Source organism: Trachypithecus francoisi, unplaced genomic scaffold (genome assembly GCF_009764315.1).
Source record: "Trachypithecus francoisi isolate TF-2019V2 unplaced genomic scaffold, Tfra_2.0 Lachesis_group5, whole genome shotgun sequence".
Taxonomy (NCBI): domain Eukaryota; kingdom Metazoa; phylum Chordata; class Mammalia; order Primates; family Cercopithecidae; genus Trachypithecus; species Trachypithecus francoisi.
The window spans coordinates 108,750,992-108,858,598 of record NW_022681470.1 but is presented as its reverse complement, the minus strand read 5'-3'; the positions used below and the strand labels follow the sequence as shown (position 1 = coordinate 108,858,598).

General features: G+C 43.8%; 1 protein-coding gene and 1 pseudogene across 5 annotated transcripts; one reads left to right on the top strand and one right to left on the bottom strand.

The window, feature by feature from the left end:
• The first annotated feature begins 9,200 nt into the window (after window positions 1-9,200).
• Window positions 9,201-72,824, top strand: LRIG2 (leucine rich repeats and immunoglobulin like domains 2). 4 transcript variants are annotated; one of them, XM_033198576.1, is made up of 19 exons: window positions 9,652-9,789; window positions 10,272-10,373; window positions 35,086-35,151; window positions 37,917-37,991; window positions 38,143-38,277; window positions 38,841-38,984; window positions 39,114-39,257; window positions 40,382-40,525; window positions 40,729-40,872; window positions 43,179-43,259; window positions 44,667-44,738; window positions 44,876-44,944; window positions 53,700-53,863; window positions 56,652-56,972; window positions 58,893-59,174; window positions 62,374-62,823; window positions 64,194-64,343; window positions 67,119-67,409; window positions 71,510-72,824. In XM_033198576.1, the coding sequence occupies exons 4-19, from the start codon at window positions 37,921-37,923 to the stop codon at window positions 71,734-71,736; spliced, it is 2,889 nt and encodes a 962-aa protein (XP_033054467.1). In that variant the 5' UTR covers window positions 9,652-9,789; window positions 10,272-10,373; window positions 35,086-35,151; window positions 37,917-37,920; the 3' UTR covers window positions 71,737-72,824. The 4 variants fall into 4 exon arrangements, with proteins under 4 accessions (XP_033054466.1, XP_033054464.1, XP_033054465.1 ...); XM_033198575.1 differs by lacking the exons at window positions 10,272-10,373; window positions 71,510-72,824 and adding an exon at window positions 69,911-70,986 and having other exon boundaries at window positions 9,201-9,789; XM_033198573.1 differs by lacking the exon at window positions 10,272-10,373 and having other exon boundaries at window positions 9,205-9,789.
• A 10,238-nt stretch (window positions 72,825-83,062) lies between these two features.
• On the bottom strand, window positions 83,063-83,986 carry LOC117075221 (annotated as a pseudogene). The gene has a single exon (XR_004433882.1). The product of XR_004433882.1 is annotated as a glyceraldehyde-3-phosphate dehydrogenase-like (transcript).
• Between the last annotated feature and the right edge of the window lie 23,621 nt (window positions 83,987-107,607).

Sequence of the window (107,607 nt, the reverse complement as noted above, 5' to 3'; positions counted from 1 at the left end):
TTTTTATACTTTCCAATAAAGTTTTAGAATGTTCTCTATATACTTTTTCTCTCTCTCTTTTTTTTTTTTTTTTTGAGGCGGTGTCTCGCTCTGTCGCCCGGACTGGAGTGCAGTGGCCGGATCTCAGCTCACTGCAAGCTCCGCCTCCCGGGTTCACGCCATTCTCCTGCCTCAGCCTCCCGAGCAGCTGGGACTACAGGCGCCCGCCACCTGGCCCAGCTATTTTTTTGTATTTTTAGTAGAGACGGGGTTTCACCGTGTTAGCCAGGATGGTCTCGATCTCCTGACCTCGTGATCCGCCCGTCTCGGCCTCCCAAAGTGCTGGGATTACAGGCTTGAGCCACCGTGCCCGGCCTCTCTTTTTTTTTTTTTTGAGACGGAGTCTCGCTCTGTTGCCCAGGCTGGAGTGCAGTGGAGGGATCTCAGCTCACTGCAAGCTCCGCCTCCCGGGTTTATGCCATTCTCCTGCCTCAGCCTCCCCAGTAGCTGGGACTACAGGCGCCGGCCACCTCGCCCGGCTAGTTTTTTGTATTTTTTAGTAGAGACGGGGTTTCACTGTGTTAGCCAGGATGGTCTCGATCTCCTGACCTCGTGATCCGCCCGTCTTGGCCTCCCAAAGTGCTGGGATTACAGGCTTGAGCCACCGCGCCCGGCCTACTTTTTCTCTTGTATTTCTTTGTTTGATCTAGGTATCTTTTAGTTTTTATTGCTATTGCATATGCCATCTTAAAAATATTTTATAATTGCTGATTTATTATGATAACATTGATTTTAGTATATTGATCTTGTAGTCACATCCTTGTTGAAATTTTTTGTTAGTTTAAATTGTTTACTTGAGATTCTTTTGGATTTTTTTTTTTTCTTTTTTTGAGACGGAGTCTTGCTCTTTCGCCCGGGCTGGAGTGCAGTGGCCGGATCTCAGCTCACTGCAAGCTCCGCCTCCCGGGTTTTACGCCATTCTCCTGCCTCAGCCTCCGGAGTAGCTGGGACTACAGGCGCCCGCCACCTCGCCCGGCTAGTTTTTTGTATTTTTAGTAGAGACGGGGTTTCACCGTGTTAGCCAGGATGGTCTCGATCTCCTGACCTCGTGATCCGCCCGTCTCGGCCTCCCAAAGTGCTGGGATTACAGGCTTGAGCCACCGCGCCCGGCCTCTTTTGGATTTTTTTCTGCAGAGAATCATATCCTGTGTCAGTAAGAGCAGTTTTGTTTGCTCCCTTATGATTTTATATCTTTAATATCTTTTTCTTAACTTGTACTGGTTAGGACCTCTAGAATACTGTCCAGTAGAAGCAATGATAGGCATCGTTGTCTTGATCCTAATGTAAAAGGAATATTTTAAATGTTTTACTGTTAAGTAAAAGTTGCTATAGGTTTTGGTAAACACCTTTTATTAGCAGGAAGAAGTTCATTCTATTCCAAGTTGGCCAAGAGTTTTTTTTTTTTTTGTTTTGTTTTTGTTTGTGTTTTTGTTTTTGAGACAGTCTTGCCCTGTTGCCCAGGATGGAATGCAATGGTGCGATCTCAGCTCACTGCAACTTCCGCCTCCCAGGTTCAAATGATTCTCCCGCCTCAGCCTCCTGAGTAGTTGGGATTACAGATGCCTGCCACCCCGCCCAGCTAATTTTTCTATTTGTAGTAGAGATGGGGTTTCACCATGTTGGCCAGGCTGGTCTTGAACTCCTGACCTCATGATCTGCCCACCTCAGCCTCCCAAAGTGCTGGGATTACAGGCGTGAGCCACCATGCCCAGCCAACTCTTGGTGGTATATTATATATCATACAGTATATATTTACATATTTTATATGATATGTATATGATATATATTAAATAGTACATATGTGTTAAAGAGGAAAACCATACTATTTCAGTATGTACAAATATATGCTACATATATATGACATATCACATATATCACATAAAACGTCATATTTTTTCATATACTAAAATAGTTATGTTTTTTCTCCTTTACTGTGATAATGTACTGGCACTCTCTAGTTAACCTATTAAAGAGGCCATTTGTAGGCCTGTTTGCTGTGTGGGTGGTTTTGATGGGAACAAGATGGAAAGATGTGTTCAGTTACGAGGCAACTAAGGTGGTATAGATGAAAGATTATTGTGTCTTGGATTGGTGTGGTGGTAAGAGAGATGGAAAGAAGTAGTCAGTTTTAAAATATATTTTGGATTTGCTGAAGGGTTGGAATAAGATAAGGAGTAGATGGAGAACAAAGGGAAAGGAAAGAAAAGACTCAAAGTTCAGATCCAAATTTCTGGCTGTAGATTTTTCTTTAAAAATTGTGGTAAAAAATATATAACATAAAATTTAACCATTTGGAACTATTTTTAAGTATACAGTTCTGTGGTAATAAGTACATTCACGGGGTGAGGGGAGTGGGGAAGGAGAGCATTAGGAGATATACCTAATGTAAATGACCAGTTAATGGGTGCAGCACACCAACATGGCACGTGTATACATACGTAACAAACCTACACGTTGTGCACATGTACCCTAAAGTATAATAATAATAAAAAACTAATAACAGCAACAAAAAAGAACATTCACATTGTTGTGCAACCATTGCCACCATCTATCTCCAGAACTTTTTTCATTTTCCCAAACTGAAACTCACCATGCATTAAACAATAACTCCCCATTCTCTCCTCCTCCTAGCTCCTCCTAGCCCAATCACCCATCTATTTTCTGTCTGTATGAATTTGACTATTCTAAGTACCTCATATAAGTGCAATCACACTATTTGTCCTTTTATAACTGATTTATTTCACTTAGCATAATGTTGTCAAGGTTTATTTACATTGTAGCAAGTATCAGGATTCCCTTCCTTTCTTTTTTTTTTTTTTTTGAGACGGAGTTTCGGAGTTTCACTCTTGTTGCCCAGGCTGCAGTGCAATGGCACAATCTTGGCTCACTGCAACCTCCACTTCCCAGGTTCAAACGATTCTCCTGCCTCAGTATCCCGAGTAGCTGGGATTACAGGTGTGTGCCACCACGCCCGGCTAATTTTTTTGTATTTTCAGTAGAGATGGGGTTTCACCATGTTGGCCAGGCTGGTCTTGAACTCCTGACCTCAGGTGATCCACTCATCTCAGTCTCCCAAAGTACTGGGATTACAGGTGTCAGCCACCCAGCCAGGAGTCCCTTCCTTTCAAAGGCTGAATCAATCATATATATATATACACACACACACACACACACACACACCAAATTTTGCTTGTTTATTCATCCATTGATAAGACACTTGGGCTGCTTCCACGTTTTGGCTATTGTGAATAATACTGCTATGGAACATGGGTATACCCATATTTCTTCAAATTGTTTCAATTACTTTATGTTTAATTTTTTGAGGAAATGCTGTATGATTTTCCACAGACTCCCCTCCCCTCTCCTCTCCTCCACTTCCCTCCCCTTACCCCTCCCCTCCCCTCCACTCCCCTCTCCTCTCCTTTCTTTTTGAGATGGAGTCTTGCTCTGTTGCCCAGGCTGAAGTGCAATGGCTCGATCTCAGCTCACTGCAACCTCCGCCTCCTGAGTTCAAGCGATTCTTCTGCCTCAGCCTCCCAAATAGCTGGTATTACAGGCATGCACCACCAGGCCCAGCTACTTTTTGTGTTTTTAGCAGTGATGGGGTTTCACCATGTTGACCAGTCTGCTCTCAAACTCCTGACCTCAGGTGATCTGCCGCCTTGGGCCCCCAAAGTGCTGGAATTACATGTGTGAGCCACCATACCCAGCCAGTGACACCATTTTATATTCCTGCCAGGAATGTACAAGAATTATAGTTTCTCCACATCCTCACCAAACTTATTTTCTGATTTCTATACATATACATATTATATATATAATTGCCATCCTAACAGATGTGAAGTAGTATCACGTTGTGGTTTAAATTTGGATTTCCTTAATAATTAGTGATCTTGAGCATATTTTACTTGTGCTTTTTGGTCATTTGTGTATCTTTGGAGGAATTCAAGTCCTCTGCCTATTTTTAAATTGGGTTGCATTTTTGTTGTTGAGTTGTAGGAGTTCTTTGCTTTTCTGGATACTAATCCCTTATCTGATATATGATTTGCAAATCTTTTTTTTTGAGACGGAGTCTTGCTCTGTCGCCCAGGCTGGAGTGCAGTGGCCGGATCTCAGCTCACTGCAAGTTCCGCCTCCCAGGTTCACGCCATTCTCCTGCCTCAGCCTCCCCAGTAGCTACAGGCGCCTGCCACACCGCCTGGCTAGCTTTTTGTATGTTTTTAGTAGAGACGGGGTTTCACCGTATTAGCGAGGATGGTCTCGATCTTCTGACCTCGTGATCCGTCCGTCTCGGCCTCCCAAAGTGCTGGGATTACAGGCTTGAGCCACCGCGCCCAGCCACAAATCTTTTCTTCCATCACATGGGGTACCTTTTCACTCTGTAGATAGTGTCCTTTAATGAACTGTTTTTAATTTTGACGAAGTACAATTTATCTTTTTTTTTTTTTTTTGAGACGGAGTCTGGCTCTGTCGCCCAGGCTGGAGTGCGGTGGCCGGATCTCAGCTCACTGCAAGCTCCGCCTCCCAGGTTCACGCCATTCTCCTGCCTCCGCCTCCCAAGTAGCTGGGACTACAGGCGCCCGCCTCGTTGCCCGGCTAGTTTTTTTTTGTATTCTTTAGTAGAGACGGGGTTTCACCGTATTAGCCAGGATGGTCTCGATCACCTGACCTTGTGATCCGCCCGTCTCGGCCTCCCAAAGTGCTGGGATTACAGGCTTGAGCCACCGCGCCCGGCAATTTATCTATTTTTCCTGGCTTTAGGTTTCACTTCAATAAATAGTAGTTACAATTGTTATTATTTCTTCTTTGTTTTAGTGGGAAAAGGAGATAGGTGAAGGAAGAGATGGAAGGAGACAAAAATGCATTCTCACTAGATTTGGGCATATTTACAGAGAAGCAGTGAAATTAACAGTAATTTGTTTTTTTTTTTTTTGAGACGGAGTCTCCCTCTGTCACCCAGTCTGGAGTGCAGTGGCGTGATCTCAGCTCACTGCAACTTCCACCTCCCGGGTTCACGTCATTCTCCTGCCTCAGCCTCCCGAGTAGCTGGGACTACAGGCGCCCGCCACCATACCCGGCTAATTTTTTTGTTTTTTTTGTTTTTTTTTGAAATGGAGCTTTGCTCTTGTTGCCCAGGCTGGAGTGCAATGGCATGATCTCGGCTCACCGCAACCTCCACCTCCCAGGTTCAAGCTAATCTCCTGCCTCAGCCTCCCTAGTAGCTGGGATTACAGGCATGTGCCACCATGCCTGGGTAATTTTGTATTTTTTTTTTTGAGACGGAGTCTCGCTCTGTCACCCAGGCTGGAGTGCAGTGGCCAGATCTCAGCTCACTGCAAGCTCCGCCTCCCGGGTTCACGCCATTCTCCTGCCTCAGCCTCCCGAGTAGCTGGGACTACAGGCGCCGCCACCTCGCCCGGCTAGTTTTTTGTATTTTTAGTAGAGACGGGGTTCCGCCGTGTTAACCAGGATGGTCTCGATCTCCTGACCTTGTGATCCGCCCGTCTCGGCCTCCCAAAGTGCTGGGATTACAGGCTTGAGCCACCGCGCCCGGCCTAATTTTGTATTTTTAGTAGAGACAGGGTTTCTCCATGTTGGTCAGGCTGTTCTCGAACTCTCGACCTCAGGTGATCTGCCCGCCTTGGCCTCCCAAATTGCTGGGATTATAGGCATGAGCCACCATACCCCGCAATTTTTTGTATTTTTTTTTTTTTTGAGATGGAGTCTCGCTCTGTCGCCCAGGCTGGAGTGCAGTGGCTGGATCTCAGCTCACTGCAAGCTCCGCCTCCTGGGTTTACGCCATCCTCCTGCCTCAGCCTCCCGAGTAGCTGGGACTACAGGCGCCCGCCACCACGCCGGCTAGTTTTTTGTATTTTTTAATAGAGATAGGTTTTCACCATGTTAGCCAGGATGGTCTCGATCTCCTGACCTCGTGATCTGCCCACCTCGGCCTCCCAAAGTGCTGGGATTACAGGTGTGAGCCACCGTGCCCGGCTTTTTTTTTTTTTTTGAGATGGAATCTTGCTCTGTTGCCCATGCTGGAGTGCAATGGTGCAATCTTGGCTCACTGCAACCTCCGCCTCCCAGGTTCAAGCAATCCTCGTGCCTCAGTCTCCCCAGTAGCTGGGATTACAGGTGTGCAGCACCAAGTCTAATTTTTGTATTTTTAGTAAAGACAGACTTTTGCCATATTAGCCAGGCTTGTCTCAAACTCCTGACTTCAAGTAATCTGCATGCCTCGGCCTCCAAAATTGCTGGGATTATAGGCATGAGCCACTGCACCTGGCCAAATTAACAGTAATTTAGTCAACGATAAATATTTATTCAGTGTTGCTTATATTCCAGACACTGCTCTTAGCAATGGAGATATACAATGACAAAACATACCTGTAACAGTATGCTTTGGAAAGATAATTCTAGTGACAGCTTAGAGACTTGGAGACAGGAGAGACTGGAGGAGAGGAGATGGGTTCAAAGGTTATTGGAATACTAGTCATATGAGATGAAGGTCTGAACTAAGTAGCAGTAGGGATGGAGAGGTGGGGAAAGATCTGAGATATTCCTGAGGGGGAATCAAGAGAGTCTGGTGACTGGATGTGACAGGAAAGAATGGGAGGAAAGCACAGGCAATCCTGAGACTTCTAGTTTGAAAGAATAGAACTGATAAGGTTAGGTAGCTATGACTTTGCAAAGAGTAAAGTCCTGAGGTAACGAGATATAGGGCAGCTAAATTTTAAGGGATTAGCGTTTATGCTAAGATGTGGAACAAGGGATATCAAGTGAGTAGTTTCTTTTTTTGTTTTTAGTAATCTGGAGCTGGGGTATACTGTGCTTACGGATTCCACCGAACTCTAAAATCTCAGCCCAGGTACCTTAGCACCCACAGATTAATTAGACAATTGAGGAAAATTAATATAAAAACCCTATATTCCATTGTTAATCAGAAATGAATCACTAAATTCTGTTAAAAACATGTATTTGTGGCTGGGAGCGATGGCTCACACCTGTAATCCCAGCACTTTGGGAGGCTGAGGCAGGCGGATGACCTGAGGTCGAGAGTTCAAGACCAGCTGACCAACATGGAGAAACCCCATCTCTACTAAAAATACAAAACTAGCTGGGCATGGTGGCGCATGACTGTAATTAATGCCAGTTACTCAGGAGGCTGAGGCAGGAGAATAGCTTGAACCCGGGAGGCAGAGGTTGTGGTGAGCCAAGATCGTGCCACTACACTCCGGCCTGGGTAACAAGAGCAAAACTTCGTCTAAAAAAAAAAAAAAAACCCAACAAAAACAGGTATTTGTGGCTAGTCAGGGTGGCTCATGCCTGTAATCACACACTTTGAGAGGCTGAGCTGAGTGGATCACCTGAGGTAAGGAGTTTGAGACCAGCATGGCCAACATGGTGAAACCCCGTCTCTACTAAAAATACAAAAATTAGCGGGGCATGGTGGTGCACACCTATAGTCCTAGCTACTTGTGAGGCTGAGGCAGGAGAATCGCTTGAATCTGGGAGGTGGAGGTTGCAGTGAGCCACTTATTGGGGAGGATACAGGCTAGAGAGCATTAATTTCTAATGGCCCCATTTGGTATAGTTTCATAGGAAAGCTCTGAAACTATAATGCAGAAAGGAACTAAACTGCCTTCTTTTTTTGTGTGGGGTTCCTGCCTGTGCCGGATTTCTTACCAGAGTTTGTTAAGTCTGCTCAACAGCTAAGGGAAGGAGGTTAAGAGTATGTTTCATTCTGCTGTCTTGGCTTTAAAAGTTTGGTTTGGGCTGGAGCTTTGGATATGGCCTTGTTTCCAATAGATACTTCAATATTAAAAAAAAAACAGAAAAAGGTTTGTTTTTTGAGACGGAGTCTTGCTCTGCCACCCAGGCTGGAGTGCAGTGGCCGGATCTCAGCTCACTGCAAGCTCCGCCTCCCGGGTTTATGCCATTCTCCTGCCTCAGCCTCCCGAGTAGCTGGGACTACAGGCGCCCGCCTCGTCGCCCGGCTAGTTTTTTGTATTTTTAAGTAGAGACGGGGTTTCACCGTATTAGCCAGGATGGTCTCGATCTCCTGACCTCGTGATCCGCCCGTCTCGGCCTCCCAAAGTGCTGGGATTACAGGCTTGAGCCACCGCGCCCGGCCAGAAAAAGGTTTTTAAAAACATAATTATGACTCCATAATCTGCCATGGGAAAGATTGCTTTCAGTTACTTTCTAAGAGAACCCTAATCTAGGCATTATCATTCTTTTTAACCTGCTCAGATTTTCAATTATGTCAGAAAACCCATGTTAATGTCGAACCTGCCCCTGCCTCAGAGTAACCTGGTTTAATCTCTTTGGGCTTGTTTCATCATCAGCAATAATTGTCTTGCCAATGTCACTGCCAGTGAAGGCGCAAACAAGGTAACAGATGCAAATGCCCTTTGAAAAGTTCCCTACATATAAGTGAACCATCACTATTAGTCTCAAAGTGTTATTTACAACCTTGGATGGCTGAATGAGCATAAGGTGGTCAGACTTCACTGTTCCTAGTAAGTTTTCCATAGCCTCTGCTTTAGGAGAAATAAATTTCCTCACATCCAGTCTTTGCTTTGTTGACTGCTCAACACCCTCTTTACTTGTCTCGCTTGCATTTCTGAGAGTGACCATGACAGCATCCCTCCAAACAGAAGGGTGTTTCCCTTGTATAGACAAGCAGGTGCAGTCCCACCAAAATTTATTGAACTCCAAGCTAGATCAAAAGGTGGAGGCGCACCGATGAAGAAACAGAGCCTCCACCTTCAGGAGCTTACAAGGCCATTAACAGAGTGATACTGATCACATGCAAGTGGGAGTTGCCGCCTACTTGCAGAAGAGCAGGGGCTACAGTCAAGCAGCAGGGGGCAGAAGAGGCTCGAGCTCGGCTCTGGAGGACGAGCTGGCCAAAGCCAGGATAGAAACTCCTGTGACCCATTCGTGTCTGCGACTTGGAAGGCAGCCCTTCTGCCACTCCGCTTTCTTAAAGCCCAGAGCAAATAAAAGATCCTTTTCTACTACTACAGTAGATAGACCTGTAGTCAGGACTTTGAACTCACAGCCATTTGCCGCACCATTCCCTCTTAAGGACCTACTGCGCCCTCCAGCGGAAGAACAGCGGCGGAATTCCACAGCGGCACCTAAAGTCCCTGAACACCTTCAAGTCCTCCTCCTAAAGAAACTCGGCTGCGTGTGGCCCCGCCCCTCACTCAGTTCCGCCCCGGACGCAACCTCGTCTTATGGCACCGATTGGCTGACCCCTGTGCGTGAGGACGTAGCGTCGTGGGGCGGGGCGGACGAGCCCCGTCAGGCCTCAGCGGTGTGTCCTAGGCCGTAGCTCCCGCTGTCGCGCTGCATCTGCTCCTTGCATGCATGTAGCTGGTACAGCTCTCAGCCGGGGCTTCGGGAGACAGTGCAGCCGCTGAGCATCTCTGCTGAGCTTCTCCGCCGATCCTCCTTTTCTAGCAGGCAGCTCTTCTAGGCCAGGTCCAGGTCGAGGGGGAAAATGGCGCCCGCGCCCCTAGGCTTCCCGGAGGAGCAGTTGCTAGGGTGTCGATCTGGATTGCTTTCCCGGTTACTCTTCGTTGCCCAGAGCGCTCTCCTCCTGTTGCCCGCCGCCGGAGCAGGTCTCTGCCCCGCGGCCTGCTCCTGCCGCATTCCTCTTGTGGACTGCAGTCGCAGGAAACTGCCCGCACCGAGCTGGAGGGCGCTGTCGGGCCTGCTGCCCCCCGACACCGCTATCCTGTGAGTAGAGTGGCCAGGCAGAGTGACCAAAAGGAGGGGGAGCTTTCCCTCCACAGGGGCAGGCAGGAGGGAGACAGGCCTGCCTGGTCGGAGGGCGTGGTCGAGAGCCTAAGCCCTGAAGGAAACTGCCGTCAGGACGTTCTGAACTTTGTTTTAGGTGGTGGGAGCCTGAAAAAGCCGGTGTTAAGGTTTCTGGAGACGTGTATGATGAAGACCAGGGTTAAGATTCTTGGGGCCAAGGAGTCTGTGATTTCCTCAGTTGGGGAGGAATTGGGGCGGGGATATTTAATGATAAGGACTCACGGGTCCTGGGCACCAGCATGGACTTTGGATGGTTGGTGGGGGTGGGTTGAGCACGGAACAGTGCTTTCTGCTTACTTTGAGCTGCATTATTTGGTGTGTACCTCAGACTTAGTGGTCCTCAGGCACGTGATTTTATAACCATGATCTCCAAAGACCTGTGAACTGTCTTTTGTCCTTAGTTCGCATGTTGGCTGATTTTGTGCTGCAGTTTTGATACTTAACAGGGTTGAAAAGTTCATTATGATGAATCAGGAGATCCTGTACTAATTCAGAACATCTTTGTAAGTAGCATTCTTGATCTAATTTAAACTTAACTGTAAAGAGGAGTATTTTTTCCGAAACCATTTGATGCCTTGTTTTCAGGCATCTTCTTGTGGCAACCCAAAAATCAGTTCTGTTATTTATGTATGTAAAGCAGGTACAATGGTTGAATGAATTCTGGAATCTCCACTGTTGAGTTTTCACTTTGACAGGTCTTTATTAGACAGTGGAACTTGGAGGGCTCCTCAGTCTGAGTCAGCCTGGGTATTAGGAACAACAGCAGGTATTAAATGCTGCAATTATGGGGCCTCTTAACCACTAACATACAGTTATTTCTCGTCACTAACTGAGCAACACGTTTATTAACTGACAGATTTCTGATGGAGTCGTTAAGAAAGAGTCATCACTGGGCCAGGCCCGGTGGCTCACGCTTGTAATCTCAGCACTTTGGGAGACCGAGGCGGGCGGATCACAAGGTCAAGTGATCGAGACCGTCCTGGCCAACATGGTGAAACACCGTATCTACTAAAAATACAAAAAAATTAGCCGGGCGTGGTGGTGCACGCCTGTAGTCCCAGCTACTCGGGAGGCTGAGGCAGGAGAATCGCTTGGACTCGGAAGGTGGAGGTTGCAGTGAGCTGAGATTGCGCCGCGGCACTCCAGACAGGAAAAAGAGCGAGACTCCATCTCTGGGGCGGGGTCGGGGGTCGGGGCGGGGCTGGGGGCGGCTCACGCTTGTAATCCCAGCACTCTGGGAGGCCGAGGCGGGCTGATCACCAAAGGTTGGGAGTTCGAGACCAGCCTGACCAACATGGATAAACCCCGTCTCTACTAAAAATACGAAGTTAGCTGGGCGTGGTGACGCATACCTGTAATACTAGCTACACCCTGAGGCAGGAGAATCACTTGAACCCGGGAGGCTGAGGTTGGGGTGACCCGAGATCATGCCATTGCACTCCAGCCTAGGCAACAAGAGCGAAACTCCGTCTCAGAAAAGAAAAGAAAGAGTCATCACTAAAAAAATAGGTTGAAGTGCAATTAAAATATGAGAGGCTACTTGGATTTGTATTGGAAATAGAATACAAATAAGAGGTGTTGTAGAGGTTAAGAAGTATTTATATATTTGCAAATAGGTTAGCACAGATAGGAAAGAAATTTACCTCATATAGTCGTTGAGAAAATTAACAAATAACCAAATGTTTTAGTAAACATAGAACTGCAGTGCAATAAGATGCTTTCTCTCTTATGGTAGTGACACCTGTAGTCAATTCTGGTTTTATTGACTCAAATTTAAAAACTCATATCAGTGTGCAGTGTAGACTGAGTTAAACCTAGCACAGACTCTTTGTTATGCAGCAAGTGCCTTTTTCTAAGACATTCTTGGAAGAGCTACCTGATTATAACAATAAATCTGGCACAGATTTGACAAAACAACTTCATTTAGCTGTAATTGAAATTAATGTGGCCTACTTTTTTTTTTTTTTTTTTTTTGAGATGGATCCTCGCTCTTGTTGCCCAGGCTGGAGTGCAATGGCATGACTTTGGCTCACTGCAACCTCTGCTTCCTGGGTTCAAGCAATTCTCTGCCTCAGCCTCCCAAGCAGCTGGGATTACAAGCATTCGCTACCATGCCTGGCTAATTTTTTGTATTTTTAGTAGAAGTGGGGTTTCACCATGTTGGCCAGGCTGGTCTTAAACTCCTGATGTCAGGTGATCCACCCACCTCAGCCTCCCAAAGTGCTGGGGTTACAGGTGTGAGCCACCAAGCCTGGCCTGGCCTACTTTTTTTTTTTTTGAAAGAGTCTTGCTCTGTCACCCAGGCTGGAGTTGCAGTGGCACGATCTCGGCTCACTGCAGCCTCTGCCTCCTGGGTTCCAGTGATTCTCCTGCCTCAGACTCCCAGGTAGCTGGGATTACGGACTTGAGCCAGTATGTCCGCCTAATTTTTGTATTTTCAGTAGAGACAGGGTTTCACTATGTTGGCCAGGCTGGTCTCGAACTCCTGACCTCAGGTGATCCGCCCGCCTCGGCCTCCCAAAGTGCTAAGATTACAGGCACGAGCCATTGCGCCCGGCCACAGCGTGGCCTACTATTTAAGATTCTCCGTTGGTTGGTAAACATTTAGAAGTAATTTTATGTAAGATATATTTTTGTGTTAAGGTTTGATTTTTGTTTAGTGAAGACCAATTGCCTAGAGCCAAGTGACATTCAAAATTTTTAATGTCCTATAATGAAATTGACATTTTCAGTTGAAATGAAATGCCTTAGAGAACAATTCTGTTGTAGAAATGTAATTGGATGGGCCGGGCGCGGTGGCTCAAGCCTGTAATCCCAGCACTTTGGGAGGCCGAGACAGGTGGATCACGAGGTCAGGAGATCGAGACCATCCTGGCTAACACGGTGAAACCCCGTCTCTACTAAAAAATGCAAAAAAACTAGCCAGGCGAGGTGGTGGGCGCCTGTAGTTTCAGCTACTCAGGAGGCTGAGGCAGGAGAATGGTGTAAACCCGGGAGGCGGAGCTTGCAGTGAGCTGAGATCCGGCCACTGCACTCCAGCCTGGGCGACAGAGCGAGACTCCATCTCAAAAAAAAAAAAGAAATGTAATTGGATGGAAGTCTTGTATTGGTAGAACTCTTAGAATATTAGAAGATAGTACCATACTATTTTATTTTATTTTTTTTTTTTTGAGGCGGAGTCTCGCTCTGTCGCCCGGACTGGAGTGCAGTGGCCGGATCTCAGCTCACTGCAAGCTCCGCCTCCTGGGTTTACGCCATTCTCCTGCCTCAGCCTCCCTAGTAGCTGGGACTACAGGTGCCCGCCACCTCGCCCGGCTAGTTTTTGTATTTTTAGTAGAGACGGGGTTTCACCGTGTTAGCCAGGATGGTCTCGATCTCCTGACCTCGTGATCTGCCCGTCTCGGCCTCCCAAAGTGCTGGGATTACAGGCTTGAGCCACCGTGCCCGGCCATACTATTTTAAATTGAGAAATGAAACATTCTTCAGCAATTGCCTTTAGCTATAAAACCACCAAGTACAGTTGGATTTCTTTATGTAATTTTGAATGTTGAAACACATGTAATGCTTTAAATATATTAGTGATTCAAATTCACATGCTCAAACTTGTGACTATCAAAATGATTATGGACAAAATTCATTAATACTGGTTTTTGGAAACCTACTCATGCTATCTTTATGCTTCTCTGTATGAGAAACTCTCTAGAATATTATTTGATCATTCAGAGCTTGACTGGATTCTCTGTGGGTACAGAGCTCTTTATCACGTTGTTCTGTTTACACACACATACACAGCATTTAAAGACTAGGTTTATCACTCAACTTATTTTGCAAAGTAACTGTTAGAACCCCTTTCCCCCAGTGATGTGTTGTCTTGGTCATTTCATGATAGTACCAAAACATTAAGAAGTATGTATTTTTAGGGTTAAGGACGCTTCTATAGATTATATAGATTTAGCTTTATGAAAAATTTGTAACCTTTTCTTTACTGTTTTATTTCACTGTAGACTGCTAAATTTTTTTTTTTTTTTTTAGATGGAGTTTCTCACTTTCACCCAGGCTGGAGTGCAGCGGTCTGATCTCAACCCACTGCAGCCTCCATCGCCCAGGTTCAAGTGATTCTCCTACCTCAACTTCCATGGTAGGGATTATAGGCCTCCTCCATCATGCCCAGCTCAGTTTTGTATTTTTATGAGAGACGGGGTTTTGCCATGTTGGTCAGGCTGGTCTCAAACTCCTGACCTCAGGTGATCCACCTACCTCGGCCTACCAAAGTGCTAGGATTACAGGTGTGAGCCACTGCGCCTGGCCAACTGCTAAAAATTTTATCATGGGTCAGTATTGGGAACCCATGCTGTACTTGATTAATTTATTGGATTATGTATATACTTAGTTACTTATACTTTTTTAGTTCTATTTTCATTATAATTGTTTAAAATTTGCTTGTTTTTGTTTCTTTATAATAGTTGTGAACAGATTCGTTTTTCAGCGTATAGAGAGGACATAAGCTTATGTTTATTTGTTTGTTTGTTTTTTTTGAGACGGAGTCTCACTCTGTTGCCTAGGCTGGAGTGCAGTGGCGCAATCTCAAATCACTGCAACCTCCACCTCCTGGGTTCAAGCAATTCTTTGCCTCAGCCTCCCGAGTAGCTGGGACTACAGGTGCACGCCACCACGCCCAGCTAAGTTTTGTATTTTTAGTAGAGACGGGGTTTCATCATATTGGCCAGGCTTGTCTTGAACTCCTGACCTCAGGTAATCCACCTGCCTTGGCCTCCCAGAGTGCTGAGATTACAGGCGTGAGCCACTGTGCCCAGCCATGCTCGTGTTGAATAGCTCTATGGAAGTCTTTCCATGTGTGACTTGGGCTTCAGCCTCTGTAGCTCTTTTAGTAACCCTGGCAAAATGTTTTCACTATTAACGTGGATTTAGTCTTTTTTTTTTTTTTTTTTTCCCCAAGATGGAGTCTTGCTCTGTTGCCCAGGCTGGAGTGCAGTGGCAGAATCTTGGTTCACTGCAACCCCCGCCTCCTGGGTTTAAGTGATTCTCCTGCCTTAGTCTCCCAAGTAGCTGGGTTTACAGGTGCCCACCACCATGCCTGCCTAATTTTTGTATTTTTAGTAGAGACAGGGTTTCACCATGTTGGCCAGGGTGGTCTTGAACTCGTGACCTCAGGTGATCCACCCCCCCCTTGGCCTCCCATGGATTTTGTTTAAAGATTATGAGCTCACTAGCAATGACTTGTGTGATGTCAAGCAAAAACTGCATAGCTTTGCTTATATTTCATATTTCCTCCCTAAAGGGACAGATCATTTGCAGTTCCTTTCTACTTTTTTTTTTTTTTTTTTTGAGATGGAGTTTCGCTCTTCTTGCCCAGGCTGGAGTACAATGGTGCGATCTCAGCTCACTGCAGCCTCCACTTCCCAGGTTCAAACGCTTCTCCTGCGTCAGCCCCCCGAGTAGCTGGCATTACAGGCATGCGCCACCACGCCCGGCTAATTTTGTAGTTTTAGTAGAGATGGGGTTTCTCTTTTTTTTTTTTTTTTGAGATGGAGTCTCGCTCTGTAGCCCAGGCTGGAGTGCAGTGGCACGATCTCGGCTCACTGCAAGCTCCGCCTCCCGGGTTCCCGCCATTCTCCTGCCTCAGCCTCCCGAGTAGCTGGGACTACAGGCGCCCGCCATCTCGCCCGGCTAGTTTTTTTTTTTGTATTTTTTAGTAGAGGCGGGGTTTCACCGTGTAGACCAGGATGGTCTCGATCTCCTGACCTCGTGATCCACCCGTCTCGGCCTCCCAAAGTGCTGGGATTACAGGCTTGAGCCACCGCGCCCGGCGAGATGGGGTTTCTCCATGTTAGTTAGGCTGGTCTCGATCTCCCAACCTCAGGTGATCCACCCACCTCGGCTTCCCAAAGTGCTGGGATTACAAGCGTGAGCCACCATGCCCAGCCTTCCTTTATACATTTGTAGTGATATTGGTAAAGATTAAGATATTCTTAGGAAAACATTTTTGGGTTTTAGAAGGGTAGAAGAGTTGATTTGAGGGCTTTTAAAGTTCATTCCAGTTCTAGTTTCTTTCTCTTGTTTTTTTTCCGAAAATGAAGTCTTCCATCCTTCTATTACATGTAGAGGGTAAACATTGTGAAGAAAACATTGTGAAGAGGAGGCAATTTTTTTTTTGTTTTGTATTTTGAGATGGAGTTTTGCTCTTGTTGCCCAGGCTGGAGTGCAATGGTGCAATCTCGGCTCACCACAACCTCCACCTCCTGGATTGAAGCGATTCTCCTGCCTCAGCCTCCTGAGTAGCTGGGATTACAGGCATGTGCCACCATGCCCGGCTAATTCTTGTATTTTTAGTAGAGACGGGATTTCTTCACATTGGTCAGGCTGGTGTTGAATTCTCAACCTCAAGTGATCCGTCTACCTCGGCCCCCCAAAGTGTTGGGATTACAGTTGTGAGCCACTGCAACCAGCCAGAGGAGACAATATTTTTTCAGATAACTTTATAACTTGCAGTTGGATAATCCAGCTGAAATGTGAAAATAATCTACTTTAATTGCTTTAAACCACAAGGTGGTAAATTGAAAATGAGCCCGTGACCTTGTGCAGAGTGGCTCACGCCTGTAATTCCAGCACTTTCGGAAGCTGAGGCCAGTGAATCGCTTGAGTCCAGGAGTTCAAGATTAGCCTGGGCAACATGGCAAAACCCACTGTCTCTCAAAAAAAAGTACAACAGTTAGCCTGGTATGCTGGTACACACCTCTGGTCCCAGTTACTTACTTGGGGGGCTGAGGTAGGAGGATGGCTTGAGCATGGGAGGCAGAGGTTGTGATGAGCTGAAATCGTGCTGCCGCACTCCAGCCTGGGAGACAGAGCAAGATCCTGTCTTTAAAAAGTAAAGAAAAGAAAAGAAAAAGAAAATGAGCCCCTTTAAAAAGGGTACAGATGGCCAGGCAGAGTGCTCATGCCTGTAATCCCAGCACTTTGGGAGGTGGAGGCGGGTGCATCACGAGGTCAGGAGTTCGAGATCAGCCTGGCTAAGATGGTGAAACCCCATCTCTAATAAAAATACAAAAATTAGCCGTGGTGGTGGGGTCCTGAATCCCAGTTACTCTGGAGGCTAAGGCAGGAGAATCGCTTGAGCCTGGGAGGCAGAATTGTAGTGAGCTGAGATTATGGCACTCTAGTGACAGAGCAAGATTCCATCTCAAAAAAATAAGGTTGTATAACCTTTTGAGAGAAATCAGGAATGAAATTTTTTTTTGTTTGTTTTGAGACAGAGTCTTGCTCTGTTGCCCAGGCTAGAGTAGAGTGGCACAATCTCGGCTCACTTCCACCTGGGTTCAAACAATTCTGCTTCAGCCTCCCAAGTAGCTGGGATTATAGGCGTCCACCACCATGCCTAGCTGATTTTTGTATTTTTAGTCAAGATGGGGCTTCACCATGCTGGCCAGGCTGATCTCGAACTCCTGACCTTGTGATCCGCCTGCCTCAGTCTCCCAAAGTGCTGGGATTACAGGTGTGAGCCACCGCTCCCGGTCTGATTTTTTTTTTTTTTGAGACGGTATCTTGCTCTGTTGCCAGGCTGAAGTGCAGTGGCACAATCTAATCTCGGCTCACTGCAACCTCTGCCTCCCAGGTTCAAGTGATTCTCCTGCCTCAGCCTCCCAAGTAGCTGGGACTACAGGCATGCGCCACCACACCCGGCTAATTTTTGTATTTTTAGTAGAGACGGGGTTTCACCATGTTGGCCAGGATGGTCTTGATCTCTTGACCTTGTGATTGGCCCACTTTGGCCTCCCAAAGTACTGGGTTTACAGGCATGAGCCACTGCCCCTGGCCGCTCAGGAGAAATTTTAAAAGAAATTAAAGCAACCCATTCTCATTTGCTTCTGGTCTTTTAAATATCTTACTATATGGTTTCTTTTCAAGGTACCTCATTATCTATAGTAAATGTTGTGAATGAATCAGGGCATTATCTTAGCTAATTATTTCAAGCTCATCTTTTTATTTTTTTATTTTTAATTTTTTTCTGTTTTTTTTTTTTTTTTATAATTGAGACAGAGTCTCTCTCTGTTGCCCAAGCTGGAGTGCAGTGGTACGATCTCGGCTCATTGCAAGCTCTGCCTCCCAGGTTGACGCCATTCTCCTGCCTCAGCCTCCCGAGTAGCTGGGACTACAGGCGCCCGCCACCACGCCCGGCTAATTTTTTTTGTATTTTTAGTAGAGACAGGGTTTCACCGTGTTAGCCAGGATGATCTCGATCTCCTGACCTCGTGGTCTGCCCGCCTCGGCCTCCAAAAGTGCTGGAATTACAGATGTGAGCCACTGAGCCCGGCCTAAAGAAGGCAGCCAAGATCATCTTTTTAAACAAAGAAAAATTCTAAATATGGGAACACTAAAAGGTTTTATTATTTATTTATTTATTTATTTTTGAGACAGAGTTTCGCTCTTGTTGCCCAGGCTGGAGTGCAGTGGTGCGATATCGGCTCACTGCAACCTCTGCCTCCTGGGTTCAAGGGATTCTCCTACCTCAGCCTCCTGAGTAGCTTGGATTGCAGGTGTGCACCACATGCCCGGCTAAGTTTTGTATTTTTACTAGAGACGAGGTATCACCATGTTGGCCAGGCTGGCCTCAAACTGCTGACCTCGTAATCTGCCCACCTTGGCCTCCCATAGTGCCGGAATTAACAGGCGTGAACCACCGCACCTGGCCCAAAAAGTTATTACTAGCTCTGGTTCCCATCTCACTCCATCTGGGATGTTTCGTCTAATTGCCTCAAAATTCAGAAAAATATATCCACAAGTAATCTTTCATTTTTTTCTTTGTTTTTATAGAGCCTTGCAGCATCCATCAGATAGTTACTAAATATTAATGAATAAGTAGTTGCATGCAGTGGCATTAGGGCTGGCAGCTGTAGATGGAGGTGTTTTTAGTGGTCTGAAACTGTATACTGGTCACCCATTTCTATTTTTATTTTTTATTTTTTGAGACAGAGTCCTGCTCTGTCGCCCAAGTAGCTGGGACTACAGGCACGTGCCACCATACCTCGCTAATTTTTGTATTTTTAGTAGAGATGGGGTTTCACCATGTTGACCAGGATGGTCTCGATCTCTTGATCTTGTGATTGGCTGGAATGCAGTGGGGTGATTTCAGCCCGGTGCAACCTCTGCCTCCTGGGTTCAAGCAATTCTCCTCCCTCAGCCTCCGAAGTAGCTGGGATTACAGGGATGTGCCGTGACACCTGGCTGATTTTTGTATTTGTAGTAGAGACAGGGTTTTACCATGTTGGCCAGGCTGGTCTTGAACTCCTGACCTCAGGTGATCTGCCCACCTCAGCCTCCCTAAGTGCTGGATTACAGGCGTGAGCCACCGCGCTCGGCCTCCAGCCACCTATTTCTAAAGTTGAGATACTTCAAAAGTATTATGGATGTCTCTCACGTAATGTCAGGTAATAATAGATTATCTTTTTTAGGCAATAGCAGAAACAATCAGTTTTAGTTTGCAAAAGAAACACTTTAACTGGATATTAGAGGCCAAGTAAAAAAATTAAGTAAATAAAAGAGGTAGTAAATCCCTAAACCAAATTGAGGCGAGGCGTGGGAAAAGGTGCTGTGTTTCCAGAATCCGATATACTTTGCCCCTGGCTTGCATGATACTGTTACAATGAACTGTTTCACTTGCAACAATCATTTCAAAACATATACGTGCTTTCACTGTATTAAGGATTTTAATATATTTTATCTTCTTTATCCTGGTATATCTGGGGAAGTGGTAAATAGCAAGTGTGAGCCTTCAAAATCTAGTGCAATCTTCAGGGCATTTTTGTTAGTTTATAAGATACCTGAACAAGAAAATCTGCAACAAGAGAGCCTTAAGAAGTCTGATCTAATACAGATCTGATACAGATCACTTGGGCTTGGTTGTTAACACAATAATACCCTGCTGTATTAGTCTCTTGCACTGCTATATAGAATTAACTGAGACTGGGTAATTTATAAAGAAAAGAAGTTTACCTGGCTCACATTTCTATAGGCTGTACAGGAAGTGTGGCACTGGCATCAACTTGGCTTCTGGTGAGGCCTCAGGGAGCTTTTACTTATGGCAAAAGGCGAAGCGGGAGCAGGCACTTCACATGGTGAAAGTAGGAGTGAGAGAGAGAGTTGTGTAGGGGAGGTGTCACACTATTTATTTATTTTTATTTATTTATTTATTTATTTATTTTGAGACGGGGTCTTGCTGTGTCTCCCAGACTAGAGTGCAGTGGTGCGATCTTGGCTCACTGCAAGCTCCGCCTCCTGGGTTCACTCCATTCTCCTGCCTCAGCCTCCTGAGTAGCTGGGACTACAGGCGCCTGCCACCACGCCTGGCTAATTTTTTGTATTTTTAGTGGAGACAGGGTTTCACTGTGTTAGCCAGGATGGACAATTTATTTATTTAGAGACATGGTCTCACTCACTCACTCACTCACTCACGACAATTTATTTTTTTAGAGACATGGTCTCACTCACTCACTCACTCACTCACTCATTTATTTATTTATTTATTTGCGACAGAATGTCTCTCTGTTGCACTCACTCACTCATTTATTTATTTATTTATTTGAGACAGAATGTCTCTCTGTTGCCCAGACTGGAGTGCAGTGGTGAGATCTTGGCTCACTGCAACCTCTGCCTCCCGGGTTCAAGCGATTCTCCTGCCTCTGCCTCCTGAGTAGGTGGGATTACAGGTGCCTGCCACTATGTCTGGCTAATGTTTTTGTATTTTTAGTAGAGATGAGGTTTTGCCATCATGGCCAGACTGGTCTCAAACTCCTGACCTCAGGTGATCCACCCACCTTGACTTCCCAAAGTGATGGGATTATAGGCATGAGCCACTGTACAGGCCTGGCTGTACACTTTTTTTTTTTTTTTTGAGACGGAGTCTTGCTTTGTTGCCCAGGCTTGAGTGTAGTGGCACCATCCTGGCTTACTGCAACCTCCGCCTCCTGGGTTTAAGCGATTCTCCTGCCTCAGCCTCCCAAGTAGCTGAGATTACAGGCACGCACCACCACACCTAACTTTTGTATTTTTAGTAGGGATGGGGTTTCTCCATGTTAGCCAGGCTGATCTCGAACTCTAGACCTCAGGTGATCCACCTGCCCTGGCTTTCCAAAGTGCTGGGATTACAGGCGAGAGCCACTGCGCCCAGCCAGCTGGACACTTTTAAGCCACCAGATCTCATGGGAACTCAGAACATCCTTGGCCCATCAGGCTTTGGGTTATTAGATGGATTTCTGGACTGGTAATGTTCTCAGCCCCACCTGTGCATTAGACTGTTGCTTGGAGAGCTTTTACAAAATACCATTGTTGAGAACACTTGGACACAGGGCGGGGAACATCACACACCGGGGCTTGTCGTAGCGTGGGGGGAAGGGAGAGGGATAGCATTAGGAGATATACCTAATGTAAATAACGAGTTAATGGGTGCAGCACACCAGCAGGGCACATGTATACATATGTAACAAACCTGCACGTTGTGCACATGTACCCTAGAACTTAAAAGTATAATAATTAAAACAAAGAAAACATTGTTTTAGCCTTACCCGATGATTCTCTGATTTGTTTGGTCTGGGGTGGGACTTAAGTATCAATATTAATCTTCCCTATTGAGGCTAATGTGCAGTCATGATGGAGAACCACTGAACCATAAGCAATTTTTGCTTACTGAATGTTAGTTGAAGAAATCTGTGTTTTACTTAATTCTTTAAAATTATTTTCTGCTTTGGAGGACCCGTTTATTTTTATAGAGATTAATGTCCTAATTATGTTTCATTATATTACAAATGTTTTGCATTTTCCAATGTAAAACAAATAGAATCAGCACATGAGTAATCAAAGGATTACTTGTATATTAAGATAATCACTTGGTTTCCTAATGCTAGGAAATACGTTTCCTTCATCTTAGATCCATGACATTTTATGTGCTTTATTCTTTAAAGGTCTTTCAATCCTAATGGAAAACTGGCATTTAACCAGTTGAGAAAAGATCACATCATATTAAGTAAAGGCTTAGCAAAATGTTTTTTAGAAGTACTCTGAAAGCATTCTTATGTCATATTTCCTATGCCAGAGAAAATGACTCAACACATTTATTCTGTATCATTTCAGTCATGAAAAATGTTACAATATTCAGTTGGTGCAAATAAAAAATAAAAGCAGTTTAAGTAATTACACTCTATCCAAATTATTGATTTCATGTTTGGGAGAAAAACCTGGAGAATGGAATAGTTAATTGAGTTTTACTTTGTTGTAAACCAGTTTTTTAAGGTATTTGTGTTCTTCATCTCTTCTCCTTTTGCCCTTCCTCATCTCTTCTCCTTTTGCCCTTCCTCAGCCTTTCCCAAACAAGACTGTAATTATGTTATTTGTAACAAATAACTGGCAGAATAATTGCCAGAATAATTAGTGGTGATTAGCAGTTTTAAAGTTAAACCGTTAACAGCGCAACAATAGTGAAGTGTGGTGTAAATCAACTCCTAACTGAATTCTTGTTTTTTTTTTTGTTTGTTTGTTTTTTTGAGACAGAGTTTTATTCTTGTTGCCCAGGCTGGAGTGCAGTGGCAGGATCTCGGCTCACCACAACCTCCGCCTCCTGGGTTCAAGCGAGTCTCCTGCTTCGGCCTCCCAAGTGCCTGGGATTACAGGAATGCGCCACCATGCCTGACTAATTTTGTATTTTTAGTAGAGACAGGGTTTTTCCATGTTGGTCAGGCTGGTCTTGAACTTCCGACCTCAGATAATCTGCCCGCCTTGGCCTCCCAAAGTGCTAGGATTACAGGCGTGAGCCACCATGCCCAGCTAAATGTTTCTTAATTTTGGGCTTCTCTTACATGTTTTTTGCGTATCTATTTCAGAATCACTATAAGAACTTGCTTGTGTAATCAAAATCTTGGTAGGTTGCAGCAGGAAAAGCATAGCCAACCCTGAGCATAGTGTGCTTATTTGAGGAGATATTAGACTTGGTGCCAGGTGAAACTACATAGGCATTAAGGAATGGTGGATTACATCAATAATAAGAAATCCAACTGATGCTTGACTTTGATTAAACCTTCTTTACCAATAATATAAGTGATAAGATGACTTGTTTTACTCTCGATTAACTTGTAAAAATCTTTACAATAGGTTGGGTGCGGTGGCTCACGCCTGTAATCCCAGTACTTTGGGAGGCCAAGGCGGGTGGATCACCTAGGTCAGGAGTTCGAGACCAGCCTGGCCAACGTGGTGAAACCCTGTCTCTACTAAAAAAAGAATACAAAAAAATTAGCTGGGTGTGGTGGCAAGTGTCTGTAATCCCAGTTACTCGGGAGGCTGAGGCAGGAGAATCACTTGAACCCAGGAGGTGGAGGTTGTGGTGAGCCGAGATCGCGCCACTGCACTCTAGCCTGGGCAAAAGAGTGAAACTTCATCTCAAAAAAAATAAATCTTTACAATAACATAATAATTGTAAGATATAAGTAGTCTGATACAAAGATATGAACCTAGAAAATGTTGGTACTTAAAAAATGCTCACTAATAGTGATGGAAAATGTCATAGTTTTCTGCATATTTTCTTTTTTTTCTTTTTTTTTTTTTTTTGAGATGGAGTTTCCACTCTTGTTGCCCAGGCTGGAGTGTAATGGCACGATCTCAGCTCACTGCAACTTCCATCTCCTGGGTTCAAGCGATTCTCGTGTCTCAGCCTCCCGAGTAGCAGGGATTACAGGCGCCCGCCACTATGCCCAGCTAATTTTTGGTATTTTTAGTAGAGACGCGGTTTCACCACGTTGGCCAGGCTTGTCTCAAACTCCTGACCTCAGGTGATCCGCCCGCCTGGGCCTCCCAAAGTGTTGTGATTACAGGCATGAGCCACCATGCCTGGCCAGCTTTCTGCACATTTTCATATATAAACAGGAACCTGTGTTCCACTGTTACTGAACTATTATTTTATTCTAAATGAGGGCAGGAAGGACAGAGACTAAAAACATGGATAGGAGTGGTATTCCATGGTTTTGTACTGCTCACTAAAAATTCAGCTCTGTTCGTTTGAAATTTGAAGGCCAGATACTAGGTTCTAAAGTAGAATTTACGATTTCATACATCCGTCTAAAAAAACAGTCTAGTATATTTGTATTTTTCACTATCTATCTCTGAGATATTTTACTGATTAGGAAGGCAAAAGGACATGGAGTTGATAAGTTTTTCTTGTTCCTTGTCAGGTGTCATAATTAACCTGATTTGGTCAATTTATGGTATTATTCTGAAAACATTCGGTAGGAAGAATTCTAATCTCAGAAAAGTAACAAAATTAAAATCTTATTTCTGGTTGTGTGTGATAGCTCATGCCTGTAATCCCAGCACTTTGGGAAGCTGAGGAGGGAGGATTGATTGAGTCCAGGAGTTTGGAACCAGCCTGGGCAACATGATGAGACCCTGTCTCTACAAGAAATAAAAAATTATCCTGGCTAACACGTCTCTACTAAAAATACACACACACACACACACACACACACACACACACACACACAAACAATTAGCTGGGCGTGGTGGCAGGTGCCTGTAGTCCCAGCTACTCAGGAGGCTGAGGCAGGAGAATGGTGTGAACCTGGGAGGCGGAGCTTGCAGTGAGCTGAGATCGGGCCACTGCACTCCAGCCTGGGCGACACAGCGAGACTCCATCTCAAAAAAATAAAAATAAAAAATTTGGCTGGGCACGGTGGCTCAAGCCTGTAATCCCAGCACTTTGGGAGGCTGAGATGGGCGGATCACGAGGTCAGAAGATCGAGACCATCCTGGCTAACACGGTGAAACCCTGTCTCTACTAAAAAATACAAAAAACTAGCTGGGCGAGGTGGCAGGCGCCTGTAGTCCCAGCTACATGGGAGGCTGAGGCAGGAGAATGGCATAAATCTGGGAGGCGGAGCTTGCAGTGAGCTGAGATCCGGACACTGCACTCCAGCCCGGGCGACAGAGCAAGACTTCGTCTCAAAAAAAAAAAAAAAAAAAAAAAATTAGCTGGGTGCAGTGGCACATGGCTGTAGTCCCAGGTACTTGGGAAGCTGAGGTTGCAGAATTGTTTGAGCCCGGGAGTTAAGGTGAGCCATGATCAAGCTACTGCACTCAGCCTGGGCAACAGAGTGAGACCCTGTCTTGAAAGATAAAATCTTATTTCCTAGTACATTCTAGGTTAAAGGTATATTTAAATAAATTAATACCCATGGTAAACCTTTTTTTTTTTTTTTTTTTGGAGGCAGAGTCTCACTCTGCTGCCCAGGCTGGAATACAGTGGCACGATCTCAGCTCACTGCAACCTCTGCTTCCCAGGTTCAAGCGATTCTCCTTCCTCAGCCTCTGGAGTAGCTGGGATTACAGGTACCTGCCACCATACCTAGCTAATTTTTTGTATTTTTAGTAGAGAGGAGGTTTCACCATCTTGGCCAGGCTGGTCTTCAACTCCTGACCTCGTGATCCACCTGCCTCAGCTTTCCAAAGTGCTGGCATTACAGATGTGAGCCACCACACCCGGCCTTATTTTTTTTTTTTTTTTTTTTTTTTTTTTAAGGATTGAGTCTTGCTCTGTTACCCAGGCTGGAGTGCAGTGGTGCGATCTCAGCTCATTGTAACCTCTGTCTCCCAGGTTCAAGCAATCCTCCTGCCTCAGCCACCTAAGTAGCTGAGATTACAGACATGTGCCACCACGTCCAGCTAATTTTTGTATTTTCATTAGAGACAGGGTTTCACCATGTTGGCCAGGCTGGAGCCCATGATAAACTATTAAAATGGTACAAAACATTTTAAAGTGGGACAATAACAAGTTCCTTTGTCTTACCTAAAGAGAATTCAGTGTTAATTGTTTCCTGGGTTGCTTCCAAAATTTTACACATACATCTATCTTTTTTTCCTTTTCTTTAAAAACACACAAAACCATACCAAATATATAGCTCTCTATATTGCTGTTTTTATAGACTGCAGAGAATTCCATTGTGTAGGACTTGCATAAATTATTTAGCTGATCTCATCTTGATAAGCATATAGGTTTCTTTTTATGATTTTGTTATTACAGTAACTTCCTGGTAGATATCTTTTCATAACTGTAGATATATATGCAGAGTAGATTCTTAGAAATGGTGTCACTGGGTAATTCTGAAACATCATATCTTATGATGTATATGTGTACTCTAGTAATTTGACCAAATCTTTGGTGAGCTGACTTGTTACTGGCATCTCTCATAAAATTAGAATTCAGAAGCAGTATTTAGATTACTATTTCAATAAGTTAATTAGGGGAGTAGTCCCAATTAAGGTTTTATATTCTTTTTACATATATTTATATTATTCTAGTCTTCTAAGCAATCTGATAAGGGTGGTCCTAATGGAAGAGACTGAAGCTGAGGTTCAGTGACTTGCCCAGTGTCCCAAAACTGGGCATGCTGAGGTTGTATTCTTAAATGTATCTGTAGAATTAATATTTTCTGTTTTTTTTATTGTTGTTACATTCCCTAGTGAAACAACATTTTTAATTATTAAGAACTCAAGGAGCTGGGCACGGTGGCTCTCGCCTATAATCCTAGCAATTGGGGAGGCTGAGGCAGGTGGATCACAGGTCAGGAGTTCGAGACCAGCCTGACCAACATGGTGAAATGCCACCTCTACTAAAAATGCAAAATTAGCTGGGCATAGTGGCACATGCCTGTAATCCCAGCTACTCGGGAGGCTGAGGCAGAAGAATACTGAGGCAGTAGAACCCCTACTTCTAATTTTTTTTCTCTTCTTTTTTGTTGTTTTGGAGACAAGGTCTCCCTCTGTCACCAAGGCTGGTGTGCATAGCTCACTGTAACCTCAAACTCCTGGGCTCAAATGATCCTCCCCTCTCAGCCTCCTGAGTAGCTGGGACTGCAGGTGTATAGTCCCACCTTGGTCTCCCAAAGTGCTGGGATTACAGGTGTGGGCCACCATGTCCAGCACCTCTGACTTAAAATTCATATAAAAAGTATTGTATGATGTATTACAAATAAGCAGTACAAATGAAATATAGACAGTTTAATTTGGAACAGCTTTATGCTTCAAACTATAATACAATCTTATTTATCCTGAAGATCTTTACCCAATGTTTATCCAATATAGCTAGCCACTTCTAGTTCAACCACAAGCAAAAATGCTTCCAGGAAGCATTTATTCACAGAAAAGACTCTCATATCTCATTTACTCCTCATTCAGATAGTTCTAACAGGAACTGGGGTCTCCTAGCCTGTGACAATTGATTAGAAACAAATTTTTGTAAAAAGTTAAAGTAGCCTGTTATAGAAAGGAAGGCTGAAATTTCCAAGAAATGAGAGCTTTTAGTGTAAAGCTGTTAGTGGTAGAGGAAAAGCCAACTTACAAGAGCAGACGATTTTCAGAGTTGTTTTAGAATTCTTTTTTTTTTCTTTTTTGAGACGGAGTCTCGCTCTGTCGCCCAGGCTGGAGTGCAGTGGCCGGATCTCAGCTCACTGCAAGCTCCGCCTCCCGGGTTTACGCCATTCTCCTGCCTCAGCCTCCGGAGTAGCTGGGACTACAGGCGCCCGCCACCTCGCCCGGCTAGTTTTTGTATTTTTTAGTAGAGATGGGGTCTCACCGTGTTCGCCAGGATGGTCTCGATCTCCTGACCTCGTGATCCGCCCATCTCGGCCTCCCAAAGTGCTGGGATTACAGGCTCGAGCCACCGCGCCCGGTCGTAGAATTCTTGTGTTTAGTTCACTTTACTCCAATAATACTCAAGATCATAAGCATGTTAAATCACACTATAGTAATTGATTATAATAGTAACCCTGAGTTTTTTTTGTTTTTCGAGAGTTTCACTCTTTTTTTTCTTTTTTTTTTTTGAGACGGAGTCTCGCTCTGTCGCCCAGGCTGGAGTGCAGTGGCCGGATCTCAGCTCACTGCAAGCTCCGCCTCCCGGGTTTACGCCATTCTCCTGCCTCAGCCTCCGGAGTAGCTGGGACTACAGGCGCCCGCCACCTCGCCGGCTAGTTTTTGTATTTTTTAGTAGAGATGGGGTCTCACCGTGTTCGCCAGGATGGTCTCGATCTCCTGACCTCGTGATCCGCCCATCTCGGCCTCCCAAAGTGCTGGGATTACAGGCTCGAGCCACCGCGCCCGGTCGTAGAATTCTTGTGTTTAGTTCACTTTACTCCAATAATACTCAAGATCATAAGCATGTTAAATCACACTATAGTAATTGATTATAATAGTAACCCTGAGTTTTTTTTGTTTTTCGAGAGTTTCACTCTTTTTTTTCTTTTTTTTTTTTGAGACGGAGTCTTGCTCTGTCGCCCGGGCTGGAGTGCAGTGGCCGGATCTCAGCTCACTGCAAGCTCCGTCTCCCGGGTTTACGCCATTCTCCTGCCTCAGCCTCCGGAGTAGCTGGGACTACAGGCGCCTGCCACCTCGCCTGGCTAGTTTTTTTTTTGTATTTTTAGTAGAGACGGGGTTTCACCGTGTTAGCCAGGATGGTCTCGATCTCCTGACCTCGTGATCCGCCCGTCTCAGCCTCCCAAAGTGCTGGGATTACAGGCTTGAGCCACCGCGCCCGGCCGAGAGTTTCACTCTTGTTGATCAGGCTGATGTGCAGTGGCACCATCTTGGCTCACTGCAACCTCTGCCTCCTGAGTTCAAGCGATTCTCCTATCTCAGCCTTTGAGTAGCTGGGATTACAGCCACGCGCCACCACACCTGGCTAATCTTTTGTGTTTTTAGTAGAGATGAGGTTTCACCATGTTGGCCAGGCTGGTCTCGAACTCCTGACCTCAGGTGATCCACCCGCCTCAGCCTCCCGAAGTGCTGGGATTACAGGTGTGAGCCACATGCCCGGCTGATAATTATTTTTAAAACTAAATTATGCTGGGTACACGCTTAACAAGACAAAGATTTCCAAATTATGCTGGCTAAATGAAGCACTGTCATACCCAAAATAGTAGATACAATGTTTTCTTATCCTTTAACTTTTACAAAGGGCCTCTTTGTCAGATGTTTTGTTTGCTGAAGTTCCCAATTCAGCCTATTATTGCTGCATATTCTTGAAAACAAAATTGATGATTCAGATGTATGTGTGACTACAGAAGAAAACCCCTCCATTTCTGTTGCTGTAGGACTTCGTTGCAATTAGCTTGCCGAACTTGATTTTCTCTTCCAACTGTTGTGATTGCTCTGTACATCCTATAAATAATTTACCCCTGATGGTACTAAACAACTACGTTAATGGCACCTCTGGCTCCACATGATATCAAGGACATGAATCATTCATCATTTATTATAGCTACATCTCTGTAGATTAGCATGAGTGGGAATTGAGTTTACAACATTGAGATCAGGCCTTCTGAGAGACCTTTACTCCTCTGTCATCATATCTATAAATATTCAGATATTAGTGGTGTTAGAAAATAAAGGAAAGACTGTTACAAAGCTAGACTTTAGGTTAAGTTTATTAAGCATTAGATTTACAGCCTGGGCAACATAGGGAGACCCCATTTCTGCAAAACAGAAAAAAATTAGCTGGGCTTGGTGGCATTTGCCCGTGGTCCCAGCTACAAGGAGGCTAAGGTAGGAGGATTACTTGAGCCTGGGAGGTCAAGGCTGCAGTGAGGTGTGATCTCACCACTGCATTTCCGCCTAGGCAACAGAGCATTAGATTACTTCAAGTTCTTAAGTACATTTTAGGAATATTTGAAGGAGAGTTCTCCATTTCAGGACTCTTGCTTTTTAAAAAAAATTATGCAAACCACCTGGAATTAATGGACATTGGGAAGAATAGTGAGACTTCAATTTTTAAAATCATCCAAATCCATATTCTAAGAGTTAAATTTGATATTTGAAGTCTTTATTTATTTATTTATTTTTAATTTTTTAACTTTTTTTGGGATGGAGTCTAGCTCTGTCACCCACGCTGGAGTGCAGCGGCACGATCGCAGCTCACTGCAACCTCTACTTCCTGGATACAAGCAATTCTGCCTCAGCCTCCCGAGTAGCTGGGATTACAGGTGCCTGCCGCCATGTCTGGCTAATTTTTTTTTGAAATGAAGTCTTGCTCTGTCAGCCCGGCTGGAGTGCAGTGGCGCTATCTCGACTCACTGCCAGCTTCACCTCTCATGCCATTTTCCTGCCTCAGCCTCCCGAGTAGCTGGGGCTACAGGCACCTGCCACCACGCCTGGCTAATTTTTTGTATTTTTAGTAGAGACGGGGTCTCACCATGTTAGCCAGGATGCTCTCGATCTCCTGACCTTGTAATCTGCCTGCCTCAACCTCCCAAAGTGCTGGGATTACAGGCGTGACCACCACGCCTGGCCAATTTTTGTATTTTTCGTAGAGATGGGGTTTCACCGTGCTGGCCAGACTTGTCTCAAACTCACTGACCTCAGGTGATCTACCTGCCTCGGCCTCCCAAAGTGCTGGGATTACAGGTGTGAGCCACCGCGCCTGGCCCTAAAGTCTTCATATTTTAGTCTTCTGTCTTTTGGGAGGTACTTAACAAAAAAGAAACAGGAAAGGCATGCTTATGGGGAACAAGAGTATGTCTGTGCACTCCTGTGTGCACATGTCATTTGATTAAATTCTAGAGTGAAATTAGGCGTAAAAGCTAATTTACCTGTTTGCAGTAAGGGAGAATAGTAGAGTTGATGTTGAATTTTCTTTTTTCTTTTTTCTTTTTTTTTGAGACGGAGTCTCGCTCTGTCCTCCAGGCTGGAGTGCAGTGGCCCGACCTCAGCTCACTGCAAGCTCCGCCTCCCGGGTTTACGCCATTCTCCTGCCTCAGCCTCCCGAGTAGCTGGGACTACAGGCGTCCGCCACCTCGCCTGGCTAATTTTTTGTATTTTTTAGTAGAGACGGGGTTTCACCGGGTTAGCCAGGATGGTCTCGATCTCCTGACCTCGTGATCCACCCATCTCAGCCTCCCAAAGTGCTGGGATTACAGGCTTGAGCCACCGCGCCCGGCGATGTGGAATTTTTTACAGTTTTGGAGTGACTGCATCTCTGAGAATTGTTTTTTTTTTTTTTTTGAGACGGAGTCTCGCTCTGTCGCCCAGGCTGGAGTGCAATGGCCGGATCTCAGCTCACTGCAAGCTCCGTCCCCCGGGTTTATGCCATTCTCCTGCCTCAGCCTCCCAAGTAGTTGGGACTACAGGCGCCCGCCACCTCGCCCGGCTAGTTTTTTTGTATTTTTTAGTAGAGATGGGGTTTCACCGTGTTAGCCAGGATGGTCTCGATCTCCTGACCTCGTGATCCGCCCGTCTCGGCCTCCCAAAGTGCTGGGATTACAGGCTTGAGCCACCGCGCCCGGCCCCTGAGAATTGTTAAGTGCTGCTTTCAGAAAAAGAAAAAGGTTACTAAAGTTGACAGTGCTTATAACCCTAGCACTTAGTCCACTGTCTGGCACATGGTCCAATAAATGTTTATTGTATGAATGACTAATCAGATCAATCCATATAATTCTAGTTAGACACTTGGTAACTTAAAACAGTTGTACTGATGCTGATGTATATTAGTTGCTTTCTATGATAGTACTGCTTTGGGAATATATTTCAGTTCACCTTTAGTGTTTTTTTAATCTTAACTGAATGTGCGTTTTAGAAGGGTCTAGAGAGCCTCATTATATGGGGCTGTGACCTATGAGTCTGCATGACAGCATATATCCTTTCAACAATATTATCTAGTACAGAGGCTGCAAAGAATTTCAGGTTTCCTTTGGGTTGCACTGAAAAGGCTTTAGATTCTTCAAAGATGAGAGAAAATTACTCTTTCCCAAAACAGAGGACACTGGACAGTTTTCACTAGTACCGAATACTAAGTTATTTGTAACGTATAAATTGAGTTTAATTTTATTGCTTTAGGTTTCTTTAATAATTATTTTCTTTAAAAATGATTATGTGGGTCATTGATTATTGACATTCATAGGAGAACTCTAGGGGATAAATACAGTCAAGAGTTACATTACCAGGAAGATTTAGGGTTGGGAAAGGCATTATGAACACTGTTAGGATTAAAATGAAAGCCCTTAATCTGGAAGGGGAAAACTGCTACGTTATAGTAGTCACAAGATAAAAAATTAGATCATACTATGCTAGCCTGCTATACAGATGATATTAGCTCTTCATTTGCCAGACTAAGCAGCTTGGAGTAGAATATAGAATATCTAACTTAGAATAGTTGAATTTCTCCTTGAGTCGAAACACCACAAAATGACAACAAAAAACATCTTTTCACTTATATTTTTATACAAGTGTATGTGTTTGTTGTTTAGTAGCAAGTGTGAATTGGATGAAGTATCTGAATATGAGATTTTTATGTGTAGTAAATTCATATTTTTATCTTTTATATTTTCTAACACCCTCCTCCTTTCATCAGTGTCCTTGAGCTGGTACCTTGTGCCAGACATCTTGGAATATTTTAGAACTGTTGTGGAAAAGTGATGGTTTAACACACAGCTTTAGTTATGTCATGGTGTAAATTAAGCTCTTAAATGGAAGTGGCTAGCTTTTACAGATGGGCAGGCATGAATCTAGCTGAGAATAAATTTTTCTAATGTGATAGAGACATTATTCAGACCTGCATGCATCTGTCAACTGCCTCCAGTGGCACAGTGAGATAAAGTGATCTGCAGTGTTTCTGTAATGTGTCCCTGTTGCTAGCCATATTGTAACATATAGTACATCTTTTAGGCAGACAGCTTGTGTGGGCTGCATTCCACCTCAGCCTTGTAAAGATGCCAGAAGCATCAAGGTGATTTTTTTAAAAGCATATTTAGCTATTTAGACTTAACTAATTCCAGTGAAATCTCTACTGTTATCTAATAAAGTACTTGCTAGAAGTGAGATGAAATTTCAAAATTTTAACTTTTATTGGTTGTTTTGACCTTAGATTGACGAATTAGTAATCTTTCTATGCCTGTTTCCATATTGCGAAAGTGAGTATTTTAAAAGTATTTGCCTCATAAGATTGTTGTGTGGATTTAGCCAGTTAATATGTGTCAAGTGCATAGAAGAATGCCTGTCTTAATAAATAAATGCTATCCACCAATGCCGTCATTATTATTAACATAATTTGGGGTGAGATTAATTTCCTTTTCCTGAAGGTGGATTGCTTTTTTTTTTTTGGAGACAGAGTCTTGCTTTGTCACCCAGGCTGAAGTGCCGTGGTGCAATCTTGGCTCACTACAACCTCCGCCTCAAGGGTTCAAGCGATTCTCCTGCCTCAGCCTCCTGAGTAGCTGAGATTACAGGTGCATGCCACCACACCTAGCTAATTTTTTTGTATTTTTAGTAGAGACAGATTTCACTATGTTGGTCAGGCTGGTCTTGAACTCCTGACCTGGGGTTATCCACCTGCCTTGGCCTCTCAAAGTGCTGGGATTACAGGAGTGAGCCACCATGTCTGGCCTTGTTTTTTGTTTTTTGTTTTTTTTTCTACAGGAAGGCCACATCCCTATCAAGGATGTGGTCAACTTCAATTTTAATATAGAAGCTCACCATTTTGACTTGTGAAATATATCTTCGAATGTATTTACAGTTAAGGTATAATACATAATCACTATAGGGAATAAAGAAACTATATACTGCTATAGAATGGTCTAAGATGTATTACTGAGTGAAAAAAGCAAGGGGCAAAATAATGTGTAAATTGTTCTATCATTTCTGTAAAACTTTGCTGTACATGCATAAAATATCTAGAAGTCTGCACAAGAAACGTCATATTTTCATTTGTTGTTACTGGGAAGGGGAATTGGGTGGCTGGAGACAAAAGTGGGAGACTTTTTTTTTTTTTTTTTTTTTTGAGACAGAGTCTGGCTCTGTCACCCAGGCTGGAGTGCAGTGGTGCGATCTCGGCTCACTGCAAGCTCCGCCTCCCGGGTTTACGCCATTCTCCTGCCTCAGCCTCCCGAGTAGCTGGGACTACAGGCGCCCGCCATCTCGCCCGGCTAAAAAAGTGGGAGACTTTTTACACTTTTTGATTATTGGACTATGTGAATGTATTCCCAAACTCGGAAGCTACACACACATATATAAATACACACACACATGTAAAGTAAAATAGCTATTTTTAAATTGAGATATTTATTTATTGTTTTTTTTTTTTTTTTGAGACGGAGTCTCGCTCTGTCGCCCAGGCTAGAGTGCAGTGGCCGGATCTCAGCTCACTGCAAACTCTGCCTCCCAGGTTCATGCCATTCTCCTGCCTCAGCCTCCCGAGTAGCTGGGACTACAGGTGCCCGCCACCTCGTCCGGCTAGTTTTTTTGTATTTTTTAGTAGAGACGGGGTTTCACCGTGTTAGCCAGGATGGTCTCGATCTCCTGACCTCGTGATCCGCCCGTCTCGGCCTCCCAAAGTGCTGGGATTACAAGCTTGAGCCACCGCGCCCGGCCTATTTATTTATTTATTTATTTTGAGACAGAGTCTCTCTCTGTCGCCCAGGCTGCAGTGTAGTGGCTGGATCTCAGCTCACTGCAAGCTCCGCCTCCTGGGTTCACGCCATTCTCCTGTCTCAGCCTCCCGAGTAGCTGGGACTACAGGCGCCCGCCACCTCGCCCGGCTAGTTTTTTGTATTTTTTTAGTAGAGACGGGGTTTCGCTGTGTTAGCCAAGATGGTCTCGATCTCCTGACCTCGTGATCTGCCCGTCTCGGCCTCCCAAAGTGCTGGGATTACAGGCTTGAGCCACTGCGCCCGGCCAAATTGAGATATATTTTTATTCATCCTTTACAAATATTCTTGTCTGTCTGTACTACTCAAATTCACTACTCGAATTCACATTTAATAGGACTTTTATTTCTATTTTTTTTATTAAAAACATTTTTTTTGAGACAGAGTCTTGCTCTGTCACCCACGCTGGAGTGCAATGACGTGAACTCGGCTCACTGCAACTTCCACCTCCCGGGTTCAAGCAATTCTTCTGCCTCAGCCTCCCGAGTAGCTGGGATTACAGGCATGTGCCACCACACCTGGCTGATACTTGTATTTTTAGTAGAGATGGGGTTTCACCATGTTTGCCAGGTGAGTCTTGAACTCCTGACCTCAGGTGATCCCCCTGCCTCAGCCTCCCCAAGTGCCAGGATTACAGGCATGAGCCACTGTACCTGGCCAAGAGGACTTTTAGTATTTCTATTTAGTTTCTTTTTTTTTTCTTTAGGTCTACTCTCCAGCACTAAACTAAGAATGACATTTTGTCCTCTTTCAGGGATTTGAGTCATAATCGGTTGTCTAACTGGAACATCAGCTTAGAATCGCAAACGTTACAGGAAGTGTAAGTTATTTTTATTTATTTAAAGTTATGTTAAATTGCTGAGGGAACTTAATAAATTGTGATTTGTGGGATGTTCCATCCAGATATGCCATAAAAAAATTGAAGGAAAAAATTAGTTAAAAGAAATAATTTGGGCCGGGCCCGGTGGCTCAAGCCTGTAATCCCAGCACTTTGGGAGGCCGAGACGGGCGGATCACGAGGTCAGGAGATAAAGACCATCCTGGCTAACACGGTGAAACCCTGTCTCTACTAAAAAATACAAAAAACTAGCCGGGCGAGGTGGCGGGCGCCTGTAGTCCCAGCTACTCGGGAGGCTGAGGCAGGAGAATGGCGGGAACCCGGGAGGCGGAGCTTGCAATGAGCTGAGATCCGGCCACTGCACTCCAGCCTGGGCGACAGAGCGAGACTCCGTCTCAGGAAAAAAAAAAAAAAAAGAAGAAGAAATAATTTGAAAACCTAAAATGTTTTGACTTTGTTATTATCAGACTGTCTTGGCGTTGGGTTGGTGATTTCAAGTTGCAGGCTGTGGGGAAATACTTTACCTTCCTGGGGCTAAAAGTAAGATTTACGCCTCTTCAGAGCAAATTATGTTTTGATTTTGGCCAAGTTTTCAGCCAGTGAAACTGTTGTATAACCTCTTTTTTTTTTTTTTTTTTTTTGAGATGGAATCTGGCTCTGTCGCCCAGGCTGGAGTGCAGTGGCCGGATCTCAGCTCACTGCAAGCTCCGCCTCCCGGGTTTACGCCATTCTCCTGCCTCAGCCTCCGGAGTAGCTGGGACTACAGGCGCCCGCCACCTCGCCCGGCTAGTTTTTTGTATCTTTTAGTAGAGACGGGGTTTCACCGTGTTAGCCAGGATGATCTCGATCTCCTGACCTTGTGATCCGCCCGTCTCGGCCTCCCAAAGTGCTGGGATTACAGGCTTGAGCCACCGCGCCCGGCCCTTTTTTTTTTTTTTGAGACGGAGTCTCGCTGTGTCGCCCAGGTTGGAGTGCAGTGGCTGGACCTCAGCTCACTGCAAGCTCCACCTCCCGGGTTTACGCCATTCTCCTGCCTCAGCCTCCCAAGTGGCTGGGACTACAGGCGCCTGCCACCTCGCCCGGCTAGTTTTTTGTATTTTTTTTTAGGAGAGACAGGGTTTCACCGTGTTAGCCAGAATGGTCTCGATCTCCTGACCTCGTGATCCGCCCGTATCGGCCTCCCAAAGTGCTGGGATTACAGGCTTGAGCCACCGCGCCTGGCCCTGTATAACCTTTTAAAATGTCTTGACATGTTATGTAAGATTGGGAGCATCATGTCTAAAGTAGATTTATATGAAATAGAATAATTTTGATATCCTAAGAGAGTATAATGGTTGATAGAATTCAGTTTTTCTCTTAACTAAATTTTTCCTTTAATACTGAGATGTATTATGTTATTTTGGAGGGAGTTTTCTAAGATATTATTAATGTTAGTTTTTGCATCGTTACACTCCTAGAGCATTGTTACATTCCTAGAGGCACAACCATTAAGGTATGTAGGCCTATTTGCCTCTAGACTTAACACCCTCGGAACCCTGAGATTTACTTTCCTTTTTAATTCTTTGCTGACAGGGATACCTTCTTCATGCTCATTGTCTCTGCATTCTCTCCTCCTAGCCCCAAATTCACTGCTTCTAATGTGTTGTGGATGAGTACACAGGTGACAAGTTTGTTAGCTGAAAGAGTAGGCACTGAGGAAAGACCTGAAAATGCTTCAGTGGGAAGTGCATGGGCTTTTTGTAACTTTGGTTGGTTTCCTGAAGGTCTTTAGTTCTGGTTTCTTTTCTGTGCTCTAGATTGTTGAGGTTGTTCAATGACTAAAAACCAGGTTAATGAAATGTGATTGTATTAGATTTGCTACTAAAACATTTGAGACAATCTGTTTAAAGGGCTGCTGGGATCAGATGCAACACATTATGTTATCTGTAAAATTAGTCATAGATTCCATCTCTGGGTGGGCTGATAAATTTCATCTGTGGTCTCAAGTAACACTCTCTAACATTTGTATAACTTCCGAATATATATATATACACACACACACATTTATATGTGTGTGTGTATATATATTTAGAGAAAGAGATCTGGATGGACTGATTATGCCTTCTTTGTTTAAGGACTCAAATTAGCTGTCATAAACCCAACTTATTCACAGAACTTTGCTTGAACTAACAATATTTAATGTGGAAAATACTTCGTAGCCTTTCTGATATTAATACCAATAGTAGATCAACACTATGAAAACACATTTCTTGGCCAGGCGTGGTGGCTTACACCGGTAATCCCAGTACTTTGGGAGGCCAAGGTGGGCGGATCACCTGAGGTCAGGAGTTTGAGATCATCTTGGCCAACATGGTAAAACCTGTCTCTACTTAAAAATACAAAATTAGCCAGGCATGGTGGTTCATGTCTGTAGTCCCAGATACTCAGGAGGCTAAGGCAGGAGAATCACTTGAACCCAGGAGGCAGAGGTTGCAGTTAGCCGAGATTGCACCATTGCACTCCAGCCTGGACAAAAATAATGAAACTTTGTCTCAAAAAAAAAAAAAGAAAGAAAGAAAATAACATTTCTCATTAAAACCTCTAATTTCTCAATAAGTACATTTTTATTTTAGTCTAACTCATTCTGAGTCATAATTATTTTTCAAATTTGGCACCTATTCTAAAGAATATGTGTTAGCCAGAAGGTAGAATTCAAGAGGTAATATTTCCCTCACTAAACATTTAAATCTGTTTTTCCTCTTGCCTAGGAAAATGAATTACAATGAACTAACAGAAATCCCGTATTTTGGAGAACCAACATCTAATATTACTCTACTTTCATTGTAAGTTAATAAGTTTTCAGGTTTTTTATTTATGAATAGTATACAGTTGTTTTTTTTTTAAGCACATATATTGTTGATTCTAATTATTTAACATTTTTGTGGCCTGGGGTGGATCAGTGGCAGCAGCTTCATTATAATCTTTGTTTTACAGAGTCCATAATATAATCCCAGAAATAAATGCACAGGCGCTCCAGTTTTACCCTGCTCTGCAGAGTTTAGACCTCAGTTCAAATATAATATCAGAAATCAAGACATCTTCATTTCCTCACATGCAGCTTAAATACCTGTAAGTAACACAGATTAAATTAGACTTACTTTAAAGCACATGTTTATTATTCATCAGTACCTATCTTTTCAAAAATATTTACTTATTGTGCTTTTTGTATGCATATGTGAGACAAACCTAGGGTTGGTATATTGGGTGGTTGGCTTTGCCCATTCACCCCACAAGCCCCCTAAAAAAAGATTGCACTATTGTCAGAAAATATTGGTAAATATCAAGGGTAATTTTGAGATTCAGTTTTTTTGTTTTTTTAAACCAAGATTTCTAAAAGGTAAATAGAGCTTTGTTAAACAATGGCTTACCGTGTATAATGATAATTAGCATGTGTGCCAGTGTTTTCCAGTTTACAGAGCATATTCACACATGCTGTTTTGTAACAACCTAAATGAAGTAGGTAGCCTCCTAATTTTGTAGATGAAGAAACAGAGCATTTAAATGATTTATAAAGTTGTGGATAGTCATTAAGTGATAGCTGGGGGCTTAGACATAGATATTTGGCAGCTTTCTAGTGGTAGAATTTTCATTTTACTAAATTTTTTCTTTTGCTATTATCTTGTTTATTTTAGGAATTTAAGTAATAACAGGATAACCACCTTGGAGGCTGGCTGCTTCGATAATTTATCGAGTTCCTTATTAGTGGTAAAGTTAAACCGTAACCGAATTAGCATGATTCCACCTAAGATCTTCAAGCTGCCTCACCTCCAATTCTTGTGAGTAACGAAATAGTTGGATTATAAAAGATAGTTTTTTTGTTACAGGGTCTTTCTCTTTTTAATTTAATTACTGTTAGAGCGTTTCAGCAAACCAATTTCCTGACTCTAAAACTATTTTTGTTAAAGGGAACTTAAAAGAAACAGAATTAAAATTGTGGAAGGCCTTACATTCCAAGGGCTTGACTCCTTAAGATCTTTGAAAATGCAGCGGAATGGAATTAGCAAACTTAAGGATGGAGCATTTTTTGGCTTAAATAACATGGAAGAACTGTAAGTACTCGGGACTAGAGGTGATTATTAGGAAAGTAGTCTGTTTGGGACTTTTCAATGTCAAATGGCTAGGATAGTCGTTCTGATTATAATTATAGAGATATGTTCATTCTTTCCCTGCTCACTGATGTGAAATAAGTGTACATAAAACCTTTAAAGTTTTGTTAGCTAACTGATCATTTTTGAAATAATTCTTATGAACTTCTCATCTAAAAAGTTTATATTCTTTTTTTTTTTTCTATTTGAGACGGAATCTCACTCTGTTGCCCAGACTGGAGTGCAATGGCGTGATCTCGGCTCCTGCAGCCTCTGCCTCCCAGGTTCAAGCGACTCTCCTGCCTCAGCCTCCTGAGTAGCTGGGATTACAGGCGCGTGCCACCAGCCCTGGCTAATTTTTGTATTTTTAGTAGAGACGGAGTTTCTCCCTGTTGGTCAGGCTGGTCTCAAATTCCTGACCTCATGATCCACCCACCTCGGCCTGCCAAAGTGCTGGGATTACAGGCGTGAGCCACTGCACCAGGGCAAAAAGTTTATATTCTTAATGTTTTGGTTAATGAAAATTATCAGAATTTATCCAAACGGGTATACTATACCACTTGGCCTGTTGGTTTTGTAGAGCTGCTATTTTAGACAGTCTTACTACCTTCTAGCACTAAATCTTTTTTTTTTTTTTTTTTTTTTTGAGGTGGAGTCTTGCTCTGTCGCCAGGCTGGAGTGCAAGTGGCACGATCTCGGCTCACTGCAACCTCTGCCTCATGGGTTCAAGCCTTTCTCCTGCCTCAGCTTCCTAACTGGAACTACAGGCGTGTGCTGGCACACCCAGTTAATTTTTGTATTTTTAGTAGAAACGGGATTTTACCATGGTGGTCAGGATAGTCTCAATCTTTTGACCTTGTGATCTGCCCACCTCGGCCTCCCAAAGTGCTGGGATTACAGGCGTGAGCCACTGCGCCCGGCCAAGCACTAAATCTTAAATAAAATACACATTTTTATTGAATAGAATTGGTCAGCTCAGTTGTGTTGAACAAAGGTATATGCTTCTCTGGGAAAAACTTAAGATTTAAAGCTAGTTAATTGAACTGCCTTGTTTTGGAACGTATTTTCTTCTTTCTCTAATTCTGCAGAGAACTGGAACACAATAACCTTACACGAGTGAACAAGGGATGGTTGTATGGCTTGCGAATGTTACAGCAGCTTTATGTGAGCCAGAATGCTATTGAAAGAATCAGCCCTGATGCATGGGAGTTCTGCCAAAGACTATCCGAACTGTAAGTGTTGGATAGCATTTCACTGGAGGCTGTGAAACTAGAGCAGATTGGAATAAATCATTCCCATGGACAGTAATGAGATATAACATCCCTCTTTACTAGAAATTTGTAGAAAGCTCTAAATTTACCATGTAGATATAATAAGAATTGTAAGTTGAACCAAATACAATGAATTCCTTACCTTCCACATTTCTTGTTTTCAGTGATTTGTCCTATAACCAGCTGACCCGCCTGGATGAATCTGCCTTTGTGGGTCTGAGCTTATTGGAGAGATTGAATTTGGGAGACAACAGAGTCACTCATATTGCTGATGGTGTATTTAGATTTCTTTCCAATCTTCAGACATTGTAAGTATATCCATTCTCTTTTTTGGTTGTTGTTACTGATTTTTTTAGTACAATAAAGCAAATTAATTAAAACAACTAATCAGTCTGCAAATTATGTATGCTAATATTTTGTGGTTCTTCTGTCCTGTGCCTCAGAGCAAGACAGTCTTATTTGTCTCCATCTCCATAAAAATCCCAAGCCTGTAGTAGGCAATTCAGTTTGTAGTTTAATTCTGAGTTAATCCCATAAACAGCAAAGCATGTCTTACTGTGTTGCTATGGAATAAAACACAGTTGCTAGTGTCAGGAATGCAGTCATTTTCTTGTTCCTTTGAACTTGACAATATACCAGGGCTACTAGTTCTCATTCAAAAGGATGCAGGATGTGTAGAGGGAACTGCCGTGGTGGGAGACCGGTTCACTGTTACTGGTTTGCTACATGACTTTGGATGGAAGAAACTAATACTTATTATCTGATGTGTGCCAGGTGCTTTCAAATACTAGGATGATACTGCTGTTTTCCATATTAGGAGGCTGAGGTTCAGAGAAATTTAAATAATTTCCTCAAAGTCACATAGCTTGTAAATGTTGGGCCAGAATCAGATCCCAGGTCTGTTTGATGCTAAAGCCCATGCCCATTTTATCATACCACCGGAAGAACAAAATCACTTAGCTTTTCCTGGGCATCATTTTTTCTTCTCTTTTATACGGTGAAGGAAGGATATAGGATTAGATGGTTGCTAAAGGCAGTTTCCACGCTAAAATTCTGTGGTTCTGTAAGTTATTCAATTTATAAAACATAAGAATATGTTTTTATGAACTTTTTGTATTTATATATAATATATCTAATTTTAGAATATAATTTTACTAAATAAAGAGGTATTTTAATGAAATATAGTAGTCTCAAACACAGAGCAGAATAAAAGAAAACAAAGAGTAAGTAGTAGAATTTGTAGATTCTTAAGTTTCCTGAATAGGGGACTTTATGGTCGTTAGGTTTTGAGTTGAAATGGTTCAGAGAAGAGGCTTCCCAACTTGGAGACCTAACCATCAATGAGAGGGAAAGCAAGATGATTTTGTGAAGGGTATATACATGCACAGGTGTGTATTTGATTTTTTTTTAACTTTCTTTAGATTTGGCCTTGAAAAATTAAAAGTGATTATATTTTTCCTTTTCCTATATTATCAGAAGTGAAATTGGATCAATGCAATCTCAGAAACTTAGATGTAACTGCAGCCTTTTGACAGTTGAAGGGGTGGCAAATAGGTTATTTTAGTATACTACTGATTATTACTTTTAGAATTAAAGTTTAGGGAAGTAATAGCAGAAGTAAATGGTTGTGTAATACCACATAGATAGTTAAGACAGAATTAGGATCAAATCTGGGGAATTCTGGCTTTAGCGTCGTGCTCTTGCCAGGGTAGATACAGTTCTTAATTTGTTGAATGGTTTCTATTTATGCTGCGCTGTGGAGGAGGGGGAAGGTCCTGAAGAGCTGAGCCATTGGTTCTTTCATTATTTATTCCTTAGTAAAATAAAATGAGCTTTATTAGGTTTTCACTTAAAGAAAGCTAAGTGAAAAGAGGGATCTCCTCTTTACTGCTAATCACACAACTCTGCATGTCCCTTATAAAGTAGAAAGCTTTGTGCTTTATTATGAGATGACTTAAAGAAGCAAAAGTGATTAAATATTTTTAATTCTATGGAAATAATTATTTTATCATAACATGATGTGGTACAGTTGCATTTCCTCTGAGAATGGAACAGTGAATTTTAGAAGATCCATAGTTTCCCTTTGAAAGAAAATCTGATGACACTGTACCACATGGGTATATCATCTTTGCTTCCCATGGGGCATCTTTAATTGCTCTTGAGCAGTGAAGCGCTGTATTGATATTACTCTTTGTCAGCCATTGTAAGTTTAAGGTCCCAGGGGAAGGCTTGGGTCACCCAGAAATCCCATTAGTCTGAAATCAGATTTATAAGCCATATACTCTGCATCTTGAAACACTCCTCTTTTCAGGACTCTGTCTATACTTTTTAATATGCTAACATAATGAGGGACTCTTAGCTCGGAAGAGTAATACTTTTAGCAGGTTGCTTTATTTATCAAGGCCAGCTTAATTCTTAGCTTATAAGAATCAGTTCTTACATGTTTATTCCAGATATTTCTTAAGAAGCAGAGGTGAGCCTTCATCATAAATAACTGTTAAAGTAAGGATCAGAATTAGCATGTGCACCTTGACATCACCATGCCAGGATGCTGCTCAGTGTTATGATGGTTGTATTGACTAATAGAATCTGTCTTTCTCTGACATTTTTGTAGAGACTTAAGAAACAATGAAATTTCATGGGCCATAGAGGATGCTAGTGAAGCCTTTGCTGGACTCACAAGTCTCACTAAATTGTATGTATTTATAATATTTATGTATGTCTGCATAGGCGTGTTTTCAAGAACTGACTGTAAATATGATTGAATTATGTTTATTTCATATGGCTAGAAAGTCTGAGCTTTCTGACACTCTGGGAGCTTTATGGGGATTTCTTTGTTTGTTTGTTTGTTCGTTATTTTGAGACCGAGTCTCGCTCTGTAGCCCAGGCTGGGGTGCAGTGGCGCGATCTCGGCTCACTACAACCTCTGCCTCCTAGATCCCTGTTGAAGCAATTCTCCTGCCTCAGCCTCCTGAGTAGCTTGGATTACAGGCGTGTGCCCAGCTAATTTTTGTATTTTTAGTAGAGATGGGGTTTCACCATCTTGGCCAGGCTGGTCTTGAACTCCTGACCTCGTGATCTGCCTGCCTCAGCCTCCCAAAGTGCTGGGATTATAGGTATGAGCCACTGCACCTGGCTGGTTTTTTTCCTTTTTTTTTTTTTGAGACAGGGTCTTGCTCTGTCACCCAGGCTGGAGTGCTGTGGTGCAGTCACAGCTCACAGCAGCCTCAACCTCCTGGGCTCAAGTAATCTCCCACCTTGGCATCCTAAGGAGCTAGGACTAAAGGTGTATACCACCATGCCTAACTAATTAACTTTTTTTTTTTTTGTAGAGACAGTCTCTCACTATATTGCCCAGGCTGGTCTTGAACTCCTGGGCTCAAGTGATCCTCCCACCTTGGCCTCCCAAAGTGCTGGGATTATAGGCATGAGCCACCATGCCCAGCTAGTTTTTCTGTTTCTGTGTTTTTTTTTGTTGTTGTTGTTGGGGCACTTTTTATTGAAAAAGCATTCCTGTGGACACTTAAAGAGTAGTTATTTATGGAAGTAGAATTTCTATTCAAGTAAAATGAATGCATTGAGAAAGTAATGTCTTGATAATCTGTTTAATTTGTAGTTTGTTTAATTGTATGAGATTTATGAGTAATTTATCTAGCAGAAGTAGAGCATTCTCTCACATAAGATTTTAGATCTTCTCCCATGAGAATAATTTCTCCAAAGGGTCACACTTGTCTGAATTTCTTTGACAATCTTTTGCTATGAATGGAGACATGAGGAATATAATTGAATTTAGCATCTGAAAATTACCAGTTTATCAGTGGTCAAGATGGTTGTTCACCTCATTGAGCTTTGATAGACGCCTTTATGCTATGTTTTACATTGATTAATAATTAAATTTCATAACTTTCTTAAAAATGCATGTTCTCATCAAATTGTACACGTTAAATATGTGTATTTTTTTGTATACAGTTGTACCTCAGTAAAGCTGTTAAATATACAAAAAAGTACGCTAAGCTTATTTTCACTTTTTATAGGTAGATGTTTAATGAATTTAATTTTGGTTAGTGGAGAGCTTTCTTAGAAAGGTCTGTTTGTATTTCAGAATCTTACAAGGAAACCAGATTAAGTCAATTACAAAGAAAGCATTCGTTGGTCTTGAATCCCTTGAGCATCTGTAAGTATTTTTCATACATTTTGCTTACTCTGTAAATAATCTTTGCTATTAGCAGAGATTTTCATGACCATGTAAAGTGTTTATGTAACTTGATATAGAAATGGTGACTGATAATGTTTCATTTCTCTTTATTTCAGAGATTTGAACAATAATGCTATAATGTCTATCCAAGAAAATGCTTTTTCTCAGACTCATTTGAAAGAACTGTAAGTAACTTGTCTTTTCAAGATCACCAGCTGGATCATTGTTCCTGCTTGTTGTGCTTAAAGTGTGATGGGAGTGACCCAAGTTATTTCTAAAAGCACACAGTTCAGGCAGGAAGAAAGAAATTATTAATACTCAGTTATTTTAGTGGTTAGAGGTAATTTTAAAATACCCAGCATTGAAAAGCCCAGAGTGTGTGGCATTAAGACCTTCTATTTTGCCTGTTCTACCAGTGCTCATAATTAGGAGACCTTAGCACTGCTCCTTATGCTTTATGTATACCCTACTGTTCCTTTTTGGATTATCAGAAACATGTGTTACCAGTTCTTAACACCTTGTGTGGGTTACAATAAAGGTATCATGTAATTTTGTTTTATAGTTTCCGAGGTGATTTAACACTTAGTATAATTGTCAGAGAAGATTCTCTAACCTGTTCAAACTACTAAAATGTCAGAATAGACAAGTATGTATATGTACCCTTTTTCATTCATGAGTTTTAAAAATTGCTCTTACTGGTTTCGAGATTTCCCTAGGGCATTGGAGGTTAGTTGGGCATTGGTATTATTTATATTTATATATTTTATATTTTTTTGGAGACAGAGTCTTGCTCTATCTGCCAGGCTGGAGTGCAGTGGTACGATCTCGGCCCACTGCAACCTCTGCCTCCTGGGTTCAAGCGATTCTCATGCCTCAGCATCCTGAGTAGCTGGGATTACAGGTGCCTGCCACCACACCTGGCTAATTTTTGTATTTTTAATAGAGACAGGGTTTCGCCATGTTGGCCAGCTGGTCTTAAACTCCTGACCTCAGGTGATCTGTCCGCTTCAGCCTCCCAAAGTGCTGCAATTACAGGCATGAGCCACCAGTCTTGGCCTGGCATTATTTTTAAACTCTGTTGATTCAAATATGCAGTCAGGGGTAAGAACCACTAGACTATAGAAATTATTTTGCCTTGCCTGGGAAGCTACTCAAAGGATACTCTGTGGAGCAGAACTGGTTGATAGCAAGATAAGGATAGAAATGCAGAATAAGCATTTAGAAACTTTTAGAACAATTTGACATTACTGTGACACTTTTGTTGTAGTTTATAAAAGTATTGGTCTGCAGTAGATTGGAAGTTTAAAAGACTGGTCCTTACCATGGATAATTTGAGATGCACTGGAAATGTGTGAGTTTTCAAACTGCCTAGGTTCAAATCCTTACTCCATTCCTTACAACTGTGTGACAGTGGGCCAACTGTTAGCCTGAGATTCAGTTTCTGTTCCCAGAATGGGGATAGCACCTCCCTCAGGGTTATGTGAAGATAAAGTGAGATAACTTGTTTACTCAAATATTTATTCATTATCTGCTATGTAGGATACTGTTCTGGATGATGAAAACAGTAGTGAACAAGACAGAGTCTCTGTGCTCATAGCATATTACAGTAAATCCTAGTGAGGAAGAGAAATAATATACCAGTAGATATATAATATCTCATCAGGTAACAACTGAAGAAAAATAAAACTAGGTTAAAGGTATGGAGAGTGATGGGGATTGCTATTTTAGATAAAGTAGTGAGGGGAAACTCTTTTGAAGATACAGCATTTGAACCACGACCTTAATGAAATGGCAAACCATGTGAACACTGGGTGAATGGCTTCCCAGGCACAAGGAATAGGAAGTAAAATGAGTTTGGAGAGTTAAGCAGAGTAGAATAATTAAATACCTACTTTTTTTGATATTAATCATCTTATTTCTCATTAGTCATTCTCTTCATTTGTTCCAGTATTTTTTTTTAATTAATTAATTAATTAATTTTTTTTTGAGGTGGAATCTCACTCTTGTCCAGGCAGGAGTCCAGTTGTGCCATTGCAGCTCACTGCAACCTCCGCCTCCCAGGTTCAAGCGAATCTCCTGCCTCAGCCTCCTGAGTAGCTGGGACTATAGGTGCATGCCATCATGCCCGGCTAATTTTTTTTTATTTTTATTTTTTATTTTTTATTTTTTTATTTTTATTTTTTGAGACGGAGTCTTGCTCTGCCACCCAGGCTGGAGTGCAGTGGCCGGATCTCAGCTCACTGCAAGCTCCGCCTCCCGGGTTTACGCCATTCTCCTGCCTCAGCCTCCCGAGTAGCTGGGACTACAGGCGCCCGCCTCGTCGCCCCGCTAGTTTTTTGTGTTTCTTTAGTAGAGACAGGGTTTCACCGTGTTAGCCAGGATGGTCTCGATCTCCTGACCTCGTGATCCGCCCGTCTCGGCCTCCCAAAGTGCTGGGATTACAGGCTTGAGCCACCGCGCCCGGCCATTTTTTTTTTTTATTTTTAGTACAGACAGGGTTTCACTGTGTTTTTTTTTTTTGTTTTTTTTTTTTTTTTTTTTTTTGAGACAGAGTCTCGCTCTGTCGCCCAGGCTGGAGTGCTGTGACCGGATCTCGGCTCACTGCAAGCTCCGCCTCCCGGGTTCACGCCATTCTCCTGCCTCAGCCTCCCGAGCAGCTGGGACTACAGGCGCCCACCACCACGCCCGGCTAGTTTTTTTTTTTGTATTTTTTAGTAGAGACGGGGTTTCACCGTGTTAGCCAGGATGGTCTCGATCTCCTGACCTCGTGATCCACCCGTCTCGGCCTCCCAAAGTGCTGGGATTACAGGCTTGAGCCACCGCGCCCGGCCATTTTTTTTTTTTATTTTTAGTACAGACAGGGTTTCACTGTGTTAACCAGGATGGTCTGGATCTCCTGACCTCGTGATCCGCCGGCCTCAGCCTCCCAAAGTGCTGGGATTACAGGTGTGAGCCACAGCATGTAGCCTGTCAAGATATTTTTCTTTTATCCCAAACTGCTTTGTTCTAACTTACTTTTTTTGTTGTTCTTGAAAAGCATATCGAATTTACAGTTTTATTAGGTCCAACAATAAAATTATGCTCATATTTTTCTTTTTAAAGAGACAGGAGGCAGATCATAATAGACCATGAGGAATTAGGATTTTTGCTTTTTTGAACGTACTAGGAAACTGGAGGGTTTTGAGAAAATGCTCAGCACAGAGCTTGGCACAGAGTAGAAGTTGGGTAATGTTAACAATAAAGACTAAAATTAAAATGTTATGAAAATCATCATTAGTTATTTTCTGCCAGATTCTTAAAGTAGGTATTTTGATCTGTTAAGATATTTTGAGTTATTTCTCATAGGCTTAGTTTAATTATAAGTTGTGACTTACTACAAATTAGTATACCCCCCAACTTTTTTTTTTTTTTTTTTTTGCCAGTGATAACCTGAGGGCCAGCAAGAAAGTTTTAACTGTTAGGAGAACTCAATTTAACATAAAATTTAAACAGTAGGTGAAAGCAAATATTGCAGTCACAATCTTCAGAGAGTCATTTAATAATCTGGGAGTTGTGACAAAGATTCTTTGGTTAACCAACCTTTAGGCAAGCAAGCCCTTAAACCTTCTCCTAGGCCTAGCTGTGTAAAATCCAATTTTAGCACGAACCCTGTAAAATCAGTTTAGCAAGAACTCTTCCGCAACGTAGACCATTCCCAGGTGATGTCTGATCACCCTGGCCTGTCTTCAGCAAGAATCCTGTTAGGGTTTAGCCGGAGTCTCCCTTTCTCTGGATGTTATTTTTTAGTAATTTCACATCCACTGAATGGGATGAAAGTAAACCCACCTTGCTCCTTGGCTATACTTGCCCTTGCTGTTTCCCTGCTGTCTCTCCCTCACTGAGTTGAGCCCAGTCTCTCTCCCCAACTGCAACATCACATTGCCATGGTCCCTATATCTATTGAGATGATCCTGAATAACGTCTCCCTTACCATGCTTTAACAAGTATCACTGAGTAATTTTTCATTTAACAGTTATGGTGCTGTGACTCCGATAGGATCAGATTCATCATTGGACCCCCAGACCTCTCACCCAGGACCCCAAGTGTGCACCTTTGAAGCCATTGTCTTCACTCCTGACTGATAGATCGGGGATCCAATGGTGAGTCAGACTAATGAACCATTGCTCCGGACAAACATCCGTTGAAGCTGGTAAGGAAAGATTTCGATTCTCAAGATTGTGAATATATTCTCTAGAGTTGGGCTAGAGGCCAGGCTTCTTTTGAAAGGTACCTCCTGGGCTTGAAGGTCTTCCTGGCTCTCTTTCCTGAGTGGGGTTTATTCCCTGACTCCCTGGACTAAAAGTCCTTGGAACTCTGTGTGGCTACTCTGTTCTCTCTAATAGATCCTACTTCTCCCATGGCAATTTCTCTGGCATCTGAATTCCTTCTTTTTGAGCCCCTGCTAATAACTCTATTGCTCCACCACTCGTTCTGTCCACCTCATCCTTGTTGTACCTTTATTGGCCTCTTTGGGATACTTAGGATCTCTCCAGACCACATCCTGTAAGCTCTCTTTCTTCCCATTGCTACTGCTCCTTATTCCTCCTCTTACCACCTTTAATGTTCCCTCCAGTTCCCTTAAGCCCTTTGATAAGACTCCCTTCAAATCCATCTGTCCACCCACTGCTAGACTTTTTCCTTCCCACTCTGGACTCTTAGTCACTGGGACTGTAGGCCCCCCACCCTCCTGGGGATCTCTCAGGGGACTTGAGGACTCCCAAAAGTAATGACTTGAGGTTGAAAAGGAAAAAGAATAATTGGAAATAGACTAAGTATTTTATCTACACTCAGATGGGCTTTGGAGATATCCAGACAGCCCCTAGATGTTTCTTCAGCCTCCATAAGATTACACATGGCAAAAGAAAAATCCTTTTTTTTTTTTTTGAGATGGAGTCTCCCTCTGTCACCTAGGCTGGAGTGCAGTGGCATGATCTTAGCTCACTGCAACCTCTGTCTTCCAGGTTCAAGCAGTTCTCCTGCCTCAGCCCCCTGAATAGCTGGGATTATAGGCGCCTACCACCACACCCAGCTAATTTTTGTATCTTTAGAAAAGAGGAGTGACTTCGTCCAATTTATGTTTTCTTAGGTATACTGTAAGCTGGACTCATAAGACCTGAGCTCGTATCCTAACTCTACTATTTATTTTATTTTATTATTTTTAGAGGGAATCTTGCTTTGTCACCCAGGCTAGAGTGCAGTGGCACGATCTCGGCTCACTGCAGCCTCTGCCTCCCAGGTTCAAGAGATTCTCCTGCCTCAGCCTCCCAAGTAGCTGGGAATACAGGCGCATGCTACCGCGCCCAGCTAATTTTTTGTATTTTTAGTAGGGACGGGATTTCACCATCTTGGCCAGGCTGGTCTGGAACTCCTGACCTTGTGATCCACCCGCCTCAGAGGCCTCCCAACGTGCTGGGATTACAGGCTTGAGCCACCGCGCCCAGCCTCTACTGTTTATTTTAGACATAATTCTGAATGCCCCCAGAATCTCAGTTTCCATTTCTAGAAAATGGAATTGAAAATGCCTACCTCAGCTGGGTGCGGTGGCTCACATCTATAATCCCAGCACTTTGGGAGGCCAAGGCAGGCACATCACGAGGTCAGGAGTTTGAGACCAGCCTGGCCAATATGGTGAAACCCCATCTCTACTAAAAATACAAAAATCAACCAGGCGTGGTGCCATGTGCCTGTAGTCCCAGCTACTCAGGTGGCTGAGGCAGGAGAATTGCTTGAACCCGGGAGGTGGAGGTTGTGGTGAGCTGAGATCTCGCCACTGCACTCCAGCCTGGGTGACAGAGCAAGACTCTGTCTCAAATAAATAAATAAATAAATAAATAACGTATTTAGCACAGTGCCTGACCACAGACAAAACTTAATTCACAATAGCTCCCTTCACTTCTGTTTCTTTTGCTTCTTTCCATTCTTCATATACTAACCAAACCCTGACCACAAGTACTTAACAGAGTATAAGGTATTCTCTCAACAAGTGTGTGGATAGATTATACTAAAATATTTCTAGTGGTCTTCTTTGAGTAGTGAGGATTTGGGGGGCTTTCTCTCCCTCTTGGTTTAGTGGTACTTTCTAATTTTCTACTACATAATTTTAATGGAAAATGTTTTAAAATTTATATGCAACTTTTTCATACACCTCTTATTATTGATGCAAAGCCTTGTGGGGAATACCAAAAAGTATAAAGAGAGATTTTAATAAATGTTGACCTAAAAAGTATTATAAATATGACTTTTGAAGTAACCAAAAGCAACCAACAATTCTCAGTAAAAAAGTTCCATTAGATCCAGGTGTGGTGGCTCATCCCTGTAATCCCAGATACTCAGAAGGCTCAGGTGGGAGGATCCTGTGAGTCCAAGAGTTAGAGACCAGGCTGGGCAACACAGCGAGTTCCTGTCTCAAAACACAGTTGCATTAAAGTTCCTGCAATAGCAGTTTGTTCAAACCAACTGTTAGAGAAGAAATTACACAATGAAGCTTGTTTTAAAGCATTATATGTAATCCCAGCACTTTGGGAGGCCGAGACGGGCGGATCACAAGGTCAGGAGATTGAGACCATCCTGGCTAACATGGTGAAACCCCATCTCTACTAAAAAATACAAAAAACTAACCGGGCGAGGTGGCGGGCGCCTGTAGTCCCAGCTGCTCGGGAGGCTGAGGCAGGAGAATGGCGTGAAACTGGGAGGCGGAGCTTGCAGTGAACTGAGATCCGGCCACTGCATCCAGCCTGAGCGACAGAGCGAGACTCTGTCTCAAAAAAAAAAAAAAAAATAAATAAATAAATAAAGCATTATAAAAGCATAGTAATCTTTGCCAGTGCTCCCCTTGTTTAATAACAATATAAGTCAACTTTGAACAATCAAACAATGTAAGTCAATTTTTTTCATTCTTAGAATTGAAACTTTGCCAGGCGTAGTTGCTCACACCTGTAATCCCAGCACTTTGGGAGGCCGAGGCAGGTGGATCACGAGGTCAAGAGATCAAGACCATCCTGGCCAACATGGTGAAACCCCCGTCTCTACTAAAAATACAAAAATTAGCTGGGTATGGTGGCACACACCTGTAGTCCCAGCTACTTGGGAGGCTGAGGCAGGAGAATCGCTTGAACCGGGGAGGTGGAGGTTGCAGTGAGCCAAGATTGTGCCACTGCACTCCATCCTGGGCAACAAGCAAGACTCTGTCACAAAAAAAAAAAAAAAAAGAGTTAAAATGGAAACTTCTGTGGAATCAGATCTTAGATACTTTATTCAAATATTAAACTTGATGAGGATTTTATCATGCACATAAAGCAAGTTCTCAAAATCATTTACTTTCCCTGCTTTTAAGTGGATGGGACATTTAAGGGGTCATTGAGAGAAAATACTGATTTTTCAGATATGTTTTACAGGGTTATAAACCACAAATACTTTTTCAGTGCTCTTAGTTTAGATTGCATTACACATTCCCACAGTGCTGAAGTGGTTTTTTGTTTGTTTGTTTTTGGGAGACAGAGTCTCAATCTGTTGCCCAGGCTGATGTGCAGTGGCGTGATCTCGGCTCACTGCAACTTCCGCCTCCCGGGTTCAAGCAATTCTTCTGCCTCAGCCTCCCAAGTAGCTGGGGTTACAGGTGCCCACCACCACATCCAGCTAATTTTGTATTTTTAGTAGAGACAGGGTTTCGCCATGTTGGCCAGGCTGATCTCGAACTCTTGACCGCAGGTGATCCTCCTGCCTCTGCCTCCCACAGTGCTAGGATTACAGGTATGAGCCACTGAGTCTGGCTTAGTGCAGAAGTGTTTTTAGTCTTCATGAAATAATTTGACAGTAATTATATGCTGTCTACAACAGAGATCTCTTGATGCTCCAATATATATAGTGTTTCCCAATACTTTCATGGGAAAAAATTTAAACCTCCAAAATTTAAAGGAAGGTGCAATTAACACCATATACGCTTTATCTAGATTCACTGACTGTTAACGTTTTGCTAAATTTGTTCTGTTTCCCTCCCTCCTCCTCTCTCATTTTAGCTCTTGTTCCCTCTCCACATACACACAAATATATATATATATACACACACATACACAGTTTTTTTGCTGACCATTTAAAAGTTGCAGCCATGATGACACTTCACCTCTAAATATCTCAGCATGTATTTTTTAAGAACAAGTACATTTTCTTTTTTTGTTTGTTTGTTTTTTTTCTGAGATGGAGTCTTGCTCTGCCGCCCAGGCTGGAGTGCAGTGGCTGGTTCTCAGCTCACTGCAAGCTCCCCCTCCCGGGTTTACACCATTCTCCTGCCTCAGCCTCCCGAGTAGCTGGGACTACAGGCGCTCACCTCGTCGCCTGGCTAGTTTTTTGTATTTTTTAGTAGAGACGGGGTTTCACCATATTAGCCAGGATGGTCTGGATCTTCTGACCTCGTGATCCGCCCGTCTCGGCCTCCCAAAGTGCTGGGATTACAGGCTTGAGCCACCGCGCCCGGCCGAGGAACAAGTACATTTTCTAATGAAGACATCACCATTACCACACCCAAGGAAATTAACATTGCTAAGATAATATTAACTAGTACACAGTCCATACTCAAATTTCCCCTATGTTAAAAAAAAAAGTCTTTCGTAGATGGTTTTTTTCAATCAAGAATCACACATTTCATTTGATTGTAATGACTCTTTAGTCATCTTCAAAATAGATCCCTGGCCACCCTTGTTCCCCTCTCTTTTTTTAGTGTCTTTCATGAGGTTGATATATTTAAAGAATTTTGGCAGACAGTCTCAGTTGGTTTTCTCATGATTACATTTATGTTGAATGTTTTTGGCAAGAATAATGGATAGGTGTGTGGTAAGGTTTTAATACTGAAGACGTTTAGAACAAAAAGTAAAACAAAGGATGCTTTTCCTCTTTTCTTTCCTGCAGGATTCTGAACACAAGCAGTTTGCTCTGTGACTGCCATTTGAAGTGGCTACTTCAGTGGTTGATTGATAATAACTTTCAACATTCTGTGAATGTAAGCTGTGCACACCCTGAATGGCTAGCAGGGCAAAGCATCCTGAATGTGGATCTGAAAGATTTTGTCTGTGGTTTGTATTTTTGTTTTAAAATGTTATATATTACACACTTAATAATCTTAACAGAATTAAAAAAAATTAAACCAGAATAATTTTCCACTAGCAGTTTTTGTAATCATACAGTTTTAATTGCCATTAAAAATGATCACAGGCATTTTAATGAATGAAGGCTTTTCTCTTTTAGGGGGATTGTTAACCTTAGGTTAGGTATTTGGTAGTCAGATTCCTGAATCAAGCAATATGAGTTTTTTTTTTTTTTTTTTGAGACGGAGTCTTGCTCTGTCGCCCAGGCTGGAGTGCAGTGGCCGGATCTCAGCTCACTGCAAGCTCCGCCTCCTGGGTTTACGCCATTCTCCTGCCTCAGCCTCCTGAATAGCTGGGACTACAGGCGCCAGCCACCTCACCCGGCTAGTTTTTGTATTTTTTAGTAGAGACGGGGTTTCACCGTGTTCGCCAGGATGGTCTCGATCTCCTGACCTCGTGATCCCCCCGTCTCGGCCTCCCAAAGTGCTGGGATTACAGGCTTGAGCCACCGCGCCCGGCAATATGAGTTTTTTTATATGAACATTTTTAGTAGATCTTGAAAAGTGCCACCAGGTACTTTCTAAAAAGATAGCACTAGTTTAAAGTTGTCACCAGCAGTGTATGAATATACTGATTCTGTGTGTTTCATATTTTTTATGCGGTTTCATAACATTAAAGTGGCAGAGTTTTGTTTTTTCTTTGAGGGGAGAGAGATACTCATAGACAAGTTGTCCTGATTCTAGCACTTATACTTTCAAATATACTTTTTTTTTTTTTGAGATGGGGTCTTGCTGCGTCACCCAGGCTGGAGTATAGTGGTGTGATCTTGGCTCACTGCAACCTCTGCCTCCTGGGTTCAAGCGATTCTCCTGTCTCAGCCTCCTGAGTAGCTGGGATTACAGGCGTGTGCCACCATACCTGGCTAATTTTTGTATTTTTAGTAGAGATGAGGTTTTGCCATGTTGGCCAGGCTGGTCTTGAACTCCTGACCTCATGTGATCTCCCTGCCTCTGCCTCCCAAAGTGCTGGGATTATAGGTATAAGCCACCGTGCCCAGCCAATTTCAAGTATACTTCTATATTATTCTTTCTCAATTTGGAAATTTTTCCTTTACACTTAAATTTCCTTTAGGCTGGGCATGGTGGCTCACACCTGTAATCCCAGCACTTTGGGAGGCCAAGGTGGGTGGGTCACCTGGGGTCCGGAGTTCAAGACCAGCCTGGCCAACATGGCGAAACCCTGACTCTACTAAAATACAAAAATTAGCTGAGCGTGGTGGCACACGCCTGTAATCCCAGCTTCCCGGGAGGCTGAGGCAGGAAAATTGCTTGAACCGAGAGTTGGAGGTTGCAGTGAGGCAAGATTGTGCCACTGCATTCCAGCCTGGGTGACAGAGTGAGACTCTGTCTGAAAAAAAAAAATTTTTTTTCTTTAAAGTGGAATGACTGATTCTTAGCTTTACATAGGAGACCTTTTAGCTCAGTGTATCTATGTTACATATCCCTAGAGTATCTCTGATCATTTGAGTACCTATATATTGCCAAATCTGTTTTCACAATGTACTTAAAGATGGTTGGAACAGAACACACACTTGGAAGTTCAGGCCCACAAAATACATCCATTGTTTTTACAAATTTTAAAGAAGAGAACAGAATCTAGTAAAGGTTAAATTCTGCTGACATTGCCACATATTCCCTTTTTACTTAGTTTTAAGTACCATATATTTTTTCCTCCCCTTCCACTTACTGCTTTTATGGCACAATGAAATGTTATCCAGTGGAGATACTGGTTAAGAATTTATATACCTGCTTCTCTCATTCAGTCCAATAACATTATTAACTATGAATCTATATTTTATTAGCCAGTCCTAAGCCAATCTTCAGTTGGACATTTGACCTATTTGGATTTTTTCACTGCTTTAGGTGAAACCTGTGTACATACAAAATACTTTCAAATAATTTGTTTTATTAGGTATTCTCTGTGAAATATAAATCATTCATAAGCCCCCTATTTTATATTGGCACAGAAAGGATAATGGTTATATATATATATTTATAACCATTATATATATATATATATTTTGGAGACAGAGTCTCACTCTTTTGCCCAGGCTGGAGTGAAGTGGCGTGATCTCGGCTTGCCTCCCCACCCGGGTTCACGTGATTCTCCTTCAGCCTCTCAAGTAGCTGGGATTACAGGCGCCTGCCACCTCGCCCGGGTAATTTTTGTGTTTTTAGAAGAGATGGGGTTTCGCCATGTTGGCCAGGCTGGTCTCGAACTCCTGACCTCAGGTGATCCACCCACTTCGACCTCTGAAAGTGCTAGGATTACAGGCATGAGCCACCGCTCCTGGCCATATACACGTTTATCTATCACATACGTATGTACAAGGGGTAATAGAAGTAGAACTTGTCTTGAAATCCTAATATAAGGTTTCTGTTTTTCCCCAATAAGTGATAATGCTTGAGAAATACATTCCGAGCACACAGGTGACAGTAAGGGCTAGTAGAATAGTGCTGGATCCTGAAGTCAGGAAACTTGAGTTCCAGTCCAGGCTCTGCCACTGACTTGACATGTCTTTGAGCAAGTCATTTGAATTTTCCTGGCCTCATTTCCCCCATCTTTAACCAAGGGAATTGGACTCTAGCTCTGTGGTCTCTTTCAACTTTAATATGCCACTTTGTAAACAGAACACACAATTTTATAGTATTTGTTTTAAAATTTAAAGCAAAAATATATAACTGACTTGGCTGTGAATGCATTTTTTTCCCCTTAGATGATTTTCTTAAGCCACAGATAAGGACACATCCTGAAACCATAATTGCTCTAAGAGGCATGAATGTGACTCTGACGTGCACTGCAGTGAGCAGCAGTGATTCACCCATGTCCACTGTGTGGCGCAAAGACAGTGAAATCCTGTATGACGTGGATATTGAGAATTTTGTTCGTTATCGGCAGCAAGCTGGAGAAGCTCTGGAATATACTAGTATCTTACATCTTTTCAATGTGAATTTCACAGATGAAGGAAAATATCAGTGTATTGTTACTAATCACTTTGGTTCTAATTATTCTCAGAAAGCCAAACTGACTGTAAATGGTAAGGAATTATGCTCCTTGATTTTTTTTTAGTTTAGAAGGATTTTTCATGTTCTGTTTTGAATCACTTGAGAGAATTAGGCTAAACCTGACATTTAAGTAGGACTCTTACTGTCTTTTGAGTTGTGATAACGTGTCAAGTGGGTGGGATTTTTGGATTAGTCAGTCTGCCCACTTATGGTCTCTAATTGGTCTTTGGTTGAAGGGTAAACGCTGTGGCCCTAAGAGATATGCTGTTTTCACTGCTGTTTATGCTTTTGAAGACATTCTTATGAAATTCTCAGTTTTCATTCCAGAACCATAAATCTCTCTTGGTAACTATAAAATTTATTCCTGATGGGCCTTATAATAACTGGGAGTATCTAGGACATTTTTGGGTCTAATGGTCATTATCATTGTCTAAATGTAGTTACACAGGATCATTTGTGTGTGTGTGTGTGTGTGTGTGTGTGTGTGTGTGTGTATTTTTATTTATTTACTTTTTTTTTTTTTTGAGATGGAGTCTCACTCTGTCTCCCAGGATGGAGTGCAGTGGCATGATCTCAGCTCACTGCAACTTCCGCCTCCCAGGTTCAAGTGATTCTCCTGTCTCCTATAATTCCGAGTAGCTGGAATTACAGATGTGCGCCACCAGGCCCACCTAAATTTTGTATTTTTAGTAGAGACGTGGTTTCACCATTTTGGCCAGGTTGGTCTCAAACTCCTGAACACAAGCGATCCATCTGCCTCGGCCTCCCAAAGTAGTGGGATTACAGGTGTAAGCCACTGCACCCAGCCTTATTTCAGTACCTTTTGGGGTACAAGTGAGTTTTTTCCCCATGGATTATAGTGCTGCATTCTGAGAATTTAGTGCACCCATCACCGAGTAGCGTACATTCTATCTAATGTGTAGTTTTTTATCCCTAGTCCCCCGCTCACCCTCTCCATTCTGAATCTAAAGTCCATGATACCACTCTGTATGCCTTTGTGTACTGATACTTAGCTCCCACTTATAAGTGAGAACATATGGTGTTTGGTTTTCCACTCCACACAGGATCATTTTAAAAATGAATACTCTTCTTTCCTGCAAAAGCTTCTCAAAAATAGCTTGATTTATCTATTGCGTATCAAATTGAATAACTATAACATTTTAGGCTTTGTGCAACCAAAAGATGTATTTATGTTTCACTTCTGTGTTTTTTAGTGATACTTTTGAAGGCATAAGTTTTTTTTAGCATGCAGTTTCCTTGATAGCTTTGTAGATGTTGGTTTGGGCAACATCTTTCGTTTTTGAGATGGAGTCTCACTTTGTCACCCAGGCTGGAGTGCAGTGGTGTGATCTCAGCTCACTGCAACTTTCACCTCCTGGTTTCAAGTGATTCTCCTGCCTCAGCCTCCCAGGGAAGCATCATTTAGCTTCATAAGTGAGGGAATCATGGTAAATATCAGGTTCTAAAATACGAAGTTCAAGAAGGTTTGTGGCCTTCTGCTTTCCCTAGTTCCAACTGATGATTAAGTGTATCATGCATCCTAGAAGACACAGTTATCAGTGTGCTCCAAATACTCTGAGGTTCTGGAAGAAGAGATGGCCTCAAAACCATATTCACTCTTGGCTGGGTGCTGTGGCTCAGGCTTATAGTCCCAGCACTTTGGGAGGCCAAGGTGGGAGGATAGCTTGAGGCCAGGAATTTGAAGCTGCAGTGAGCTATGATTGTGCCACTGTACTCCTACCTGGATGGCAGAGCAAGACCTTATCTCTAAAGTTTTTTTTTTTTTTTTAATTTATAAAACTATATTCACTCTCAATCAGAGAGCTTGTCTTCACAAAGAAATGGAACATTATGGGGTGTTTTGTCTACTAGACTCTTTCATGCCTATTTGTATACATATATGTGTCTTTGTTCCCCTGCCCACTTTTTCTTGGTGGTCTTTCTGGAAACAGAGATGCCATCTTTTCTGAAAACGCCAATGGATCTGACTATTCGCACTGGTGCCATGGCCAGATTAGAATGTGCTGCAGAGGGACACCCTGCACCTCAGATTTCCTGGCAGAAAGATGGTGGTACTGACTTCCCTGCGGCTCGAGAAAGACGCATGCACGTCATGCCCGAAGATGACGTCTTCTTTATTGCCAACGTGAAAATAGAAGATATGGGAATCTATAGCTGCATGGCACAAAATACAGCAGGAGGTCTCTCAGCAAATGCTTCCCTAACAGTGTTAGGTACATTTACTGCTTCATGGGTCCCTGCTTTTGTTGGAGTCTTTGGGAGCTACTCTTGGTCTTAACAAGCAAGAAAAATAAGTTTGAGATTACTGTGATTCTTAGATCTTTATCTTATTTCACAATTTTATGCAGGGTTATGTCAGTCTAGGAATTAGTGGGTCAGATAACTGAAATGTGGGAAAATACACAGGGCAAAATTAGGTCGGCATCCTTATCACAATAATTGAAAGTTCAAATTCCTTTATCAACTTACTTTTTCTTTTCTTTTTTTTTTTTTTTTGAGACAGAGTCTTGCTCTGTCGTTGGGGCTGGAGTTCAGTGGCCGGATCTCAGCTCACTGCAAGCTCCGCCTCCCGGGTTTTACGCCATTCCCCTCCTCAGCCTCCGGAGTAGCTGGGACTACAGGCGCCCACCACCATGCCCGGCTAGGTTTTTGTATTTTTTTAGTAGAGACGGGGTTTCACCATGTTAGCCAGGATGGTCTCGATCTCCTGACCTCGTGATCTGCCCGTCTCATACTCCCAAAGTGCTGGGATTACAGGCTTGAGCCACCGCGCCTGGCTCAACTTACTTTTTCTTTTTTTTTTTTTTTTTTTTGAGACGGAGTCTCGCTCTGTCGCCCAGGCTGGAGTGCAGTGGCCGGATCTCAGCTCACTGGAAGCTCTGCCTCCCGGGTTTACGCCATTCTCCTGCCTCAGCCTCCCGAGTAGCTGGGACTACAGGCGCCCGCCACCTCGCCCGGCTAGTTTTTTGTAGTTTTTAGTAGAGACGGGGTTTCCCCGTGTTAGCCAGGATGGTCTCGATCTCCTGACCTCGTGATCCGCCCGTCTCGGCCTCCCAAAGTGCTGGGATTACAGGCTTGAGCCACCGCGCCCGGCCTCAACTTACTTTTTCAAGTCCCTCACTGTAAGGTTTCTATTTCATGTAGGTGTGTTTACTATTTAGTGAGTTTGCATTGAGAGTTCCACTGTTCTCTTAGGAGTATCCCAGCCATTTGATGCTGCTTCACTTATTGCTTGATAGGAACCTAAGACTGTTTGCTCCTAGTTCATTTTCAAAAAAATGTAAACAAACAAAAAATGTATTTTCTGGTTAGAGTTTCTGCTTTCCTTTTCAGTGTGTTCTTCCTAACCCTATTTCTGGTAAAATGCCTTTTTTCCTAAACATTTCCCCTGGCTAGCCTGGGTTTTTTGTTGTTGTTGTTGTTTGTTTGGTTGGTTTTTTCTTCCTTGTTATACTTTTCTTCATGGAACTCAAATCCAAGGTAAATTCTACTTTCCAGTTCTGTGTTTTCCTAGATGTCAGTTATTATTATTATTATTATTTTTTAAGTTTGTTGGTTTGTGTTGTTTACTTGTATAACCAGAAAAATAAGAAGTTATTTATTTATTTATTTATTTATTTTGAGATGGAGTCTCACTCTGTCGCCCAGACTGGAATGCAGTGGTGCGATCTCGGCTCAGAGCAACCTCCACTTCCCGGGTTCAAGTGATTTTCCTGTCTCAGCCTCCTAAGTAGCTGGGACTACAGGCACATACCACTGTGCCCAGCTAGTTTTTGTTTTTTTTTTTTTTTTTTTTTTTGAGATGGAGTCTCGCTCTGTCGCTCAGGCTGGAGTGCAGTGGCCGGATCTCAGCTCACTGCAAGCTCCGCGTCCCGGGTTTACGCCATTCTCCTGCCTCAGCCTCCGGAGTAGCTGGGATTACAGGCGCCCGCCACCTCGCCCGGCTAATTATTTTTGTATTTTTTAGTAGAGACGGGGTTTCACCGTGTTAGCCAGAATGGTCTTGATCTTGTGACCTCGTGATCCGCCAGTCTCGGCCTCCCAAAGTGCTGGGATTACAGGCTTGAGCCACCGCGCCCGGCCTTGTAATTTTTTTTAAGAGACGGGGTTTCACCATGTTGGTCAGGCTGGTCTCGAACTCCTGACCTCGTGATCCGCCCACTTCAGCCTTAGAAAAATAAGTCATTTATTGTTTTAGCATGTTAAGATATACAGAAAATTAGGAAAAGGGGAGGAAAGTCACTCAGATACTGAAGGATTTTAGCATATTCTAGACTTTCCCCTCTCACTTTTATGTAGTTAAATATACCTACATTTTTTTTCACTTAATATTGTACCACAGGTTACCTTGTTATTAAAGTCTTTGTGGCCGGGCGGGGTGGCTCAAGCCTGTAATCCCAGCACTTTGGGAGGCCGAGACGGGCGGATCACGAGGTCAGGAGATCGAGACCATCCTGGCTAACATGGTGAAACCCCGTCTCTACTAAAAATACAAAAAAAAACTAGCCGGGCGACGTGGCGGGCGCCTGTAGTCCCAGCTACTCGGGAGGCTGAGGCAGGAGAATGGCGTGAACCCGGGAGGCGGAGCTTGCAGTGAGCTGAGATCCGGCCACTGCACTCCAGCCTGGGCGGCAGAGCGAGACTCCGTCTCAAAAAAAAAAAAAAAAAAAAAAGTCTTTGTAAAACATCATGTGACTATACTATAATTTACTTAATCATTTTTCTGCCAGTTTTTTTTTTTTTTTTTTTTGAGACGGAGTCTCGCTCTGTCGCCCAGGCTGGAGCGCAGTGGCCGGATCTCAGTTCACTGCAATCTCCGCCTCCCAGTTTCACGCCATTCTCCTGCCTCAGCCTCCCAAGCAGCTGGGACTACAGGTGCCCGCCACCTCGCCCGGCTAGTTTTTTGTATTTTTAGTAGAGACGGGGTTTCACCGTGTTAGCCAGGATGGTCTCGATCTCCTGACCTTGTGATCCACCCATCTCGGCCTCCCAAAGTGCTGGGATTACAGGCTTGAGCCACCGCGCCCGGCCTCTGCTAGGTTTTAAAATATTTTTCTTTATTCTTTAAAATTACAAATTTTGTAGTAAACATCTTTTTGCATATAAATCTTTGAATTTCTTTTTTTTTTTAAGTTATTTTTAACCCTTTCTAATGGGTCACCCCTGCTCACCTCCTCCAGCTATTGCAGCTGCCCTGAACTTCTTACTTAGGATAGCTTGGCTAAGCTGGAATTACTGAGAAAAGATAGAGGCTTTTTTCAGGATTTTGTTCTGAAACATTAACTTCTAATCCTCCTATGAGTATATAAAATTACTCATTTTATTATACCCTCATTGATCTAATTCAGTAGGAATTAGGGAATAAAGCTGCCTAACTTTTCATTTTTTTTTTTTTAAATGTTTTCCTGTTAGAGACACCCTCATTTATTAGACCCCTGGAGGATAAGACAGTAACCCGAGGTGAAACTGCGGTGTTACAGTGCATAGCTGGAGGGAGTCCTGCCCCTCGTCTCAACTGGACTAAAGATGATGGGCCTTTACTGGTGACAGAACGACATTTCTTTGCTGCAGCCAATCAGCTTCTCATCATTGTAGACGCTGGGCTAGAAGATGCTGGGAAATATACCTGCATTATGTCTAACACCCTTGGGACAGAACGTGGCCACATTTACCTAAATGTCATTTCATCCCCCAATTGTGACTCTTCCCAGAGTAGCATTGGGCATGAAGATGATGGCTGGACCACAGTTGGCATTGTCATCATTGTTGTGGTCTGCTGTGTTGTTGGCACTTCTTTGATCTGGGTCATTGTTATTTACCACATGAGAAGGAAAAATGAAGACTATAGTATCACAAACACAGGTAAGTAGTTACCCACATGATACCTATGGCTTGTACTTGAGTCAAGAATGTAGTATAGGATTAATTGTACAGTATAAAAAACAGAGCTGGTCATAGTAGCACATGCCTGTAGTCCCAGCTACTCAGGAGGATGAGGTGGGAGGACTGCTTGAGCCCAGGAGTTCAAGGCCCACCTGGGCAACATAGCGAGACCTCATCTTCCCCTCAAAAAACTGAAGAGCTGTGATACATTACCTGATATGTGATAGAAGGGAGTTTTTGTTGTTAAAATGTTCAGCTTCTTTGATATAACAGAACCTCTTTGAGGAAAGAATTTTGTTTGTTTATTTGAGATAGGGTGTTACTCTAACGCTCAGGTCAGAGTGTATACGGCTCACTGCAGCGTTGACTTCCCAGGCTCAGGTGATTCTCTCATCTTGGCCTTCTGAGAAGCGGAGACTATAGGCATGTGCCACCGCACCTAATTTTTTATGTTTTTAGTAGAGTCAGGTTTTGCCATGTTGCCCAAGCTGGTCTCGAACTCCTGGGCTCAAGCAGTTTGTCTGCCTTGGCCTCTCAAAGTGCTGGGATTACAGGCATGAGCCACTACGTCTGACCAATTTTAAGAATTTGTAAATACTTTTTTTTTTGAGATGGAGTCTCACTCTGTTGCCAGGCTGGAGTGCAGTGGCATGATCTCGGCTCAATGCAACTTCCACTTCTCGGGTTCAAGTGATTCTCCTGACTCAGCCTTCCGAGTAGCTGGGACTACAGGCGTGTGCCACCACGCCCAGCTAATTTTTGTATTTTTAGTTGAGACGGGGTTTCACCATGTTGACCAGGATGATCTCAATCTTTTGACCTTATGATCTGCCCGCCTTGGCCTCCCAGAGGGCTGGGATTACAGGCGTGAGCAACCATGCCCGGCCAAACTTTACTCTTAAAAATACATTACAGATGCATTCTCTTTAATGTCTAAGGCTCCTTTTCATCATAATTTTGCTGTAAGGAAGAATGGAGCCCTTGCGATTGAGATCGGTCTCTCTTTTTTTCCCTTGAATATCAAACTGGATTGTTGAAGTCAGTCTTTTACACCTCTCACCCTGAATCCTGCAAGAAAAGAAATCTAGTCAGATAGATTATGAAAGTGTGGCAGTAGATAAGATTTCAACCTTTAGGTTTTGTTTCTTTTGGTGAAACTTTTAAAGTGAAACTTTGAGAAGAATTCTAGTGAGAAATAGTTTTAGGGGAAGTACCAAGAGCTGTTGGGGTCCTAGGTACATACAGTTTTTCTTGCTAATAGTATCCAAGTGGAACACATTTGCAAAACAGTCTTCTGAGTGTTGACTTCAACTGCCTACCTTTGAGAGTTAAAAATGTCTCTTTTACAGAGGAGCTCAATCTGCCGGCAGACATTCCCAGCTACTTGTCTTCCCAAGGAACGCTGTCTGAGCCACAGGAAGGCTACAGCAACTCTGAGGCAGGCAGTCACCAGCAACTTATGCCTCCTGCCAATGGATATATACACAAAGGCACTGATGGTAATGACTCTGTTGTTTATGGTTACAATTTCAGCCTCATCTATTGAGTTTATTTTTCAGTGTGTAGTTTCTCCATTAATCTGAAGCAATATTTTAAAGTAAGATACCTAATGAAAGCATTTAGCCACATGCAAAATAGGATGAAAATTGACTAAAGTCTTAACAGGATAAGAAAATCATCTTACAGAGTGGAGAAACACATTAAACAAGAGATTAGAGTACACAGAAGAGGCTCCCAAACTTGTGTAATTATAGGAAAGGGATGTTCTGGAAACTTTTTTCAGGTATCTCTTTCTTACCCTTTTCAGGCGGGGGCATCCTTCAGACCACATCCAAGGAAAGCTGGTTTCTCTTCTGACAGGTAGACATTCAGTAAAGTTTAAAGGGTAGCTAAGAGACAGGCATGTGGCACTCCTGTAGTTCCATCTATCCATGAGGCTGAAGCAGAAGGATCGCTTGAGGCCAGGAGTTTGAGGCTATATTGTGCTGTGAGCACACCTATGAATAGCCACTGTACTCTAGCCTGGACAACACAGCAAGACTTCCTACCTCTAAAAAAAATCAACAAAGGGTAGCAGTGGTTCTTAGCATATATCAGAGAGATGTAAAGAGTTCTCTAATTAAATGAACCTACATCCCAACATGTAGAGATGCGTACCCATACACAGAGCTCTTCTCCCTCTACCCTTTTCATACCCTCGCTCCCATAGGGAGTGACAGAACTGAATGAATTAAGGGACAGAAGAATTGGGTTTGACTGATACTTCTTCCTTTTTCCAGCTCTGTGACCATGAACTAGTTACTTAAGATCTGAGCTTTACTTTTCTACTTTTTAAACAAAGAAACAATAGTTTGTAAAGCACTTCCCCCAAGATTCTCACAGATCTTTTCAACAAATCTTTGTGATACTTCAAATACTATACAAATGAAAGATATATTCCATTTCTTCAGAGACTTTTTTAGACTGTCAACAGAAGTTTATCTAATTGATAAATTGGATTTTATTTTGGCTTTTCATGAAAAATATGCTAGTTCTGACTCTTTTTTTGTTTTTTTGTTTCTGAGAAAGAGTCTTACTCTGTCACCCAGGCTGGAGTGCAGTGGCACAATCTCAGCTCACTGCAACCTCCACCTCCCAGGTTCAAGCGATTCCTCTGCCTTAGCTTCCCGAGTAGCTGGGATTACAGGTGCGTGCCACCATACCCGACTAATTTTTGTATTTTTAGTAGAGATGGGTTTCACCATGTTGGTCAGGCTGGTCTTGAACTCCTGACCTTGTGATCTGCCTGCCTTGGCCTCCCAAAGTGCTGGGATTACAGGCGTGAGCCACCGCACCTGGCCAGCATTTCTGACTTTTAAAAGAATACTTAAAAGTCTATTCTTTGAAATATGTGGGAAATAACACTGCTTTCTGGGTTAAACTAAATTTTCACTCTCTTCCAGTTCTAACATTCTGTTGCGTGATTTTGTTTTTTTGTGTTTTGGTTTTTTTGAGACAGTTTCATTCTTGTCACCCAGGCTGGAATGCAATGGCGCCATCTCAGCTCACTGTAACCTTTGCCTCCCAGGTTCAAGTGATTCTCCTGTCCCAGCCTCCCATGTAGCTGGGATTACAGGCACCCACCACCACGCCCAGCTAATTTTGTATTTTTAGTAGAGATGGGGTTTCACCATGTTGGCCAGGCTGGTCTCAAACTGCGGACCTCAGGTCATCCACCTGCCTCAGCCTCCCAAAGTGTTGGGATTAGAGGCGTGAGCCACTGCTCCTAGCCTGTTGCATGATTTTGAATAAGTGACTATTTCTCACTCTCTCTTCTCTCCTTCATCATTCAGTTTTCAAAGCACATAATAATCCAGGGAGTTCATTGTTAAACCTATACTTCTGTCAACCATGTACTTGTCAGGCAAGACTCCTCATTGTCAGAAGCTTTCTCTAGGGATGCTTGTAGCAATTGGTGTTACTTAACCTCTTGACTCATGAAAGTAACATGGTTTTCCTTTTTTTTTTTTTTTTTGAGACGGAGTCTCACTCTGTCGCCCGGGCTGGAGTGCAGTGGCCAGATCTCAGCTCACTGCAAGCTCTGCCTCCCAGGTTCACGCCATTCTCCTGCCTCAGCCTCCCGAGTAGCTGGGACTACAGGCACCCGCCACCTCGCCCGGCTAGTTTTTTGTACTTTTTAGTAGAGACGGGGTTTCACAGTGTTAGCCAGGATGGTCTCGATCTCCTGACCTCGTGATCCGCCCGTCTCGGCCTCCCAAAGTGCTGGGATTACAGGCTTGAGCCACCGCGCCCGGCCTGTAACATGGTTTTTCATGAAGTGAAGTCATCATAACTCCTTATTCTCTGACTTAGTTTGCTTAAGCCAAGCATGTGTCTTGTAGCACAGTACCAGCCTTATCTTGCTCCCTTGATTTGGGCATGATCTATCTATCCACGATAGAGATGTTTCAATGTAGTTTTCAAGAACATGGGCTCTGGAGCCAGAATGGCTGTTTCTGCTCCTCACTCTGGCAGTATGACTTTGGTTAAGTTACTTCTCTGTGCTATAGTTTACCCTATCTGTAAAGTGGGGGTAATAGTAATACCTACCTCATAAGGATGTTGTGAGGATTAATGAATCAATTCACAGAAAGGGCTTGAAACTTCACCGACTTTATAAAGTAAGTGCTCAATACATGCTAGCAATGATGATGACAACCGTTGAAGAAAACTGATGATTGGCAAAAAATAATTCCTTAACAGAAAGAGATTTAGATTCTTTTTCTTGTTATTAGGTGGCACTGGTACCCGGGTGATTTGCTCAGATTGTTATGACAATGCCAACATCTACTCCAGGACCCGAGAATACTGTCCATACACCTATATTGCTGAGGAGGATGTTCTTGATCAGACACTGTCGAGCCTCATGGTCCAGATGCCTAAAGAGACATATTTAGTGCATCCTCCCCAGGATACTACTGCCCTAGAGAGCCTGATATCGTCAGCTGACAGAGAGCCATCTGCCTTTCCCAACAACCATGAGAGGATAAGTGAGAAGAAACTTCTGTCCACACAGATGAGCGGTGGTAAGGGATGCATTTTTGTTGTTATTTTGTTTTCACTTTTGTCTAATTGACTCTTCCTTCTGTCATACAGGTAGTGCTCTCATTTGACAGGAAGCAAACAGATTGGTATATAGGAGTAACTGACCATTGTTAAATGGTGTAAACTATAGCCAGAGATTTCTACATACTAGAGTTACAAAGAAGTCTTCATCTATAGGATGGAAACAACTTTTGTAGGGGTAACAAGATCACACTACTGAAAATTCAGAGGCCACACACAAAAACGTTTCATACAGGGTATTTGAGACAGAGTCTCACTGTGTCGTCCAGGTTGGAATGTGGTGGTGCAATCCCAGCTCACTCCAACCTCTACCTCCCCGGTTCAAGCAATTCTCGTACCTCAGCCTCCAAGAAGCTGGGACTACAGGTGTGTGTCACCACACCCAGCTAATTTTTGTATTTTTAGTAGAGATGGGGTTTAACCATGTTGGCCAGGCTGGTCATGATCTCCTGACCTCATGTGATTTGCCTGCCTTGGCCTCCCAAAGTGCTGGGATTATAGGCATGAGCCACCACACCCGGTATCATATAGGGTATTAATTTTTCTCCCATCTTTATTTAAATAATAAAATATGGGGGGCTGGGCACAGTGGCTCACACCTGTAATTTTAGCACTTTGGGAGGCCAAAGCGGGTGGATCATTTGAGGTCAGGAGTTTGAGACCAGCCTGGCCAACATAGTGAAACCCCGTCTGTACTAAAAATACAAAAATTAGCCAGGTGTGGTGGCGGGTGCCTGTATTCCCAGCTACTCACAAGGCTGAGGCACGAGAATCATTTAAGCTCAAGAGATGGAGGTTGCAGTGAACTGAGATCGTGCCACTGCACTCCAGCCTGGGTAACAGAGTGAGACTCTGTCTCCAAAAATAGTAATAATAAAATTTTGGCATAATTTGGTGATGGTTTTTACTGAGTTTTTTTTTTTTTTTTTTTTTTGGAAATGGAGGTTTGCTCGTTTCCCAAGCTGGAGTACAATGACGCGATCTCGGCTCACCACAACCTCCGCCTCCCAGGTTCAAGCAATTCTCCTACCTCAGCCTTCCGAGTAGCTGGGATTACAGGCATGTGCTACCATGCCCAGCTAATTTTGTATTTTTAGTAGAGATGGGGTTTCTCCATGTTGCTCAGGCTGGTCTCGAACTCCAGACCTCAGGTGATCTGCCCACCTTGGCCTCCCAAAGTGCTGGGATTACAGGCATGAGCCACCGTGCCTGGCCTACTGAGAAGATTTTTTTTTTTTTAATTTGAGATGTATTCTAGCCCTGTCGCGCAGGCTGGAGTCCAGTGGCATGATCTTGGCTCACTGCAACCTCTGCCTCCTAGGTTCAAGCGAAAATGTTTTGTTTTGTTGCTGTTCTAGCAGGTAAACATTTAATCTCAGCTTCACTTGACGGGTGTTTTCTTCTATGAGGTACGATCAAGGTCATAAGTGAGAAAGCAGTTTTGGGCTTGTGTCCCCTATCTCACATGGCCCAGGAAAAGAAATATACATTATTACTGTATAGATCAGGCATTTGATAACCACTTGGCATTTGAAACAAAACTCTTTCTAGATCATGGAGAGTAATGCTGAGCATGTCTTCCTGTCCATCCAAGCTTTTCATCAGCTTTCATCTTTCTGTCAGCCTGACATGCAAGAGCACTGGAATAGGGTAGGAGGTCAGGCTGGGTGCAGTGTCTCACTTTTGTAATCCCAGCACTTTGGGAGACCGAGGCGGGTGGATCACAAGGTCAGGAGTTCGAGACCAGCCTGGACAACATAGTGAAACCCCATCTCTACTGAAAAAATAAAAATTTAGCTGGGCATGGTGGTGGGTGCCTGTAATCCCAGCTACTTGGGAGGCTGAGGCAGGAGAATAACTTGAACCCGGGAGGCGGAGTTTGCAGTGAGCTGAGATTGAGTGATTGCACTCCAGCCTGGACATCAGGGTGAGACTCTGTCTGAAAACAACAACAACAACAACAAAAAAGATAGGGTAGGAGGTGAGAACTACAGGTTTCCAGGGGAAGGCAAAGTATACTGTGATACTCCTGGGGATGGTTCTGGCAGGAGTGAATGATCTAATGTCCTACGTTCGATTATGTCCCACAGGTTACAGGATCATACTTTTGATATTAGTAGGACTTGGAACATTCAAGATGGTAGTGAGGGTACATGAAACTCTCTTCAGGATGAAATCTGGGCAGAGACTTATTAATTTTGCATTTACTACTTGATGTCCCAATTAGATCATTTACTCCTGCCAGAACCATCCATGAAAGTTTCTAAGATATGCTCGCTTTTTTTTTTAGATACAGAGTCTCGCTCTGTCACCCAGGCTGGAGTGCAGTGGCACGATCTCGGCTCACTGCAACCTCCGCCTTCCATGTTCAAGCGAGTCTCCTGCCTCAGCCTCCTGAGTAGCTGGGATTACAGGTGCCCACCACCACGCTTGGCTAATTTTTTGTATTTTTTAAAAATAGAGACAGGGTTTCACCATGTTGGCCAGGCTGGTGTTGAACTCCTGACCTCAGATGATCCACCCACCTTGGCCTCCCAAAGTGTTGGGAAAACAGGTATGAGCCACTGCGCCCAGTCTCTGTTGTTCTTAAGAGATTAAAGTCTTCCAAAGAGGTTACAGGTCAGAGGAAAGCACTATTATTGAAGCACTATTATTATTGAAGTTAATCTCTTATCTTTACATTAAGTGTTCACGAAAGAAATGCATCAACAGTAAATCCACTTTTACTGTTGGATGTCTTAGAAGAGTTAACACAAAAAGGGTTTAAGAAGGACCAGAAATGTAGTCCATCTTTTTTCTAACTTTAGGAGTGCCTTAATTTTTAATCTAGTCCGTAAGTAAGGAAATCAGCAAATCAAAGTGCTTTGGCGCATTGGCCATTTTTTACTTAGGGTATCCTACCTGCTGCTTACTCAAAGTCTGGTCTATTGACTATGAGCATCACCATTACCTAAGAGCTTGTTAGAATGATCCCAGTGCAGACCTAGCAAATCAGAGTCTACATTTAACAAGATCCTCAAGTTATTTGTGTGCATATTAATTAAAACTTGAGAAACCCTGCTCTAGCTTTTCACATGGATTTTATTTTTATTTCTGGGTATTTGTTTTTATAATGTCTGGCTAGCTTTTTCCAAAATGCACCTATGAAGTTAATATAATTTTCAGTAAACAGTCTTTGGGAAAATAGTTCACCATTGTACTAAAGAAGAATGAGAAATGCATATTTGAAACCAGTGCGCAGATAATTTGATTTAATATAGCTCCTTTGGCTATCATTTGTTGTTAGAATTGTTGACATGCTAGGAGTTGGAAGGGAATGGTCGTTTATTTTTAAAACAATTTTGTGACATATTTAAAGATGTAATGGCTGCACTGAATCAATGATTATTATCTATCATGAAACTTTCATTACAATATGGATACCGTTTTGTCTTTTAGTTCTTTTCCATGTGTCTAAAGAGTTTTATTTAAAAATTTTGTGGCTGGGCACAGTGGCTTACGCCTGTAATACCAGCACTTTGGGAGGCTGAGGCAGACAGATCACATGAGGTTGGGAGTTCAAGACCAGCCTGGCCAACATGGAGAAATGCCTGTCTCGACTAAAAATACAAAATTAGCCGGGCATGGTGGCACATGCCTGCAATCCCAGCTACTTGGGAGGCTGAGGCAGTAGAATTGCTTGATCCCGGGAGGCAGAGGTTGCAGTGAGCTGAGATGGCGCCATTGCACTCCAGCAACAAAAGCGAAACTCCATCTCCATCTCAAAAATAAATAAATAAAAATAAATAAATTTTTGGCAACAGAACCACTAAAATAACAGGTGAAAGTACATGATATATAGTATGATCTCAGTAAATAATTGGTTAGGTTTGTGAAGTAGAGGGATTTGAAAGACCATGTTCTGGTGGTGGTTTGTGTGTGTGTGCGTGTGCGTGTGTGACTGTGTTTGATTTCAGTGTCCTTATTCAGGAATATTGAACATCTTTATTTCTTTGAGGATTTGGCTAAAAGGATATTGTTTTACCAGTCACTACTGATAATTCTTGTCTTTCATTCTCAGAAACATTGCAGCGGCCCGTCTGGAACATAAACAGAGAACTAGGCCTGCCTCATCCTCCTTTTTCCCAGCAGCCAGTCCATGAGTCACCACAGCTTCATCAAAATGAGGGCTTGGCAGGGTCGGAGCCAGACTGTTCTGCTTCTTCCATGTCCTGCCACAGGTTACAGGATCATGGTTTTGATTTTAGTAGGACTCGGAACATTCAAGATGGTAGTGAAGGCACATGAAACCCACTTCAGGATGAAATCTGGGTAGAGACTCATTAATTAATTTTGCATTTACTACCTCAGAGCTCAGAAGAAACTCCAAAGTCAGCATTTGCTTTACTCTTTCTTTATGATTGCATCTGACTGCACCAAGGTGGGCCATGCGTTGTTTGGTCTTATACCTGATGAAGAAATGGTAACAGTTGACAGAAATGGGTACAGCTCATCAAAAACGTGCAGCATCGGCATAGGGAAGATACGGGGCAAATGTGCTTCCTGATGGTTCCATGGGGATGTGCCCCGGTGTGCATCTGCCTGTCAGGAAGAGTCACATTGCTGCTTAACCTGCTGGATTGCCCTAGTCTTCAGAATGGTCCTGAGAAAACATCACTACTTTGATGTTCTGCTTTGCCTTCCAAGGAGCAAAAATAACTTTGGAACCTTCTGGGAAGTGTGCCTGGGATTCTTCAGTGGTTTCAGGCAGATAGTTGAGACAGGCTTTGATATTCAAGGTCTTTGGCAGGAATCCCAGGCTTGACCAACTGGTACCAAGTCAAAGGTTTTTGTATTCTTGTGAATTTTTTTTGTCCCTATTGCCCAGGGATGTCACTGTAAATATATGTACATTTATAAATAATTTTTGTATTCATTGACCATGTGTTGGCTGCAATGTAAATATTTTTGATATGCCAAAATTATATATAATATTCAGTTATAATATTGACAAGTAGCTTCTCAGATCACAGATTTTAAATAACTCGATTTAGTGATATCTAAAAATTTTATTTAAAGTATAAAAGCTGTGGCTCACACCTATAATCCCAGCATTCTGAGAGGCTAAGGTGGGAGGATTGCGTGAGGCCAGGAATTTGAGACCAGGCTGGGCAACATGGTGAGACCCTGTCTCTGCAAAAAATAAATTTAAAAAATAGCTGGGCATTGTGGCATGCTGTTGTAGTCCTAGCTACTTGGGAGGCTGAGGTGGGAGGGTCACTTGAGCCCGGGAAATCAAGGCTGCAGTGAGCTGTGTGAAACCACTGCACCCCAGCCTGGGTGACAAAGCGAGACCTGGCTCAAAAATAAATAAATAAATAAAAAGTTTTAAAAACGTACTTGTTAAGAAGTATATCTATAGAGGCAGCTACTTAGTGATTGTATACACATAAACACAGTCTTGGTGTAATTAACTGCCTTCTTCAGTCCTAGAGGTTCATACTTCTGGTCATTTGCCATCTGTTTAAAAGTGCTAGGTGATACTCCCTTTCTAACATAAAAAGGTTGTTCTTTCAGAGCCTGGCAGTCCTGGCACAGCTGTATGTACCTAGAGGAAAACTTGTTTGGAAATTCCTTTCATTTCCTCCCCCTCTCGCTCCCCACTTCCCTCTTTTTTACTGAAACAGAAATTGATCGAGGAAAGTTCAGTCATTCCTTCAGGAACCAGTGAGTTAGATCGGGTTGTTACTTTATGTATAATGAACGCTGCAAAAACTGGAGGCTGATTTAAAGATTGCAGAACTTGCTGGGCGCGGTGGCTCAAGCCTGTAATCCCAGCACTTTGGGAGGCCGAGACGGGCGGATCACGAGGTCAGGAGATCGAGACCATCCTGGCTAACACGGTGAAACCCCGTCTCTACTAAAAATACAAAAAACTAGCTGGGCGAGGTGGCGGGCGCCTGTAGTCCCAGCTGCTCGGGAGGCTGAGGCAGGAGAATGGCGTGAACCCGGGAGGCGGAGCTTGCAGTGAGCTGAGATCCCGCCACTGCACTCCAGTCCGGGCAACAGAGCAAGACACCGCCTCAAAAAAAAAAAAAAAAAAAAATTGCAGAACTTGAGTCAGAATCATAAGCAGTACTGTGACATGAACTGGAGCCAGAACAGTTGCTGATATCAGAACCATCTCTTTCAATCTGTGACTTTGCTCTTGCTATGTTCTGACTGGGGTGAGCCGCTAGGATATAAATCACTATCACTGTCCATATTTGAGTCTGCACATCTTGTCATTATCTGCTTTAATGCTCTTTGAGTTGCAACAGGTGTATTAAATGAGTTATTTGAAATTCTGTGAACAGGAATTCTGTTGGTAGTGAAACAGGTTCTCACACCTGCTTGCTCAGAATGTGAAAATAATATTTCTGAGTCCTCGTTGTTCACTTTCTAAAGTGACTGTTGTTTGGTGTTGGAGTTGTTAACTGGGTTCTATTAGGCGTGCTATATCTTGGCAAATATTCTCCATGATGAACTCTTCCTACTATCACAACCAGGACTATGACTGGATTTCTCAGTCTCAGTGCCCCAGATTCACCATTTCTGATTGTGTCTGGAGAATGTTCTCCTGGAAAGGTATTCCATGTTCCAAAAGCTATAAAAAGACGCCCACTTTGCAACTATGGGTCAGTTATTTACTCTCTCAATGTCTCAGGTTGCTGAGTTCTAGAAAATTTCTGTCTCGTTTACCAGGGGTCGTTCAAAAGTCTGAGATGGTGTATTGTCATGAAATATTTGTGAAATTTCTTACCATGAATTTGGAGGCAACCTACTTTTGTTTCTCGCTCTAGTTCTCCATTGGTCTGGCCTCCTGCTTCTCAGTCTTCTCTGACCTCTGTAAGTTGGAACTTTCATTGATACTTCTGTTACACTTTGTACCTAACCTGGGTGGCCTTGCAAATGTTGACTCAGATTGTGGATTTTCCACTTTCTTTTTTTTATTATTTATTTTTTATTTTTTTGTACTTTAAGTTCTAGGGTACATGTGCACAACGTGCAGGTTTGTTACATATGTATACTTGTGCCATGTTGGTATGCTGCACTCATATTTTCCACTTTCCTCTGACTGTTTTCCCCATTTTCTCCCTTGGGAAGTCTTGCAGATGATGCATACTTATTTGCTGTATTCAGCCTTCCATTATTAAGGATAAAATTGATCCCTACATTGAATCTGAAATTACCACTATATAGATTACTCTGACTCACTGCTGTCTAAGCTTGGTTTTCTCTTTGCTCACTTCCTGTCATATTTTCAGTTTGTCCAAAAGAGGTAAGCCATTACAGACTCATTACTAGTACCTGACATTATCCACCTCTGCTTTCACCTGATTTCTTGTGGGGAATCCTCTTTAATTTGTTGTAACCTTCTCAGCAACTCTTCTGTACTTCACCTGTAGTGCCTAGCAAATTGTTATCACTCATAAGCCTGTAATCTTCATCACTCAGATTATTTGCAAGTAGAAATCTTCTGGAACCAATTGGTCCATCTGACTTCTGCACTGGGCCACATCCATCTTCTTCATTGTCAGAATCTGAGTTTTCTGTCTTGGAGAACAGCTGGAAAGTTGTCTGGCTGTTATGACACAGTATCGAAATACTAGACTGAGTTTTAGTTGTTTCTAGTGGTGTTCACTTTGTGCTTTCTCTAAATGGGAATATCCTCTTTCAGCAAAGTTCTTCATTGACCAGGAAACCAAAGATTGCTTCTTTTCTGAGTTTGTTTTGTTTTTAACCTTTTACCAGTGCACAGTAATATCTTAAGAAGGGAAGGGTGCTCTTGGGAGTAGACGAACATGCAAACATTCTTTTTTTTTTTTTAATTTGAGATGGAGTCCATCTCGGTCACCCAGGCTGGAGTGCAGTGGCATGATCTCAGCTCACTGCAACCTCTGCCTTCCAGGTTCAAGCAATTCTCTTGCCTCAGCCTCCCAAGTAGCTGGGATTACAGGCACACCACCATTTCCGACTTTTTTTTTTTTTTTGTATTTTTAGTAGAGATAGGGTTTCACCATGTTGGCCAGGCTGGTCTCAAACTCGTGACCTCAGGTGATCTGCTCTCCTTGGCCTCCCAAAATGCTGGGATTACAGGCATGAGCCACTCGCCCAATCCCAAAATTTTTATACTGTAAAGCCTTGGAGTGGTCCTTGTTTTGTATAAGTGATTAAGCCAAAAAGTTTTCTTCAATTTCTGATACCAAAGGCTTTAGGTAAATAAAGAACTTCACACTCTAATGCAATGTAATTCCTTCTTTGTGCTTTCAAATTTCCTTACACAAGCTGTCCAGTTCTCTCCTCTAAATCCAATATTAATCACTAGATAATTTCAGCCACTTAAATATCTATTTTTAAGTTCTTGTTCAAGGGTTCTAAACTCACATAATTTCTCAACTTTTTGCCAGAAAGTTGAGCATTTATTCTTATTTTCAATCCTAAGTGTTCATCCACAGGCAGCAGCCCTTCTTGAGCTGTTTAGTCCTGCCACACCTTTTTCTTTAATATGTCAGCCTCTGATCATTTTCACTTTGAACTTAAAGATCACAATTTCCTGTCCCTTCAATCTGCGATCCCTCTTCTTCCTTTCTTACTAGATTATGGTGTAGTCTGTACTAGACTGACTCAGAATTTAGACCTCATTCACTTCCTGACTCTGCTTGTTACTAACTTTGTAATCAAGGGTGAGTCTTTTTCTTCTCTAGGCTAGATTTTCTCATTTATGAAATGAGGACAATTTTCTTTTTTTTTTTTTTTGAGATGGAGTTTCACTCTTGTTGCCCAGGCTGGAGTGCAATGGCACAATCTTGGCTCACCGCAACCTCCGCCTCCCAGGTTCAAGCAATTCTCCTGCCTCATCCTCCCTGATAGCTGAGATTATAGGCATGTGCTACCATGCCCAGCTAATTTTGTATTTTTAGTAGAGACGGGGTTTCTCCATGTTGGTCAGGCTGGTCTCAAACTCCCGACCTCAGGTGATCCACCCGCCTCGGCCTCCCAAAGTGCTGGGATTTCAGGCGTGAGTCACCGCGCCTGGCCTGAGGACATTTTTCTAGATGCTGTAAAGCCCTTTCCAGCTGTAACATTCTATGAATCTGTAATTCCCTCCAGGAGCTAAGGAGGGTTATGCTACTTTAATAAAAAGCTGCTTTCATGATATTTGTTCGAGTAGAACAAGAGTGATGCTGCTCATTCTGACTTGAGCCAGATATATTTCCTTTATAGCAGGAGTAATGGTCTAAGAAATACTCATTAGGAGAAAAAAATTCTGCTTCTAAACAGTATTAGTAAACAAAGAATCTTGACTCAGTTGAAAAACCACCCATTGCTCTCCAGAGCAGAATGTCTGAATGCTGGTTTTACAGCACACTACAGTATCAGAATGAGTTGACAGGTCTACCACAACTAATTTGTAACTAGTTTGACTCACCTTTCCAATGTATTCAAAGTTATCCCTATAATTATATTACTCTCGCTCAAATTCTAATAGATTTCCTGAATGGAAAAGGTGGAGTTAGGGCGAGGCTGCCAGAGACTGTGCCAGTGAGCATCAGCTGTCACGTGTGAGAGGGCAGACGACAGCCTGTGAGCCAGTGCTCTAGAAAACTTCGTGTAGGAGGCTGGGCGTGGTGGCTCACGCCTGTAATTCCAGCACTCGGGCAGGCTGAGGTGGGCAGATCACGAGGTCAAGAAATTGAGACCATCCTGGCCAACATGGTGAAACCCCATCTCTACTAAAAATACAAAAATAAGCTGGGTGTGGTGGTATGTACCTGTAGTCCCAGCTACTCAGGAAGCTAAGGCAGGAGAATCGCTGGAACCCAGGAGGCAGAGGTTGCAGTGAGCCAAGATCGTGCCACTGCACTCCAGCCTGGCGACAGAGTGAGGCTCCATATCAAAAAAAATAAAATAAAATAAAAAATTAAACCAACCAACCCGTGTAGGAGTGCTGCCTCTCTGCTCTAGCAGTGGTCCTTCTACTGACAGTGCTGTCCGAGTCTGGTCTCCTAAAGAGTCAGGTCATTTTCCATTATGTCAACTCAGATGGTTGAGATGTCCTTCTTAGATATTCCTAGCTTGCCTACATAACTAGTCAGCAATCTTATTTAAATGTGAAGAGCCTATCTTAAATAAACACACACACCCCCCTAGGAAAAGGAATTCCTGAAACTTTTCATTATTACATGTTTTTGATCAAGCAATATGTTAACCCTCTAAGCAGGATTAGTGTCCCATGAGTATTTCTTCCAGCAGAATCATTTCTGCTTAATGCTAATCAGGAATGTTGCAAAGCAAGGTTAACTGAAATGCTGAGGGAAATACCTCCTTTCCCCACTGCCCCCTAGTGAGCACTTTATTTCAGTAGGAATACATAAATTCTCTTGATTTGCTTGTACCCTTTCAGGCCGATTCTCCAAGTCTACCTGGAAGAAAAGACAGTATTCCTTGAACTCCGTGCCCTACTGGCACAGGATCTACACTTATGCCATTGGCTCTCTGTTACTCCGCAACTTCTTTTTTTTTTTTGAGACAGGGTTGCACCATGTCACCCAGGCTGGAGTGCAATGGTGTGATCGTGGCTCACTGTCGTCACTGCAGCCTCGATATCTCAGGCCCAAGTGACCCTTCCACTTCAACCACCTGAGTAGCTGCACCACCACACCCAGCTAATTTTTGTATTTTTTATAGAGATGGGGTTTCACCTTGTTGCCCAGGCTGATCACAAACTCCTTGGCTCAAGCAATGTCCCCTCTTTGGCCTCCCAAAGTGCAAGGATTATAGGCATGAGCCACCGCACCCTGCAGTACTTTCCCTAGTATACAAGCTACTCTCTTGAAAAAAACAGCAGGAACCCATTCCAATGTGCAAGTTCCCCTAAAGTGCCACCTCAGAATAACTTTCATGTTTAAAAACAGCTGTCTCACATCGCCCATTGTTAGGTTGTAAAAGGAACATTAAGATGTCAAGCAATTTAGATTCTGTTACCCATTTCCCTATGAAAACAGAGATGTGTTAAAAGTCTTTAATTACCTAAAGGGTCGTCATAAAAAATAAGAATTCTATTCCAGAAGACAGGAATTATACACAGGGAGGTGTATTATATACTTGCTAATAAATTTTGTGTAGGCTTTTTAATAAATTTATCTGATAATGGAATAATCAGCCTTTTTGGTGGAAAGGTATATACAGAAGCTAAATCATCATCTGTTAATAGTGTTTAAGAAATTTCTTCATTGAGATGGAATATGGGCAAGATGACCTTTAAGGTCTTTTTCACTTTTATCATTATCCCCAGAAGCAATCTGATAGTCTTAAAACTTTGTCCTTTCTAAGTCTTTTGTATTCATGTTAGAGCTCTTCAGGAAACCAGATAATTTTGGGCTTTGGTTGGCAAAAGGGGTCTGACCTGTGTTCGTAGCTGGGAACATGAAACACGAAATTCTAGGCTTAATCTTCTGAAGAAATCTCTTAAGTAGTTACTAGCATAAATGGCATTACTATACTAACAAATTTAAAAGCCTATAATGTATTAAAACTCTTTTTTACTCTTGATTACATTTTTTTTTTGTAAGACAGAGTCTCGCTCTATTGCCCAGGCTGGAGTGCAGTGGCACGGTCTCAGCTCACTGCAGTCTCCACCTCCCAAGTTGAAGCGATTCTCCTGCCTCAGCCTCCCAAGTAGCTGGAATTAATTACAGACACCCGGCACCACACCTGGCTAATTTTTGTATTTTTAGTAGAGACGGGGTTTCACCATGTTGCCCAGGCTGGTCTTGAACTCCTGACCTCAAGTGATCCACCCACCTTGGCCTCCCAAAGTTCTGGGATTACAGGCATGAGGCACTGTGCCCAGCCCTCTTGATAATTTTTATTCTTGTTTCTTCTTATCTGTGAGACTACTATTAGAATGGGGTTGAGATTGTGGTGTTCAGTTTTATACCAATATTTTACCCAAGTGTGTCATGGCCTTTTCTAATCATTTTATTAGCCACAGAAATGCCAGAAGCATAATGGAATAACAGGTAAATTTACTGTCATTTTATGCCACATCCTCTTCTTACTTTGCTTCTTGATACAGATTATAGAGGTAATTGTGAAGACAGTTGAACCTTAGAAGATTGAGCTAAGATTCTTTTTTTGGCAACCTGCAAGTAATGTTTCATTTTTCTATTACATGATCTCTTTCCCCATACAGCTGGCAGATGTTTTTCCCCCCTTTTTCTACCTTAAACTTTTTCGTTTGGAGTACAGTCTAAACCAACATCAGTTAGCCTTGATTTTCTTTCTTTTTTGGACAATTGTCTGGTTCATTGATAAAAGTAATGAGTTTGGAACTAAGAGATATGTTATAAGCTGCACTTAACCCCTGAAAACCCAAGAAACATCTGGAGGTTTTGTCAGTAGTAAGGTAGGGGGTGTGTGTGTGTGTGTATAGATGGAATAGGGTGAAGGTGAAGAAACAGCTTGACTTGTGCCCGTTTTCAGTTAAAGGAGTAAAGTGATCTTTTATCAACTGTAACTATCTTGAAAGAGAAATTGATCACATGGTCAAGTACTCTTGGAATGTCTCTTTGCTGTTTACTGTGGCCTCTTTACAATGGTGACACTTATTTCTACCCTCTACTTTCCACTATTATTTTTTCCCCCTATTGGATAATGCCAGTCTGAGCAGCCCTAATACTAGATGTACCTAAAAAGAGATATAAGCCAAGTCATTGTTCAGTGTAGTCATTTCTTAGTATCTGTTTATATTTTGTCACACATCAGAATGTATATTTTATAGAGCATGTGTTTGTCTACTTGTTTGTCTAATATGTCTTTAATAAAGCTAAAATACATTATGATTTTCTGATCTTCTTTTGCCTAACATACAGCAGTGAAATGGCACATTTTTGAGTTTGTATCCTTCAAGTAGCTGTACAAGTGAGAACAGGGCAGAGCTGCTGTCCTTTAGTTCCTGCCAAGTCACATATTGCCGTGAGCCTGCCCCAGGCTGCCCCTGTAGCTGTGAGCTGTGAGGACAGGCACTGTGTGCTCTCTGCTTCCTCCCTGGTGGTATCCACTGTGGTGCTAGATGCCTGGCAGGTATGGAAACAAATACACTTCATAATTCATTAGAAAATGAGAGTGTTTTCTGCACAGGGAAGGATATGAAGGCAGCATTTTCTAATTCAGTAAATCTTTAAGAGGATAAAGAATGTCAATATTCTGGTCAACTTTGTTACTATATCATAGAGGCCATTTTCTTTGAGGCCACCGACTCTCTGAAAGCTCGTCATATTTACCCCATCATGTACTTCTACTGCACTTTATTCTTTTTTTTTTTTTGAGACGGAGTCTTGCTCTGTCACCCAGGCTGGAGTGCAGTGGTGCAGTCTCAGCTCACTGCAACCTCCACCTTCCGGATTCAAGCAATTCTCCTGCCTTAGCCTCCTGAGTAGCTGGGATTACAAGCATGTGCCACCATGCCCAGCTAATTTTATTTTTAATAGAGACGGGGTTTCACCATATTGGCCAGGCTGGTCTCGAACTCCTGACCTTGTGATCCGCCTGCCTCAACCTCCCAAAGTGCTGGGATTACAGGCGTGAGCCACCGCGCCCGGCCAAGCACTTTATTCTTTAGGAGGCACTTTCCACAGACATGTCACTTGAATTTCACAACACTCTTAGGATACAGATTGGGCAGACAATTTTACTTTCCACAATTTATAGTTATGGAAACTGGATAGGTGACATTATCACTTAGCCAATATCAAAAGTTTTTGTTTCAGCTCACCCACTTCCTCCTGTTCTTTAAAAACTTTTGATGATAGGTAAGGAATAATTTCACCAAGTCCCAGGCAGCCCATCCCTGACAGCATTGGCCAGAAAGACAGCAGAATTTGAATCCAGGTTTTCTGACTCAGATTCAGGGTTTCCCCACTATGATACCTTCTAATTCAAGCAGAGTATCTTCTCTATAGTCTGCGTCAACACTTCAGTAAAACCCTCCAGACACTGATCACTTCCAGTCTGAAAGTTTGGACTGGAATTTACCCTAAGTAAAAAATGCTTTTTGCTAAATTTCTAATAGAAAAATTAGACCTTTTTTTTTTCTAAGGTGACATGCAAAAAAAAAAAAAAAAAAAAAAAAATGCCGTGGTGTTAATTGTACTTTTTGGGGTGGGACATGCTAGGGCCTATATGGTAGCATCCTGCTGAGTTATGAAAAATATTTGTTCACACTTGTAGATATTTAGAGGTTTGTGACAGTGCTTAAGCTATCTGTGCTGAAGGACTAGTTGCCATGGATCAATACTTTTGTAAAGTGCAGTAAGAATGAATTTCTAGAAAAATTAAAATACAAACATAAAATTTTTATTACAGATTAAACACATAAAATTACTATCAAACTGCAATTAAAATTGCTAAATGCTTATTCTCGGTTTCTGTAGTTTATCGTGGACAAAGCAAATACTTTGTGAACTGGCACAAGTCTGCAGATCACTTCTGTAGCAGTATTGCTGGAACTGTGTAACAGTGCATTTATGTGTCAGGATGGGAATCGGCTTTACTTATTTTGGGGATTCCTTTTAGTCTTGCTGGTATGATATGATTGAAACTGAGGACTGGACTTTGTCTAGAGGCCTCTCTGGCTAGAAGCAACAATTAAAGCACCTTTTCAGCTCACTGACTTCCTCCTGTTCTTCAGCTCCTCACTTGCTGGGTAGAGCATTTATAGCATGCTATTTGTTTTCCAGGTCTGCTGCCTTTCTGGCCAGTGCTCTCAGGGATGGGCTGCCTGTGACTTGTTATATGAGAAATTCTATCACAAGAGAGGGAAAGGGAAAAGGAAGTACATGGGTCATTATACTGGGAGGAAGGTGGTCTGATGCTATGGAGTCTGATGTGGACTTGTGGGTGATCACTAGAGTAATACTCCATTTGGGCTGTCTCTCTCTCTCTTTCTTTTTTGAGACGGAGTTTCGCTCTTGTTGCGCAGGCTGAAGTGCAATGGCGTGATCTCGGCTCACTGCAACCTCTGCCTCCCGGGTTTAAGCAATTCTCCTGCCTCAGCCTCTGGAATAGCTGGGATTACAGGTGCCCGCCACCATGTATTTGGGCTGTTTCATTCACCACCTCTACTGCTTTGTTCAGCCAGTCAAGAAATGTTTCTTGAAATCTCTAGGATAGAGATTTTTCCCTGTTCATTTAGTTCTCAGACCCTCCCCAAGGCCAGTCATCAAAGCACTGACAAAAAGAGGCAAATAGGAAGTTTTAATCATAATTACTGGGAAGAAATGATGCAACTAATAGCAAATACATTCTGCTTACGCCTTTCAGATACTGTGAAGCATTTTACCTACTTAACATTTACTTAACAACACTCCCTTTGAGGATGATTTTTTTTTTTTTTTTGCTGAGCACAGGGGATTTTATGGATGGTATATGACAAGGTGGGGCTCCCTAGGCCCCTCCCCCTTCAAGGGGTCTACATGGAAACTGAGGGGAGATTCAGTGTGGTGGGGGACTGAGTGTGGCAGGGACTCCCCAGCAGTGAGGGCCTCTCTCTTCCTCTTGTGCTCTCGCTGGGGCTGGTGGTCCAGGGGTCTTACTCCTTGGAGGCCATGTGGGCCATGAGGTCCACCACCCTGTTGCTGTAGCCAAATTCGTTGTCATACCAGGAAATGAGCTTGACAAAGTGGTCGTTGAGGGCAATGCCAGCCCCAGCGTTGAAGGTGGAAGAGTGGGTGTCGCTGTTGAAGTTGGAGGAGACCACCTGGTGCTCAGTGTAGCCCAGGATGCCCTTGAGGGGCCCTCCGACACCTGCTTCACCACCTTCTTGATGTCATCATATTTGGCAGGTTTTTCCAGACGGCAGGTCAGGTCCACTACTGACACGTTCGCAGTGGGGACATGGAAGGCCATGCCAGTGAGCTTCCCATTCAGCTCAGGGATGACCTTGCCCACAGCCTTGGCAGTGCCAGTAGAGGCAGGGATGATGTTCTGGAGAGCATCGCGGCCATCACGCCACAGTTTCCCGGAGGGGCCATCCACAGTCTTCTGGGTGGCAGTGATGGCGTGGACTGTGGTCATGAGTCCTTCCACAATACCAAAGTTGTCACGGATTACCTTGGCCTGGGGTGCTAAGCAGTTGGTGGTACAGGAGGCGTTGCTGACAATCTTGAGGCTGTTGTCATACTTCTCGTGGTTCACACCCATGACAAACATGGGGGCGTCAGCAGAGGGGGCAGAGATGATGAACCTTTTGGCTCCCCCCGCAAATGAGCCCCAGCCTTCTCCGTGGTGGTGAAGACGCCAGTGGACTCCACGACTTACTCAGTGCCAGCATCGCCCCACCTGATTTTGGAGGGATCTCACTCCTGGAAGATGGTGATGGGGCTTCCATTGATGACGAGCTTCTCGTTCTCAGCCTTTACGGTGCCATGGAACTTGCCATGGGTGGAATCATACTGGAACATGTAAACCATGTAGTCTGAGTCAATGAAGGGGTCATTGATGGCAACAATATCCACTTCACCAGAGTTAAAAGCAGCCCTAGTGACCAGGCGCCCAATACGACCAAATCCGTTGAATCCGCTCTTCACCTTCCCTATGGTGTCTCAGGGATGCGCTGGCGATGCAAGAGAAAATGCGACTGACTCTCGAACAGGAGGAGCACAGAGTGAGGATGATATTCTTATCTCCTATATTATGTTGTTCTTGCATTGCTATGAAGAAATACTTGAGACTGGGCAATTTACAAAGAAAAGAGGTTTAATTGGCTAACAGTTCTGCAGGCTTTACAGGAAGCATGGTGCCAACATCTGCTCAGCTTCTGGGGAGGCCTCAGGAAGCTTAAAATCATGGAAGGCAAAGCGGGAGCAGGCATATCACACGGAGAAAGCAGGAACAAGACAGAAATTGGTGGGGAAGTCCCACACACCTTTAAACAACCAGATCTTGGGAGAACTCACTCGATTCATAAGAACTGTACCCCCACGATGCAATCACCTCCCACCAGGCCCCACCCACAACACTGGGATTACATTTCAACATGAGATTTGAGTGATGACAAATATCCAAATTCTGTCATGCCCCATTGTACAGAGGATGATCCTGGGTAAGCAAGTTGCCCACATTCACATAATTAGCAAGCAGTACAACTAGGAGTTGAAATTATGTCTTATTTCAAAGCACACATTCTTTCCCTGTGCCTAAGAAAGGGAAAAAGTGAGCTTTTATAAAACTCCTACTTTGTCATTTAGTCTTTCTTGTTGGCTAAACTGTTGTCCTCCCAACCCTCTGAAATTCAATACATCGAAGTCCTATCCCTCAGTACCTCAGAGTATAATCATATTTGCCGATAAGGTCTTTAAAGAGGTAATTAAGTTAAAAGGAGCACAGAGCAAAAACCAAAGACCATGTATGGATTCATCAAGAAGGAAGCCACAGAGAGAGCTCTCAGAAGAAAGCATACTTGCTGACATATTGATCTTGGACTTCTAGCTTCCAGAGCTGTGAGAAAATCAATTGTTTAAAGCCATCTCGTCTGTGGATTTTGTTATGGTAGCCCAGGCAAACGAATACAGTCCCTCAGCCACCCAGCCAGGCTGGTAGGATTTTCTTCAAATTTTGCAAATAAGAAAGTTGTCTCAAGCTATGTGATTAGCCAGAGGTCATGTGCTCCAAAGCCCCTGCTCTTTCTACTGAGCCACCTTGTCCTCTGACCCCAGCTGGTTCTTTTTATACTGAAATCCACTGTAGAAACTTAATTTTTTTTTTTAAGACGGAGTTTCACTCTGTTGCCCAGGCTGGAGTGCAACGGCATGATCTGAGCTCACTGCAACCTCTACCTCCTGGGTTCAAGTGATTCTCCTACCTCAGCCTCCCGAGTAGCTGGGACTACAGGTATGTGCCACCACGCCTGACTAATTTTGAATTTTTAGTAGAGACGGGTATTCTCCATGTTGGTCAAGCTGGTCTTTTTTTTTTTTTTTTTTTTTTGAGGCGGAGTCTCACTCTGTCGCCCAGACTGGAGTGCAATGGCCGGATCTCAGCTCACTGCAAGCTCCGCCTCCTGGGTTTACGCCATTCTCCTGCCTCAGCCTCCCCAGTAGCTGGGACTACAGGCACCCGCCACCTCGCCTGGCTAGTTTTTGTATTTTTAGTAGAGATGGGGTTTCACCATGTTAGCCAGGATGGTCTCGATCTCCTGACCTCGTGATCCGCCCGTCTCGGCCTCCCAAAGTGCTGGGATTACAGGCTTGAGCCACCACGCCCGGCCTGGTCAAGCTGGTCTTGAACTCCCAACCTTAGGTGATCTGCCCGCCTCGGCCTCCCAAAGTGCTGGGATTACAGGTATGAGCCACGATGACAGGCCTGAGACTTAATATTCTTTTAGACATTCTGAGGAGAAACTGGAAGTGAAACTGACAAACATACTGGCTAGCATGCTAGCAGTTCTGATGATGCACTGCACATCCCCAGGCTCACCAAAGTTCAAACAAAAGGCATCTGTAGCCCTGAACCATACTTGCCACAAAACAAGAAACTGGAATGTCTTTAGATAAATGAGTGCATCTGGGGACAAAGAAGCAAGTTACTTGGAGCTTTCCAGAGTAAATGCTCTTAAGCTTCTGTCTTATTCTTTCTTCCCAAGGACAAACTGGATTTTGAAATCAATATATAGAATCTCATCTGTGGAATGACTGGCTGCTCTTGAGTTATACTCAAAATCAAGTCGTTTAATTTTGTCTCTTTTCTAAATGCTCCATCAAAGCCCATGTGAATTTCTCTGTCTTGAAAACAGTAGGTGTGTGGTTTAAGGTCAGCATTTCGAGAGGCTAGTTTGAATTATTTACTCTGGGCAAGCTCCAGAGGCAAGCGCTTGGGTATATGTTCCATGCCAGAAACAGCTAGTGCAGAAAGAAACAACTGTCATCAAATAGTGAATTATTGCCACCTCCATGGTTTTGTTCTTTATACACGTAACCTGGGGGTGGCTCAGGGACTACTCAGATAGGCTCTTACGAAAAAGGAACTTAAGGCTATTTTTTTTTTTTTTTTTTTTTGAGACAGAGTCTCGCTCTGTCACCCAGGCTGGAGTGCAGTGGCCGGATCTCGGCTCACTGCAAGCTCCGCCTCCCGGGTTTACGCCATTCTCCTGCCTTAGCCGCCCGAGTAGCTGGGACTACAGGTGCCCGCCATCTCGTCTGGCTAGTTTTTTGTATTTTTTTAGTAGAGACGGGGTTTCACCGTGTTAGCCAGGATGCTCTCGATCTCCTGACCTCGTGATCCGCCCGTCTCGGCCTCCCAAAGTGCTGGGATTACAGGCTTGAGCCACCGCGCCCGGCCCTTAAGGCTATTTTTTAGGTGTGTGAAGTTGAGCGTTTTGACTGTTGGAGAAGCACAAAGCCATCATGAGTTGCAGGCCTGCAGGAAAGCGGAGCATCATGTTGCCAGGAGCGTTACCTTTTGGGCCCCACTCCTGCACATGCACCAGCTTTCTCACACCTTTTCCAGACCTCAGTCACTTGTCTCACCTGCCAAATGTGTACCATTTCCCGAAGTGCCCCTGCGTGTAAAAGACTATAAAACCCAGGGAGGAGGAGAGAAGTTTGAGCACTACCTCATGTCTTCCCCTGCTGAAAGCTGCAGTGTTTCTGCCTTTGGGCAGCCTTAATTTAGAGAAGTCCCTAAGACCTTTCTTAGTTCAGGGAAGGGATTTTGTAAAGATAAATCCCAATTTACAGAAATGACTGTTCACATTGACCAGAAGTCCTTTCTTGTGTCTAATTTAAGTTCTATCTGATGTAAGACTTGTTAGTGAAGTGGTTACTGCGCCTGGTGGAAGAATTTAAGAACAACATTTCCTCTGTAGCTCTTGAGTGCAGGGGTGTGGCTTTTAGAAGGTCTTTGGTTACAAACCTATTCTGTTTTCTTTCTCTCCCCAGAGAGAAAGAACATGTCCTTCCTCATTGCTCTTCCTACCTTTCTTCCAACCCCCAATAAAAGAGTTTGGGCAAAAGAACTAGAAACTAAACTCCGAAGTCTCCAGTTTGCCATCCATGGTGGGAGTTCCATGGCTAGGCAGGGGCTGCCAATTTCCTGCAGACAGCTGGCTACATATATGAGGATTCCTTGTGGTAAGCCAAAGTCCTTGGGCACTGCATTTACTATATGGTTTTTAAAAGTGAGTGATTCAGAGCACTGCCTTTGACGGTAAACAGAGCTGGACTCCAATCCTACCCCCACCTCTTACCAGTTGTGGGAGCTTAAGCCAGTTAGATGCCTTGTGCCTCGTTCCCCTTATCTGTAAAATGGGAACAGTCATGCTTACCTTATATGCTTGTTGAGATAATTAGATGAGCTGATGCATATAAAGTAATAAGCAGTGCCCAGCACAGTGCTCAACACATTTTGGCTGCTGTTAGCTATTGTTATGGGCACTCAGAATGAAGCACCCCCTTCCCACTCCCTTCTCTATCTCAAGATGGGGCAAGGGGAATGTTAGTAGAGAGAAGTAACCCCAATGAGCTATTTCAGGGCTAGCCCTGGAAACTGGGATTCCTAGTGGGATTTTGCTTAGAAATAAGATACAATGTCCTGAAACTATGATTAAATGAAAAGTGCAGGCCAGTCATGGTGGCTCACACCTGTAATCCCAGCACTTTGGGAGGCCAAGGCGGGTAGATCACCTCAGGTCAGCAGTTTGAGACCAGCCTGACCAACATGGTGAAACCCGTCTCAACTAAAACTACAAAAGCCGGGCATGGTGGTTTGTGCCTGTAGTCCCAGCTACTTGTGGGGCTGAGACGGGAGAATTGCTTGAACCCGGGAGGCGGAGCCTGCAGTGAGCCAAGATCACGCCACTGCACTCCAGCCTGGGTGACAGAGGAGGGAGGGAGGGAGGAAGGGAGGAAGGAGGAAGGAAGAAGGGAGGAAGGGAGGAAGGGAGGAAGGGAGGAAGGGGGGAAGGAAGGAAGGAAGGAAGGAAGGAAGGAGCGAGCCTGGGTGACAGAGCAAGAAAAAAGGAATGAAGGAAGGAAGGAAGGAAGGAAGGAGGGAGGGAAGGGAAAGAAGGAAGGAGGGAGGGAAGGGAAAGAAGGAAGGAAGGAGGAAGGAAGGAGGGAGGGAAGGGAGGAAGGGAGGGAGGGGGAGGGAAGGGAGGAAGTGGAGGGAGGGAGGGAGGGAAGGGAGGAAGGGAGGAGGGAGGGAGGGGGGAAGGAGGGAGGGAGGGAGGAGGGAGGGAAGGAGGACGGGAAGAAGGAAGGAGGGAAGGAGGGAGGAAGGAAGGAGGAGGGAGGGAAGGAAGGAAGGAAGGAGGGAGGGAGGGAGGGAGGGAAGGAAGGAAGGAAGGAGGAAGGAGGGAAGGAAGGAAGGAGGGAAGAAGGAAGGAAGGAGGGAGGGAGGGGGGGGAAGGAAGGAAGGAAGGAAGGAAGGAGGGAAGGAAGGAAGGAGGGAAGGAAGGAAGGAAGAGGGGGGAGGGAAGGAAGGAGGGAGGGAGGGAGGAGGGAGCGAGGGAGGGAGGGAAGGAGGGAGGGAGGGAGGGAGGGAGGGAGGGAGGAGGGAGGGAGGAAGGAAGGAAGGAAGGAAGGAAGGAAGGAAGGAAGGAAGGAAGGAAGACTTCATTCAGCCAGAGTCCATTGGACTTGGATTCTGAGCAGTTCTGCCCCTCACTGACCGTGTGGTCTTGGGGAGTCCTGATGTCACCCGATGTTTCCCCCTCACTGCCCCCATTGTGTCTTTGTTTCTTCCAATTGGTTTATGGTGGTTCTTCACTTTCCCAGGAGAGGACTCCCTTCATCTGGAGAACAATAATGACAAAGTCTTGCAGGAGATTTTATAGGGGACAAAGAGCCTGTCTGGCTTAAGTGAAGAGAATGAAGTAGGAAACTGGAGACATCTTTTTCTTTAACTGAGAAGTTCTGACCCTCCCAGAAAGTATATAGTGTTAAGTGACCAACAGTAAGCATCATCCCTGAATGAGGGTTGTCCTTGGCCCACGGACTCCGCCTATAGTGTAGTTCCAGTGGTTGTGTAGGAATTCATGCAACCATCTATGGCAAACTGAACGACTTCTCAGAATATTCTCTTTAGGACTTAGTATGTTGGCATCATGCCAAGGGGAATGGCGGTGTTGGGAAAACTGCAGATGTTCTGGAAGCAGAGCACTTGAGTTCAAATCTTGACGACTCCTCTTACAGGCAAATTACTAAATTTCTTTTAGCCTCTGTTTCCTTCTCTGCATGACAGCAACGACAGTACTTACTTCACAAGATTACTGTGAGCACCAAGTGGAATCATTTCTGCTGGAGAGAAGGAAACACTTCAGTTTTTAGCCGTCTCACTTATTTGGGTGTGTGGGTAAAGGAAATGGCAGCTCCATTGCCTCTGGGCCCTGCGGCCGATCAGCAGATGGTACTTTATCCTTGGGGAACAGCTATGGCTTTTTCATAGATTCAAATGTCACTCTAATGCTCCCAAGGCTCCTCCGGGTTTACTCTAAAGGGAGCCCCTTGTTTGGATTGTCGCTGGTCTGAAGAGGGACCAGCAGCTGCTTTCCTGCAAAAATGTACTGCAGCCTCTGTGGGCATTCCCTGGCTACTGCACACACTGCCATCCCCAAGCAGCCACAAACTAGGATGCTTTGACAATGAGAGTTTGACTACTTTACGTATCTTGTTTTCCAATTATACTTAAGAATCCAATAAGCGGAGTAGTAGGAAGCTGAAGTACTAGCCTGGCAAAGGAATGAACAGAAAAACCTAACAAATCTAAAAAGAGGATTAAAAAAAATGTCCTTGCTCAGTTTGGGAGGCTGGCTTACTTTCCTTAGTACTCTGCTGTTCCTGATACTGTTCAAGCTGGGGCGCTGAAGATCTGGAACCACATAGCTTGGATTTTCTTCAGACCCAAAATACCTCGATGCTCATTTTTTTTTTTTTTTTTTTTTTTTTGAGGTGGAGTCTCGCTCTGTCGCCCGGACTGGAGTGCAGTGGCCAGATCTCAGCTCACTGCAAGCTCCGCCTCCCGGGTTTACGCCATTCTCCTGCCTCAGCCTCCCGAGTAGCTGGGACTACAGGCGCCCGCCACCTCGCCCGGCTAGTTTTTGTATTTTTAGTAGAGACGGGGTTTCACCGTGTTAGCCAGGATGGTCTCGATCTCCTGACCTCGTGATCCGCCCGTCTCGGCCTCCCAAAGTGCTGGGATTACAGGCTTGAGCCACTGCGCCCGGCCCATTTTGTTTTTTTCGAGACGGAGTCTCGCTCTGATGCCCAAGCTGGAGTGCAGTGGTGCGATCTCAGCTCACTGCAGCCTCTACCTCCCGGGTTCAAGTGATTCTCATGCCTCAGCCTCCCAAGTAGCTGGGATTACAGGCACCTGCCACCACACCCGGCTAATTTTTGTATTTTTAGTAGAGTGATGGAGTCTTGCCATGTTGGCCAGGCTAGTTTTGAACTCTTGACCTCAGGTGATCCACCCATCTTGGCCTCCCAAAGTGCTGGGATTACAGGCGTTGAGCCACCACGCCCGGCCTTGATGTTTATTTTGAACTATCAACTTACCTTCGATGCCTTTGTAGACCCATCCAACTACTTCTCAATAAATGGTCCAGGATTAATGTGTACTCATGCTCAGTGTAGGCTAGCTGATTCCAGAAATGTAAGCCAAATCAGCAAACTCTCCTAAAAAGGACATCCTATCTACTGCTAAGCTGTCTTCCCAAGCTAGCCAGGGAGTCTGAATTTGGGCATGAAGGAAGGGGAGCAGATGGGTTGAGGTCTGACATGCAGGGCAAACTGGAGGGTTTCCTTGGCATATTCGTTCTTCAAATTTAGATTTTAGAATATGTGAGAAACAGTGATATTCTCACGTTGGTCCCAAGCCATGGAGGAAATCCTGCCCCACTGAGAAGTGGAGACATTTCAGCCCTTGCATATCTCATCAGCAAACCACAGGCTTGGGGAAGGGACTGATGGAGTCCTTTTAAAGGTCTTGTGCCATTTTCTTGCCTTTTTGTCTTTTTGTTCTAAGATATCTCTTTTTTTTGGTTTTGTTTTCTATCTTGAGGCAAAATGGAAAACTTGGCCTCCACATTGGTTTGGGCTAGAACTGGCCTCTAGGTGGCGATTCAGTACAGAGAATGGTAGTGGCTGGCGTCACCTCGAGCCACCATTTCTCAGAGACACCATTATATAAGGGGATTCATGAGAAATCAGGCGTCACAATAGAGGGACAGCTTGGCCTCTGTCGCTGTTCAAGCTGGGATCCTGAAGAGGTTGGGGTGCATGGGGAGCTGCGAAAGCACCTAGTCTCAAGCAATATAACACGAGTTTAAGGCTCCCACTAGGACGGAGCCCAGAGTAGTTTGGCCAGGGTTGCAAGATTTGGGCTTGGCCTGCAGGGAGAGTGAGCCCTGAGCTTCAGGCTTGGTTCCCTCGCTTCTGGGAGGCCTCGCTCAGGCTCATAGCCCCTGATGGAGCACTCAGCTTGGCGGCTGCCTGCCCGAGGTCTCCAGAAAAGGCAGACAGCTCCTAGTTGAAGTCCTCCCACTTTACTTCCCCTTCCTTCCCCCTGTTCCCCACTCCCTCTCTTCTCCTTCACCCCTTTTCCCTTCTGCCTCCAGTTCCCTCTGCTTCCTCCTTCTTCCGCCTCTTCCCCACCTCCTCACACACCCCATTCTCACCTTCTGCTATTTACAAAGCGCTTTCCCCTGTGTGATCTCATCTGCTGCTCACAGACTCCTATGGAAGAGGGACAGGTTGAGCCCTCCCTCACTGCCTGGCACACTTTGAGGACACAGTGCAGAAGTGCTTGTAAAGATCCCTTTATCTGACTGTCGCCACCAGCAAATAGTGAGTACCTTGGGGCAACTACTGAATTCAAATTAGTGCATGTTGCTTGGCATGGAGGAGGTCTCAAAATTATTTACTGAATGAATAAATATTTATAGTTGCAAAGAACTGAATCAAAGGACAGTAGGTGGTAGAGTCCATTCTAGAAGTTAGGCTTCAGACTTGTAGGACCTGCGACACTGCCGCACTAGGTACTAATTGTAACACAGTTTTCTAGTAAAAAATACAGTATGTGAGTACATAAGCGGACCCATGCAGATCTGTCTGCGTATCTGGCTCTCAACCACATGAAACTGCTCTGGCACCAGTCTGCTGTCTGTCAGGGGCACTAGGAGCTGTGGGTGGATCTAGGGAAGCAGCTGGCCTTTCTGAGGCCTTCCTTAAAGTATGGCATAGGCACTCTGAGCTTCTCAGCTATCAAAACCCTTCTGTCTTTAGCTGGTCTAACATATTGAGATAAAAAGCACCACCCAGTTATTACTCAACGTACTCCATTCCAATCCATGAATCAGCACTTTATGTTTTTTTTTTTTTTTTCTTAAATGTACATATTTCAGGCAGTTTAGGACTCTGCGATGAGACTATATAGGTTCAAATTCTAGCTCTATCACTTCCTAGCTGTTGGCCTTGGGTAGGTCATTTAACCTCTGTGTGCCTCTGTTTCTCATCTTTTAAATGATAAGAATAAGAGTATTTAACTCAGAACATTACCGTGGGGGTTTAGGGAGTTAATATACAGAAAACAATGAGAACAAGGCCTGACAATAAGTCAGAGCTAGGAGGTGTTCAGCCGATCTCTCGTTAGGGCTTCCTGGGTTTGAGAATCGCTTGATGCTCCTCTGATGGAGGCGCTTCATGATTTTGTAGAATTCCCTGGAATGCTCTCATTTTAGCTGTGAGGCTTTCAACATTTGCCCACTCAGTTACAGCTTTCTTGAGGCCTAAAGAAGAGAGGAAGCAACTTGAAGTGTATTTTTCTGCTAATGAGGGCTGTGGCATTTGTTTCATATACAGCATCCCCAGGTGGCTCCAGACAGAATTCAAGGGCTTTTTTCCCTACAGCAGTGCTTACCACTTAGCACACAGTAGGTGTTAAATACACGCTTGTGCCAGGAAGGGAGGAAGGAAGATGCAGTACAGAGGAAAACATTAATGAGTACGTAGTAGTTTACACGGACAAGGTCCCAAAGGGGTATATACTTGTTCCCTAAGATCTACTGACTAAGCATGAAAATCACCAAGGAAATGTGATCAACTCAGAGGAGAAGGAGTGGGAGGAGGAGAGAGAGGAAACTAGAGCAGCCTGTTACCTGACCGAAGATATCAGGCTTTACATTGCAAATGGTTCCATCAGCTCAGGCCAAGTGGAAAACCTTGCCGCTGCTCTGGGACATCCAAGGCATCTCTAATTGCTGCCTACCCCAGAGTTTCATCCTTCCAGGGGTAGTTTGTCACTTGTTTTGTAGCCTCTATGGTACTCTTTCTTATGGCTAAAGACCAGCTAGCTCACCAGACGTTGCTGTGGGGTTTGGCAGGAGACAGAGATGGGAGGCAGACAATGCTCTAGGGTGGTTCTTAGGAGAAACTTTTCTGACCTTGGCAGTCTTATTCCAACATTCATGCCAAATTAGACTAATAATAGATCCTCACCCACAACCCAAATCCTCTAGCCTGAAAGGCTTAGAGTAGACAGAATGCAACTAGAAACTACTCTATGTTCTAGAAGGGAGTTGAAATTGAAACAGAGCTTTTCTGGCGAACACATTAGCTAATCAATGAGGTCACTGATGGTAAGGGGGACTGTCTCAACTGCATGCCAGCTCTGATTGATGGATAAAGCCTGCCTGGGGAATTGTGTTGAGTTGGATTCTGAGTCTCAATCATCACATCTAGGTCCCAGAGGCAAGTGCTATAATTCACCAACAATGTCTGTCACAAGTACAGGAATGGGGAGTAGCCCCAGGAGGCATAGATAGATACCTGCTCCAGGAGGCTATTTGGAGTTAGGAAAACAAAAATGGTTGAATGATCAACTACGCTCATTTAATTAAATCATTAAATCTATGACCTTGAGCAATTCAACTCTTGAGGAAAATGTAGTATCAGCTCAGGAAAGAAAAAGAAGGAGTAAGAGTGGGGATAGTGGAGTGTTCCAGTTCCATAGCTCTGTAGAGCCTTCTCAGTATTTAAAAACAGTCAGATTGGACTGGGCACAAAGGCTCACACCTGTAATCCCAGCACTTTGGGAGACCAAGGCAGGCGGATCACTTGAGGTCAGGAGTTCGAGACCACCCTGGCCAACACGGCAAAACCCCGTTTCTACTAAAAATACAAAAATTAGCTGGGCATGGTGGCAGGCGCCTGTACCCCTAGCAACTCGGGAGGTGGAAGCAGGAGAATTGCTTGAACTTGGGAGGCGGAGCTTACAGTGAGCTGAGATGCAGCCTGGGCGACAGAGCGAGACTCCATCTCAAAATAAATAAAAATTAATTAATTAATTAATTAAATAAAATCAGATTGAGAGGTAGCCGGTATGACATTAGAGTTATTCTGAGTTGCAGTTCAAGACCTGGGAAGCTCCTGAAGGAGATAGTTAAGCCACCGGCAACCAGAAGGAAGGGCAGAGAGAGTGTTTCCCAAACTGGGTACTATGAATCTCTTAGTATCCATGAGATGTTGTAAGTATTTTGCCATGAAACACAGGCAGTGGTGGGGAGGGGATTTCCATGGTTATTCAAGTTTGGGAAACCTGTCAAAAAAATTCAGCAAAGTTAACTGTAGCCCAGGGTGGCTCCTGGCCTGAGGGCGTTGTGGAAGAGAAATGTAGTAAGCTAAGACAGAAAAAGTGTAGGTGGGGTCAGGCTCTGAAAGGCCTTGAATGACAGAATGAAGGCTTTTATTTTGATTGGGAGACATGGAGGATGTGCGCGCAGGAGAAGTGATACATTCGGGGCTGGGGGTTAGGAAAATAAGTGTTGGTACCACGAAGATTGAATAGAGAAGAGACTGGAGGTCAGAAGACTAGTTAGAAAGGTGTTATATGGTCCAAACAAGACAGGCTAGCAGCCTGAACTTGGGCAGTTGCAATGGGAATGAACAGGCAGGCCCAAAGTCAAGAGACATTTTCACCAGTAATAATGTCAGGTCTAGTCTGACCTCCAGAAGCACTCAAGTACATGAAGGGCTACGCTAACAGGGAACTGACCAGCCCTTCTCTACACCCTTAAGTACAAAGTCAGCAGAGTGGGAGGTAAGTTGCTGAGATGAAGCATTTGATTAGATACAAAGTATGTCTTCCTAATGCTAGAAATAATTAAACCCTGGAAGAGCCACCAGAGCACTAGCATAGCTTTCTCACAGGAAAGCCGCCATCTGCCCGGGTCCTCTAAGGCACATGACCACTCAAAGCTCCTTTCTGCTCCATGAGTCTATAATTAATGTATCTCAGGAATCTGAATATTGCAAGGGGCCTTACAGCTGATCTAGTCAGCGGCTTCCAAACCTGAGACTGAACATCGCAATCCACTTCTTTTTTTTTTTTTTTTTTTGAGACAGAGTTTCGCTCTTGTTGCCCAGGCTGGAGAGCAATGGCATGATCTCGGCTCACTGCAACCTCCGCCTCCCAGGTTCAAGTGATTCTCCTGCCTCAGCCTCCCTAGTAGCTGGGATTACAGATGCCCGCCATGATGCCCAGCTAATTTTTTGTATTTTTAGTAGAGACAGGGTTTCACTATGTTGGCCAGGCTGGTCTCGAACTCCTGACCTCAGGCGATCCGCTGACCTCAGCCTCCCAAAGTGCTGGGATTACAGGCATGAGCCACCATGCCCAGCTAACATCACAGTCCTCTAAGGAGCTTAGTAAAATGTACATTCTCAGCTTCCATTTCCAGAAACTTGGATTTGATTGGCAGAGTCTGGGAATCTGCATTTTATGATGTCTTCAAGTGATTATAATATATAATCAAATTTAGAAATTTTTTTTTTTGAGAGAAGTCTCACTCTTATCCCCCAGGTTTGAGTGCAGTGCCTCGATCTCAGCTCACTGCAACCTCCACCGCCCGGGTTCAAACAATTCTCCTGCCTCTGCCTCCCAAGTAGCTGGGATTAAGTCTCCTGCCACCACGGCTGGCTAATATTTGTATTTTTTTTTTTTTTTTTGAGACGGAGTCTCGCTCTGTGGCCCAGGCTGGAGTGCAGTGGCCCGATCTCAGCTCACTGCAAGCTCCGCCTCCCGGGTTCACATCATTCTCCTGCCTCAGCCTCCCGAGTAGCTGGGACTACAGGCTCCCGCCACCTCGCCCGGCTAGTTTTTTGTATTTTTTTTTTAGTAGAGACGGGATTTCACCGTGTTAGCCAGGATGGTCTCGATCTCCTGACCTCGTGATCCACCCGTCTCGGCCTCCCAAAGTGCTGGGATTACAGGCTTGAGACACCGCACCTGGCCCATATTTGTATTTTTTAATAGAGACGGGGGTTTCACCATGTTGGCCAAGCTGGTCTCGAACTCCTGACCTTGGGTGATCCACCCGCCTCGGCCTCCCAAAGTGTTGGGATTACAGGCATGAGCCACTGCGCCTGGCCAAATTTAGGAATTATTTAGACCTACCGATTGATTTTATAGATGAGTGGACTGGGGCAAGAGAGGAGCAAGGACTTGTCCAAGGCCACATGGGCAAGAGCATCATTTGGTGGCAGAGTGGACACTAGTGTCCCATGCTTAAGGCTCCTCCAACAGATCATAAACGAATGCTTGGTCCCACTGCTTGGCTCTAGGCTGAGGGTCAGACAGTGACTAAAAGGTTCAGAAACCTTTACTGTTACTCCCTACGCTCATGGAGGTGGGTTGCTTCAGTGTAGGACGTACACAAGAGAATGCTGAGTGTTATTTCTAACCATACTCACAGTTCATGTTTACTGTGTGTCAGGCATTGCTCTAGGCACTTTACATAAAACTCTTCATCTGCACAATAAGTCCATAAGATCAATTTTATCCCCATTTTATAGAAGAGGAAACTGAGGCACAGTGAAGTTAAGAGGGCAAGACGCTGCTCTCACCATACATCCTGTCCTGATTACTATTCTCCTCTGGCCTGGGGCACTCAGCCTGCACTCCGTAGTCACTCCCTTTATTTCACACACTCAGTGCTGGCCTCTTTCTCTTCTTACTTCTCAGAGAGCCATTCAGAACTGAGCATGGAAGAGTTTGGCTCCAGAGTCCCCGTGCCACACCCCATGGTGGACCTCCTTTACTGAGGGGCTAAAACCTGAGAGCAGGACTGGCCTGCTGAGGTAGCTGGCAGTGTGCAATAGTGGCCAGCCCTGCCAGTTAGGCTGGAATGGGACCTGCAGCTCAGCCAGGCAGCCAGGAGAGAGAGGCTGCTTCTCTTGCCAACCCCAGCTTGCTACTAGAGCGGTGGCATCTTCCAGGCAATTCATTTTTTGGTGATAGGGTTGGGAGTTCCTTTTTTAAGGCACATTCTTGGCCAGAGTAGAGCTGCAGGTTTGCAGTGCTTTAAATAAGTGCTAATACACGTAATAGCAAGTCTCTAGAATTGCTATTGAAATATTCTCCATTTTGTTACTCAAGGACCTTGTGTTAGGACTCACCTGACAAAAAGTTCCTTTGGACTTAGTCAAAAAAGCTGATCTCTCTCCCGGAGGTTTTGGTGGTGAGTTCCCTTGGCTGTGTCTTTATTTTGCAGTGGCTGCTAGGAAGCTTGGGATTCTATTTGTTGCTGAAGTGAACACTCCATCTGATTTTGAGTTCTTGACAGAATTAACTTTCTCCTCTTCAGTTTTTCCTCCAATTTTAATGGTTATTAATCTGACTCAATTTTAAATTGCCCAGTAGTGTGTGTGGCTTTATTTTAAGCTACCTTAAATGGTGTATCAGAAATAAGCAGGACAGAAAATAAATGAATTACATTTCTTATTTCTGTACTACAGTGAGTGAGTATGGAGGAGTCTTTCTGACCATCCATTTTATCTACATTTTATTTCTGTGATAAGAAAAATAGCTAGTACTTTTTGAGTGCTTGCTACATGCTAGACACTGTTCTTTACACGTATTAACTCATTTCATGACAATCCTATGAGGTAGATATTATTATTCCCATTTTACAGATAAAGAAATTGAGCCACAGATCAGTTAAATAAGATGCCTGTGTTTATACAGCTAGCAAACGGTAGAGCCAGGGCTCAAACTCAAAGTCTGTACACCAGTGGTTCTTAACGGGGTGGGGGGGGCGGGGGATGATTTTACACATATGCCCTGGGGATGTAGGAAGTTTCTGGAGGTATTTCTGGTTGTGACAGCTTGAGAGTTGCTCACTATCATGTACTGAGTGGAGGGCAGGGATGCTGCTCAACCCTGCAATGCACAAGTCAGCCCCTCATAACTGAGAATTCTCTGGCCCAAAATGTCAATAGTGCTGAAGTTCAGAAACTCTGCTGTACACCAACTATTATATCATTACTTTAGGCTTCACCAAAGGTCTTTAGTCTGTTTCTCTGTCCTTGATCTGCCTGGACAACTGAACATGCCTCAGAATCGCTCAGGCAATTGTGTCTACACTGGTCTACCCAATGTAAGTGAGCACACACATTTCAGAAAACAGGCCTTGGTGCTCATGTAACCTGAAGAGCAGAAACCTAATGGGAAAAGACTGCTGAAAGTAGGAAGCAAAAAGCGGAAAGCCTTCATGCCCACTGTGATCGCTGGTCCAAAGAAAGGCAGCGGCTGCTGAAGGAACATGTGGGCTTATTACATTAGGGGAAGTGCCTCATGCCACGACTAGAACCACCCGACAGCTATAGGTTACTGAAGCCCCAGATCCCAAGTGCTTCATGTGCTCCTGCACACCTGCTCCTCCCTCCCTCTGCCCATGGCTCCTCTGTTCTCAGCTTCCCAGACACTAACCCCACATCCTGTCTAGACTACTGACTGAGAGCAGGCCCCTCTTATCTCCTCCATCTGACCTGGACTACAGACACAGCTACCACTATAAGTTCCCTGGGGCAAAGGTGAGTCTTACTTTCATTGCACCCTAGCACTGAGCACACTGCAGACACCTGTGTTAGTACATCTCAGTAGAAAACTCTATGTACAGCCTCCTCATGCACACTGCTAGACGAATTCTCCTAAATCTGGCAGCTAGGGGATCACTTTTGGAAGGCAATGCTGTTGTAGAAAGAACACTGAGCGAGGAATTGGCAGGCCTGGGCTGCTGAATTTGTGCACTCGGGAGTCCTGCACAGGCTGAGTTCAGGGCTGAGTTACATTTATCTCCTCTATGGTACCTGGCAGGGGGCTCTGCATGGGGCTGGCTGTCAACAACTATTTGTTGGATGAAATAAATGCATCACTTCTCTGCTCTGGTCTCCTATCTGGACAGATGGAAACCACCCTTACCAATGGACCCAGGTGGTGGCAACAGCCTGCTCCATGCAGAGGATGTAGGACACAGGGCTGAAGGGCTCACTAGCCCCCTGCCCACTGTGCAGGCACATGCGCACAGTAGTAAATCTGCCCCTTGTCTGTGGGCTTGTCTCAGCCTACCCCATTCTACCTCCCAGCCACACACACTCTGGTTTATATGATCCTTGAGGCAAGGCACCATTAGTTAATTAAACTGAGATTTATTAGGGGCCTACTCTGTGGCAAATACTGGACTGCTTCTAAATGCCTGCTTCTTATTAGTTGCAGACGCAGCAACCAATAAGAAAGACATGTTTCTGACTAGTGGAGAATAGAGATTTTGAGCTAATAAGTGGGATAGTGTGATGAAAGAAGTAACAGGGGAGTTTGTTACTGTTTATCACTGATATATGGAAATGCTAGAAATTCAATGGATGGAATTTTCATCATAGAAGCTGTTTCTGAAAAAAATACCCTAACGCTTTGGCATGCTGAGTACTTTGAATTAAAGGACAGTGGAAGGCCTGGCAAGCAGCCTCAGAACCAAGCTCTCTGACTTTCTCCTGCCCTCCTGTCTCTCTCCCTTCATTCTCCCCTGAGGCAAGTCACAGAACCCAGAATGCCCCTCCCCAAGGCAGGTCATAGAGACTAGAGCCCCTTTCCCCCAGGGCAAACCAAACAACCTAGAAATACTACTTTAACCTTCCCCCACCTTTTTGTGTAGGAGCTGCTCATATAGTAGGTAATAAGATCCTCATTCCAAAAAGGATCCTGCTTCATATCTGGGAGGAAGGAATGCCACACAGAGAGACCAAGAACAGACAGGCCTTACTGGGTTTCCCACTCTGTCTATTACTATCACATCATTCTCTTTTTGTCCAGTCACATTTCTACATAACTGTCCACCCTTCAACAAATCTAAAAATAAAAGTGGACAGTTTTCCCTTTGGTCATCATTTCTGAAGGCTCCTGTATCAGGTAAAACTTTGATTACATAAATCAGTTATGTTTTTCTCTTGTTAACCTTTCATTACAGGAGTCTTAGCCATGACTCTTACGATGAAGGAAAGGTATTATACCCTTTCTACCCCTAAAAAGAGCCACACGTGTGTCTCATTCCTCAGTGCTGATCCTCCCCACAGGCCAATGTGGCAGTCATGTGTATGGCCTGGTTTGATAAAGACTACAAGTACATCCACCCCAAAATGTCCAACTTCAGGGCCCACTATGATATATTAGGTTGGTGCAAAAGTAACAGTCGTTTTTGACGTTAAAGTAATGGCAAAATGCGATTATTTCAGTTTTTGCCATTAAAGTGACGGCAAAATGCCGCAATTACTTTTGCACCATCCCACTAGTTAAAAGAGTACTGGAATTGTCAAAAGATCTGTTTTGTATTCTTGTGGTATATTAGTTAATGTTTCTCAGACAATCTCCTTATCAGCAAAACTAGATTAACAATGACCATCCCTAGCATCCCAGGAGGCACCCATCTGGTTACTGAATGGCTGCCCTTGTGGCAGCCCTGCTTTTTTTTTTTTAGACAGAGTCTCACTCTGTGGCCCAGGCTGGAGTACAGTGGCATGACCTTGGCTCACTGCCTCTGCCTCCAGAGTTCAAGCAATTCTCTTGCCTCGGCTTCCTGAGTAGCTAGGATTACAGGCACATGCCACCACGTCCAACTAATTTTTGTATTTTCAGTACAGGCGGGGTTTCACCATCTTGGTCAGGCTAGTCTTGAACTCCTGACCTCGTGATCCACCCGCCTTGGCCTCCCAAAGTGCTGGGATTGCAGGCATGAACCACTGTGCTCCGCCAAGCCCTCCTCTTTTAGCAGATCAGAAACCCTCAGAGCAGGGCCAGGCCACATAAGGCCTGTGATTAAAATATCTGTGATAGCTGAAGGAAGAAATAAAGAAGGACTTTTGTCCTCTACCCTCTAGGCTAGTTTGTAGCACAAGCTACAAACTTGTGCTCGTGCTTGGAATGGAATCTTCAAGTACAGGGTTCCCAAACGGTAGGGATAGAAATGGTGACATGGGGGATGGATGGACATTTTAAATTTTACTGTCTAGTGCTGATTTTCTTATGTTTGGGGAAAATACAGCTAGCACAGCAAACCCATTGAGTCTACAAATATTTTTGTTTAGAATGATGCCAGGTTTAAAAAAAAAAAAAAAAAAAAAAAGGTGGAGGCCAGGCATGGTAGCTCATGTCTGTAATCCCAGCATTTTGGGAGGCCGAGGTGGGCAGATCACTTGAGGTCAGGAGTTGGTGACGAGCCTAGCCAACATGCAGAAACCCCGTCTCTACTAAAAATACGAAAATTAGCCAGGGGTGGTGGCTTGCACCTGTAATCCCAGCTACTTGGGAGGCTAAGGCAGGAGAATCGCTTGAACCTGGGAGGCAGAGGTTGCAGTGAGTTGAGATTGTCACTGCACTCCAGCCTGGGCAATACAGCGAGACTGTTTCAAAAAACAAAACAAAACAAAAAAAACGTGGACCTTTGTCTGATGCTTTGCTTGCAAAACTTTTCTCCTATTCTGTAGGTTGTCTGTTTACTGTTTTGCTATTGCAGATCTTTAGTTGCATTACATCTCATTTGTCAATTTTTGCGTTTGTTGCGATTGCTTTTGGTGTCATCGTCATGAAATCTTTGCTCATTCCTACGTCCAGAATGGTATTATTGCCTAGGTTGTCTTTCACGGTTTTTATAGTTTGGGGTTTTACATTTAAGCTTGTAATCTATCTTAAGTTAATTATTGCATATGGTGTAAGTCTAATATCCAGCATCTATTAAGCAATTTAAACAAATTTACAAGAAAATAAACAACCCCGTTAAAAAGTGGGCAAAGGATATGAAAAGGCACTTTTTAAAAGAAGATATACATGCGGCCAACAGGTGTATGAAACAAAGCTCAACATCACTGATCATCAGAGAAATGCAAATCAAAACCACAATGAGATACCCTTTCATACCAGTCAGAATGGCTGTTAGAATGGCTACTAAAAAGTAAAAAAAACTAACCACCACCAGATGCTGGTGAGGTTGTGGAGGAAAAGGCATGCTTATACACGGTTCCTGGGAGTGTAAATCAGTTCAACCACTGTGGAAAACAGTGCGGTGATTCCTCAAAGACCTGAAAACAGAAATACCATTCGACCGACCAATCCCATTACAAAGGAATATAAATTGTTCTATCATAAAGACACATGCACATGTATGTTTACTGCAGCACTATTTGCAATAGCAAAGACATGGAATCAGCCTAAATGCCCATCAATGGTAGTCTAGATAAAGAAAATGTGGTACATATACACCATGGAATACTATATAGTTTTCAAAAAATAAAATGAGATCATATCCTTTGCAGGAACATGGATGGAGCTAGAGGCCATTATCCTTAGCAAACTAACGCAGGAACAGAAAACCAAATGCCACATGTTCTCACTTCTAAGTGGGAGCTAAATGATGAGATCACATGGACACATAGAGGGGAACAACACACACTGGGGCCTACTGGAGGGTGGAGGGTGGGAGGAGGGGGAGGATCTAGAAAAATAATGGGTACTAGGCTTAATACATGGGTGATGAAATAATCTGTACAACAAACTCCTGTGACACGAGTTTACCTGTATAGCAAAACTGCACATGTACCCGTGAACCTAAAATAAAAGTTTTACAAAAGGTGAACTAATTTAAAGAAATAACGCGGTGGCTCACGCCTGTAATCTCAGCATTTTGGAAGGCCGAGGTGGGCGGATCACCTGAGGTTGGGAGTTCGAGATCAGTCTGACCAACATGGGGAAACCCTGTCTCTGCTAAAAATACAAAATTAGGCCGGGAGCGGTGGCTCACTCCTGTAATCCCAGCACTTTGGGGGGCCGAGGCGGGCGGATTACGAGGTCAGGAGATCGAGACCATCCTGGCTAACACGGTGAAACCCCGTCTCTACTAAAAAGAAAAATACAAAAAAATTGCCGGGCGCGGTGGCGGGCGCCTGTAGTCCCAGCTACTTGGGAGGCTGAGGCAGGAGAATGGCGTGAACCTGGGAGGCAGAGCTTGCAGTAAGCCGAGATCGCGCCACTGCACTCCAGCCTGGGTGACAGAGCGAGGCTCCGTCTCAAAATAAATAAGTAAATAAATAATAAAAGTACAATTAGCCAGGCGTGGTGGCGCATGCCTGTAATCTCAGCTACTTGAGGGGCTGAGGCACAAGAATCGCTTGAACCCGGAAGGCGGAGGTTGCAGTGAGCCGAGATCCTGCGGTTGCACGCCAGCCTGGGCGAGAAGAGCGAAAGTCCCTCTCAAAAAAAAAAAAAAAGAAAAGAAAACCAGGTAAATAACCATTCAGTTATTTGCACAATGATGTGACAAAAATCAACAAGGTGGCATACAAATGATTGAAGTTTTTTTTTTTTTTTTTGAGGCGGAGTCTCGCTCTGTCACCCAGGCTGGAGTGCAGTGGCGCGATCTCGGCTCACTGTAAACTCCGCCTCCCGGGTTCCCGCCATTCTCCTGCCTCAGCCTCCCGAGTAGCTGGGACTACAGGCGCCCGCCACCGCGCCCGGCTAGTTTTTTGTATTTTTAGTAGAGACGGGGTTTCACCGTGTTAGCCAGGATGGTCTCAATCTCCTGACCTTGTGATCCGCCCGCCTCGGCCTCCCAAAGTGCTGGGATTACAGGCGTGAGCCACTGCGCCCGGCCAAATGATTGAAGTTTTAGAAACACTGATTTACTAAGTCTCTTCACGTTAGCAATAAAGAAATCAAGGACCAAAAGGGTGAAATTTAAGGTTGGTAAGAAATAAACCTGGGATTACAACTAAATCTTCTGGAGGTCCAGTGGTGGTGTCCTTCCCAGCACCCAGGCTGCCTCTCCACTGAGCTCTCTACACTAGATATCTTCATTAGGGATCTTTTATTTTAAAATAACAGCTTTATTGAGATATAATTCATATATCATAAAATTCACCCTTTTAAAGTGTACAATTCAGTGGGCACTGAATTAATAGATTCAGAGTGGGGCAACCACAATTTTAGAACATTTTTATCATCCTCAAAAGAAGTCCCATATCAATTGGTAATCACTTCCCCTTCCTGCCAAACCCCTAGCAAAAATTAATCTATTGGCCGGGCGCGGTGGCTCACGCCTGTAATCCCAGCACTTTGGGAGGCCGAGACGGGCGGATCACGAGGTCAGGAGATCGAGACCATCCTGACTAACACGGTGAAACCCCGTCTCTACTAAAAATACAAAAATTAGTCGGGCGCGGTGGCAGGCGCCTGTAGTCCCAGCTACACGGGAGGCTGAGGCAGGAGAATGGCGTGAACCCGGAAGGCGAGGCTTGCAGTGAGTGGAGATCGCGCCACCGCACTCCAGCCTGGGCGATAGAGCGAGACTCCGTCTCAAAAAAAAAAAAAAAAAAAATTAATCTATTTTGTGTCTCTATGGATTTGCCTATTGTGGACATTTTCATGTGAATAAAGTAATATATGGTCTTCTGTATCTGGCTTCTTTAATTTAGCTTAATGCTTTCAAAGTTCATGTTGCAGCATGTATCAGTACTTCATTTCTTAATCATGGAAGAATAATATTCCACTGTATGAATATACCACATTTAATTTAATTTTTTTTTTTTTGAGATGGAGTTTCACTCTTGTTGCCCAGGCTGGAGTGCAATGGTGCGATCTCGACTCACCACAACTCCCGCCTCCCGGGTCAAGCAATTCTCCTGCCTCAGCCTCCCAAGTAGCTGGGATTACAGGCATGCGCCACAGCCTGGCTAATTTTGTATTTTTAGTAGAGACAGGGTTTCTCCATTTTGGTCAGGCTGGTCTTGAACTCCTGACCTCAGGTGATCTGCCCGCCTCGGCCTCTCAAAGTGCTGGGATTATAGGCGTGAGCCGCCACCCCCAGCCTACCACGTTTTATTTACCCATGTATCAGTTAATGGACACGTGGTTTGTTTGTTTTGCCATCATGAAGAATGCTGTTATGAACGCTGGTGTGCAAAATTTTATATGGAGATATGTTGTCATTTCTCTTGGGTACCTACCTAGGAGTGGAACTGCTGGGTACATGGTATGATTGGGGTTCTTGATGGCAAGCAACAGAAAATGTCTCTGGCCCCCTTGAACAAAGAGGACATTTACTAGCAGGATAGTGGAGGCTTCCAGAATCCATAAGGGAGAAGCTGAAGAGCTGGGCCTGGAAAATGGGGCAAGAGCCAGAAGGACTTCAGTGGTCAGGCAATGGAGCTGCAGGCAGCACCACCCCACAGAAATGCCTGGGCCTGGGCATTGCTGCAGCCTGCTCTTCTGGCTCTGGTCCAAGATTCAAAGTCTAGGAGAGAGCGTCCAATTTGCAAGGCTGTGAATCACTCCCCTTCTCCCCACAAGCTCGGGGCCAGGGAGACGAATATGTGACCACTTCAGCCCCACAGCATAAGGGAGGCATTATACAAGTGACAATTTCTCCAAAAGAGAAATTAAGGCAACAATTTCAAGTTGGAATTCGGGGGAATGCTGGATACCAAACAAAAAGAGAAATGTAATACAGCAGGGCCAGATTATGAGGGGGGAAAAGCCAACACAGAGAGGAGGGAGAAAGCAAAGGAGGAGCAGAGGAAGGGAGCAGAGCCACTGCCTTAAGCTCACTCTGAAGCCACAGAACCTCTGGATTTCCAGTTACATGAGCCAGGGTGACTTGGATTTTCTCCTGCTGGCAGCCAAATGCATCCTAAGTGATGCAGTAGCGATTACACATAAAAGCCAACTAGAGATAGAAAAAGGCAAGGAAACCAGTGAGAACTTGGGTCTAGCCCCGTTTCTGCCAGATGCCTCTCAGCTGAAGCATTTGATTTCTGAACCTCAGTTTTCTCCTTTTTTCATAGAGTTGCGAAGTGAAATGAAGGATGGCAGAGCCCTGTATAGACTAAAGTGCAAAGGACTTCCCCGTAGGCTCTTATAACCAAACAAGACAGAAGTAAAAACATGGTAATAAATGAACAAACAGATGTTTTCTCAAAGGCTTTAATATTCCAGGTTCCCATTTGGCCTAAGTTTTCATGAGTTCTTTATACTTGGCAGCTGGGTGGGAGGTAGTGGGGGGTAAGAGAAGGAAACACTTTGAAGTAGAATGAGGTCAAAGCTGATCATTAAACAGCGTGTAGATTTGGGGAATTTGCTTTTCCTTTTCTCTCTATTCTTAAAAAGCATTGGAGAAACTGTAGGAGGGGAAGGAAGGAGGGTGGCAGATGTTTTCCCTTCATTCTCTTATTTTATCCTTACGGCAGCCCTTGGAGGTAGGGATGATTACCTCCATTTTTCAGAGGTGGAAATGGTTCAGAAAGGTGAAGTCACCCACTGTAGGTATGAATTTGAACTCAGTCCCAACAGATGTTAGATGCCAGGCTCTTTTCAGTATACCTCACCAACTCCCAGGAAACAGAAAAACATACTCCATTATATTCCATTTGGTATCTGAGCTTCAAAAATTTAAATGAAGTGTACAGAGGGTTAAGGGAAGGAATTGTTCCCTCAGGTTAACTCCAAACATTCTTTTTCCCTAAGGGAGGCAACTGTGGTATCAAAAGAACAGGGCCATCTGTGTAAATACCAAGGATATCTTTAAAGAATACTCAAGAAACTGGTCACAGTGGGTGACTTGAGGGTGGCAGGAGAAGAAACTGGGTCACTTGGGGATAGGGAAGATAAAAACTTTCTCTTCATTGTTGGCCTTTTCCTTCATTTCTTTCAATTAATCAACATTTTTAGAGCAGTTTTTGCATCACAGCAAAATTACATGGAAAGTACAGAAATGTCCCCTGTCCCCCATCCCCACACATGGACAACCTCCCCCACTATCAACATTCT

What these genes read in the sequence shown, in the direction of transcription:
- LRIG2 (XM_033198573.1), top strand. Translation starts at nt 9,551, where the DNA reads ATGGCGCCCGCGCCCCTAGGCTTCCCGGAGGAGCAGTTGCTAGGGTGT. An exon ending in TCGCAAACGTTACAGGAAGT is followed by an intron (nt 35,152 to 37,916) that starts GTAAGTTATTTT and finishes CCTCTTGCCTAG; the next exon opens with GAAAATGAATTACAATGAAC. An exon ending in CTATAGTATCACAAACACAG is followed by an intron (nt 62,824 to 64,193) that starts GTAAGTAGTTAC and finishes TCTCTTTTACAG; the next exon opens with AGGAGCTCAATCTGCCGGCA.